Raw genomic sequence first — 129583 nt, forward strand, 5'->3', positions numbered from 1 at the left:
CTTTGGCTGATCCCTGGCGAAGCCTTGGATCTGAGAATAATGCGGCTGAGGGTAGCAGACCCAGACGCAAGTGCGGGGCTGCCTGTAGATTAGCTATGGCAGATGGGCTTTACAGGGGCTTCCTGTGAGCAGGAGTGTTGATTGAGAGGGCATAATGAGAGAGGTGGTGTCCTCACAATGGACCCAGCCACCTCGCTGCACCTCTTGGGTCCAAACAACCCCACCGCCCACCCTCCCATTCTCCAAGCCCCTCAGCACTCTCCCTCTCCTCACCCTCCCATCTCTCTCTCTCTCTCTCTCTCTCTCTTCTGTGCGGAAGTCGGAGTGCAGAAACAAGCACAAAAGCAACTGTAAATAACCATGAATGTTAATCCAGCATTAATTGGTTCCCTCTTAAACTGGGTGTGCACTTTCACAGGCTGGGGCTCCTCCGCAGGTCATTAAAGGCATAGACCCCTTCTCATTGTTTACTTAACAAGCTTTTTTAAAATATATTTCAACAGACAGACTAATAAAATTGACCATGGCGACAGTATCAAGATGAACTCACTTGATCGTGTTTTGTCTGAAAGAGAAACAGTAAAATCCAAACTATGAAGCGGGTAAAAATGATCCTGTACCCCTCACACCCACACACAAGCAAACAATTGTCTACTTTTAACACTTTCTCCTCACTCTAAAGTAAATTTCCTTTTTAAAAAAAAAACAAAACTGCAATGTTGTTACTGTTGTCCCTTACTTGGTCTGTCACATGTTTCTCTACACACTCTGCAGTGTTGACACTGGGCCCTGGGCCACACTAGGGCAAACACTCTGCAAATGAAGTGTGGAAAACCCCACAGTAGTCTCGGGGTCAAGTTTGTGTACAAGAGTTAAAATTTTGTTCCGCGCAACTCTCTCTGTCTACAAGCTCTGGAAGTTTCCACACAAGGGCCACTACACAATCCACAGACTCCAATTATCCCCTTCCTCTGAGCGCTTTAAGCAAGTTTTTCTAAACTCCTTTCACTTTGCTCTTGTCAAGCAATGAAAGAAAAACTAACCACCATGTCAAGAGAACTCAGCTGCCTAGCAACAGGGCCACAGTTTAATTCTGATTTGCTTCAGGTTTTGAGTAATGGGAATTGACAATGTTAAGCCAGTCACAAGTGTTGTTTGTCACCTCTGAAATGCAAACAAAAATGCATTGTTTTTCCAAAGTATTGAGCATGATTGATGTTTAGAGACCACAATGGTGTCGTTCATTTCTCCCTTGTGTTTTTGCCAGGATTGATGTCATATCTTTTCATGGCAAGTTAAAGGTTTTGAAGGGCCATGAAAACGCACAGCTTTTCATCTCGCAGCAGACGGCAGCGCGGCGCATGCATTCCTATAACTGGTGAACTTTAATGATTCTATTCAGCCTCTGTTCATCTCACCCAGAAATAATTTAATAAGAAACTTTGGCCTTTAGAAGTCTCTGTGTCCTGTCACAATAGTCAGTGGACAGACAAAAGACAGCCTGAATACAACAAAGAAAAAGTCCTGAATATGAAAGCCTTTGATACTCTTCATCTGTTTGTTCTTTGACTTTTTATGGGTTTTTAAAAAAATAATTGTTATTATGCTAGACCTTGATACTGAAATATTTTGATGCGTGGCTTTACACTTTTTAGAGATCACTTTCAGACTTCAAGACTGAGCATATGCTAATATAGAAATTCATGAATAGGGTAACTAAAATCTACATTCAAGTAAAAAAAAAAACTGCCATTTAAATGATAAAATATACTCACCTATAGCCACTCTAAAGTTTGATTTTTAACGCCTTTATTTTTATTGGTCAGTTTATAAAAATAAAGGCGTTTTAAACTCTGCATTTCTCGTGTAATTTACTCTATTTATGATAATCTTCTTTGTCCTACACACAAGCTTTTTTTTTTTCCTCTCTTCAGATCACTGTGCGTGTTTGTATGATTTGGAAGATGGTAATTTCTTCTGCTCCAAGGAGCATTTTTCAAAGGCACAAATGACACAATAAGAAAGCCATCCATCACAAAGGAAAATTAGTGTAGAAATAAATGGCAGCCCTTGCCTCTCCCTCTTCTGTGTCCCGTGTGAAGCTCGGATGAATATTGAGGCAGACAGCAGAGAATAGTCAACAATAACCTCAGTGACATCAAAGGCCCAGACAGTGGTACTGAGGAAGCCCACAGAGGGCCAAAGACAAAATAAACAGTGGCTATGTCAAAGCCCACATTTCTCCAGCTAGAACTCCCCCTTCAGACGCGTTACTGTTGCAGGTCTTCAGAGTGAATCCAGCATCCATGCTGTTGTGTTTATAGTGCCATCTGCAATAGATTCTAAAGCTTTATCTTCGCTGCAAATAAATTTCTCCCACCCAGGGTTAACACTGGCCTCAGTGATAACAACGCATCTTATTCTCACCAGCCAAAAGAGACTTCATTTTCTTAATTGTGGAAAACCCCACTGTTCACTTTGTGCGTCTTGCATTCATTGCCATTTCAAAGCACCATTCAATATATGGAAAGCAATCTCTCACCAGCATTTAGAGTCTCCATTATATGGAGTTTAATTCATATCGTATGAAGTGACAGTGAAATCTATGTCAGCGCAGAAGTCATGCATATGGCGCATGTAATATCAGAAGCCCGCAACATGACTGCTTTTTTACATTCCTATTCCTCCTGGCATCATCACGAGGCAAGGTTGCATACTTAACATATAGCTGATTTGATCAACATTGGCAATTTGGTTAAAGATTTTGGAGGGTATAATTTAACAAGGCAATTAAAAATAATCTGTCAAAATGATGAAATATTACAAGGTTTTTATCACTTAAACAAAAAAGGGAATGTATATGCCAGCGCCAGTCATAACACATGGAGAGGAGTCTCGGGCTCATCTCGTTTTGAAAGTCGCTCATTTATAATCATCAACATGCTGAAATAATCAAGAACTACACCACCACAACAAATAGTGCTTGGTGTGAAAAACATATCTGATGTCTCTCAGGTTCTGACATTGTCTGAAATGTCTTCCTGCATCCATAACGAATGGCTTTTAGCACTCATGCCATCTGTCCTTAATGAGTCCATTTTCTCTCCGAGCCATTTCCATACTGTATTGTGCATTGCCTTACATGCATTTGCATAATTGTTCAAAGATTTTGCGCCAAAATAGATATCCATGCTGGGAGTGAATGTGAGAGGATGAAGCCGGAGAAGAAAAGACGGGGAGAGAAAGAAGGCAGAGTGAAGATGTTTGTGAAATAATGTGCAAGGAAAATCCATTTTTCCTTCTAAGCCCCACAGTAACCTAATCAGGAGTTGCTTTATCTGCTAATCCACATTTAAACTTTAACCTGTAGGGGGGCTCTTTGTGTTAGTTAATGTAAGCATAAAAGCAGAGGCCGGCCTGAATGACTAATCAGATCTATCATACATTGTAAGACTAAATAGCTTTTCCAAAAGGAAATCAGAATTAGCGTGACTTCCATCTAAAGAGAATCAGGGTAAACTTTAAACGAAACAATGGCCATATAACAAAATGGTGGAGTGGAATAAATTACTGTTCAAAAGGCAACTTCTTAATCAGCTCAGCTGTCTAAGCCAGACAGAAACGGCAAAGTTGGGTCATTTGGTAAATAAAGGCGTGGAAGGGCAAAACCTCAAGACGCAGATAGGCAGCTACTAATGAAGCCGAAGTTCGAATGGAGTGGAAGGACAGGCATATAAACAGGAACAAATGCTGGCAATTTAATAAAAAGTAATTTGAGGGAAATCTTTAAAGGCCCACAGGACACGCTGCAGCTAAGATGATAAATGACAGTCGTGACAGATGACATATTAGCCTTTTAATATTTCAGTATATAAAGAGAATTAAGAGTATGAGCTCAAAGCAGGACGCAAATGAGATCATCCAACAACAATGGTTAATTCATTGCAGTATTTTACAAGCATCAGCTGCTGACATGAGCTTGCCATTACCCAGACACGCCAGCTAAGCAGAAGAGGTGTTTTGGTGCTTTAAACACATTTTCTACATAAAATCATTGCTGAAAAAGAAATAAAAGTACATAAAGTTGTTGAAATTCTCCCAATCTACATAAACTATGAATATTGATAAAGGCGCTGAAACAATGCATTATTTACCATGACATAAAGACTCCTCACTGGATTCTGAAGTCAATTACCTGTCACAACTGCTACACGTTAAATGGTGCAACTCACATGAGAGATCGAGAGAAATGGTGATATTTTTCCCCTTCTTTTCACAGCATTAAACATCTGTTGACAGAGTTCATGTTTACTCCTGTGGGACTAGCACTTAAATTTGTTTTCACTCACTCTTACGTTACCCTGTGTCAAGGCACCGAATCCATGTATGTGGCATCGCAGTCACATACGGAGTCCCACGAATAATGTGCGTAACATTCAAATGAATATAATGATGCAGAGTATCTGACTCAGTACAGATTATAAAAGGCTATTTTTCTACTTTATTATTCTTTTGGAACAGGCTGTGCTGTGCTGTTTATATATGTGTAAGAGTCGGACTAGCAATGCTCCCCAATTACAATAATTTTTCTGCTTTTATCGACCATTAACATTAAAATGCTGTTCTTGGACTCAAAGCAGAGAGGGAGGATTGAAAGAAAAAATAGCGTGTCATTCCCACTTATCAATGTATCTAACTATATAATTTTCCCTCCATTAGAGACCAGGAAGTGCATCTGTATCAGCATTATCATATCCAACTGTAAAGCAGTTCCTGATGTATTTGAATCCTCTCTTGAAAAAAAAAAAAAAATCACAGTAATTATGAGCAGTGAGATTCATCTTACAGAACACCCATTAAACTTGTGTGGATTTTATTTTATTTTTTTATAAATCATAAGCCTTTAAGTCTTGTAGTAAAGAATGAGGTTCTTTTTGAGGGATTTACACATAAAAGCACTGTTTTCGTTTTATAAAGCACATAAGCACAAAATGCTCTTATGCAAAGCTTGTTAACATATAGGTGCATGGACAATCCAAACAGTAGCATAGGTAATTAGCTCACTGTATGAGAGACGCTGAAAGCTGGGGGATGCACTCAAGGTGATTATCATTTTCATTTTAATAAAGGTAGCTGCTCCCATGGTAGGTGTGTGTACAGTCTATTTATGAACCCTAAATGCTCCTAGGATACTACATACGAGCGGGCCACTGGAAGATTGTGCTGTGGTCTCTGTGCAGGAAACTATGCATTTTAGCTTCCAAGGGTCTAAGCACACAGAGGGGCTACGTGTCCTCTTTTCCACTTGTGCTGTTATTGTCTTGTTTCAGCCAACATCCCAAAGCTCTTTTGTAGGATCTAACTCCATCTAGTGGTCCTGTGTGCCATCTTCAGCACATGCACAACTTTAAACCGGATTCAACTCACAGCTACAGCATAGGCACATTACTCCAACTCCTAATTTAGATCCTTAATCAGAAGGAATTTCAAATATAGTCATTCGACCTCGGGGGACATTCAGGGACTTTTCCAGTTTCCTGTTCTTAGTATCTTCATTTCGTTTGTGTTATAATACAAACCCAATTCCAAAAAAGTTAGGATACTGTAATAATACTGTTGGATGTGCATATGTTTCAAACCATATATTTAAGTGAAAAAAACTTGCCAAGGCAAGATATCAACCAAGTGTATGGCTGATTTAAATGTGATGGCAGCAACAAGTTTTAAAATAAAAAGCTCCATGTTTATCTCCGTCTTGAATCATGTCTTCATTCCAACACTTAGGCGACTAATTGTCATACTTTGGAGTAAATCTTTTTCCATCCTTATTTAGTGTAGCAGGTGCTTTTATGGCATTGTTATTTCATTATGTACTAAATGATTCCAGTGAGTGACGGGTCTGGACTGCAGGCAGGCCAGTTTAATACACCAGCTGTCCTCCTTCAGGAGTATGTTGCTTGGAATACGATTTGGTATCGTGTTAAAATAAGCAAAGCATTCTCTGGAAATAATATTATCTGGTTGCCAGGATGTTGCTCTAAAAACTGCATGTAGATAGTTTAGCATTAGTGGTGCCCTCACATTAATGGCAAACTGGTAAAACATACCATGTGCACCATATGATCACAAATGCTGGCTTTTGAACTGTGCACTGATGACAAGGTAGATTGCACTTTCCCCTAGGTGTCTGTAGGCAGGATACCAATATCAAGAATAAACAATATAAGACTATCAAACTTAATTCAAAAGACCCAAAAAAATCTTTGAACTTTGCTTCAGTTCATCTTGAATAAGCCAGGGCCCCTAAAAACACTGGATCTTATTTATGCATGTTTTCTTTCTATGGTAAAGCTTTCATTTGAATTCATATGTGAATGCACTGACAAAGCATGTTTCCTGACCCGGTGCACCGATGTCCAACATTTTGCAGTCTGTTTTTCACATATTATGCCCATTCAGTATTGGTCTTGTCTCCTGAGCACAGAGACTGATAATATCCACAGTGGATGATGAACGCTCCAAATTCTTTGCACTTTTATACTAAAAAAAACATGTCATTCATAAATTGTCTGGCTGTGTGCTGTAGACTTTCAAGCTTTACTTTTGAAGGTCTCAGCTCAACTGAGATGCTCTTTTTGTTCCAAATTACATAACTAATTATATAACCTAATTAGATGTGTTGTGTCCTCCAGATGTGTTTGTTAGTGTTACATAACTTTTCTAGTGTTTTGATGCCCCTGCTGCAACTTTTGGAAACATGTTGCTTGCAAATTTAAACGATACAGTATAATTATATGTCCTTGTAAAATAAAGAATAAAACATCTTTGTACTTAAATATGGGGTTTAAATCACTTGTACGTCATCACATTCAATTTTTTTCCCCCTTCTTTAAATTTTGCACAGCATCCAAACTTTTCTTGGAAACCAGGTTGTAAGATGGGGTACTGTGGCAATGTCTCTAAAGGACCGGTCTGCCAGAGGCTGGGGGTAATAAAACACTCAGAGCCTAATAATAAAAGAAGCCATCTCAAGGGACATGTAATCTTTGCACATCCTCTAAAGCTCATTATAACCATAATACCACAATAAAGTTGTCTCTGTCATATTAATGTTACCACTTTTTTTTTTTTTTTTTAGAATTCTAATGAAGTTGTCCGGTCCATTTTCATTTAGCAGATTACGATATATAAAGAAACAATAAGGGAGGCCGAGGCTTTGCGACTGTAATCACGCAATTTACAACCACTCTCAGGACTTATATGACAGGCCAATTTCCACACTTATTAAGCCTCTGACACACTCGAAATAATCGTATTAGCGTTTTTTTTTTTCTGAAATTAGCCCAATTTCTGGCAGACATTCTTGAATTGACGTAATAGACTCTTATACATAACTTGTGATGTCTCTATTGCTGCTCAGCACCAGGCAGGGGGTGGAAAGGATGGTCCTTACTCAGAGCTATCAGTCAAATCCTGCTCTCTGCCTGGCCCTCTATAAACCAAACTTTAGATTCCTTTATAAAATTTTCTAATCAAGGATGGGGGGCTAAATGATTTCATTTGCTTTGCAAAGAAAGATATGGCATGCTTTACCGTCCCTAGCAGTTCCCTGTAGTTAGGGTCAGAAGCGAGTTACGATCTCTACTGCAGCCAACTTCCCCATTTGTTTTTCGCCTACTATGTTTAACATGGCTGACATTTTGCCTCTGTGCCACTGGTAAACACTGCCAAAGTAGCAAGCACGAAACTTGCGGTGTCATAATTCACGACCACAAAATGAGGCCTCTCACCGCGAGTGGTGGAAAGAAGAAACACAAGGCACAGTGCTCATCGCCCCCCTCCAGTGAGGAATGCACACACTGCAAACCGGTTTCTTGTTGGGGTATGCCACATCCTGGTACTTTTATCTTTAACCCCTGACCCACAGCACATCTGGAAACATAGTTGGAGTCGAACATAAGGAAGTTTTCTTTTCTCTTTGCTTGGAGTACTCAGAGCTTTTTTTTAAAGTATTTCTGCAAAACAGTAGACACAGCTTTCTCCGAGCAGAGATGTTTAATGGCTGCACTAGCTATGAACTCTGGGATATCGACTATTTGGGCAGTCAAGTAAGTGAGTATGGGACACTGAAATGGTTTGAAAACGCTATTCTTCTTCTTGGCTGGGTGGTTTCAAGACTTGGAAGTAGATAAACATCTCAGCTGGAGGTAGACTGCTTTGATCTTCGAGGATGATGATCTGGACATCGAAGTCGAGCCAATGCAAACATTTTCGTGCGGGATATTTTGAAGTAACACACAGAGGCACATTTTTTTCTCTTTGGATCAACTGTTTCCAATCAGCTCGTTATTGGTTCTTCTAATCCTTTTTAGGCAATATAGGGTGGAGCATTTTCATCTTTCTTGCCGAGTGTTTAGTGGTTTGTTGGAGGTGGACTTTGTGCATGTGCTAAAATGAGTAACAGGGATATTGTCAGTCTTGTGATAAATCGTCACATCGTGGTACTGATTGGGCCACTTTTGACAGCATGAGTCAGTCAGAGGGCGTCTCGGCGACACAAGTGACCTTCTTTGAATGAAGATGGCAATCAATGGAAAACAATTAGTCGTGCAAGTGCAGGTATTTAGGTGCTGTTTGTTACCTGAACCGAGAAGTTATGTTAGTCAGTGCAAGGGGGTGAAATTATTTGTTCATCACTTTCACTATTGAGACCCGTCATGAGGTTATGGATATGAAAATCACAGTGATTTAGTGGTCATTAAAATGTGTTCAGAATTTGCAAATTAATCATGATTCATCTCATAAACAATGACACACTGCTCTCTTCTGGAAAAGCTGCTTTTATAAGGTAATAGTATCAATATTGGCTCAGTCGGATCAATACCAAAATTTGCAGTATCACACAGAATTGGTCCTGACCATTTAGTATCGCTGACATTTACTGGAGTACCTCCACCACCTTCCTCTCTTGTTCCAGCTGTTTTTCACCCACAGCTGTTTCATGATTCTTTATAGGGGCTATTTTAGAGATAACACTAGATGTCTCAGTAACACTAGGAAAGAAATTAAAAGTGTTGACCGAAGCGATAGATAGGGATTCTTAGCTAGTCTATGTCTAACTCAGAGGACGTGATCCAAAGCTGAAATCTCAAAAAGACTGACTTTACACTGATCTTTCTTTTAGTCGTTGTTAGAGGATTATCTCTGAGGTAATCTTCATCTTCATCCCTCACAAGCTTAAACAATTATTTCATTTCTTCTCTATTTTTCTACCAGTTAATGTTGCACAACTTTGAATGGCACTGGCCTGAAAAAAAGGAAAGAAAGAAAGAAAAAAGAAGAAAAAAACAAGCTTTTGTTGTAAAATAAATAAATGTATTTAATGAGATATGAAATGCTTATAAATGTCTTCTGACTCCACGCTTAATTGCAGCTTGTCACCCTAAAGCACTCACTGATATATTGCGCACGCACACAGAGAGCAAAGCATTTTGTTTTCAGTCTATGACTTTTATATTACATCTGTGTTTTGTGCCAGAGTTTTCAAATGCCACTAAAGCCTGCTCAGTAATTTTAATGTATAATGATGTCTATCACTGGAAGTTTATAGGTAGGCTTTGTGACACCAAATCACGCCCAAATCATGCCCAGGGATGTATTTTTGCACAAAAAAGAAAGAAGAAAAAAATCAAGTAAAGCACCAACATAACAGCTTCTCTTCTTTGACAAAAGTTATATGAGCAAGGCAATCGCTGCCAACATTTACATCAAAATTCACCAATAAAGTCAGTGTGCTGTAAAAACGGGCTATATTTTTACATCTGTGGCCCTTGCTGAGCGAGGCTGCACAGGGAAGACCATTTCACACATCTTACCCTGTGGTTTTCCTGGCTTACAGTCTCAAGAGTCCATGTTCTCCACATTTTCCTGTATGCTCTGCCTCGTTAACTCTTACTCAGACCTGCTAGTGTGAAAAGACATTTTTGCTCCGTTGTTCTTGATTGTTATCGGCCCAACTTTGTTTCCCAATTTTCTTTTTTCAGAAAAAAGAAGTTAAAGAAGCCTGCACCGTCTTCGCCAGCTTATACACATGAACTTGTATGATTTATGAGAAGGAAGAAAAGACAGTGGTATCTCGGGGTTAAGCTGGAAAGCTTCTGGAAGGCGTTTGAATGCAACACTGCATGTTTTAGCTGTCGAGTATTTAGAATAAAAACAAAAAAGACAGCTGCTGTAGTCTGACCTCAATCTTTGTGCAGATAAGACAAAGTGCAAAAAACAAACAGAAGCGAGTAATTGAGAGAAAATGAGATTGAATGTGGCAGAAATAAAACGACGACAGAAGTTCTGACTTCATAGAAACACTTTCTTTCACACTTCTATCAGCGCCAACACATCAGCAGCAATCAGAGGCTGGTTCAGCAGGCCAGATGAGAAATCCAGTAAAGAGTCTGGGAGGCAACAGATTAGAGGAGGTCACATCATGCTAATGAGAGTCATTACTATCACATGATAGCCAAATAAACTAATTGCCAGCTTATTTACGAAAGAGAATGTCCTAAATCAAAAGGTTAATTACATCTGAGACAGAGTCCTTCACTGGAAATTGACCTTTAGATGTTGTTTTTTTTGTTTTTTTACCCTTTTTCTCATTGCATTCCTATTTTCTCTTTTCTGTGCAAGAGACAAAAGGCCACATCCAGATTGAGTTGCCTGCTTGTTTTTTGATAAGCTTCAGGCACAGACCCTTGCCTGCTACTTTTTGTGTTTTCCCAGGAAGTGCCTGGCTGCATAATTAGCAAACATCATCAGACAAGACGTGGTGCCACCAAGGACTTTATTTTTCCTGAAGTTTCTGCGCCCCGAAGCTTTCCCCCAGCCACCAAAGAATGTTTGTTCTTCTTGAAATTAGATGGGTTTAATTGCTGTGGAACAACAGCAAAAACACCCAGCCCCCTCCAAACACAAACACACGCACACACGCACACACTCACATAAAAAGTCTAAGATCAGGCGGGCTAATTATGCTAATAGCCAATTGTTCAGCCATGGTGATATGTTTACTGAGGGAGTTGATGTGTTTCCTTTTGCTTCGTCATAAGCAGCCTGTCTACGAGTCCTCTGTGAGATCGCTGCACCTGAAGGCAAGAGGATTGTGCCCTCATCCATCCTGCCTAACCCATTACCCTTGGACAGGGAAGAAGATAAATATTGTTGCAGATGCGTAACTTTCTGCAAATGAGATTTTTCAAGCCAGATTTATCAAGCCTTGGCGGGGTGTTTAAGGCTCCAAAACTTGGCCCTCGGCATGATAAAATGGCAGCACATGTTTCTGAATCACCCACCACAGTGTTATTGCCAAAGGGTTATGATGATATAGTCAACTGTTTTTTTTCCCTGTTGTGCATCATAGCCTTTGAGGTTCTCATATTGTGTTTTCTCAAAGCCTAAGACCTTAAAAATTCTGGATGAAGAATATTATTTATCTTTATTTTTTTTGCAAAAGTGTTGCTTCTTCCTGCTTTTATGATGCCATATTTCTAGTTTATAGCGTGCAATGATTGAAGGTCTTAACGTAATGAATTTTCTACCTTCTTATCTCCTGTAAGATATTCATTCCTGGTTACATAGTTCATTAAAAGAAAACATGAGCAGGATTTGAAATTTCATTTAGCTTCTGCAGGTACATATTCTTGCATGAGCAGGTATTTTCCTCTGCTCTAAATCATCTCCCTTCATTAACAGATATCCACATTTTAAAAAGGATTCATAGTATGTGGGCTCACATACATACATACATCCCAAAAAAATACAAAAAAATAAAATAGAAATCATAGATTCTGCAGTAAAAGTTGTGTATCTGAACCTGTTGCTGCTGAGTCTTGTTTTTAATGACCCTCAGCGGAGCATCCCACAGCGAGGTGCCATATTTATGTTGGCAATATAGGCGAAAGAATTAGGAACATAAAACTCAGCGGCCACACAAAAACTCTCAAGGACTGCCGTTTTGTGTGGCTGGCTTTATTTATGCAACTTTTTCTTACGTTCAAAACAATATTTCCTTTCTCGCAACGCTTTGTGGCTGTGACGTCTCAGTGAAATTTACGACCTGAAAGTATTTATTTACGATCGCCTTCGCTGAATAATGCTCGCGTTTTGTTTTACCCATTTTTCTCCCGACAGTCTCTCGTTTGTTTTTTCGGTCCACTGGTAGGAACTCAGTCCCACAAAACTACACGGACAGTGTGCTCAACATGGCATGGCTCCTGCAGGCCAGCATTGCCCAGAAGACACAATAAGTTGAAAAACATACAGTACTTACAGAGTTCTACTATGAGACTCATGCAAGACTCTCTTTTTATATATTTGAGTAGAAATGAGGGCAGGTTTTTTTTTTTTTTTATAAAAGGCTTCTTGGTCTTTGTAGAAGTAAAGGTCAACAAGCTACAGACTTACAATGTTATGGGTGAGTGGTGGTTGTTACAGCAGGTGTTGAAACCTCCCAACAAAAACCATATGTCATATTTATTTTTTAATGGGTAGAGGTGCTTGTAAATTCCACCAACCTGCAGCACATGTCTATATTGCCTGTGCAGAATTAGAGAAAGAAGAAACACAATATAAGGAAGGTTAAAATGTATTGAACTTCATAGGTGGGCTCGGGGGGTGGGGGGGGGGGGGGGGGGGGTGTCTAAAAGCTTACCTCATGTCCTCTCCCTCATCTACACCCCCTCCTCCAGGGGGAGCTCTAACCAGCAGCACCAGCAGCAGGAGGTTGCTTGTAAAATAAACACAAGCTGAAACCTCAGGCTGAAGACTTTACCTGCCCTTTGAGCCAGGAAACGAACCGACAGTGAGGCTGGTTTTGTTTCTTTTCCCATCTTCACTGTTGGTGGGTCTGGACCAATAACATAAAACATCATCAATATCTGAAATTAAATAACTTTTTTTATGCTTACTGCAGACAGCAAGGACAGATGCTCAATTAAAGGGCGATGCGGTGTCTCCATAAAGGTGACCTTTGACACTGCATTTCCACTCCAAATCAACACTCTCCTCACACATTCCTCTCAAGCCAACAGGGAGCCTGGAGTTTCTGCAAATGAACGATCTGTCAGGAGGCTGTTTATATCCCATCTCCCACTCCTTTATTTAACACTCTCGCATTAAAAGGGAAGAGCTTTTTAATTAGCTATGGACTCTCCTATTTTAATCAACTCACAAGCGGAGTCCAGCTGCGACAGCCTTGACAGGCGAAGACTGGTGACGTTCCAACTGCTGACTGCCCCCCACACCCACGACCAAAAAAAAAAAAAAAGCGAGAGAGACGAGACCAGTAAATTTGTAATCTCGAGTGGAAAACTGTTTAGAGAGATAGATGAGTAGTAACAGCCTGTCCCTTCAAGGCTAGATGAGTTACTGCAGTAACTTCTGAGCTTTGTAAAGTATTTGAATATATACATGTTGTCCTTCTGCTGTCTGCATAGGAATGCGAAGGTCACCTGAACTAGAAACAAGGAAAGACTGTGATAACTTCTATATAATGAATTCAACTCTCGCTTACTCTCAGTCTCATCACATATTGCACATTACAGTGCATTAAAGCCATTACAAAGATTTGATTATACCGGACTTCATGCCAGAATGTGCATAATGAAGTGCACTTGGCACATTAATCGTCTTGCTTCATCAACATCATTTGCGTTATCATCCTTCAGTTCAGCCACTGACTTCTACCGAGCTGTCTTTTATCCCTGGAGTGGCTTTAAGCTCTTAACTGAAATCACAACAACACTGAAAGTGTAACTGAGGGTCTTGTTTCCACCATTTGATGTGGCTGCCAGGCAGCCAGTGGGATACTTTGAATTTAATTTCCTCCATTCAAGATGCAGCTTTTATTTACATGACAAGACTGAACAGATTGCACCGACCTTGGAAGAGATAAATGAAAGAAGGCAAAAAAATAAATAAAAAAAAATAATTAGAGCTGATATCTGCCAAACAATGTAATGCAATTAAAACGGAGAGAGCTGTTGCGTACATAATGTTAGTCCACTCACTTTAACCATCAGTGACTTTCTGATCTTTTATTACACATAGGAGAGTAGCCCACTGTTAGACTATGATGTGCAATCTGCTCGCCTCTCATATTGTCATGGAAATGCATTAGCTTAGGAGATGGGTCCCTCCGCAGTGCTCTCAGTGGACGGCACTCATTAAACTAATTACACATTGAACCTAAACTGGGTGGAGTGTAATGAGGTATGTGATATTCACAAGGAACTTATGCCACTGGGAACATGTCAATAGAAATTTATGATGCCACCATTCCACACCTGCCTGATACTCACAATCAGTGAAAACATAATAGCTTCTGGAATCTATTGGAGTAATTGGAAATTTGGAGTATCTGGAGTGCTAGAGGGGAGACTGGACTGAGTCATTTAGAATCCATAAGCTTATAGATTCTCTCTGTAAAAGCTGCAAACACAATGAGGATCATACTTTCAAAATATTACAACCAGCTGCCTAATTTTGTCCATGTTCCCCTGGTGCTGCACAAACAGCTCTAATCTATCAAAGTGCACAAAGTGTATGAACATAGGACCTCAAGGGGTGTTCTGTGATGTCTGGATGTTGGTAGTGGATACTTTGGATCTTGTAGGTTGCTAGGTGGGACTTCTGTTTCTGCATGTTTGGTTGCACTGTGCTGTTGATCAGATTGTGATCTGGGGAGGTTGGAGGGCAGTTCAGTGGGTTCCCTATGTGTGGGGAAACTTTTTTACACTGTGCAAAAATGAGTTTGCACGCAAAGTCGTTGTCAAATTCATGTCACATTTGTGTGCACCTGCCAATATTTGTATGTTAGTGAATCAGATTCATTCCAAATCCATGGCTTGTGTTTGCTGCCTGCATATCATCTGCCATGTATTATTGGCCAGCATCACTAACATGTGAATTATACTTCTGCATCAGATCTGTCTTTGAACTTACGCCATAACCAGAATCTCAATTTAACCCCACGCTAACCTGACATGCACCTCCCAATAAATGTAACTACACTACCACAACAGCTTTAATGGTGTGCAAGGCTGTGGTGTAAGGATAAAAGGAGTTTCTATGTAAGTTAAGACAGAGATTTCCCACAGAAGTTTAAATCGAGTTTTAGACAAAAAAGCAGGAGAAAGTTTGACGGAAGAAAATTCATTAATAATGTCTAAATACGAAGTCATTTCACTTATGGTGTTTGAGAAAACTGTAAATAATTATAAAAAGGCAATAACATAATAATATATATCATTATTATTAGTAGTATTAGTAGCAGTAGCGGTATTAGAAGTATTAGTAGTAATTACAGTACAGCACGTATTCTAACACAGCCAGATATTCATAATTTGCTCGTACGAATGGTCTGACGCACGTCTAAGTTTGTTGTGAAAGAATGAAATACAAAAATATTGGTGAAACAATCATTAGTTTCTGAAACATTTGTACGCATGGTTTATGTGCTGATTTGTAGATATGTGTTGTTTGTAAATAAATCCAATGGCTTGGCCTTGTTGCTGGCTTCTTCACATCATTGCTGAGCTCTGATCAGGGACTATGCTGATGACGTGTGCTTGGCGTGTAACATTGCTTGGATGGTTGGTACATGTCAAAGTAAGGTACACTTGGCAGATGTAATGCTAGGACCTAGGTTTTCCAGAAGAACTTTGCATTGTAAGCAGATAAATGTTCTTCACCTCAACAGTCAGTATATGAATGTTGTCATATGACACTATTTGTATTGCAAGTTTTTACACTTAACTAAGATTTTTAATTAACAGACCAGAGGATTGATTAGTTGTGTTCAACAGAACAAACCGTACCATCTACACCCAAGTATCGTTAGTAACCTAATCAGAAGTCAAGTGAAAACATCAGTAGGATATAAAATTTGACCCTACTTTCTATCATGTGGATGTTTTTCTTTACTCTTAAGAGAAATGTATTTCCTTCAGTGGGATGTGATGCTTCAAAAGGATTTCAAACAGTTCTGCAGCAGGACAACTTATATGTATTCTCTTTGGTTGATCTGAACTAAAAACACTGGGCCTGGAAACTAACCACCCGCACATTTCCCTGTAGGATGTTAGTATAAAGTCATTTCCCTGATGTTCTCACAGAGACTAAGGGCAGGAGCTCCTTGTTTCTGGTATCCAGAAAAATTGTGCAGTAGCTTCTATCACTATGCCAGTATCAAGTTACTTCAAAAACTATTAAATGTATGTATTATATTATGTATTATATAACCCTTGTAACCATTAAACACTATCATCACTGCTCTAGGCATTTTTCCATGTGTTGGACTTGCACATGTGTTTCCCACACTCACCGAAATGGCAGCTAAGCTTCCTTTATAATCTTATGACCCCTCAACCCCTCCTATGAGCTCTATTTTAATCTCACTTTGTTTAATATCGGTTTGCTCAATTTCTATTAATATAAAGTTCTATAAAGTTGGAAATAAATTCTAACTTGTTTATTTTTTCACACCGTAAGGCCGCAGCTGGGATTTAAACAAGCTAAATGCAGTCAAATTGATTGGGCGGCGTTTCATAACACAGATGCACAATGGCCAAGTCAGTCACCTGATATTAACCCAATTGAGCATGCATTTCACTTGACTAAACTTCGGACAGAAAGGCCCACAAAGAAACAGCAATTTTCAGTTTTTAAATCTGTCCAATTACTTTTGAGCACGTGAGATGAAGGGATCGTGTTAAAAAGGCTCTCGTTTCTCACATTTCTATACAATTTTTTTGTTCAACCCACTGAATTAATGCTGAAAGTCTGCACTTTAACTGCATTTGAGACGTTTTATCCAAAACTCATTGTGGTAATGTACACAACCAAAATTAGAAAAAAAAGTTTTCTCCTTCCAAATATTTATGGACCTAACTGTAAATCTTTAATCTAATGACATGTAATACTCTGTCATGTAATACTTTGTCCTGTCAACAAAATATAACGTTAACATTATAAATAAAAGATATGTCAGTGATATGACATTTTATAAGATTTTATAAGGTAGTTTAAGTACATGGGATAATCATTTTATTTTTATTTTTTACAGTGGTCTCAAATTGGGCATTAAGAATAATGTAATTTTACCATTAGTGGAACTGACCACTATATTTCCAGTACCATAGCATCCCTATTATCTGTCAACTCACAAAGTGAACGACTACTCTGTTATGTAGTTGGACACACTGATGCCAAAAGACCAAACTGTCCAGCTGCACTAAATTCTTTATCCAAGGACCACAGTGTGTCTCAATGTCTTTCGTGGTTCAGTAAATTTAAACTGCTTCATGAAAGGTTTAAAAACTAAACATTATTCTCTTTGCTAAAGTCTTTACCATTCCTCTCTGTGTGTTAGTTCATGTGTGTGAGGATGGCTGAAAAACTGAGGAAAGCATTTAATTCTCTGCTCACTCCATGCAACCTTCTAAGAAGCACAAAGAATTAATTCATTGATACGTTTATACGCTGCTAATATATCTGCACTGTTATTTTTATTACATCTCACACTGAGGAAACGGTATCGCATTTCGTTTGGCAGGACTGTTTGTTAAAATGTTTTATTTCATTACAAACTATCTAATTCTCTGGCTTAAGTTCTAAGCCACCCCGCTTGCTTTTGTTCCTCTTATTTTTCCCCCCTTCTTTTCTTTCCTCCTCACTTCACTAAACGTACCCAGACTGGCTGTGATGGTGTGTGCTGGAAGTTTTCCATGCATCATAATTGTTTCGCTAATTTGCTATGCTAATTGAGTAATTAATTCAGGAACAGGAGATTAGAAGGGGGCAAAAATACAGAAAATAAATAAACAAGTAAAGCGTTGAGTGTTACCGCCGGGGCTACCGTTTTGTTCTGACATTAGGGATGCAAACTGACTCAAATACTCCAGCATGTTTGCTTCCTTTGCCCAAGGCTAGCTGGTTGATGTGCTTGGTGTGCAGGCACAGAGTTAGCATCTCCAACTTCTCACCATGGAACTCACACATATTCATCCGCTAACTGCATGCTTCGACACGTCAATTGAACTCCAATGGTGTGGTCAAACTTAATAGTCGTCATTGTGTACACATCTAAGATTTAATTGCCGTTTCATTGCTGACACCTTAAACTGAACACATAAAGGAGGTCATTTGAGTGTCACAGTAATTTCAAGATTTCACATTTGCGTAGAAATTTCATGAAGCGGAAAGATGGAAGGTAGCTTACTGGGTGTGACGAACAGACGGGAGGAAACTCTTTTTCTCATTCTATGGGAAAAAAACACGCAGACCCTGCATGCTGGTATCTAACAACAGTGGAAGAGAGATAGGGCTAAAAACAACAACAGCAATAAAGTCAAAGAGTGTTAAAATATCAGTGAGAAGAGTCTCGTTGCAGCGTATCTCTTGTGGAAACACGTGAAGGTGTCCTTGGTTCAGACAAGCAGCATACCTGCTACTCTAGGTAAACATTCTGGCCCACAGGCTCTTGTGTGTTCTGTCTTTGCTAATTTATTGTGCTACTGATCCAATAAGAAAAAAAGTTAATATTATTTAAGGTAAACTGCGAAATAAACTGCATCTGGAACCCTTTTAAACCAGCGCAAAGGCTCAAAAATATCTTTAATGTTGAATTCTGGTTCTCCATCAATAAAATGACCTTTCACTTCAAGGCTTTTGTGCAATTGATACAGCAAACCACAAGATGGCACCCATACAGTTCCCAATTTAACCCATCGGGCTCATACTGAATAAAATATTTGTGATTTCCACACTTTGGATAAAGGTTATCATTCCCTCCAAAACATAAAATGCCCCTTACCTTTCATTTTATGCTTTCAGAGTAGTAAATAAAAATTGTAAAAAAAAAAAAAAAAAAAGATTTACTTGAGTTAAATGTTTATGTCTCAACGTTTCTTTCACTAAATTTAAATATTCTTTAATAACCATAACACACAGCCATACTGTATTGAGTAAAAATGACTGGGTATACCGAAGTAACCCCAGAAAGCCTGTTTCTAGACAGGAGACCTAATTACAGTGTATTAATGAGAAGGAGGAAAGAAAAAACATCTCAGACCAGTATAGGCATTAAAATAAGAAGCTTTCATTCAGCAGTTCATTTATGTCTCCACTATGTGGCAGAGTGGAGACGTGAAAAAGACTTTTATATGGTAAATAAATAAAAAGGCATAGAAGTGCTTCATTTCCCGTTCATCAAATCCAAAAGGGCTGAGCAATTAAAACCAAAGATGTCCAGACAGAAATCACACAAGTTATATTTCTGTTACAGTAGCAAAAATGCTATAAGATTGTGGAAAATTACAAATCCTATCAGTGGAAAAGAGTACAACAAAGTGCCAGATGTGCCTGGAAGTGATCTGGTGCCCTACTAACCACACGTCAAACAGTAGAGCTGCTCGTACTATTTGCGTCGGTCAGCTGCAGTGTACAAGCTCTGTGCGGTTATCGTGCCTTGGTTACAGACAGCCTGCTTGGTGATGGCTCTGTCTGTTGTCTTAATGGATGCACAGCTTCAGAGGCAGAGTATTGTATGTGCCTGATTTTGAAAGCCTTCAGATGACGTTAGCAAAGTTTTATTCATTACTCAGTCAGAACAGCTGGCTTCCCTGGTGCTATATTTATGGTACAGAAGTCATTGCAAACATGCTGAACTGCAAAAGTGCCTGATAGGGTGTTTTTTTGTTTCATTAAATTTACCAGACATATGATAAAATAACTGCGAAAATAGCTGAATGATGTAAGCTGAGACATTAACTCTCATTGATTTAGTCAGCATATTAAAACAGAACTTATTCACTAGATAGGACGGCCTTGTGGAAAACATGTGTTTATAAAAAAAGAGGTTTGTAAACCGAGTCATGGCGTTGCAGAGGAATCCAAGAAATTTAAATTCCTTCCATTCCAATACCTTATTTCTTCAGTTTCACTCTCCCTCGCTTCCTTCTTGTTTGACCTCTTTATTGTTTTTGGACTCACTGCTTCAGTGCCTTATTTGTTTTATTCTCTCCTTCCTATAGGCTCCATTTCTTAATCCCTTCCTTCCTCAATTTCTATCTTAAGCCCTAAATTCCTTTTTTCATGAATACTTTTATTCCTAACTTCCTTTAGCCCTCAGTCCTTAATTTTCCAAGAGTTCGTTTAAGTCTGGAATATATGAAACTCTACCCTGTCTATATAAAGGCCTCATGATCATTTTATTAATCTCACCAATAGACTTCTTTTATTTACAGAGTCAGATTCTTGTTATTTAACTCCTGTTTGCCATTATCGTGACTGGTCCAAGGCACACTACAAGATAATGTGTGTGGCTGTCTGTGGTGACCCTCCTCATTTTTTCCACAGGCCAGTGCCTGTGATCCCTAAAATGAATCACTAACATGTCTGGCATATTAGTGTTTCTATTTTGTAATATCTTGTATCTTTAGGCAATTATGGGAGAGTATTTTCACAAGATTACTGTGTGTGACTCAAAAGATATGGATAAAAATAATGAATTCGGCTGTAGCTTAATACTAAAAAAAATGATAACAACAACTCTAAAACAGCGCCATTAAAAACAAAACTTACAAAGTGCTTTGACAGACAAACTGGTACTTGCTGTTGACAGTACTCAGAAAGCAAATAACACACAAAATTTAAACAACTAGTAGAGTAGATGGAAAAATGGTAAATGCAAAATCCATCCATTTCCTTTGGCATATGCGGTTCAGGGTGGTGTTGGCCTGGGGGCTATCCTAGCCATCATAAGTTGTGAAGCTGGTGCATTCTGGACAAGTCGCCAGTCTATCGCAGTGCTAATACCAAGAAAAACAATCATTAAGACTCACATTCTTACTTACAGCCAATTACAGTCATCAGTTTATTTAATGTGAAGGCCTTTGAGCTAAGGGAGGAATCCCACATACAAAGAGAGAATTCATGCAGACACAGGCAACAGTGCTAACAGTGGTTAACATTGTTACCTTACAGCAAGAAGGTCCTGAGTTCTGCGCCACCATCTGGTTGCAGCATTTCTGTGTGGTGTTCACTTGTGTTTACGTGGGTTCTCTTTGGGTACTCCAGCTCCTCAACAGTCCAAAGACATGCAGTTAGTTATGCTAGGTTAACTGGTGTCTGTCTATTTTGTGCTAGCCCTGCGTCAGACTGGTTACCTGTCCTCTCACCTTGTGATAGCTTGGATAGGTTCCAGTAGCCCCGTAATCATGATAAGGGTAAGCGGAAGATGATAGATGGATGGATAAAAAAATACACCATAAAAATGTCTACAAAGTGTGAAATAGCAGGAAGGGTTATCTGATGATCTAATGGTGCACATCGGTTTGCGTGGAGTCAACAATACTGCTATGTAGCATGGACAAAGACCTCTAACTGATCAGTAAAATATGTAAATGCAGTAAAAATTATACGATATTTCTATTAAAACCAGTACGATGCTAAACTGCAGCTTCTGAACTAGCCAGAGGTGAGAACGTGACCTAAAGTTAAAATAGTAAATCCTAGAGAAAGTGAGCGTGTGACTGACTTTTTGCAGGTCAGAGTTTAAGAGCTCTGGTTGAATTCTGGACATTTCCTTTGTTTGAGCTGTATTGCACAATCACCATGAGAAACAAGCCTGGGAAACTTCTTCCAACTAAGCCAACTTTACCATGGGGGAAACGGTTCCTCCTGAATGGATAACATATGTTCTTTACTTAATGCAGACATCATTACAAGAAAATGTATATGATGGTTGTTAGCGGGAATATGTGAAGATGTCCCTCAAAAGTCACTTGAAGTGAGCGTTTCCTTAAAGTAAATTGCCCTAGGGAGCGTAGCTGGTGCTATATGCAACATGAAACAGACACACACTAAAGGAAATGACAAATTAGAAGAAGAATAACACGTTATTTTAAGTGTCTACATCTGGAGATTGTTTTTCCTGCTCTGGAATAAGTGAATATGGTCATAAGGGCCGATACAATCCTGTTTGCAAATCCTTTTCACCCAAATTGACTTGACGACCCATGTTTCAATCCAACAGATATCCTCACAGCAAAAACAGGTCATGAATAAAAACTTGGCATTAGACGGGTGTGACACGTAAAAATAACAGAGGGATGAATCATTTCAACAAAACTCGACTCCTTGTGTGAACATGTTGCTCTAAATCCATCCCTCTGAGAAATTAAAAACTAAGAAATCACAATGCATGTCAAACAAAAAAGAAAATGGCTTTCTACCTTAAGGAAACCACCTGCATGAGTGAATCATCTCATAGTTCATTTAAATTCTGTTCCAGGCTTGTCACACACGTACAATAAGTAGAATCAGTCAGTGGTTAATTCACATACCTAATTCGGTCACACTCCAGACAGAAAACAATGCCAGAAAAAAAAATCATTTACAGAGTAATCACCAGCCTTACTTTCCATGTTCTGCCTTGTTATGGCTTTAAACGGGTCTGAGTCATTGCAAGCAATCATGGTTTGCGCTGTTGTCCTTTTTCTAATGTAATTAAACGGGCGATAAGACAAAAGGCTAATGAGCAGCGGCTGTTGTGAGGGAGGTCAGCTGCAAATTAAACCCTGATATTTGGAAAAAGTTCTTTTTTTTTAAGTATGCATGTCTGAAAGAGAGATGTCGGGTAGAGGTGTGTGCATGATCTGAGCAGCAGGGCAGACACACTTAGGATTGATGTACCAGGGTGTCTCATGTTCATGTCTATATGGCCCTTTTAATCTAATGAAAAATGAGAAGTGTGCTGTAACTTTGTTAAGAAGTGGGTAACACAGCCAGGGGAAATGGAAATAGGGCCAGGTTTGCAGGCCTCCTGCACATTCAGTGTAAGAGCTAACCTGATTTTCAGTGCCGTCGCTCAGAGACCAATATCTGCCTGTATCAACCAAAGCCCATCAGGAGGGATTGAATAAACATGATGGACAGTTTTCTGAGGACCTATTAACTGTCCTGTCTGTTTAACAATAGGATGCACGTCCATCCTATTGACTTTTCCATCAAATTGAGGGATTCAGTCTCCAAAGGTGTGACCCTCACTCACTCCTTTCCACTTACCCTTACGATATGAAATAGATGCTGTTCAATTTATTACAGAAAATATTAGGAAGATGGGAAGTTTGAAAATGAGATGAATGTTTTCCTCCACGTGTGACAAAGATCCACATGATATCCATCTGCGGTTGGGCCCAAACCAAGTAAAAGGCAAGAGGCTCGTGTGGAAACTCAACTTTAATCAATCAGTATTACTGCCATTGGTAAGTAATGCTTTTCAAATAACCAGCACGACTGAAGGAGTTTAGCCTCTGGAATAAAGACAGATTCAACTGTTTTCTCAGCATGAGTGGTACATTTCACCTGTCAGTGAAGGATTAGATGTGCGAGGGTGTATATTTATTTGCTGTGCAGAAGATGAGTCCAAGTATATATCCTGAGCAAACTCAGCACATCATTTCAAAAAATGAATGCAATAATTAATCTTTTTTTTGCAGAAAAAAAATGAATTGAAGTATTGCATTTCACTTCCAATACTTCAGTCCTGCCATATCCCCTTATTAATCTTTATTAAAGAAAACAGACTCTCTTAGAACACAGAGTACAGTTTCCTGTGTGTGATGCAGTGATGCAGTTAAATGCTAAATGACTGAGAAAGGAAATGTTTACATTAAACATTATTATGCATACAATTAAATCATCTGATTGCATGTGAAACAAATCAGGTTTACCGTAAGCCTTCATACACCATGAAAGAAGCTCATATATATGGTAATAATTCCACTTAAGGATCAGGACTGCAGAAGTCTGGTAGCAGATATTGACATTCCAGGTATTAAATTCATTAACTAAACTGAAAACAATTGAACCATCTATTTTAATATATCAAAATCCACTTATGCAACTAAGATAGCTGATATATATGTGTGGGCATCTGTGTTAATATTAACAGTTTCTAAGTTGACTTTCCCAGACATTTATAGACATTTAACACGTGTTGCTGAGATCATAAAGTTTAGTATCTCAAAAACCAACAGGGTCTATCCTCATCCCAAGTAATACACAGGTGTAAAAGGAGTACATTTAAGATCAAGCGATATTGTCTTTATGTGTTTGCAATAAATCCTCTGAAAATATCATATATAAACTGATCCACACATTATGTTCAGTTTTTTCCTGATGCTCTGAAAAAACATTGAGTTACAACTGAAAAATATTTTCTCTAATCCAGTAATTTACCAGCTATTGATTAATAATCATCAACAACTGCATGAAATTATGGGAAAGGGATGTTGAAGCTAGGTTCAACAAAAGAGTTGATGATCAGTGAGTAGCGGGGTGACTTCTTGTCGAGAAAGAGCACTGATGTTTACTTTGAGAGTATAGAGAAGGTCAGAAGGAATATTGCACTGTGGCTTTCTCAAGGTAGAGAAAGCATGTGATAGGGTGCCAAGAGAGAAACTGGAGTACAGAATGGAAAAATCAAGAGTGGCAGAGAAGTATGTGAGGTTGGTGCAGGGCATGAATGAGGACAGCGAAACAGTGGTGAGGTGTGCGGTACGAATACTTCTTGTTTGCAATTCCAACTGACAGGCAGCAGTCTCCGTGGACTGTTTCGAAGGCAAAGTTAGAGGGTGAAATGGTTGGAAAAAGGAAAACCACAGGGAAAATTCATGAGTCTAGTGAAGGAAGACGTGCAGAGGGTTGGTGTGACCAAAGAGGCTGAGACAGGGTGAGATGGAGGAAGATGGTCCATTGTTGACTCATAAAAAAAACCTAATCGAGGATTTAAATACTCACTTGTCTCACCAACAGATCAAAACGCTGCAATTTACTACGAGCTGATACAGAGAAAATGTTAAATCTTTGCTTCTAAGTATCTTAACTAATTTCATATGAGTCTATTTTCACTTGCCTGTGCACATTCACTCACATGTGTATCTGAGGAGAGGACAGGATAGGCTGCATACATGGTGTTGATGTGGACAGCTTCCAACAACAGCCGTGTGTCCACTTATCCAATTCCTCCCATCCACTCCTCAGTGATTAATTAGGAAAGTGAGGGGAATTAGTCTATCAGCAGGCTGAGGGAGAGGATGAAAATATTTACAGAGCTCCCAGGAAGGGGATTTCATTAGGACGTGCCTCGTGGTGAGTCGCCTCCTCTCTGTTCATGCCGACACAGAGAGGGAGTACATTGAAACTTGACCCTGTGTGTCCAAGTGCTCGGTAACTGTGTTAAATGCCACAATGACAAATACAATTACTCAGTTACTTACAAGTTTATGTCGACAGACATAACAATATCAAACAGAGTGCACACAGTAAAAATGCTAACTGAACTCCTTCAGAACATAAACGACTAAACCACTCTACAAAAAGCTTAAAATATTAAAAACACTAAAGCATGAAACCACTGAGACAGAACGACTAAAGCTTCAGGAGGCACATTAACCAGTCCCTCCTCTCAAGGGAAAAAAAACCCATCCACCCACACAGTCTGGGGAAATTGGTAAGCCTCATCCATTTGGCTGATGTTTCTTACTTTACTGTATGTTGATTGGAGTCAGATATCCCACTGATGTCTTATTTCCTCAAGCTCTTCTGCTTATATCCACTCCACTGACCTCAGAAACACACAGCACAATCACCACTGTGGCAGCTAAATGCCTCCGATTATCATGGAGGAGGAAAACGTGCATTTAGAAGTCTTAGACTTTGGTCCAAGAAAACAATGGCCTAAAATACTACTGCAAACATATTTTTTAAAATGCTTTAGCATCTATGGTTATTAGTTACCCTTGGTTTAAAATATTTATTTAGATAACATTCTAGTTTGATTGTCTGGTATTCAATAAAGCCAGTCAGTGAGGCATTGGGGCTTAATGAGATATTCAATGTGAAACACTAAAACTGCAGGAAAGTTACAATTTATCTATTAAACACTTGCACTGTACCGTAAAATAAAAAGTTATTACAACAGTTGTCTTCATTTTCCTGCATTTATATTCGTTTGGTAAAGTCGGTTGCCTTGAATTACTTCTTATTTTAGGTGGGGTGCTTTTTGCCTATTATTAAAAAATAATAATAATAAAATAAAATAAAATAAATAAAATACTGGATCATTTTTGGCTCCAGTTGGGGGATTCCCTGGCTTACTCTTTAAGGCCTACCATAGAACCAATCCTGCCAGAGCTTATGTTATATTTTTACATGCTGTGGAGCCATTTTTGGGAGCATGACCCTGTGTTCTACTCTGGCTGAGGATCTAAATCTCTTTTATGCCCGTTTTGACAGGGAGAACACCGACCCTGTCCTGTCCCCTCTCCCCTCAACCGACCCTGCTCCGGTCCTGAGCACTCATGAGCTGAGGCGTGTGTTCCGGAGCATTAACACCAGGAAGGCGGCCGGGCCGGATGGAGTGCTGGGCCGGGTGCTAAAAGACTGTGCTGCGGACCTGGCGGACGTCTTCACCTCTATATATAACACCTCGTTGTCCTGTTCACTGGTACCATCCTGTTTCAAAGCAGCAACCATCGTTCCCATCCCAAAACAGTCAAATGTCACATGTCTGAACGATTTCAGACCTGTGGCACTCACCCCCATTCCCGCCAAATGCCTGGAGAGACTGGTCATTAAACACATCAGAGCTGCTTTTCCACCATCCCTGGACTCGCACCAGTTTGCATACAGGGAGAACCGGTCAACCGAGGATGCGATCGCCACAGTGCTGCACACATTACTGAAGCACTTGGAACACAGGAATACCTATGCACGGCTCCTCTTTGTAGACTACAGCTCGGCTTTTAATACCATCCGGCCATACAAACTCCGTCCCAAACTCCACCAACTGGGACTTAACTCTTCTCTGTGCAACTGGATTGTGGACTTCCTCACTAACCGTAGACAGAGTGTCAGAGTGGGTAAGAACACCTCTTCCACCCTTGTGGTCAACACCGGTGCCCCTCAGGGGTGTGTTCTGAGCCCTCTGCTATACACTCTCTTCACCCATGACTGTATTTCCTCCTGCGCGTCCAATCTCATTGTTAAGTTTGCAGATGACACTACAGTGCTCGGACTTATATCCAACAATGATGAGACAAACTATAGGACAGAGGTGCAACAACTAGAGTCATGGTGCCACGACAATAACTTGGTCTTAAACACCAAAAAGACCAAGGAGATCATTGTAGATTTCCGGAAGAGGGGTCATAACAACCATCTGCCTCTCTTCATTGGCAGTGAGGCGGTGGAGAGGGTGAGCAGTTTTAAATTCTTGGGGGTAACTGTGACCGAGGACCTGTCCTGGGGCAACCATATCACCTCAGTTGTACGGAAGGCCCAACAGCGCCTCTACTACCTGAGGAGACTGCGGAGCGCACACATTCCCAGATCTCTGATGTTGAACTTCTACAACTGTGCCATCAGCAGCGTTCTGACGTATGGATTTCTAGTGTGGTTCCCCAGCTGCACCAAGGCCGATCAGCAAGCACTCCAGCGGGTGGTGAAAGAAGCTGGCAGAATTATTGGAACAAGTCTGCCAGAGATCAGTAATATCTTCCCCACTCGCTGTCTGAGGAGGGTGCACAGTATCCTGCGGGACCAACATCACCCTGCGCGCCACCTTTTCCATCTGCTGCCCTCAGGGAGAAGGTACAGGTCTATACAGGCCAGAACATCCAGACTGGCCAACAGCCTGTATCCACAGGCTGTGAGGCTCCTGAACTCTCTGCCCCCCTCTCACGGACAATAACCATATCCAACTTCTTAATAGCAATGAACTGGTCTGCATTGGTGCATCATATCTTTATTCTCTTCCCCCTCCTGCCCCCCCCCCCTCTTTCTTAAATAGATAACTATCATATCTGATATCATATCTCACAGTACAATAATATTGAATGGGTTGCATTGTTGTATTTTGTCATGTTTCTCAGGTCTTTGTCTGAATTTCTACGAACATTATTGCTAAGGATTGTCTTATTGCATTGGAGTCACACTGGGTTAAATATGTACACTTGGGTTTTAAGGGGTATTTATTATTTTCTTCTTTTTTTTGGGTTGTATGGAAGCCCCAAACGCAATTTCATTGTTCTTGACAATGACAATAAATAAATAAATACTAAATAAATACTAAATACATTTCAAGTTGATATACATCAATACAACCATTATAGCCCAAACTTTAATAATATGTCTGCATTAAGTGCATAGTAATTACATAAATTGCAAAAAAGTGCAATAAACTACAAAAAAATTGAAAATAGTTTTTGTTTTTTTAACATATATTTCTAGTTAGAGAAATTTAAGAGGCTTATCCCTCAAAACTGTAAATACAAAAAAGTTGCACAAACTAGTTTCCCACCACAGGAAATTTATTTTAAGTGTCTTCATAGTTTTATTTTTGAAATACACCAATTTCTATATACTGCAGGAAAAACGAAAATAAATATTGTAATGCAAATTTGCAAAAACAAATCAGCATATGCATCAAAATAAACTATTTCCAGCAGTGCAATCTTAGTTCTAAGCATCCCAGAAATGACACAGAAAGTCATAAAGTCAAACATAACTTTTAAAAACACCAGTATAGGCTCATAAGGCCCTGATGGTAAAAAACTGCATTTCCGCAAAATGACGTCACTTCCGGTTTCGGGCAGGTCATGGCGGACATGCGATGGCTCACGCTGACGTCTATTCCAACGTAGGAAGTGTTACAAACAGCTGATCGGATCGGCAAAGCGTGTTTCTGGAATATTATGTTTTTGTTGCTGCAAGCGCTTTTTATGCAGTTTTTGCAAAGCTATATGTGGAAGGAAACTGTGACCTAGGACAAGCTGATGGCATAAGATGTAAGTACAACTCCTCCGGTTTCATATGCAAAAAAAATTATTGCGCTAGCTTACGTGGTTGCAGTGCTACCAGGATTTAAAAATAGTTACGCAAAACGGAGCGTGCCCGCGCCCACCGGCTTTAAAGGGTTAAATCCCAAAATTCTGAGCTAGTTATTCACAGAGGGAAGGTAATTTACTCTGTTATGCTCAGCAGTATGTTCTTTAAACTTAAACAACAGATGATTTCACACATGCACTGCAGCCCTGAATCTTTGGAGACTTTACTCCAGCTCCCCCAGGGCTCATGCATGAATTGTGCAGGTAAGTCACAAGCAAGTGAATGGGCATGGCGTAGTCTGCCTCAGTATGCTCCACAAAGGGAGCGACTCCCACGACTAAACCAAACAGAATAATTCCAGTGCGACATGTGAGAAAAATGCAAATTCACAAAACATCCTTGTCTCACTAGTAAGTAATCTGGAACAGTGTTTGGGGGTGAGACATATAAAAACACAGCAAGATTGTTATCTGGCATGCCACTAGATTAATTATTCAATAGCAATTAGAAAATGCCTCTTTTTTTCATGAAGATATTTCATTAAACACTAAAGTTTATGCAGTTAAGTGCTTCTAATCAATGTATATCTTGTGGATTGCAGTAGCAATTTGGTTTGTTAGTCATGCATCATAGTAGAGTTTTTGTTGGCCAAAAAGTAGAGCTGTCAACAGAAATGCCAAAAATATGATGGAGGTCACTTAGAAACAGAGTCTCCAGGGAATAGTGCATGCACACAAAGAGAGCAAGCACTCACAAGTTTATGTCGGGCACAAATGTTGATCACATTTAATTAACCAAATGTTAGTATTGCTCTTTAGAAAATAGCTGTGCACCATCATCAGCTTTATAAAGCATTAGCAACACTGGCCTTTAAAAACTTGTGTCCTCTGTGTCCAACTTCTGGTAAACTCAACATAATTCTCCAGGACATTATACTCACATTCCACGTTCTTCTATACTAGGAAATGAGTCACAATATGGCAGCTAACAATGTTCCCATTTCCAGATATTTATGTCTCTACATCCGGACGCCATAGAACCAACAGGAAAGAAGACTAAATTAAAAAACCTGTATGAGCTCCTCCTTTCCTTGGACTATGTGTTGATTGCAAGACCTCGGTGCCATCCGATGACTGGCACTCCTTTACAACACAACTCCCTAAGTGATTCCACCTCAGCAGAAAAAAGCAGCCAGACAAGCCGTTTAAAACTTGCAAAACAAAAAGGTCAGCAGACACACCAGGGACTAGCTAGACTTTAGACATTTTCTCACAAAATATATATATATGATATTTTCTAGTGTGCCTGTTATCTGCGCACTGGAGGGATGGAGAGATGAATGGAACAAAATTCTTGACCTGTTGTTTACTTTAGGTCAAATGAACCCAGCGTCCCAGAGTGCGCAGCAGACTTGCAGGAATAGGATGACGAACAGAGATGACGAAAAATGCGAGTTAAGGCTATTTAGAGTCGGGTTTTCAGATTTTTAAGCTGTTGTCGGTATAAAGTGTTACTGGTACAGCTGAGCTAAGAGCAATATTACAGCTAAACAGTATGTTCTCATAAAAGGTTATTGCTTCCTTAACTGAGTCATGGCTCTTAAGGCGCACGAGGGATAATGATGTGAAGAGAAAATATACCAGTAACAATTGTATAGAGTTTGTCAAAGTACGAAAAGCAAAGAATAAAGTGGGCTCGTAATGTCATGTTATTGCTTTCTGGATGTATGTTTGTGATTTTTTAATACTTCCCATCCCCTCTTTTCTCACCTTCTAGCTACTGTTTGCCCAAAGGACAGTCCATCATTGGATGATCTTAACAGACTTCCACGCTCATGAGCACTTTATCTAGAACACCATATGGATACTGGGGAGACTGTTGCCTTGATTTCAAAACAACTTTAGACCTCAGCATCGACTCACACAATGCTGGAAACCTTCTCTTTATTTCTGACATGTTTGCATCTTGTTTGTCGACTGTACATTCATGCCACAAATTCATTGTACCCAAAGGTCTTTTAATGAATTCAGATCTTCTGGTTTACTCGTGGTTCACACAGGCATCATTCAAACCATGAGACCCAAAGCAAGACAATATTACACAAACCGTACCTTGGACTGGTGGTCCTTCATCTCATGCTATGAATGCCAAATTCTGACCCTACCATCTGATACCTCAGCCCAAACTGAGATTCAGACCACGATTTTCCAGTTTTCAACTGTCCAACTCTGATTGGCCTGTGCACCCTCAGGTTCTGGTTCTTGGCTGACCTCGAGAGGAATACAGTCAATTTAATTAAATCAACATTTAGACCTTATCTCATAGCAATATGTTTGTTTGTTTTTTTAAGCAGCTGAGGTCTGTGCAATCTCCTTAGTAATCTTATCATCTTATAGTCCTGCAGTGGCATCAACAATAATAGATATCAGCACTGCTGGGTTGACGAGTGGCGTTAACATCTACTCCTTAAAATAGTGATTTTCGCCCTTTGTAATGCATACTGTGTTGCTCAAACACACAAAGAAAAAAAGCAATAAATATATATTATATATGTAAAGATTATGTGATGACTCTGTATTTCATGTTTGTAAATCCAGCTATCACAACCACCTAAATGATTTCAGACTGGTTGCCTGTGTTGAAACTGCTTGAAAACTGGTGAAGTCAGAAATGTTGAGAAAAACCAAGCATGGTTTCGACCTCCTGCAGTTTACTAACAGGCCACATAGGAGCAGAAAATGCCAAAGAAACCTTGTTTAACCTAATTGTTAAACAGTTGGAAGGAAACGGTTCTTATGCTTGATTCCTGTATTCCAGCACTTACACAATGCTGGAATTCAACACAATTCAGCCTTGTATTTTTGTCAGCAGACGTTTAGAACAATTGGACCTGAATACAAATCTTGTGCCCTGGATTGTTAATTGTAAGAGGACTCAAAGAGTCGAGATAAACTGAGTTCTGTCGGCTCAAGTCGCTTCTCAACTGGCTCCCCCACAAGGATGTATGCTCTCGCCCTTGTTATTTATCCTGTACACCAATACATGTCAGAGCAGGTATGAAAACAGAGCCATTTTAAAGTAAGCAGATGACTCTATTATTGTTAGGTGGCTTCAGGACAATGAGACCATCCTCGCACTGTGAAGCTGTGTGGCATTAAAGGGCACCAGCATCATTCATGCTAGAGGCAACCTTCTGAGTTCATTGATTTTTTTTATTTTAATCACACTTTAATGAAGTCCCTTTTTTCACTGTTTTCACTTTCGTTTATGTCATTACTTGGTTATGGTTTGGTCACAAACTCACATCTACCTGCAGGTGCACATAAAGCAACCTGAACCTGAACCACAGTGAGTTACCGCTTATGGTCACTCACTCACTAAAAATACTGGTTTCTTGCTGTGCGATGATGGAACGAACATACACACGAACACACACACCTGTGGCACAAATGTCAGTTATATGCAGAAATAATGAGATTAAACGGTCCTAAGTGTCACATTTGCACTGTCCTACTGATGGGGCTTTTTTATATCATGTGGTAAGCATTGTGAAAGCGTAAATGTTTTACCCAAACCATTTCATTTTCATAAATATGTCCAAGTAGTTTTAATGCACAACTCTGACAGTGAGTGAAAATGAAACTGAAGTTTACAAAATAAAATATAAAACAATCTAAAATATGGTTCCACGTAGAAATCAAACATCACGTCTGTTTGTTTGTTTTTCCTTTTTTTGTTGTTGTTGTTAGTGGTCACTTGACATTTCAAAGCAGTAGCGTCTCGAACGTATTTAATAAATTACCAATGGGGGAGAAAAAAAGCAGCTCTCAGCAGCGGGATACTCTTTAGCCTCGCAACTGAGGACTCTTGCAAGTGTGACACGGTGATTGCAACACAAAATACTTTGTTTGAAATATAACCGTTTGGAAGGAGAATATTCAAATGTCATTATATAATCGAATACTTTAGAAAATTGGATGTTTGATTATGGAAAAACAGAATCAGCACTATCAGCGGTTGCTTGTCTCCCATGTGGTTGGGAATGGAAAGCTGAGCTCCACCAGAACAGTTGTTTGACAGCACTGCTGGGGAGATATAAGAGTATCCACCTAAAATCCCACACTGTGTGCTGAAAACTAAGAACAGCTGTTTGGCGTAGCGCTCTGTTGCAGTTTGAACTCCTTCATATTTCAGATACACTTTACAGAATCTGCTTTATGTACACGTGTAGTTTGTTCCCTTGCCATGTGATGTTTGGGTCGACTCATCCACAAAAATCCAAAATTCACAGTTCTTTGCTTTTAAATACCTTAAACACTGCTCAAAATGTCTGCTCACATATTTATTCGACACAGTCGTTGAAGCCTGAGCTCTTTCGTCAAAACATCACATACGAGTCTGTTTGTTACTACAAAAACATTACAAGCATGGTTTGAGTCACCCTCTTCCTGGAGGACGGGGGTGTTTATATGGTCGGAAGAGCCCCAAGGCTGTTGACTCAGTTGAGCCCAAAACTCCCAACAGCTACAGAGAGTACAGTATGGCCCAGCGGGTGGGGGGGTCAGGGGAAAAGTGGACACAAGATAAGATACTTCACCTTCCTATTCACACACGATACGCTCTTACAAAAGCTGGATGACTAATATATATTTTTTAATTATCATATTTTTATACATTTTATACATATTCTGTTTTTATATTATTATATTGTTTTGCGTGTAATTTGGATTTTACTCTCTTTTGGTTAATGACTCTTTTACAAGAATGAGAAAGACAATTCAAAGCTGTTAACATGCTGTTTACATAAGGAAAGCCTGCTAGGGATAAGAACAGGTTCCAGACCCCTAGTGCGCCAATGCGCTTGTGAAACTTCTCTGACCCGTGCACACACAATCACATGCATAAACACAAAAGACGCACAGAAACCCTGTGTTTTCAACACACACACACGCGCTCAATGAACTTAACACGAGCAGCCTAAAAGTAAGCAACATAGCCTCAGAGGGACACACGCCGCAGAACTTTATTCAGTTTAGATTTAGGTGACATAAGAATACCCAAAGTGAGTTTATGCACAGACACACTGACAGCACATGCAGCCAAGTAAAAAGCATAAAGGAACATGGAGACAAATGTATATGTTTACGCTCTTACAATTTGTGTCTGAGATGCCTAAATGGAATAAAAAATCACTTTAATAAACACAAACAAACCTTTAGAGTAAGATACTCACTTCCTCGCTCGAAGGCAACGGTGCATTATCCTCGATTGAGCTATAAAGCTCCTTTGGCTGAACAGATACTACTTTAAGAAAGTAGAACATGTCTGCATTACAGCTCACTGTTTTATTGAATTCAAATGTCATCCAACTGATAAATCTCAACAGACCAGAGGGAAGTATTAATGCATTTTTAACCTCCATAGATCTAATAAAGAGCCCAAAATATTCATGGGAGAGGTTACACTCAAGGAGTACCAGCAAGCCTCCCTCGGTGCGCACCCCTTCAGTATTTTCCCATCCATCCCTGCATAGATGCAAAACGGCAACCTTGGGGAGACCCGACCTAAACAATGTGACTCTCAGAGGCCTTTTTAAAAGCCTTCCCACCACTTTCCCTCCAATCTCTCAGATGCTTCCTGTTTGTGTAAAAGATTTGTTGCTTTTTACATATCTGTTCTTTTGCTCCAATTTAGAGGAGTGTGCGGGCCATACAATTTTACAGATCCAAGGTCAACCACTGAGTCACTGATTTCCATGATGTTTTAAAGGAATTAAAACTTAGGGTTAGTGGTAAAACCGTGGCAGATACAGGTTGTATATGTATTCCTGACTCTTCATACCACCTTAAAAGTATATTGTAATGTGACAAAACACACTTTGTGCAATGTTACTCGTAATCCCTGTACACGCCCCTCCCTTCATCCTCCTACACAGCTTCTAAGTCAGACTCATGCGGGCAACAGCACTAACAAGGCAGGTCCATCGAGTGTGAGAGATGCAGTAAATATTTTCTGAGCCTTGACTGCCCCAGAGGGATGGTGCTGGCGCTGTCCTTGACACTTACGCAGCACACTGACAAAATAAAAAGCTTGTTAAAGTCACACTGGACAGGCCCCTCTTGGCCCATCAGGGGTGATGTATGTAGTGCTGGATGTTTAGGACTGTCAGGAGCTCAGACGTTAGTTATGAACAGATGGATGTTTCTTATATCTATACAAAGCATAAGAGTGCCAAGCCTCCATTAGATAAAATATATGCCATGCATGTGTTTTGATGGAGTCCACCACCATTCCTGTGATATCGTACTAAGTTAAGCTCACTAAGCTCCCACTCATGAACATTATTCTTTTTAATACTATAACCAAGGCAATATTCTAAATGTAACCACCTACATTAACTAGATGCGTAATTAAACTGCCCTCTATATCTTCTTTAATAAATACCACCAAAAGTTAAATGGAAAGGTACTCCAAAAAAATATTGCTGTCCAAGAATGTATCCACTCAGAGAGATAAATATCCCAACGATTACATAATGTTCTGCATACCACAGTTTGGGGACATTAAGATGGTACAAGTGGGAGGGTTCTGTAGCCAACTGATACAAAAGAGATTTATGATGTGAATTCAGAGTTCATATTTGGCATCTAAGCTCTGACCTCGGCTCTGCCAGCATCCACCAAGTTCAGCAAAACATGGATCGGAAAGAACAAAAAATAAACTTTCTTCACCTCTGAAGGGAAAATTGGTCTGCATGTTAATGAGAGTGTGGGGAGTGAGTTGGAGGGCGGGGCGGGGTGGGCTGCTTTTAACCATGTAAAGCACTTTGTGCTACATTTCTGTATGAAAAGTGCTTTATAAATAAAGATTGATTGAGTGATTGATGTCGAACAGTAAAAGCAGTTTAAAAGTAGATTTTGCAAAGTAAAAGCAGATACAACTATCAGAGCAGACAGTACATAGATACAAGATGAAGTCAGCGGCTGAATAATAAAACCAGAAATTAATGCAGACATCCTGACCGAAGTGTAGCTGAAATGTGTGTAACTGGTGGGCTTGTTTTGTGGCCAATTCATCCAACCAAACATTAGACTTTTAACTGTTCAGTGCACACTTACTTAGGCTTACAGAGAAGCATGCACTGCAGCATGAAATCATCCAGGAATAACATCAAAAAAAGGAAAATATGGTGCAATACCACTTCAGCCGCACTCACATTCCAATATAAGCATCCACAATGCAACATGTATCCTCATGCCAAACAATAATAACCAGGCAAAAAAGAAGAATTGAAGCCAAGGACACTCGATATATAGTGAATGAAAGACAGCAGTAACAAAAGCCAAGATATAAGCCACAAGCATACCTGTCAAAGACCAACTCAACACCAAGCAGATATCAAGCAGCAAGCTCTTACTTTGACAGAGGAAGCAGTGATCTTAGCAGGCTTTTTGAAGAGTCACAGCAGCTTCCACGCCAAGATTTGAAGATCATGTGGAATATGGCTTAGCTTAGAAATGCCTTAATAGCTAAAAAGAAAAGTAGCAGCATGCATTTTGGTGGATTTGGGGGCAGAATGAGCATCACTGCTTGACACTATTGGTGGTTGAAATGGTCTTATTATTTGAAGACAATGCTTTCAATGTAAGTCATAGAAGTGGTTTTTAGTGCAGCGGTTCTCTACATTATTTTGTAGCCTGATATCAACTTATAATTATTGCCCAGCTAGAATTTGTTGCTGTTTTACATGTCTTTACATTTGAGTCAGAGAACAGCTGTTTTTCTATTACATGATAATAATAATTCCCAGTGGATAAACCAAAGTTGCCTTAAAAAGTAAAGTACAACTTCTCACGTGTCAGAGGGGTGTCTAACATTATTTGCTGTTTAGCATTGAAGCGTTTGCTGGGGGAGGGGGGAAAGCTGCCATTAGTGATATTAGTTCCACCTGTGATTCTCATACTGTGAGGGGTCTAAATGTCCAGAGAAACGCTGAGAAACATGTCTCTGGGCATTTTTTGATTACGAGTCTTAAGGGAATGGTGGGGAAGTGAGTTTCACAACAATATCTAAAGCAATGGTACAGTATGGAACTGTTTAAAACAAAGGGGAAAAATGTGGTTGGGCTTATTAAGACAACATGTCCATCAAATCCCAAACATAAAGAGAACTGCTTCACTCTGCACATATTGTTTTAATAGAGAATATTTTTTTTGTGTTATTTAAAAAAAGATATTTTGGGGTAAAGTTTGGATACAAACTTATGAGGAACATGTGTGAAAAGAAACATGTAGTTCTTGTTCTGCATATATTTCTTTTGATCACATTAACCTGGCTCCGTGTTGGCAGAGAGTCTGCAGATGGAAACTAGCCCAAGGTTATAATCTGGCATATTTACATTTGTTAAAATGTTCATTAATATGTATTGCCCCTCTTTCTAAAAATAAATAAATAAATAAATAAATAAATAAGTTAAACATGCAATAGGTTCTCTCAGAGATTGGCTTTGATAGAAACACGCAGCACGAACCTGTCAAAAGCTGACACAGCACACTTTGTTTCGGAAATTTTAAATATTTATACACATCTAGAAGCTACAAATAGGCAAATTAAAAGGAAATCTTGAACTCTTGAGTCAGGTTATAGCGGTGGCGGTTTAGTTCCATTAGTGAGGGACCAGTGCAAATTAATCCAAACTTAAGATGCTTCCTGGACTTCCATAATGGCAACCCATTTACACTACAAGCCTTTGGAATTGACCACATTCATATTTTAACACAAACAGGTGACAGAGGAACCTTTTACAAAGGAAAGTTTTCTGGATAATCTACAGGCCACTAAATACTCTGTTCTAACTGGCAACTTTTCTTTTTTATAGACCTTCATGTTGTCTGTAATTGATGCTGCTGTGTGTTTCTTGCCTGATTTGGACTAAATTTGGTGAATCCTTTTGGGCTTGGTGTTTATATCCTTTTTTTTTTAGGTTTTATTGGTGGAATATTCGAACCCTCACCCTTGTGGGAAGCTTTCTATTGGTGAAACACAGCAAGAACAGATCTGGTTTGCTCATGGCACCTCAAGTAGAAGTGATTTTGAATCCAGGAACTGCTGCAACTCAGCAGTTGAAGTCAATAAAAACTTTGTTCTGAGTAATAATTTTTATCCTGTGCTCACACATTTTCTATCCTTGTGGGAGAAGCCTTTTCCAGGTTCCCCAGAGTAACTTGGAATTACTGAATGGTTTAATAATCATGTGGCTTTCAGGTTTTCAGCCCATGTTAACACTTACTTGGCCCAATGTGTTGGACGTGGATCTCCATTAACATCTTTAAAACACCAAATGAGGGAACAGATTTTAAAATAATGTTTTTCCATCCCTCCAGTACATTTCCAGAGAACATTTAGAATCAATCCCAAGATGCATTTAAGCTGTTCTGCCAGTATGTGGTGGTTCATTTTCTTGCTAAGACACTTTATGCTGTTAATTTTTTTTCTCTCCAGTTTGTCACCCGTGTTCATTTTACAGCTCGAGCTCAACTTCAGAACTCACACAGTATTGTCTTTCTTCAGCAGGTGGCTGTGTGCTGGTTTGGCATTTTACCGCCTGTGTTGCTGTGGTGTAAAAAGTCTATTTCCCCGCAGTGGTCTGCTACCAGTAATTACCTCAGACATCAATTTATTCTACTACAGCTTAAGTGCTAACACGGCTAATCTTGTTAGAGTGATGTGATTAGCAGGAACATCGCCCAAGATCACACCTCCAGGGTATGAGCAGTTGAGATGAAGCCTTGGCCTCTTTCTGGCCTCATCCAGCCACAACTGATGAATTATTCTGTAAAAAAAAAAAAGAAAAAATGGATTTACTTGGATTTTATGATAGTTGCATGGGTTCATAAAAGTTGCACAACTATAACTTGGATTAAACATTGATGCATTTATTGAGTGCATTAAAGAGGACACTGTCAGAATATGTAATTTTACCTTTTTAATGCACCAACTTCAATTAAATAAACTCTATTCTTTCTATAAAAAGAAAACAAAAAAAGCTTTAGGAACATTAACTATGTCATTTCCCTTCTAATCTTTTGCATATCTCTGTTTTAAGATCACCAACATCTGGTTCTGCTTGTACCCAAGGAGTGTAAATCATTGTTGTAGTATGGGGTGTTGCAACAACATCCTGTCCCCACTGAGAATTATTTGCTTTGTGGAAAATACATGTAGTGATTCTGCACTCTCTGCTCACTTCCTGAGAGGGCTCAAGGGTCAGATATAGACAAGATAATTCTTGTGGCAGCGAGGACCGTAAGGACGAAGGGATACCATACAGATGCTCAGTGCTGTGACAGGATACGCAATAAGATAACATTCGCCTAATGGATGGTTCTTATCATTTGCAGTAATTGAAGACATAATGGAGCTTGATCATAATCCCCTGGAGGTGTAAATGGCTCTGTTGCTGAGCAAAGTGAGTTACTCTCCTCCACAACCTGCCCTTCCTGAAAAATGACAGGTATAAAAAGCGAAGAGCTATTTGCTGCACGTCACGTATTTTCAAAACGTTTTCCAGACCTTTGTACCTGCTGCCTTTTGACCCCCGGTGACCTTTGAAGAACCGCCTGCCATAAAAACCTCAGCAAATGTGATCATTCTCAAATGACCAGGTCACACCTGAGTGAGCAAAAGTCACCAAACAGGACTTCCACTTAGCCCAAAGTGTTTGCTTTTCCTTTCTTTCCTTGTTTGTCTTTAGCCCAGGCGACGGCTTTCTTCAACAGCCGCCACTGAAACTGAGGGGATTTGCAGGATGGCTGCCACGCCACCTCATCTATGACTTATCCATGTCAGCGACATTTGCAATAGGTTGCAGCAGAGAGGCGAGGATGTGACCTGCTTCTCAACACCTGTCAGACCTTGAGAAAGAATAGGGGGAGACGAATAACAACCAAGCTGTGTCTGACGGTTCTGTGCAATCCCTAAAAATAGAAATTCCTTCTTAATGCAGCTGGATTACACAAGCGCGCAGACGAGTTCTTTCCTTTTCGTGCCTGAGTTGGGTTTTTCCTTCTTTTCTTTTTGATCACACATGAACTGTTTTAGTGGTTTAATAAGTCACTTTCATCAAACTTACAGCTTCAATAGAGACAGTTTGGCCAAGGGGGAGTTGTAAGCTCTGAGGTATGCATGCACATAGATTTACACAATGCCGAGAAAAGGTCCATATGTTTTTAAAAAAAGCGTGGCAAATGAGTGACAGATGAATCGCATACTGAAATGCAGGAAACGCTTTGAGGAACCCTAGCAAGAAGTGGGGAAAAAATAACAGTGTCCCAACTCTCAGGCTCCACCCAACTGATCTCCCCCGACATACACACACTTTTTTGAGCCCGTGTTGCATAGTGATTCAAGGGGATTCTTGTGGCAGCTATTAATAAAGTGTGTTGACAGGCTCAGTCATAATCAGACCCTGGCCGTTCCTTTCATGCTGTGCAGAGGACGAGGGACGGTGGGACTGTCATTGGATGAGAGCTGACATAAGTGGAAGGAGAGAGGTGGCCAAAATATTGAAGTAAGACTTAAACAAAGTGCTGTCTGTGATTATGAGCATGATTTTGCATAGTCAATTAAAATGCAGAGCCAAATTGAACACCCTTAAAGGATTATGCAACAGGGCTATATTTGGAATGTTAATCATCTCAAGCTGTCAGAAGTAGTCAATTTCATAAGACAGAAAAAAGTTGATGATTAAAAGCAGACGTTAAGGGAGAGGAGGGGAGATAGTGCTTGAGGTGCAAGGGGGAAAGTAGAGAGGAGGAGGAGAGAGAGGAGGAGAGGAGAGGTGCTATTGTGTAAGAGCTCATGTGTGGTTGTTTGTGTATCTGCAGAGTCTGTTGGCCAGAGTGAAAGATGGGTCAAGACAATATGTAGCTGACTGGCTCCAGTGTAACTCATTCATCACTGTAGAGTGTGTGTTTGTGTGTTTGTGTGTGTGTCAGAGAGAGAGAGAGAGAGAGTAGTGGTGGGGTGAGGAGGGGGTTGTGTGTCAGACGGTGTTCCTCCTCGTCCTGCTCCAGCGGTTAAGTTAAATCAGAAGCAGTCAGTGACACGCTGCGGTGGTCTCTCTATCTCTCAGCCCGTCCTGCTCTGAAAGCATCAACAGCCTCCTGGTTCAGCACTGCAGGTAAGCACTGACACTGCCTCGCTTTCAGGAAGGATTCTCACCAACTTTCATCTTTGCTTTCATTGATGAACGTTAGCATTTTAGGGATAAGTTAGAGAAACTGTTTTCTGCTGATTCTTGGTGCAGTTTGAAAAACTTTTTTTCATTTACTAAAATGACTAATATTACTTTCAGAACCTGCAAATGAAAATAAAACAACACAACAACATACTGGCTTTATTCACGAAGTAAATCAGCGCAGTTTTATTCCTTCTGTTTGTTTACTCTGTCTATGAAATTCTTCTGTGTTTAAAACCCTTAAACCAACTACAGTAAATCTGCGGTAGGAATGAGAAGAATTCAGAACCTAGTCATGCCATCTATACAAACCCAGGTCTTATATCTCCATAGAAAATTGGATCCACTTCCTGATAAACAGTATCTCCGTGCTCTTTGAAAATCCTCGCTTATGAAGAATTTAATCACAAAAAAAACACGTGAAAAGGTGAAGGAAAAGCAAACCAGGGGTAAAAAGAACTGATGGAATTTAATTTATAGTTGTGTGAGTGAAGGCGACAAAATTCATACTATTGAAGTAATAATGAGGAAAGAAGAAGTTAAGGGACAAAATAAAGTGCTGCAGACTTCTCAGAGTAAAAGTTGCTGTCAAAGTTTTTAGGAGTTTCATTCCCCCCTCTCGTGTTTCCATATTCAAGAGACTTGTTGTTCTCAGGTTATACGAGGTTTTCTTTTTTTAACAGAATTACCAAAACAATTGGAAAAAAATAAAAGATAGCAGGATTTACAGTCTCCTAGGTTATTGTAATTCAAAGTCGTAGTACAAGAAATGATTGGAAGCCTCTCAGGCACAGGTTTGTGTTGTTTGATTGTGTACGTCACATGAAAGCGCAGTTCTATAAACAGAAAGATGCAGACATAACTTCTGGAGCCAATATTTCCATTAGCTGCCCAGCTGCAAGCCATAAGTCAAGTCTTTGATTAGTTCATGGACACTGTCACAATGTCATACACACATGTATTATTAATTTAAACCCTTTGATGTTTTTCTATTTCTGGATTCATGTTAAAATGAGAGCTTTACTGTATCACTTTTTTAATGCAGTGGCAGATTCTTCAGCAGTTTAGGGAGGTTGCCTCACTTCAAGAAGCTCATGATTTAAAGCAACACCATGCAAGCTGAGACGGAGGAGGAAGTGAGTTGTAGGAGGCTACGGCTGAGATGCACTATGCAATTAGACACCATTGTTGTTCACCTTCAGGGAAAGGAGGAAATTTAAGGTTCAGGTCTTGTTGTTGGTTAATTAACTCATGCTGAATTTGTATTTCTTTAACACCTTTAGAGATGCAGGATGCACAAAAGTCAGAGGCACCCATTGTTGCAGAGCATCCTGTTGACCAAACAGGGCTGAAACAGGAAGGTGGGGTGAAGTGGCCTGTTTCCAGTAAGATGAACCTCACTTTGTAATAGGCTGATATAAATCATTAACTCGATCAGCCACTGATTTTAGTGGTTTTCTCTTTGAACAGCCAGATGGTGCTGCTCATGTCCGAGCAGCTGGGTTCTCAAGCTAAGGGTAGCCTCAGATAGCTCAGTTGATGGGAACTTTCTCGCTGTCCCAACTTAGACAATCCTATTATTCTAAACTAAAAGTGATTTAATTTGTCCTTGTTTTAGTTTTTGTAAATAAATCCCATGTTCCCAGAACGATTCCACTTTTAAATGCCCCAAAATAGGACTCAAATGTTGCTACTATAATGTCACTCAGGATTCAGCCACAGAGATCTGGAGGGCAGAAATGTCCCCAAACTTCCTCCTAACCCTGATTTTATCATTCAGTGTAAGCAGCTTTGTTTGCAAACAACTCTGGGCCTTTGCAGCCTTTTTGTCTTGTCTCAGAGGATGCAGCTTGCGCACGGACTTTGTGAAGGTGCTGTTTGCCTTCCTGTCTGTGGTCACCCAGGGTTTATAGCTGCCATTCAGTAATGTGCCATCTCACTCAAGCTATAGCTCACTGGACAAAGCCACCCTAAATAGCCTTCTTCTAAGTCACCTTCTTTCTGTGCCACCTTATCTTTATTATAGATATTCAGCACATGGAGCCTTGTTTGTATTAACTCAACACACGTTCCCTTACTATCTTCATCTCCCTCATGGAAAAACACTGGCGTTGCACTGCACTAATAATAGTAAAAGAGTGTCCATTTTCTCTCCTATTTCCATTTCTGGCAATCAAAAATCTTCTGAGCATCAAGAGATTTCCTTTAATCGTTTAAAAATCCCCAAACTGTGAAACCGATATTCATTTTAATGCTCTTGTTTGCATGGTTTGATATTACAGTCACCCACCATTATAAACATTAAGAAGCAAAACACCCGCACTTTGAATCCGAGCTTCGACATCTGTGTCGGTGCTTTATCCTACCTGTTACACTGGGGCCTGTGCAGGAAACTCGCAGAGATATTCCATTATTCTGCTGCCCTTGGCATCCACACATCTTCCACACTCGATAAATCCCACATCTGCAGCAGATAGGGTCGTTGCTTTAGTGCACGCAGGGTTTTTTTTTTCTTATTTCGTTTTTTTCAAAGAATTCACCTACTGAAATCTGCTGAAAAATTAGGATCTTTTTATTATTCTCAGATAAAACAGTTGTGCTGCTGGAGCTCAGACTCTGAGCTCAGTAGATGTGAAGGTAAAGTGTCTGCAATAGGTTGATTCGAGTAGCTTAAACTCCAATGAGATTGTGACAGGAGCACATGGCTACTTTTTAAAAAAAAAAAAATCTAAATGTATAGAAACACCCTGGCTGAAATATCAGTAGTGTTTCTGTCAAAATGCGCTGTGTCCCTGCTGAGTCAGCAGTGAGACGTAAAGAGTAAAATCCTAATGCTAGCATGCCATCTTGTGGCAAAATCCTGCTCCGTTTACTCAGACTGGTAATCCAGGGAATTCCATTTCTGTCGTGACAGCTGTATAATAATAAAAGGTTAACTTCTCATTCCCAAAAGAAATCATAAATCAGTTAAACAGTTGTTCATTATCTTCAAATTGTATTTGCCTACTTATGATCTCTAAAGACAGAGTTATGTTTTCTTTGGCATCAGATTGGATTTACTGTAACCACAAATATTTCTTGTTTTTTGTGCAAGTTTGGGTAATCTCTTCAGCTATATTGTCATATAAATGAGGCTTATGCTAATATTATTACATCAGCTCCACTAATGACACCCACAAAGCTATTCTATTAAACATAAAGATGCTCAGCAAAGGAGAGAATTTGTTTTTTATATTCCCATTTCACTCTAAGCTTGTGCAAATCAAGCATGAAAAAAAAGAGAAAAAGAAAAAAGAAAAAAATAGCCCCGAGGCCAATTTTCCGCAGCACGCAGGTTTGATTTTCTCACAGAGCAAAGTTTCCACAGAGCTGAATCCCTGCTGTCCTGTTTGTTTAGGTGTGTGCTGATTAGAAGTTCTCATGCTGTGTACAATGTATCTCGGCGCGCCGAGGGTTTAAAACGTGACATGTCTTTTACGGTGACTGGAGCCTCGAACCTCTCCTCTCCTCCCCTGCTCCCTCAGCGCTTTAGTGTTTAATGGCGTTGTTATCCAAGCTCGCGCTTTGCCATGCGGCCTTCATTAACTCAGGTCATAACACGAGGCATAAATGTTCTCCTTCCGGGTGCTGACAGTCCAACCCAGATGGACCGAGCATTTGATAAACACTGTACAGTTTTACTGTTGCCCTTCATTAGCCGAGGGACGATTATAAGGCGAAGGCAGAATGCAGGCTGTCTGAATAATGACGTTTTTAAAGGGCATTTTTGGAATATTGAATAACATGCAACATCTGTTTTTCATGGCTTCTTACTTTACAGAAATAACATAAAGCGTCAGGATGGCTTTAATGTGCAGGTCTTTAATGAGCTGGTGTAGAGTGAGCATTTTCATGGGTGCTCGTGTGGATTAGCGTTTATGGGCCGTGCCAGCAGTAATGATGGCTCCTCTCCTGGGCTGCCTGTGACATTTTCTTTTTTTGTGTGTGTGTTTCTTTTATAGGACTCGCTGAGGCCCTCTCCCAAGGCCTGTATCAGTCACCACAGACCAACCCTGCCTACAGGGACCCCCCATTTGGGATTTGGTGCTCAAAATGCAAAATCTAACGACAGAAACAACAGACGGTTTAGAACTGGCATGTGGTATGTCTGGACACCATGAAATAATTTTCACCCTGGTACCCATCGTCTATGGCTGTATTTTTGTCATCGGCATTGTCGGAAACAGCATGGTGGTGGCTGTCATCTACTGCTATATGAAGCTTAAGACGGTGGCTAACATTTTCGTCCTGAATCTTGCCGTGTCTGACCTCACGTTTCTCATCACTCTACCAATGTGGGCCACCTACACCGCCACAGGCTATAGTTGGCCCTTTGGAGGATTCCTGTGCAAGGCCAGTGCAGGGCTGGTGATTTTTAACATCTACACCAGCATCTTCTTCCTCACAGCGCTCAGCCTAGACCGTTACCTGGCTATTGTGCATCCAATGCGATCGAGGCGCTTCCGCACCGTGGTGTATGCGCGTCTCACCTGTGTGGTGATCTGGCTTTTTGCCTTCGTGCTCAGTGTGCCCACAGCGGTGATCAGGGATCTCCACGACATCTCACACTTTAACACTACAGTGTGCGGCATTCTGCACCCGACTGAAGAAAATGAAATGTGGTTGAAAGAGCTCCGCCTCGCCATCAGCCTCATGAAGATCCTGCTGGGCTTCCTGGTGCCCTTTGTCATCATCCTCACTTGTTATTGCCTTATTGGGCAGGCGCTGCTGGGGGCCACGCACATACAGAAGAGCTCTCGTTCGCGGGACGACGAGGTACTGCGCATGCTCGCAGCAGCTGTCTTGGCCTTTTTCTTGTGCTGGGCGCCACACCAGGTATTCCACTTCATGGAGGTGCTCACCCAACTGAAACTTGTGAACAACTGCTCCATCGTGGAACTCATTGACACCGCCATACCCTTCACCATATGCATTGCCTACTTCAATAGCTGCGTGAACCCTATCGTGTACAGCTTCGTGGGGCACAACTTTCGCAAAAACTTACTCCATCTGCTGCGTTGCTCCCGAGGTGCAGTTCCCGGGCCTCACCCGAGCATTAGCTCCAAGATGAGTGCACTCTCTTTTCGCGCCACAGAGGCACTGAGCCTTGCAGTCAAAAGTAATGCCTCCTCTGACGTGAAGTAAAGGGGGGGGGGAAAGGGGGGGGGGGGGGAGAGAGAAACAGGGTACAGTTGACCTCTCCTCACTCTTTCAGTTTGAGGTCAAAGACCTGGGGATGGAGACATTCCATTCTTTTTTTTTCTCCATGCCCAACTGTATTACCCAGCACTGAAACATCCACAATGATTGTAATGTTGTGCACATGTTCCTCTGTAGTTGCAGAATATTTATTCATATACCATTCCATGTCACGTAGCATGCTGGCAAATTTTCCCATCTAACCCTGTGAAATGAATGAGAGTGTCACAAAAAAGCCATATTAATATAGTATGGCTCTGCAAGAAAATATTATACAGAATTACTGAACACTTATCCCATTATTTATAAAAAGATATGCATGTTCTGCAAAATTATGTCAGCACTGTGCCTCGATGATACAGTGCAGTACTATAGTGTCTAGTGAAAACTATCCTTTGCTCTCAGCAGGTCGTTCACTAGTTGGAACAATGCTAAAAAAAAGTGCTAAGCCACTCATGAATGCTCTGCCAGTGGCAACATACATGAAATAATTGGAAATGTATTGCAAAATGTCATGTAAATGTATATTTGCAGCATATCTGACTTCAGTAACTATTTTCCGTATGTTATATAGTGTAGTCAGACTATGTCCTCTTTGTGAAAATGTATATTTGTTTGCATATCAACACTGAAATGCTACCAAGTCTGGGAGTGACATGCTATCAAAAATGGAGTGCCATGTAAATAATCCAGGCTGGGAGATCATTGTCAGTGTCTTTGGTGGTTGTCTTTGTGGTATTTAAACTTGACAGGTGTGTTTTTTTTATACCGTGTAGGTGTACATTTTGTGAATACGAAAATATAATTAAAAAGAAATAAAATACAGTCCAAGGTGGATCTTATTTTTTAATAGCTGAGTGTAAAAAGAGACAAATCATCCTGATTAGTCGTGAAAGCAAGTCACACATTACAAAAAACACTTCTGATAACTGTGACTTATCCAAATCAAATGACCTTGGTTTAAAAATGCCTCAAACACGTCTTGAATCTATTAATCATTGACAGTACATCATGTAGGCTCTCGTTTTTCCACGTAACACCTAAAAAAAACCAGCGACACAGCAAAGGACGTATGACACATCTTTGCGTAAAAGACTCAGATTGGTGGATGTACGGCAAGCTGCGAGGTATAAGTGTCGTACACAAGGAAAGCCAGCTTCATTGCCAACATGAAGGTCCTCCTGTTTTTTGGATTGGTGGCTTTTGCCCTCGCTGACGTCACTCGCTTTGAGGGGTAAATTTACACTTTTGTTTTAAAAAAAGGACTGCATTCCTGTAAACTACAGCATGTGATGACACTAAAAATATAATGACGCAGTTCTAATAATAGAAGTACTATATAAGCCTGCGTTCCCTAAGTTTGTGGCTTATGCAAAGGGTATTACTGTGTTCCAAAGAAACTGCTGAGGAGTGAAGGCAAAGTGTTTGTGGATGCTATTTTATAATGTTGATTTCTCTCACCCCCCTTTTTTAAACAGTGATAAAGTTCTGCGTCTGAAGCCTGTCCTTAATGAACATGTGAAAGTCATTAGGGAACTGGCTAACAGTGTTCAGGTACCCATCTGCTTTCACACATACAGGCACACACATATGTTTCATTGCTCAAGTGTTTGACTTTGCTGCCATCTGCAGCTCGACTTTTGGACCCCAGAAAATGCTGAGCAGGTGACTGTGGGCATGAGCGTGGACATCCGTGTGCCTGCCCAGTACCTGGACATGGTGTTCACCGTCCTGCAGCAGAGCGGCATGCAGCTAGAGTAGGTCGCTAGACAAACAATTAAACTAAAGGATATTTATCTGGATATTTTGTGCCCCAGATTTACATTCTTCACGCAATGCTGTGACACTTTTTAATTAAATCCTATTCAGGGTCTTTATTGATGATGTTCAGGAGGCTGTTGATCGCCAGATTGAAAACAAGGGTTCTCCCAGAGCCCACAGCTACACCAAGTACAACACCTGGAGCGATGTAAGAGTCGAAACCCTTAAGAGCGCCGATCTCAATTCTGATTTTCTTTTCTGGTTTTCATTAATTTCTTACCATATTTGTCCTGTTTATTTTAGATTGAGTCATGGATGAACTCAATGGCTACTGCCAATTCTGATATGATCAGCAAGGAGGTGATTGGAAACACCTATGAGGGACGTCCCATGGTAGTTCTCAAGGTAGGCTTACCCAAATAAATATTAAAGAATTTAGTCAAAGGAGCTTGCAAAGAAAAGCATCTGGACTTCTTTAAGTTGCTTGAAGACGTTTCACCTCTCATCCGAGAAGCTTCTTCAGTTCTAAGGTCAAATGGTGGAGAGTCCCAGATTTAAACCTAGTGGGAGTATCCCCCCAAAGAGGGACATAGGACCCCCTGATGATCCTCTACCTAATCGCATGAGCCAAGGTGTGAAAACAGGTGTGGGTCACAATCAGCCAGGGTTTCGGGTGAGCTCATTGTGAAACCTGGACCCATCCTATCATGTGATTTCCTGAGGTCAGATGGCCCAGGATGTGAGTGGGCGTTAAGGCGTCTGGGAAGGGATCTCAAAACTGGATTAGAAATGGCAGACAGTTGGTGTCGTAAACCACCGCCTCTTTTCAAAGATGGTCGCTCACAGTGGACGTAAATGGCTTCTTTCACTTCTCTTTCAAACCATCTGTCCTCACTGCCAAAATGTGAACACTGGCATCCTCTTTCCAAGCTCCTTAGACTATGATGACCTGGATGACTGAGAACCTTCACAGACATTAAAGAATTTATTTTTTAATTTATATTATAACTACATGCAACAATTGTTTTGTGATTACATTTAACAACCACAGATTGGTAAGAAGTCTGGTTCCACCAAGCCTGCCATCTTCATGGACTGTGGATTCCACGCCAGAGAGTGGATCTCTCATGCTTTCTGTCAGTGGTTTGTCAATGAGGTAAGGAAGATGCCAGGATGACCGAGGCAAGCACCTACAAATAAGGAATATAACTGATTACAGCACAAATTTTTTTGCAATCTTCCTCAGGCTGTGACCGCCTATGGTAGTGATTCTCAGATGACTAGCCTGCTCGACCAGATGGATGTCTTTGTTCTGCCCGTCTTCAACATCGATGGTTACGTGTTCACCCACACAAACGTACGTTACAATCCATTTAAACTTAAGTTGTTTGCCTTAGTTAAAAGAAGACATCCTTGTGCTATATCTCGAAGAATGCATTTAATGCACATCTGTATGCATTTTGGGAACTTTAGAACAGGATGTGGAGAAAAACTCGCTCCAGGAACGCTGGATCCAGCTGCCTTGGGACTGATCCAAACAGAAACTTCAATGCTGGCTGGTGCAGTAAGTATGACATATGAACAGTTAAATCTTAGACTGATAAAAGAAAAATTGGGGTAATTTGCAATTGCATTGGTTATTTTTAAATGTCAGTTAATAGGCATTCCATAAAAAGCTAAATTAATTTTTTTTAAAAATACAAAAAACTTCAGCAAAAATATCAGGTTTAAGGACAGGACATAGAACTGTACCGGTATTTTTTTTTATATAGATTTTCCATGTATTTTAATCTGGCAAGTCAATAATATGTTTAGTTACAGTTTGGCTGCTTGGTAACATTTTTAGTTTGTAATTTATTATGTCATTTTATTTAACAATTTTAAAAAGAAAAAGAAAACTTTTATACATGGTTTTCTATGTGATTGCAGCCACTGGAGCTTCCACCAACCCCTGCAGCGAAACTTACTGTGGCACCGCTCCTGAATCTGAAATTGAATCCAAGAATCTTGCTGACTTCATCCGCAAAAATAAATCCATCATCAAGGCCTACATCACTATCCACTCCTATTCTCAGATGCTGCTCTTCCCCTACTCCTACACCTATGAGTTAGCTGCAGACCATGACGAGCTGGTAAGTCACTGTTATCTGCCTTAGCATTGCAGTGAGTGTACAAAACCTACCTCTGAGTCAGGCTATGTATAATTATGAATTCAGTTCATTCAAATAATGATCTGTATGTGTGATATACATGAATACGAGCAAATAAAAAGTTTTACAATAGATCATATAATATAAATATAACTCTACCCACCCCATTACCGTGTTACTCTTATCTAAGGGCCACACTTAGCTGCAGCAAATCATTTACTCCCTGCTTACATGGCTCATTCTCATGGCTCTTTTACCTCTCACTGGGGTGTCCGTGGTGCTGCACAGTTAACACTCACACCCCTGCTCCAGCTCTCACACTAACTGAGGCAGATCACACGTCTCTGCCTCTCTATTACTCACTTGTAATTTAGACTGTCTTCTGACACTTTACAGAACAAAAGAACTCCAGGGATCTGTCATAACTCATCAGTCTGGCCAGAAATATCATTTCCTGCTTGTGCGTTTCTCTGGGGGTTTCATTTCCTCTTGCAACTCGCTGATGCTTTTACTGCTTTCTATAATATCACTAAAAATGTTACTGGAAACCCGCAGGGTGAAAAGCATGTATTTATAACGTGTAACAGCTGTATTTTAAAGGTGGTGTCATTTGTGTGCGTGCTTTGTTTGGTTTAAAGTGACAAATTTTACATTAAAAAGTCCTCCAAATTCAAGCATTTCCAGGCAATGACACACCTTTGCTCAGTCTGATATACTCAGATACTGTGTTGATATATATATATATGTATATAGTTTAAACCTTATAATTAATTCACTCTATAACACATTTGACTTTTGTTTGTATTTTGTATTGTAGATGGCAGTTGCTAAGGGAGCTTCTTCTGCTCTGCGTAGCCTGTATGGCACAGTCTACACCAGCGGCCCCGGTGCTCCAACTATCTGTAAGTACAGCAAATAGTCACACTTTATTGTGGGAAGATTGCATATTCAGTGATAGCTTGATAACCTATTTCCACCTCTGTCATTATGCATTATGGTGTGTTCTCAGCGCACCCATCTCCATTGAGAAATGTGGCCTCTTGAAACCACAAAAGGCAATCATGAGCCACAGCTATTTCAAGCAAGGGATTCTTTTTTTTGCCCCCCCTCAAGTAAAATGTGTATGAAAACACATGTAGACTGTCCCAGGTTGTCAGAATGTCACCATCTCAGTGATTTCCCTCACTCTCTCCTCATCTGCCCTTAGACCCCGCTGCTGGAGGCTCTGATGACTGGGCCTACGACCTGGGAGTGAAATATTCCTACACCTTCGAGTTGCGTGACGAGGGTCAATATGGCTTCCTGCTGCCCGAGTCTCAGATCAAGCCCACATGCGAGGAGACCATGCTGGCCGTCAAGTACATTGCGGCCCACGTGCAGAAGAACCTCTATTAAAATGCGGAACTGCCAGGACCCCTGCCAACTCGGCTCCTCTGTACCAGCCCCCAGCCCCTCCAACCTCTCAGCCATCTCCTGCCCGTATCCATGGATACAGGGCACCACCCGCCATGTTTCCTCACTGTGCTTGACAGAATGTCAAGATGAGTGCAAACAATAAAATCAATGATCCATCCCCACACGCTGAATCAATTTTTTTATGTGTATACGATAATATTGTGTCTGGTACACAGAGGCTTTACTGCGTACGAACAACAGCAATAATAACACTTTCACTTTAGGGCTCATCATCTGCTGCAATGAATGCAAATTAAGAGGGAAACATTTTAGAAACATATACCACAACCTTTAAGAAAAAATATTGTGTAATGTAACCATAATGAAACCATAATGTAACTGTGCCAAACACCAAATGTTCTTATAGTTTCTATAAAGTGTCTATAAAGGAGACATTTAAGAAAACAAAAGAAAGAGCCACAAATTTATTGCACCCCTTTGGATCACAGTGATCCCTCTTGTTCAGATGGCACTGCTCCAGTAGCAGCGCTTAGGTGGGCGTGGGTATCTGTTGTTAGGGATTTTCTAAACAAGGGCACAGTATGTGACAAGCAAAGAGCACTTCTTGGCAGCATCTCCATTCTGCCAAGCATCTGCCTCGGTGGAGAAAATAAGGGAGCCAAAGACCAGCGGGAAATTTTACTTCACATTCACATTTCTGGGGTAAAATTGGAAAAGTAAATTTCACTGACTGGTTTTCACGCATCACAATGCAGGGGAAAAAATATGACTAGTTTTATATTCAAATAAAAGCAGTGTATTGACCCTCATCCCACTGATATATATAATAAGTGGGATGTACTATATTTTTTTTCATTGTTCCAATTTTTTATGACTTTGTCAGTCAGCTTGTTCGTAATATTGTCATTTCAGTGATTTCTATTTCTCCTTTGATTAGTGCTTTTTAAAAATGCAAATGTCCATGCAGTTTGGTATGGGCCTAAATTAAAAAGGCACTCTTTCAGTGATTTAAAAGAAGAAATTTCAACATTGTATGAAGGCTCAAGACCAGACCAAGGACACACTGGGGAGATTATGCCTCTGTGCTGGATAGTTACACGTTTATTTCAATGATAACACAAATGATTTTTACTTTAAATTACTGAAAATTAACAGACAAAAGATGATAAACAGGCTTTTACATAATAATGTTTAGATTTCTGTTTTACAAATATGCAAATTAACTGTAACATTTTCAAAAATAATAATAGTCATCTTTTTTCTTTAGATTAATTAATAAAATAACACTTTAAGAAGATTATATTTGCTTTTTGCACTAAATTATTCTTGAGCTACTTAGGCAACAGTCCATTGCATGCATGTTAAACAGGTTGGTAAGATTGTGGTCAATATTGCCATTTGTATGCTTTTAATTCTGCCACTTGATGTCATTATTTTGATTTAAATGTAAGACAGTAAAATGACATATCATCCTCTTGCTTAATTATGACACTCCTCTTAAAGTACACTACTTGAGCTAAAAATAATTCACTGTTGTGTAATACAATAAGAGCACTGAATGACCTCCTAAACTACGGTTTGATAAATGCCTTGCTATACGCTCTTCAATCCACAAGGTGGCGACAAAGTGCCAAATGTTTACTACAGGACATCTTGTTCCTGGACGCATTACATCTTCGCCGTCTTTCATTTGTCACTGGCAGCTGTTTGAAAGGTCAGAGCTGTAGAATTATGTCCTGAGAGTGCAACGTTATCTCTGACTCAAAGAATTTTTCCCCCTTTACTTTTTCAGAGTTGTGAAATTTCCGTAACGTTAGGAGGAGGAAGCAATGCACAATATTTTCAATAATTGCAATTTTTCTTCATCTGTAGGCTGTAAACCTGTTCAAAGCGGTGTTGCTTGAGGTGCTGCTGTGTAGCGGTGGAGCATGTCAACAGCAGGTGGGTGTGTTGGGGGCTGTCACGTGACGCCGGTCTGGCTGCTGTCATCTTGGTATTTAAACCACCTCTGTATATTTAGTCGGTCCTTTTCGCCACGCAAGGCTTCTGCAAAGTCCAGGCTACAGAGTAGCTGCGACTTATTCGTCAGTCATGGCTGGTAGGTAACATTTTAACACTCTCAGCGTCGATAGTAAAAAATTCTTGTTAATTTTTTGTTTTTTTTTCTCTAAAGTTTTAAAAGTAGCAAATGGCGCGAACTTTGGTGACATTAAATGACATTATGTAGCTAATATAGTCTTTTGTCACTGTTCTCTTTGTTTTTGGGTAGTTGTGTTCCCTTGTTGAATAAGAAGTTTAGTATTCTTAAAGTGGTTACAGTCTTACTTTACATAATTAACTTGTATTTGTCGCAGTGACCAGCTACCGGTGTGACATAATTACAGTGTTACTACTTTTTATAACTGTGTTCCATTTTGTCATGTATATATTAGGAAACTGCCAAAAGTAGGTGCAGTGGACACAGTGCGATAAAATCATTTCACAGGGTACCTTTTTAGACTACTTTACTATCATTGGACCTTAGTTTGAGACCTACTACACTACTCTGTGTCCTAAGTCGCCATAATTAATTTTTAATTTGTGGTATAAGCTTACTGGGAACCGTCCCCCTGACTCAAAATGAAATGACCCTGCTGCCTGGACGGTGACTTCACTGTACCTTGGGTTGTTGCAGAGCTAATTCTCATCTTTTATGTGTTTTTTAGTGTTACATTCATATTGCAGAAGGGTTTTTACCAATTGAAAAGGGGGCGTAAGAGAAAGGAGGTGTGGCACTGTGAAAAGGCAGTGAGACAGAACAAATTTTCCTGGCAAGCTGTGGTATTTGGAACCATTGTTCTCCAACTGGCCCAAACTTATAGAAACTCTGGGCTGCTAGCATGTCAGACATACTCTATCTATTGTGATCTCCTTGCCCATTATTGGTATCTTACTGCCAGAGGGTTAGCGCATAGGCCAAATGGGATTGGTGTTGGCCTAACTGCTAGTCACAGAACTATCCCAGCTGCCATGCTGATTTCGTCATCTCAGTTTATATGTCCTCTCACAGGCAAGCCGTTGTTCTCAAGACTTGACTTGGCAGATTTTCCTCCCAGGAGCCTGAGGTGGTGGTACAGAGTAGATGCCACACTGCAAATAAAAATCACCTTAATGAGACATTTAAACCTTTATGGGGTACTTTGTGAGAAAACTTTTAGTGAGGTTAGATTGTGTTGCTCATTCAAAAACACTTGAAATAATCAACATATGAATTATTTGGATCATTCATGCTTTAGAGAATCCACACAGAAACGCATCACCTAAAAGGCAAGAGGCTACAACTGCAGTGTAATGTTGTTGGTGTGTGTTTCATATTCCTGCAGTAAACTTTAAAAATACATGCAATGCAGTTACACTGGAGGAAAATATCTACCTATCCATCTTTCCACTTCTTCAATTCATAGTCACAGGAAGCTGGAGCCCATCCCACCTGTCTTAGGTGGCGAGGTCACCAATCTGTCGAAGGGCTTGGGGGGAAAATAGACTAGCATCTTTCCATCATTTGGTCATTCACAGAAGAGTTATGGAAATTTTTTAAATGGGATGAATTCATTGACTAACACATCCATCCATCAATTTTCTTCCCTTATCTATGGAAGATGTCCAAGCAGAGAAGCCCAGACCTCCCTCTACCTATCGAAGGGAACACCACGGTGTTCCCATGACACACCCCAATCTCTTGGGCGTGCCATGGGTCTACCTCCTAGTAGGACATTCCTGGAACACCTTACCCAGGAGGCATCCTTGTCAAATGTGCGAATTACCTCAGCTGGCACCTTTGGATGTGCAGGAGTAGTGGCTCTACTCTGAGCCGCTCACAAATGAGTGCACTCTTCAGCGTGTGGACTGTGTGGGGCAGCCCCACACTGCGAAAACGGAGGCTTTCGAAAAATATGACACATTTAAGTCATATGATGCAGTTATGTGACCAATTCAACTAAGACAACTAACCAATTCAACCACTTCATAACATTTAGAACAGAATCTGACTAACACACGAGTTTGAGAGCATTCTTAAATTGTATGTACTATATTAAGAAGCAACTTTAAGTTAAGCAACTCAGGGTGCGCCCAATCTCTTCTCATATTGGAAGCGAAGCAGGGTTGGGCGTGGTTAGTACTTGGGTGGGAGCAACCTTTAACCAATTTAATTCAGTTTTCTTTCTTTACAGATCAGGCATTTGTGACATTGGCTACCAATGACAACTATGCTCGGGGAGCAATGGTTTTGGGCAAATCCCTCCGTAAGCACAATACAACCAAGAAGCTGGTGGCACTCATTGGTCCACATGTATCAGAGCCTAGCCAGTAAGAAACTTTACCTACATTCACTTTTTCTCACTCATACACATTACTGTTCCTGTGAACTCTTGTTTTCCACATGGGTGGTTGACAGTGATTCATTTCATAGTATTGTAAATCATTAGGTCTGTGCTGAAGAGGATCTACGATGAGGTGAGGGTGGTGGATGTGCTAGACAGTGGCGACACTGCACACCTGGCCATGATGAAGAGACCCGAACTGGGCGTCACCTTCACCAAACTCCACTGTTGGACCCTCACACATTACTCCAAATGTGTTTTCATGGATGCAGACACTATGGTGAGGCTAACAGGTCATTTTGCTTCAGCACAAAGAAAATGAAGATGCTGCACATCACTGGTGTGTATAAACATGTGCTTTGTTTGTGCATCTCAGGTTCTTTCAAATATAGATGAGTTGTTTGATAGAGAGGAACTGTCAGCTGCTCCTGACCCTGGCTGGCCCGATTGCTTCAACTCTGGCGTTTTTGTTTTTCGTCCTTCTGTGGAGACTCATGGCAAACTGCTTCAGTATTGTACAGAACATGGCAGCTTTGACGGTAAGCTGCTGTAAAATGCCGGGATGCATTTTATAAAATGTCTATTAAAGGGCTATTATAGCATTTTCAGGAATGCACTTGGTTCTATGCAATGACTAATGACATGTAACATGTTTATTATTGAGATTCAGGGTTGCAATGAGTGAAAATTTATGTTTTACTCTACTTTTCATGTTATTGGCAATGATATAGCAAGGGAGGAACTTCTGCCCTTTTAAATTCCTTTTTTTTTTGAGTCAAACATGGTTTTGGAAACGCTCTTGGTAACATGATGTTTAACTGGACTTGTTTATCTTTTGCTCTAAGTAAGGTCTTTATCAAGCTCGGTGCCTGGAAACAAGGCTCGCCTGTAAGAGACTTTCGAGCTCTGCTGAGTTATTCTCAGGGGCTCACCGGGGTGGGGTGAAGGTTAAATTTGAGAGGCCCTGTTTTGCACAGAGCACCAGTTGACATTAAGCAACACTTTTCCATGGAGCGTACTGTTGCTGAATTGTAGTCAAAGCTATGCCGGCCATATCAGGTTCAGTGAAGGGCTAGAATCATCATCGATCCGTAGTTTCATGGTGCTCCTCAAGAATTTTTTTTTTAATATTACATAATCTAAATGGGAAAAAATGAACACTTGCATTTTAGAAAGTAGCTGAGTAACTGAGTCTGACATATTGTAGCTATCCAAAGAGAGTCTGGTGGACATCAGACCAAGTTGCCTATTTGCTTTTGAATTTATTTTTAATTAAATTTGTGCCATGTAACTTAAAAATAATTTCAAGTTGTTGTCCACTTATTAGATTTTCTTCCAGAAGACCACGTGATAGTCTAAAGTGGCAAAAAGAGTTTCTCAGTTCATCTAAGACCATGCAGCTAAGGCGACAGCTACGTCACATGACCAAAATAATGTCATGTGCATGCTGGAAACCCATCGTATATTTCTGATTGCCAAGTCTTTGTTTTGGGGAGACTAGTGTAGCTCATAGAAATCTAGGCCAAGACTTTCTTATCTGTGGCGTTTACATTGTTCAAAAATAACGATGGATTTTTAAAAGCAAATAAATAACTCAATCATTGTCAGATGACGGGAGATACTTTTGAGTTGTACAGGAAATTTAATCCTTCATTTCCTCTTCACTGGGGCTGTTTACCTAAATGTAGCCAAAGCCTGCCAACTGGGCAGTACTGGTTAGACCAGGGGTGTCAAACATACGACTGGGCAAAGACTCCAATCCGGCCCACTGCATGTCTTTGGAAAATGTGAAAGTGGGCATAAACTTCAGATGTTAACTATATTGTCTCAAGTTTTATAGCTTTTCTTATCTTCACACTATATTATAAAAAAATGAAATTGCAAAAATGTTTCTATTTTTTTCACGATCTACCTTATTATCTGTTTTATTTAAGTAAGAATGAGTTAACAAAAACCTTTTTGTTTAATAATTACAACAGAGTCCAGGCAATGATCTACCAGAACTTGTATTTATTTCTCATAATTTAAACCCAAAGTGTTGTGCTGAGAAATTTCTTTAATGTCTTTATTATATAGAAAAACTGACATGTATCGTTAAAACTGCACTTCTTATGTTAAGATATTTCAGGGATTAAATATGAAGTTACACTTCTTTACACTGACAGAGAGAGACGCTTCACTGGTCATGCGTTGAGGTGACAGTTGTTGTGATTTGGCACTTTATAGATAAAATTGAATGTAACTGAATTGGTTTGGCCAATTAAAGTGGGTCACAATTTAAAAGGAGTTTGAACTCCCTGGTTTGGACTATAAATATCTTCTGACACCAAAAAATCGAATGTATTGTGATGAAATCTCAATTAAGTGCTTAAGTGAAGAACAGTATTTATTATGTATCTGATATGCCGAGAAAAAGCTTTTGATTTCATTCAGCTGTCAGTCCTGCTGATAGAAGGGCCGGACTCTAGACAAAATCATTGTTTACTCGGGCTGCTCTGACCTCAAAAATTCCAACAAAGAAAACAGTTGTGGAGTAAACAAAAGATGAAAGGGGTTTATAGTTAGGCTCAGAAGTGCCAAACTATGTACTTGTTAGTGTCACTGAATCTGTTTCCCTTGTGATGCTGTGAGACAGATTCCATCAGGGATGGGGGGTGCCACTGGAAAAACCAATTAGTTTGCTTAATATGGGCCACTGCTTTCAAGTGCCGACTCATTCTGTCACAACAATCTTTCACATCATGATTTCAACCACAAACAAAAGACATTTTCTTATTTCTTTATGAGAAAGAGTCCCTTTGGAAGCTAAAACTCATTTATCCCTTAGTGTCTTTTTGTGGATAATTTTAGAGTCCCTGTTTCAGTGTGATGCCACTATCTAAATGCTTGATAGTGTAAGTAAAGCTGTCTTATTTATAGACATGGATGGTCTTTTCATGTGCACTGGGGCATGAGGTGAAGCCGCTTTGACCTTCAGCATTTCAGTTCTGCTGTCCTGCAAGGAATGCATGATATACACATGTACGCCTCTCTACCCCGCAGAACATGAAAGATGTATTGGAAAAGAAAAATTGCAGAGGAGGAAAGAAAGTAAGTGACTGAACCCAGAGGCTCTATCTCTGCATCTGTGGCTCCAGTGTTATCTGCTGCCAAAACAAACTGGCACCGGTTAGATGCACATTCTTCCTGTGTTCTGCTCATCCCCTCAAAATGAAGATACTCAGCTCCATATTAAGTTTTGAACTCTCCAGTGGAGGCTGTGGGTTCAGACAAACGCCAGCTATGTGTGTTATTTTAAACCGAAGCCACAGACTTTACAGTCCTATGCTTTTTTAGGAGAGACATGTGAAAGTTTTGTTAACAGCCAACATCTCGTCCTGTGTCAGTGTCATTTCAGTGACTCATTCACAGATTCACTGAACTTTTATCACATTTTGGGGGGGCTGTCATTTATTTAAGGCTCGGGTCTGGTCTAGTTGTCTACCTGTCACCCACCTCACATAACATCAAATAGATCCCTGCCTCCCAAACTTTTATAAGTTGTGTATTTATGTAAGTTGCTGCTGTGAGAAGGGGCTGCCCCAGTTCTAAAGCAGCCAAACTTGAGGGAGGGCAAATGGCTGTAACAGCCCTCCAATTGAACTCCAGGACCTGAGGCAACTCAGACGCAAACTTGCAGTCCATTTACTTAAAACCCAGAGGCCAGTGTTAATTCACGTACCAGCACAGTGAGAGACAAAAGTCTTTAAACCTCTTTGTCTGTTTGTATTATTTAAAGTTGGCTGGTCATGAATGGAGTAGGGTAAAGTTTGGAAATATTCAATGTAATTGCAGAGGCAGCACCTCAATTTTTTCTACTGACACCAACATTATCCTTTGATTAGGATTTTTTTGTTTTGCCTTTTAATCTGAAAAAAATAAAAAGGATTATTTACAAATAAAATGTTTTATGCAATAAAAATAAACGTAATGACAATAATATCCCTCCCCCTCATGCCACAAAAAAAGAAAAGAAAAAACAGCTTTGACCCGTCTGGGAATGAACATGAGAGTTCAGGGGGGTGTCCTGTGGTATCTGGCACCAGACTTTGGCAGCAGATCCTTTGGGTCCTGTGGATTTCAGGGTGTAACCTCCTTTGAATGGGCTTGTTCAGGCGCATCCCATAGATGGTGATTGGATTGGGATCTGCAAAGTTTGGAGGCCTGGTTAATGCTGTGGGCTCTTTGTTTTTTGAACTGTTTCCCGAAGCATTTTTGCAATGTCGTGCCTCTAATGAGACAATCAACACTGTTCACATTAACTTTGGTGGGTTTAATGTTGTGGCTGCTAAACACATGCCCCAACCTGTGTGCACCCACTGAGGTAAAGCACTACCTGCAGTTTCTAGAAAATCAGATCTACTTTTTTCAGGTAGCAGTGGGAACATGAGATCCAGTTGTGTGTCCTAAACATGTGAGAACATTTCTTTAAATGCTTGTCTGGGCTTATATCTCAGCAGATGAGCTGAGGTGAAAACTAATGTGGTTTGTCACAGGTGTGCCTTTCATTCGTCTCACTCTTTCAGTGAAGACATTCAGCCAACAAACAAAACCTGACCAGAAACATTTTTAAAGCCAAGTTTGCTGTTATGTGACCATATCAGAGATTTTCACAGCATGCAAATGCCACCAAGGCAAATTACTTCAAGACAAATATTTTTACAAGAAATTACAAAACTGTTAATAAATTTTGAAACCTGAGGCTTGTTTTGTTTTCATGACTGATGTTATTAAAAAGTCAGCGCTGGAATAGACACTGTACACTATTTGCAAATCCACTTGTCTTGAAAAGATGTTACAATGTTTGAACTACACAGCAGCTGGTCCTCAGAGCCTAATTAAATCAGATTCAGTTATTTCATTATTGTAATTTTGTTATTCTAGCAAATTGTTAATCACTGAAAAATATGCTTAAACTATAGTTTATTTAGATTTTTTATTTATGTGACTATTAGTTTTATCTATACAAGACACATCTCCTGGATGCACTGGTACTCATCTTCAGTGATGTATCCTGGGGTCATCAGGTGTTTCTGGTCTCACAACATCATACACCCTCGCCCAGGCGACCCAGCCGGGGGTGATCAGGCCCCGACTTGCGTACCAGTAGCTACCCACGGATCAGCACTCTTAATCCACAGCCACCTTGTGGCTTTCTTTGCCGCTTTGCTCACAGCCTGGGTGGCCGTCTTCTTGGCTGTCCCAGCCACACCCAGCTGGCCTAGGACTTCGCAGAGTGATCGTCCTCCAAAGCCTCTAGAACCCACTTCTATGGGCTCATAGAAAGTCTTCTAGCCCCTTCCCCTGCACTCCTGCACTAGTTCCTGGTACTTTGCACGTTTCCTTTCATTGGCCTCCTCGATCCGCTCTTCCCAGGGCACTGTGAGTTCTGGCATGATCAGCTGTTTTGAGACCTCAGAAATAATGATCATGTCTGGCCGGAGGGATGTTTTTGCAATGTGCAATTTGCCTTCTGAATGGCAGCAGAGTATTTCAGGCTGGAGTCAAAGAGTTTCCCCAAGCTCTTAACTGGTTGTTCCGTTAATGGTCCCTGAGATTGAGAACCGGAAACTTGTCCATCACCTTCCCCTTCTTCAGTACCATAGATCTTGACTTGGAAGGTTTAAAACTCATCCTTGCCCATGAGATGAGTATCTCAAGTCCTTGCAAGATCCACCTGGAACTGATGATGTTGTGATGGTGAGGTCATCCATATAGGCTCTAATAGGGGGCTGACGAACACCTGACCTTGTTAGCGGCCCTCTGCACTCCACCTCAGCAGCCTTTACCACCATGTTCATTGGAAGGGCAAAGAGCGTAACTGAGATGGTATAGCCTGTTATTATACCTTTCCTGAAGCAGTGCCAGCCTGAAGTAACTGACCCAGAAGTGACCCTAAGCCTGAAGTTGGCGTATAGTCCAGGATCAGGTCCTTAATCTTGCTGGGGACATGGTAGAGGTGTAAAGCATGCTCAACCATTTTGTGTGGGATAGACCCATAGGCATTAGTCAGGTCCAGCCACAATACGGCAAGGTCACCTCTGTTCTCGTGGGCTTCTCTTATAAGGTGCGTAACTACGCCAGTGTGCTCTAGGCAACCAGGAACTCCTGGGATCCCCCCCTTCTGAACTGATGGATCAATATAATTGTTTCTAAGGAGAAACTCGGTCAATCTCCGGGAGACAATGCTAAAAAACACCTTCCCCTCCACGCTCAATAGTGAGATGCTCCGAAACTGGTTTATGTTTTTAGAGTCCTCCTCTTTGGGAACCCAGACTCCCTCTGCGCACCTCCATTGATCAGCAACTCTCCCTTTCCGCCATATCACCTTTAAGATCTTCCACAGGTGACGAAGCAGCTCTGGGCAGCGCTTATAGACAAGGTAGGGTACGCCACTGGGACCTGGAGAAGATGCTGAGTGGGCTGCTTTGATGACCTCACACACCTCCTTCAAACTTGGCTCCGTCAACTTAAACTCTACTGATGGTGGGGCAAGGTTGATGAGAGCTTCGTTGGGTCCCAAGTCTTGTTCCCTCAGTGGGTCACTCATGGTCTCATGAAGGAAGTTATTCACCTCCTCTGCTGAGCACTCCAACCGCCTGCTTCGCTTAACCCCAAGCAATTGTTTTGAAAAGCGAAAGGGATCAGCAATAAAAGCTGCATGTTTCCTGGCTCTCGCTCTTCCCCGCCTCCTGTGCCATTCTGCTCTACGGAGGGTAATCAGCTTCTTCCGCAAGATGTTTTGCAGTTCCTCTAAAGCTTGCTTATCCTCCGCATTGGTGTTCTTGAACTGCTTCTTAAGGCTCCTAAGCTCCTGGCGCAGTCAATGAATCTTCATGGCCCTGCGGTTCATGGTATAAGGGGTCTTGTTACACTTCTCAGTCAGGGCGAACCTTTCTGAGGCATAGCTGACTATGATGGTGGTCATTGTTTTAAGCCTGCTGTCAGCATCTCTTTTGGCTACAGCTTGTATGATGTTGGAGAGATCCTCATCAAACTTCTGCCACTTGCTCCAACTGCTGGCTTAATCCGCTGTTGTGGAACTACACTGCTTGGATTGGAAGACTCTGGTGTGTGGAGGGACTGGGCTCTGTGAGGTGCCTCCTGGCCAGACTCCTCCTGCATCTCACCAGGTTCAGGACCTGTGCGTTGCACCTCACTTTCCCACTCCAAACATTACATTCTGGCTTGATGGACCTTTAGGCCACGCTGGTTCTTACACGCCTTGCCGCAGATGCATGTCTTACTCATAGTCCTTTCCGTTGCGTTGGTCATTAACCTTGAGTTCGTCCAATTGGAGATCTCATTCTCCCCCCCTGTCGGGATCTCCCGGGGGTATCTCTCTTTAGGGCTTTATATGTATGTTTCTAGAGATTTGCCTTGTTATTCTACCTCATTTGGAAAGCATCAACTGCTGTTGTTTTTAAATGTGCCATATAAAGCGACTCGACTTATCATACTGTCACACTTACCTTCGTATTTCTCTGTTGCAGGAGGAGACCAAGGGATTTTGAATGGCTTCTTTAGCAACTGGGCAACAGCTGACATATCAAAACATCTCCCTTTCATTTACAATCTCAGCAGCATAGCCATCTACACTTACCTCCCAGCATTTAAACAGTAAGTGTCTGCTAAGCACACTTAAACTCATGGAGTAATTATGAAATGCTTAAAGTCACAGGTGCGGTTTAAAAAAATTATGTGACCAAACTCTATAAGATACTATATTTACCTGCTACCCTGGGAAATTCATATTACGCAACAGCAGTCTGTCCATGTGACTAAAATCTTGTGTCTTGGATACAAAGCCAAGATGTAAGTAGATACCTGGTCACATGAATGCGTATTCACATCGTGACATGACATCAGGTTACGGGTGAGATGAGCAGCGAGATTCCAGCAGCACAGTTAGAGTGTCGCCCCAGCAGGCCCTCAGCTCTGGGTTGGATGCCCACTCTGAGCTCAGAGCAGCTGATACCCACTCCTGAAATAGAGCACTTTATTTAAAGACCTTTTAACGTTTGCCTCCAGGACTGGTCATTGTGTGCTGTGTCTAAAGCTACCCTCTCATCCTCATTGCATCTCTGTGTCTTCACCTCTGGTCTCATCAGCAGGCTTTTTTTGGTTTGGCATTTCCTGGCATCCATCAGGAGGACAGGGAAGATAAACATGTCTTTAGTTGTTTGTAGTTGTCAGCAATAACGCTTAGAGGTCTGACAAACACAGCAAAACAAACCCGACAGTGTCGGGTTCAGGTTTATTTGTGTACTTGAGCAGATTGCCAGTGCTACAAAGACATCTAAGCTTGTCAGAACTGGGGTGGATCAATATATTTCTCATTCTTATTTCTCCAAAAGGATTTTGTTTCATTCATGCTAACCCAGCTTTTAAACACAGACACCCAAAAATGTTTCCTGGAGCATTAAAATTTATATTAGTGTCCAGTTCATTATTATGACCAATTAAAAACACAACAATTTAATAATATGTTTTTTGACACTAACATACAGGGTTTCTCCTAAAACATTTCTAAAACTTTTTTTATTTAAGCATATTCTATACTATTTATGTCTATGAATACAAATGTCTTTATTGCTACAATTTGATATTAAAAACTATTCAGAAAAGCTTCATTTAGTAAATCGAACCATAACCACACTACATCTACAGTACATCCTCTCATTTACTGTAATACTGGTTTCAGATATGGTGGAAATGCCAAGGTGGTCCATTTCCTGGGGAAGACCAAACCATGGGATTACACATTTGATCCCAAAACCAAACAGATTTCAGGGAGTGAGCAGGATGCTGCCACACACCCTACTTTCCTTCTCAACTGGTGGACCCTATACTCGGGTGATGTGGTCCCCATGCTGCATGAGGAGTATGGAGAACAGCCCTTCCACTCAGGATGTGTGGAGGTAAGTCGACATTTTAATTGAACCTGCACTATTTGCGACTTCTCATCAGGTATTATCTTTAAAACAGAGCTGTTTCCTTATTTTCTGTATAGTTACAAAGGCGGATAGTTCATAAGAAAAAGACATACTTTTGTTGCTATATATTTCTAAAGGGGTCACCATAGATTTTACACCACATAGTCTGACAACCATTTGATGAACCCCTGAGGCTGGGTGTGTATGTCCTCCCTGTCTTGAACCTAAGATCGTTTGCAACGAATGCACAAAACTACAACCATGGAGTCACTGGATAATTCATAACAAATGGCTAAAATAGCAAGGTCAGCATATGTGTAAGTAATCCCTGAGAGCCAAAAGTTGAGGCTTCAGACTGCTCGAAATGCTCTCAGATGTGAGCAAGAGGATCTATCCCTAATATAGTCATCTCAGACATACAGTCCCTCCCACCTGCTGATCTTTTTCAGATCCTTTGCCTGCATGGGGAAGCCAATCTCAACAGATTTAACTTAAGGGAGCTAAAAGATCCTCTTTCAGACAGTTTATGAGCTGAAACGCTCCAGTATAAATTTATAGCCATTATTTTGAACTTTGAATGATGCAAAGCTATTTAAACCTCTTTTCTGTCTTCTTATTCATCTCACAAAGTTCCAGCACAGTGAAACTGTCACTTTTGAGAGTGAACAGGTATGGAGACAAAGATTTGTTTTGTTTTTTATAGCTCAGCAGTGATTAAGCATCCGTTGGCGCCTGGTTTATTGCTGTTGCTGCCCTTCCTCTAAAATCAGAGCTTTCACGTGTTTGCCTGCTGCCATTAATTTGGAAAGGCTAAGTGTGGCAGTTTGCCGCTTCCAAAAAGCAAAAAAAGGAAAAACAGCATGTTGTGTGCAGTCTGCGTGTCTTGTCATTTATTCATTTCCCTGCTGTTATGTTCCATATTCCTTCAGGGCGAGAGCAGGTCTTCGCACGCGCACGCACAGGCATCCCAATCCCAATCCCAGCAGATGTCCTCAGAAGAACGGAAGCAGAAATGGGAGCAAGGTCAGGCAGACTACTTGGGAATGGACTCATTTGACAATATCCAGAGAAAGCTTGATACTTTTCTCAAATAAAGAAGGATTGGCACGGGATATTTTTAAAAGAGCACTTGCGTTCTACTTGTTGCCAAGAAAATACTGCCGAAAAAATCAGATTGCAGTTTTTCTTCCTACCTTTATTTCAACTATAAATGAGCCAAGTCCCTCTTTCCACCAGCACTACCAACTCCATACTCCAAAGACAGCCCAATTTAAGTGGGGGGAAGTAATGTGAAATTTTATGAGCGGTTTTAATTCTCTCTGCAAGATTATTATCATTCAGTTTACCCTGACACTCATATATGTTCTTCTACAGTGTGAAAAAAGGTTTATAACCGAAGTGTGCTTGTTTAAAGGTGAATATTAAAATCTTTTTTTTTCTCATGTTTATGCTTCTTTTGTAAAAAAAAACAAACAAAAAAAAGGAGATGGCAACAAGAGATCAACTGGGCCATTTGTATCGGTGTGGTTAAGATGTGTAGTCACTGACATTGTCATTTTTCAGTTTATTCTTTCCTTTTTTACTCTGCAGTAACCTGACAGTCTTCTTAATATTTTCTTTTCTCAAAAGAATTAATTCTATTGTTTTTGAATTAGAAGTCTCTGTTTTACACGGATATGAGGATATGTTTACAGCACTTCTCAAGGCCGTAGTATGGTCAGTGAGCCATGCACACTAGATCTTTAGTGCCTTAATGCCTTGCTCTCTCTACTGCTGTCATCCTATGTTATCTCACTCTTGACCAGCAGCTTTTTTAGTAGATGAAACAGGTTTGTAATTTTACCACATTATACTTGACCTGGATGTTGGCTGAAAATCTTTTATCTGGAAACAATAAAACATCCTTACAAGCTGTGGAGTTGCTCAGGTGCTTTTTTTTCTTGTTGGAATTTATATTATCTTTATATTATCCTAGGAAATGGGAGCTATTTATTAAAATGTGCAAACGTAAATTCAGATACAGTAAATTTTTTCTTCTTCTGTTATCCTCCACCAGTTTCCTCAGATTTTTTTAAGGACACACTGCACAGCATGCTCAGATTTGCCTTTTTTGCCAAAGGCTACTTGGGAATGATCTTGTTTATGCAAAAATGCTATTTCATATCTGTTAAACTCTTATCTTTGACATTCTTCATAGATCCAACTACAGAAATGTGAATAAAGGATTTGTTTTTATGGGGTGGCTGTAGCGCAGGTCACCTACTAATCTGAAGGTTGGTGGTTTAATCTCCGTCTGCTCCAGGCTGCATGCTAAATATCCTTGGGCAACATACTAACCCCAAGTTGCTGAAAGTGTGTGGATGAGAGATAAAAAGCACTTAAACCGAAACTTAGAAAAGAGTGCTTGTGCAAGTGGGTGAATGGGGCAAGTTGTGTAAAGTGCTTTGAGTACTTATACATGCATACTTCTATGATAAGTTGTCTCTTAGTTGTAGAGACATCACTGCCTCATCCTTTGAGTTAGGTGCCGTTTCCATTCTTGAATGAAAAAAATTCCCCCGAAAATAGTCCAGTGCAAGGCTGCCCCCCCTTTTTGTGCATATTGTGCCATGCTAAATGAGAATATACCTAGGCTTCAAAGTGTGCTTGCTCATTAATGTGTAATGATAAACGAGTCTTTTTATATACCTTTTATATAAGCGAGGGAGAAATCTCTTCAAAGCAAATATGCTTTATGTCAAGAAACTTCCCTCCGTGTTACTTCCGGTTCCGTCTCAATCCCGATGATAGCCAGTGTCCTGTTTTTAGAAACGGAACATTGACATGTAAAATATTAACGTAAAGCATAAAAAAAACACACCTCATGGTGACTTTGCAGTGAGAGCTTAATCCTGATACATAATGGCTGGACAGTGCTTAAGTCGGGGGCTTGTTCGTGGATCTCGGCCCGAAGTTGGTTCGAGCGACACTTAACAGCTTGCCACACGACACCACACGGTATAATGGTTACTTAGCGACGTCGGTTAGCCGAAAACACGATTTTAACCTGCAACCGGATGCTTTGCGGCTACTTTTGCGGTTACACATTACAATAGGGGACTTCCCTATCCCGTGGCTTGTCGCTGCAGTGATACAGGGGGCGTGCCGCCCGCCCGTGGTGACGGCTGTAAAGCGGACCGCTACGCCAGGAAAGCAAACACACCATTCCGACAAGATGGCCTCGCTGCCCGCGCTCCGAGCGGTACTCCTGGTGGCTCTTTCGGTTTTCCTCACGGTGGTGCTGGGTTTTGGACTCCCTGCTCTGCTGAACGCGTTCATGAGGATGCTGGGGTTGCCAGAGACGAGCGTCACCGAGTGCATAGTTGCATTGTACGCAGTTTTTGTGCTGTACGTGGCGACGCCTCGAATTCCAAGAGGACTGGTGGAGGTAATGTCACAACAAACACGGGGATTAATCGCTGGTTTGCATTTTATCAGGCAAAACATTGAAATGGAACACAGATGTCAGTGAAACGTTGTAAAATGCAAAATTAAGGCTTGTAACTCGCAGAAAATCCTTTACAAGATACGCTACAGTAATGTGGGGTGGGCAATATAAGTTTGTTTATACTGTAACAAACTGTACAGAGAGTTTGCGTTCACTTGGAAATATGCGTGTTTTTGTAAGCATTTTTTTCTCTAATTTGCATATAATGTTAATTGTGTGTTTTGGGGGAAACTGTACTGTACCCATCTCTGTAGGTGAAAGGGAAAGCCGTGCTTATTACAGGCTGTGACACTGGATTTGGTTACGCTCTCGCCAAACATCTGCACAAACTTGGCTTTACAGTCTTTGCCGGATGTCTTCTCAAGGTAAGGATGTTGCTCATCGAGTCTGCATTTTTCCCTGATTTGCAAACAGGAAGTGAGCAAAACGTTTTCCAAAAAATCTCCCATTCCAAGGAAGATGTGGTATCGATTGCACAGCTTAGCTGGAAATCAAGAACAACATGGCCACAAATCCCACCCACATGAAAATCAGAATGATCATTCCCTACCTATGTCCTTCGGGAGACCTGTTTTCACACTGTAAATACACCTTGAAACATGTGCTTTTAAGATAAGATATCCTAAGCTTATCTCAAAAGCTGTAAAAGCGGCTGTTTCACAGCAACAGATGTTGGCAAATTCAGCCTTTGAAAAAAATGGGCGCTTCTTTAGTTGTGACCTCTGAACTTTTGTGGGAGGAGTAAAATAATAATAATAATAATAAACCATCCACAGAGCATTGTTTTACATGTGTGGCACAAAGTGATTTACTTAAGGAACAAACGAGCAGATGATAACATCAAGCACAAGAATGATAAGCATAACAGTACAGTGTAAAATGTCAGCAACAGCATGTTAGCGTTCTAGTAGAAAATTAAAAACAGATCAGTAATGGGCTCTTCAATAAATGTCTGAACAGGGGATTTAAGACTCTGCTGACCTTTATTTTTGCTTAAGGATCTCATTTCATACCTTCAGGGCTCTTTGCCACGTTTAGTTTTCACTTGTGCCTAACAAACAGATAATAATTCTTTGAGCTGGCAGTAACCCAGGCAACAGTAACCCAGATATTCACTTGTCACAACCAAGGTATGCAGAAGAGCATCTCTGCTTGTACAGTTTGTCATACCTTGAAACAGATGGGCTGCAGCAGCAGAAAGCCAAACCAGGTACCACTCCTGCCCGCCAAGAACTGGAAAAAACATTTATACTGAAGGCACAAAAAGGTTTTGATGCTCTTGCTCTTGTTAAAAGCACTGAAGCTGATTGAACTGAGACCTCTTATGCCGAGGCCGTGAGTTTAACTAATGTCCCCGCTTACAGGATAAAGGTGGAGACGGTGCAAAGGAGCTTGAGGAACTTCATTCAGATCGAATGAAGGTCGTGCAGCTGGACGTGTGCAATGAAGAGCAGGTCAACAAGGCAGTGGACCACATCAGGGAGATCCTGGGTGAATCTGAAGCGGGTAGGTCGCTTGGTAATCAAATAGATCCCACATAAAAGAAGTCGACTTTACTCATACATTTCATTCTCTCTGACTTTCTCCTGCCCAGTTCTCTGGGCTGTAGTGAATAATGCTGGTGTGTCAACGTTTGGAGAGGTCGAATTTACCTCCATGGACACCTACAAGCACGTGTCAGAGGTCAACTTGTGGGGCACCATCAGGGTTACTAAAGCTGTTTTGCCGTTAATCCGCAGGGCGAAGGGTAAGCTGCATTTTGTTCCCTCCACTCTGTGACATATAAACAGGAATCAGTTACACAGTGTCCAAAATAACGGTGCCGAAGTGCAAAAATTTGAAAGATACATCCGCCTTTGAGTGAGCTGTGAAGAGTTATAACAATTCAAACAAGGCTGGAAGTGAAAGAACATATTAACACATTATATAACCTTTGTTATATAAACCCTTCAATGCTGATAAGCATATTTGCACTGAACATTCCTGAAAGTGGTTTCAAGTATTAAGATCCACAATTATAAATGAATATATAAAAACATTACTATAAAATAGGAATAAATTATGTTTTGAAGTAAAGCAAAAAAACAGTGTTATCAAAGTTGTGCTGAAGAAAAAAGAAAAGTTTGCAGACGCTAACAGAACAGCAGCTCTGTTAACAAGTGTGTTATGAGTGACTGTTCAACAGTGAGAGGCCGTTATTTGCTGAGCTAAGCAAATAGCCAAGAAATGTTCCTAAAGACATCTGAACTCTGGACCTGCAAGCCTAGCAGCTTTAAAAGTGCACTAAAGGCTCTTAATTCACTTTTGAATTATGATGCATTTATTTGGAGAATCTAAAATCTGTCCCCTTGTATCTCTTGACCACAGGCCGTGTCGTGAACGTGGCCAGCATGTATGGAAGGATGGGCAACATCATGAGGTCACCGTACTGCATTTCCAAATACGCCGTGGAAGCCTTTTCTGACTGCCTCCGCTACGAGATGAAAGCGTGGGGCGTAAAAGTGTCCGTAATCGAACCGGGCAACTTTATTGTGGCCACTGGCATCTTGACCCGCGACATCGTGGCTACCACGGCCAATAAGCTGTGGAGCGAGGCGCCCTCGGAGGTGAAGGAGGATTATGGGAAGACCCACTTCGAGCAGAACATGGCTCTGATGCGCTCTTACTGCAGCAGCGGGCAGAAGGATACGGTCTCCGTGCTGGATGACATTACCGATGCCATCATGTCCAAGCGTCCTCACACGCGCTACAGCCCCATGGAGCCGCACTGGTGGATCAGAATGCAGGTGATGACCCACCTGCCGGGTGCCATATCTGACCTCCTTTACTTCTAGAAGAGAAGCTGTTCCTGTGTTTAGCTCACCCTGAGAATCAGATAGCTGAAGAATATCACACTAAGTAGCAGTTACACAGATCTACAGACTAAGTGGGGTTCCTGCCATTTGGCCCTCAGCACTTGAAATCATCTAATGATCAATCAAGCCTTAACAATATATATATATATAAAAAAGGTTTTGTAAATTGTAAGTAAATTATTGCACTTTGCTTTTCATGTGTCTGGCAAGAAGCATAACTTTATCTATACAGATATTCTCTGTTGAGTAGTAACTACTTTGTGTTTGGTATCAGCAGAGCCAAAATCTACTCATAGCTATAAGCGCTGCATCCTTATCCCGTGCTGTGGTAAAAATCTTTTTAAAAAAAATAGTTTCTCCTTCTAGCTCTAAATATTTTTTCCCAAAGCCTTGTAACGTTTTTCCTTATGGGAATCTTGTGGGGCCACCCCATTGGCACGAGGACCAACGCTGGCTCAGGAGAAAGCTCCTGCTGCTCTTCTATAGCAGACAGTGGAAAAAACCAGGGTCAGCTACTGTAGGACCATGGTGAGATTTTGGCCCGGCTTGGTCCGACGTTGCGTAACAACAGCACAATCACACTTTGTCTCTCGTGCTCCAAACCATCCTGCGTGAAGGGGTTTTGGAGCACGTCAGCACCGAGGTCTTTTGATGTGATAAATGGGTACGCTGGACTGAAAAAGCCCCCCCCCCCCCCAATGTAACCTCCCCTCCCTTCTCTGATGACAAAGTATTTTGTATATGGAATGATCCAAATAAAAAGAGTATTATATTTTAAAATATTACAAGCATGGTGTCCTTTTATTCCCACCCAAATAAGTACGAAAGACTTTCTTTTAATATTGGTTTGGGTTGTTAGGACTAGTAAATGTAATATTACTAAAGGCCACCAGGTGGCAGGAATGAATCATTTAAAAATCCCACAGCTTTCCTCATGCAATAGTGTACTGCCGTTTAAGCTGTAACCACACTGCACTGGGTTAGGGTCATACAGTTTGTGGCTTCATACATCACCTGTTTTGTCCCAGACTGAGCAAACGACAAGATTAAAAACAGACGGGACCATTTTTATGCTGTTTATTACGTCTTTTGAACACTCTAATAGACTCTTCTAAATTATTACACCTGAAGACAATCTCCCCTCCATAAAAACAGTATTAAGAGCATGACATTAAATTTTCACAGCACTGCCTTTATCATCCGTTTTCTTCACTCTCGTACAGGGAGGGGGAGGGAAAGAAAAAGAGGGGAGGAAAAAAAAAAAAAAAGCATTGAGTTAAAGACCACCATAGAAATGTAAGCAGCACAAAGCACCAAAGATTTAATACCAGAGCCACTTGTTCTGAATATTATCAAGAAATCCATGAAAATAATAATAATTAAAAAAAAAAAAAAAAAAGATCTCAGGCTAGTTGAGCAGTCAGGAAGAAGCTTCTGCTGCGCTGTAGTTTTCCATCTTTAATAGTTTGATAGACAATCTCTTGATAATATCAGTCACAACTGACTTCAGCGGGGGGGGGGTTTTTTCTGCAGATTTCAAACCATTTTCTGTACAGCTACGAGGCTCTGCTCATGCGGCCTCCATTCTTGTAAAGTGAGAAAGATCCCATTAACGATATCTAAGCATGGAGATACTGTAGTTCTGCGTTGGAATATCAAGTAAAACGTTTAGGTACTCGGGATTTTTTTTGCTTTTTTTTTCCATATTTAAGTGGCTAAACTGGAAAAGTGGATGTCTTAACACTAGTTTTACATACAGACATTAAAAAAAACAAACTATATCCTTAGAAACTGTGACAGTTTCTCACAACCAACAATAATGTGATACCGTTACTTGAGGTGCTTCATACATGGAGATTCAGGTCATGATTACATCACACCTGGTGTTACGTTTCTGAATGAACATCAGCACATAGTTTCATACTGTACAATGTAGGCATTCACTTATGTTATACTTGATTAAAATCAGCTACGGTAAGGTCACTTGAAACTACACACAATATCAACTAATGGGCATTTTATGCAGGAGATTTAAAAAGAAAAAAAAAAAAAAAAAAAAAGTCAGACAATGACATTTTCAGCCTGCATCACCAGGAAATGCTATTCCCTATAAGGAAGGACATCCCAAAACATCGCTCACTAATCACTTAACTGACGCGCATGCAAAGCTTTAACCAAATACGTCGCAGCGGAGAAGTGGGAAGCACAGGATAAAGACATAAGAATAAAAGAAGGTTTGGGGGGAGCGGTTACTAAACCTTTGGTAGACAAAAAAAAAAAAAAAAAAGCCAAAAAAAAAAAAATTGTGAAGGCACATTTTTAAATCCCTTCCTCAATTCTTCAAACTGGGGCACGTTGCGTTGGCGTTGCGTAATATTGCAGGATGCTTACAGAACTGAAAGTTAGGGAGGGCATTTTTGCCAAGAGTGATTCAAAGTGTAGGGAAATGCTGTTTCACGTAGAGCAAAACGGCAGCTGTACGACAAACAGCCACTGATCTGGGTATAATAAAGGAAATGTGACAGAATCCATATGACCCACATACTGATCTAGTGACTGAAAATGAAGCACAAACAGGCACTAATTGTCCCTTTAACATCGTGACATAAAAATAGTTTGGGACCCAAAAAAACAAAATCACTCAAGCCATGCTGACACTTTAAACCACACATTCAGAGATCCCTCCAGAAGCCGTGCACTCCTGGAATGTTTTCCTTTCCTGCCTTAAACGTTTAAATAAGACATAATCCGACTTCAATTCAGATTTCAAGTGGTGCAGTGCAGGTTTAAAATTGGCGCTTGCACTTTTCACCCATCATAAACCGAACTGAAAGCCGATTGTTTCACTGTTTAGAATTCATCTTATACAAGTCCAGGACAGAGGAAAGTCTGCTCACAGCTCTCTGTATGAATAGCTCAGTCAATCACCTGGGGAATGGAGGGAGGGGAAAAAAGGTTCACACCCATGTTTTGTGTTCTTTGTGGCATGACTGAATTTTTTTTTTCATGCTTGGATTAACTAGACCTCCAGAACCCTCCCATCTCAACTCCTTTAGTCTCTGCTATGATATAGCAACAATTTCCCTGCCTGGGTATGCGATTCCAGATACTCTTATCCAATGGAAAAAAAGTCTCAGTCTCCTCCTTTGCTCCTGATTCACCTCTTTTTTTCTTTTAAATGTCCGTTTTCTCCCTTTCCTCCTCCTTCCTCTCTCTCCCTGTACTCGGGTCCAACTGGCCACAGCTGGAGAACTCATCATCGCAGGCATCGTGATCATCATCATCGTGATCGGCGTCTCCCGGAGCACACTGCTGAAGCGGCCCCCCGCCAACACTGCTGCAGCTTTGATTGCAGGCAGCACGCAGCGGCACTAGCTGCCGCACAACATTCAACAACTACTTGGTCCACTTTCACTCAAAAACAGCCATTCACTAGAAGTCCTTCACTGTAAATATAAACCATGTGTGCTGCTGAAAGCATTCAGACATACGGACATTGAACATACATTTGGTAAAACCAGCTTAATGTCCCAAAGTTTGACTGCACGTACATTTAAAGCAGCTCTTAGGATACATTAATCAAAAGAAAACAAGCACTTTCTTTATCATTTCTTCAGCATAAGGAATTGTTCTCCGACAACCCCAGTGCTGGCTTAAGCTCGACGTGTACGCTTTGCAACCACACAAACACGACCCCTGGGTAACCCTCAACTCCTCCATTCCCTCCAGTGATCACCAATTCAGGGAGCAGTGACATCATCCCTCCCAGCCCTCCATTTTTCCTCAGAGCTCCGGCAAACCAGCACTGTATATATTTTTGGAAGCCGCGCAGTTCACCCTGGCTCACCTCACTGCCGTCCATCTCCATCCCCTTTGGCAACACTGAAGACACATCTGCTGTCACCCACACACTGGGCTGGGGGTGGAGGAGAGACCCAGGAGGGAAAAATACTTTGAGTCTTCACATGACCTTTATATGCAAAGATAAACTCCCCGTCACCCCTGTGGACTGTCTCTCCCTCTCCTGTCGGAGCTAGGCGGAAGGTGTTAGGACACTATTCGGTTTGTGTGCGTCCATGCAAAGTTAGAGGATTTAAAACCCCTATCTACGCTGCCTCGGTTTTGTAACATTCACGTGATACAGATACAGCAATATGTGAGACAAGCAATACTGTTGTACAAAGGAAGACCACTATATAGAGAGTTTGACCTTTTACAATAAGAGGAAACCTTGAAATCCTTAAAAAAAAAAAAAGAAAATGCACAGTGTGATATTCCAATCTCTACAACATTGATCATTACAGAATTGTATCAATAAATATATTTTGGTCACTTCATTTTTATTCGGGATTAGCAGAAGTTGTGTATTAGTTTGTCCACAGCCACAAACAGCGCCTTAAGACAGACAAAAAGAAATAAGCTATAGGCTCGGCTCTCGAGTTTGCTAACATCTGAAAGAAAATGCCTCAGTCAGGTGTTGGTTGTATAATGTGTAAAGTTAAAAAAAAAAAAAATCACATTTTTAAAAGAAACCGTTAAAAAGATTATATATTATCAACAACATCAACAACAACAAAAAAGGAAAAAACTAAATGCAATAGATATCAAGGTGGAAATAACCATGGCATTGCCTATGACCTAGCACATCTGGATAATTTAAAATAGGCAACCAAGAGGTCTGTAGTTACTCTCAGGAGTCCACCTTCTTGCCGTCTCCCTCCTCAATGTCTCTCCCATGCTTTTTTACCCCACACCTCCTCTTGGAATGCTCACAAATCTGTGACAAATCACATATCATTTAAGTCCTGATGATGTGTTAAGTCTTCAGGCTTGGAGCTGAAATGTTAGTGTGTGTTCTCGTGTAAGTATCTGTATTATATGTTGATGAAAATAATGTGTAGAGGTGTGTGTGTGTGTGTGTGTGTGTGTGCGTGCATCACTGTGTGAGACAGATGGATCAGGAAGCAGCCAGGGCTTTAATCAGGTACAGTTTGTCTCCCTGCTCACTGGTGAAGATGGGAGCCTTTTTGTAGTGTTCAACAAGCTCTTCCATAGAGTTGAACTTGCGCTGTCCGATGCAGTAAAGGTTGTCCTTCAGCTGCACTTTGAAATGCTTGTTCTTGCTCTGCGCCTTCAGGGAGATGGAAAAGTCGTTTGGCTAAAAATGAAAAGAGAACCGGGGTTACTAACAGTGTTTCAAAGCACCGACACATAACAAGATAAACCAAGGAGAAGGTGGAGGCTACTGACCGATGACTCGCTGTCTCGGATGAGGAAGTCTCCCTCTGTGCCTCTTTGATTGAGCGCCACCTCTGCCTGATGGCGCGTCACCTTTCCGTAGTACCACTCCTTCCCCGCAAAGCGCCCGCTGCCTGATGGCAAGATGTAGTCGCACTCGGGTGTGGGCGGCCCAGCGAGCCCCGCTTGCGGTTTATGGGAGGTGGAGTCCAGCACAGTGACGTAGTTCTTGGGCACCAAGCCCAGCTGTCCATCCGCTTTGCGGCACTTCCACCACTCCGGGTCATTCTCGGGCTTCTCCACCACCTCCATTACCTCGCCCTTCTCAAAGTTCAGTTCCTCGTCGTTGCCTGAGCTGAACGGGTAGAGCGCCTGAACTGTGTGCAGCACTCGGTTTCCGTTCGCTGTGATGTTCACCACCGCAGCCAGTTTCTCTGTCAGCGATCCGGCAGGGTCGAGTCCGCCCATACCCCCTCCCCCCGCCGTCCCATCCACGTCCTCCGTCACATAGTTGGACGGAAACCAACCTGACCGTCCGCTGTAGCTACCGCGCCACCAGCCGTCGCTGCACTTCTCCATCACCACCACACGTGTTCCCTTCACCAGAGACAGCTCATCCTCACGCTCTGCTGTGTAGCTGAACTTGACCAGGGCGGGAAGGTTGAGGTCATACAGCCTCTCTCCGTTATCTGCATTCATATCTGGGTCAGCATTAGGGGCTGGATCTCTCATACCCCCCTTTCTGCTCTTCACTTTCCCAATTCCTAAAAAAAAAAAAAAAAATATGACGAATATAGTAAAGATGTTGGCGTTTACAGGGGAATCATTATCATCATTCATATTAAAATTGAACCCAGTGAATTCGATCAGAATCTGAAAAGCAGCCGAGACATGCTTATTTGTCTACATTCAAATTTAAAAGTCATCATTTCAATTAAAACAAAAAAAGGCCAGTTCTTTGGAATTTTATTTTCCCCATAATGGTGAGGAACAAGTCTGGAATTTAAAAAAAACAAACACAAAAAACCAAAACTGCACACACTTCCCATTATAAACATGAAAATTTAAGGCAGGAAGAAAAAATCCCAGACAAATACCAGGGAGCAATAATAAGCATTATGGGCTGGGTGGGTGAGTGGGTGGGTAAGCAGGGCTAAACATCATTCCTTTTCAACATTACATTCCCCTAACCCCCCGCTCCACAGTCCAAATCCAAATACATTCTTGGGGATTAGGCCTAGGTGCTGAGGAAACAAGGGAAAAAAATGCAATGCTGGTGTGCTGGGGGAAGAAAGTGAGTGGGACGGAAACTTGTTTTGGCATGGACCTATAATCTGTGGAAACTAGAAAGAAAGTAAACTGCTGCTACCCAACAGTGGTTAAAAAACAAAACAACAACTAATACCATTTCATTGCTGCTAATCACATTGAACTAATCACCTGCAGCTTACAAAAAAAAAAAAAAAAAAAAAAAAACTCAGCAGGAGCATCAGAAATATGACGCACAGGGCAGGTAACAATTCTGCAAACTGTGAGCACTGCAAAGAATTCATGAGGAAGGTAAAAATAAAAAAAAATTGAATGCAATGCTATATGTCATGTGAGGACAGATAAACAATAGAACAGAAAGTTAAAGATCTTTCTACACTGCAACTGCACTGGATCCACTTTGAATACATTTGCACTAAAAACATGTTAGAAATTGTACTTATTTTTCCAAAGTAATCTCTGTAGGCCACTTGTGATCTTGTGTAACTGAAAGTCACCGTCTTCAGAATGTACTGGTACTTGTTTACATGTATATAAAAGCAACCTGTCATATATATTTTAATGGGTCATTTTGCAATGTATATTACTAGTCTGCCCAGCTGAGATTAAACTGGGCTGTATTTCACCTATACAATCAAAGGCTTTTGACTTCCTTGTTCTAGAGTGCTCTTCCCAGTCTCTACCCAGCACCATCACTCTCCAAACACCCCCTCAACCTGACCGGTGTGCGATGATAAGGAGCACATTCATCAACGTGTTATCAACTGTGGGCTATCAGCAAACTAGCTATTCCTTTCTGTATTTGATGCCAACCTAGCCCACACACATTTCCATAGTTGACCACTGGCAAAAGGGCAACAAACGGAGGCTAACGGTAGAACAGTCACCATGCCCGTGAACCTTTTTCCCAGCAATTGTTTCAATCAGCAAGAATTTCCACCTGACAGCCATTTTGCTACTTAAACAAAGCCCACGTGACGTTACTGTAATCATGACACATCTATGCTCTTACCGATGATGTGACAGTAAACCAGACTGAAGCTAAAACTAACCAGACACTGATATCAGATAGAGCAAGCAGACGAGAGACCCTATTCCTGATTACGTCTGCAAAGCTATTGCTTGCACAATCAAAAGACAGCTGGGTGAAATTATATACTAAGGCAGGGTGTAGTCTCCAGGACGGAGTGGGGAACGTGACTAATGTGTCACAACGCCATACTGAATATCCTTTACCACACATAAATTGCTACTGAAAGGTGTCTCTGACTCAAGGAGAGCAGACAAATTTCACGGTAGTGCTCAGAGTCCAACGTCAAATTGCTTCCAGGTAGACCCTGTTATTAGTCACACCACTGTACATAACTACAGACTCCAGACAGGGTGTTAAGAGCTGATGTCTGTAGGTGGAGGTTAAGTGCTGCGCAGATGCTAGTTATGCATCTGTGCAGTCTTTAGGACTTGAAGGCAAAATGTCAAACAACAACAAAAAAATTGTTTTTTCTTACAAAAAACAAATGTTTCCACAGCATAAATCCACTAGTCTAAGTTTTTAAATATGCATAAACATCACAGACCAAAATCTAGATTTCCAACAGCCAAAGCATCTGCAATTCTTGGAAACAAACAAACAAACAACGAGTGATTATGCAGGTGCAGGCTCCGGGGTGTGCCTTTGCACAGTTGGAAATGGCCTAGTTAGCTCCATACAAAGGTTAAAGGTGAACTCTGTATAAATAATGCGTCTTTTACCTCCGACTGACACCGGAGACAACTTATTTTTGAGTTTTTATCTCTTTGGCCAGCCAACAGTCCTTATCAGTGTCCCTGTCACAGTTTTTATTTGGCACTTCCTGCTCCGCTCACATGAACACTTTGCATTAAAAAAAAACAAAAAAAAAAAACGGAGCCACTAAATTTGACTAGATGCGCAATCTGTAGTAGTAGGATGTTCAGATTTGCCTGTATGGCTACAGGTAGACAATACCAGAAGACAAAAGAAAAGAAAATTGAAGGCACCTGCTTCTCTAAGGGCCCATCTGTAATGCTGCTGTAGGTCGATTACAAAAATGTACGTGGCTGTGCAGAATAGGGCTCTGAGCACAATCTCTGGACCTTTTATTATGTCGAACTCAACAAGGTATGTGCAGAGTAGTAAAGGCACAGTAACAAGCACGTACAGGTGGTAACAGCAAACAAACAAACAAAGTGTGTAGAGGCATTTTGAAACCTGCAGAAATTCCAGATTATCATGGCACAGATAAGAGGTAGCTGGGCTTAGTGTCTTTTTTATGAAGTAATGGTAACACATTACATAAGTGACGTACGTTAGGGCAGTAACAGGACAGTCTGAGGTTAAGCACTGCTGGATTATATGAGGGCTGAAGCTGGAAATCTTTCATCTGACCAACAGCCCACTGCAACAACTAGTAATGAAACCTTTGCCACAAAATGCCCCACACGACGAGAAGCAGAATCCTTCAACTGCAGACATGAGACAGAGTAAAGCAGCGATGAATCTTAAAACCCCAAAACAAGTCAGTGCTTTCACCTCTGGTTCCCTGTGAAAAATCAATGACTGCTGAAATACGGCTTGTGTTTACCGCAAGCTTCAGACAAACGTTTTACTATAGGAAATATTTTAGAACTCACGAGTCGCTAATTGAGGTTACAGAAAGTCTCAAAGCCATTTAACACAATCACAATCGAACACAAGACCTCACCGATTGTGCCGTCATTCAGCTGCAGTGGAGTTTATGACCTCAAATTTGGATTTTCTTTCTAGTGACAGCATTTACACAAATGCCATTTTGCCAAAGAAAACAAACTAATTCTCCATATTTTATGCAATAATCCAACAAACCTATTGAAACACCTACTGGTTTTATTTCTCGTGGGACAACGTCCAAGCTGGCCTACAAAAAGAAAACGGTGTTTTTGGCTACAGATACATGTACTCTGAAAAAAGCAGATTTAAATGTAGAAAGCTAAAAATAAACACCATCTCACCACCTACAGAGTAGTTTCCGCTCATTGCTGACACCTGAACTTAACCTAAAATTCTGCCCTCACGGTGCATGTGTACATGCAGTGTGGGATTTTCAGCTTCCCCAAAAACCCACAAACCCCCCCGTTACTCTATTGCTACCAGAAAAAGGATAACAAGAGAAATGAAAAAGAACTTTGCTTTGGAAATTTTTCTCTCATTTGACGTCACATGCTCTTTCCTGTGTATTTCCTTAGAGGAGGACACAGAGGAAGGAACTCATATTGCAACAGATGGCAGTAAATAACAATGATTAAGACCATGACTTAGTTGGTAACCACCTCTGAAACAGTTGCTTTTTTGGGGGTTTATAGATGAGGTACACTCAGCAGGAGGAGAAGAAAGTGCTGGGGAGTTTGCTCAGCTACCAGTGGTAGACAGGAACTAGTTTTGTTTTTCAACTGTGGCCTCCCTACACTGGCTGGCTGTCCCATTGTCTGCTAGGACCCTTTCGACCTCCTGGCTTCCCTCCATTTCACGACTCTTCCTCTGCGGACGACAACACCCCGCGTCAGGCTGTCTGACAGTGCCTGAACACACTCCTGCTTTGGCATTTTGAGTCCTCCTGCTCTAATCACAGTCATATTCTCAACTGCACTTCTTCTCATGTTCCCTAAATTATCACGCAAACTACACTTATGTCGTGTGGTGACAACACAGAGCCTCAGAAAGTGCTCTATAGATTCACAGCAATGCAAACTCAGACAATATATGTACCGCAAAAAAGCCACACTCAGTCGTATGGTTTATGTGCCAAATATAATGACAGCCATGTGTAGTTCAAAAATCAAACAAGCTAAAGGAAAGACACACAAGAGTGAGTTGGCTGTTCTTCAGTGGAGACGACCGGGGCTACCTTTTAAGACTACAGCTTCAATAAAGCTGCCAACGCGGTTGAAACGCAGGAAACGTGCAAACTTCTTTCAACTTCAGCTGTTCGAGACATCAAAAGCAAGCAGGCAGCCATCGATCTCTGTGACGGAGCAGCGCTCGGAGAGAAATACTCCTCTGTTCTTTACGCATCTGGACAGCACACCGCTACAGTCAGGCGCTACAGGAAAATGATTTGGTTAACATATGTAATCACAAAAAACCCCAAAACAAAACAGAAAACTGCACAGTAACTTTAAAACTCGTTTTCACTTTCTCTTCACCTTTACTCAGGTGACCTAAATTTAAATTGCATTTTGCTGATGCTGTAAATCATGTGTGCTCCCCCCCAAATACAAACACGTCAGTTCAATTAAAAAGAAAAAAGAAAAAGATTTCCATAACCACTGTCTTTTACATGATTGCTATTTGGACACGCCAATAAAGCAACGAGTGTCATGATACTGGCATGCTGCACAAACAAACAATAGATATTCAATTGTGGGCAGCAAGCAGGGGGGCAAAGAGACGCTCTACTGAGAGCTAATATTTATATTCCTTCAGCCACCAGTTTGTCAAAATGATGCTGAATAACAACAAAGTCTAAAACAAAACTTTTTCTATGTGCCAGCCCCCCCCTCCCCCTTGCATTTTAACTAAACCAAATAAGTAACTCACAATAGATATACAGTCTGGTTTACTTGTTCCTTTTGGATTTCTGAGTTTTGGATTATCATAAACAAACACTTTAAGTGATCTTTTGACTGTACTCTACAGACCAAATTGTGGTTATTCACTGGGAAAATAATCGGTATATTATTCTATAATAAAAGCAATCATCTATAGTAGACAATATAATTCAATTGACAAGGCGGGGGAGGGCGTTGTTAATGTCGGCAATGGTTCAACAGGTCCAGACCCTTGCTCACTTCCTCTTAAGCAATTCTTAATGGAAGAATATACAGGAAAACAAAGACGAGTAAATGTCTTTTCACAGGAGAACAACATCTGAAGGCCTGAGTAAACTTGACAACTCCCCTGCCAAACTTCTAATTATGATTACGTCTTTTGCCTTTTTGGTCAGGGAAGAGCGATCAGTGGTTTTGGAGAAAAGCCGGACTTTGAAATGAGGGAGCGTGCGACAGATAGATCCCCCACCCCATATGATTCAACTTCCTTCTAACTTCTTGCTTCCTCTCTGGCTTCACTTCTCCAAATGCTCAGAGAGAAATGTGCCTCAAATTAGAGTTTCCGCTCGCTGGGGAGGCTGAGAAACAGGAAAACTGAGGGAGGGGAGAGAGACAGAGAGAAAGACTAACAGCTCTCAGTTTACACAAGCAAAACATTTGTTAGCTCATCTCTGTGTTGGTTTCATCACCATACTCTGGATCCTTCAGACAGCAAGCAGACTAGTCAGTGGACACGGACACACACACACACACACAAAGATAGACAGAGACAGGCGATATCACTCAGCAGTTACAAGGTGAGATTACAGCAAGCGTGTGTGCCGAAGCCTTTTGAAAACGAGTGTCAGCGTGGCTGTAAAATATCCTCATCCCACAGAGCTGTCCATGTAGCGACATTCCTCTGATAACCGAGTGAGGTGCGGGAGATGGGAACCCGGGTCCCATCAATCAGCAAAGACCCCTTCCTCCTCTTGACTACAATGACTACAGTGTTCTACATAAGCACCCTGCGTCCCTTCAACTGTAGCCCATGACAGGAGGTGGGGTGGACGGTGGGGGAAGAGACCCTCCTAGAATGAGTGGGGGCACCCTTAGGTTAGCATAAGAGAAAACACACACTGGCTATATATTAAGATATTCCTAAACAGGGTAGGGGTCTTCAAGCATGATAAAGTAATACACCTAGCTCACTGGGACTAATAGTAGAAAGAACTGGAGTGGGATTACTGTGTGTATGCATGTGTGTTCAACAGAAAGAGGCAGAGAACGATTGCTGAGGCAATTACAGGCTTCGGCTCAGCAGAAGGCTTTTCAAAAGCATATCCACCCAGTCTTTGCAGCTGCTCACACTCACACACACACACACACACACAAAAGCTGTTAAGACACCCTTTCACCCTCTCTTTACCAGCACAACATGTTAGCACAGAAATCAGTTTCCGCCAGCTCCAATTATGACACATTTACTTGGTTAACTAAGATAAAACTAACCAGTGTGAGAAATCACGAAGGGAAGATGAAAAAGAAAGAAGATTTGACAATTGCCGCTGCACAGCTAGAGAGAGAAAGAGAGCGCGAGAGTGAGAGGAGGAAAAAAAAAAAAGCCACTCAAACTTCAGACAAAACATTTCCGGACAACTTGTAAAACAACAAATGAGTCATACTTGCTTTAAAAGCAGCTTAAGAAGACTAGAAATGTAGAAAACTCACGAAAGAAATGTTTGAATAGGTTAGCCATGTCCATTTTGGGCTTGCCGTCTCTCCCTCTCTCTGTCTCCTTCCCGGCCCCCGCTCTCTTCCCACTGCAGCTGTAGAGTTATTCCATGTGAACACCCAGAGAGCTGGGAGGATTTCAGAGCAGGGCAGCCTACTTGTGACCATGTGGTCAGGCTTAGCCAATGAGAGTGTGGGATATAGAGGCCTTCAGTCCAGCTATGGAAGGCAGAGCACAGAGGCCTCATGGAGAGGAGAAGAAGAAGGGGGGGGGTTGACACTTATACGCGCAGAGAAAGAAAAGGGAAAGACAAGGTATAAAGAAAGTGAAGGAGTAATTTCCTCAACATATAGAAGCAGGAGGGTAGTGTCCTTAAAAAAAATTATATAAGGATCTGTGAGGACATGGCAGCAGCTGAGTGAGTCAGTGAACACTCAGTGTCACATGACTGCAGTTGTTGGGAGAAACACTCATAACTTTACAACAAACACAGGAAACATGAGTACTAAAACACACACACACACACGGATCATACCATCACACATTCTTTCGAACGATGACACTGCTCCACACCCAGCAACGGACCTGGCTAAGAAAAGAAGAAGGGAAAAGGAAAAAAAAACCCAAGGTTTTCCCTCCCACATATTATTGAAGAGTCAGCCCTAAAGTTCACAGCTAAAATGCTTTAAATCTACTTAATAAATAATTAAAAACAAGAAAAAGTGAAAGTTATACATTTACAACCTTTCTATTGCTATATTTGTGTTTCATAAAGTTTGGTTTATGGTTAGACCACATTTGCTCATGTTTTACTGAGTTGTATGTGTAAGTGAGAAATAGCTGGAGTTGCCATTGCTGCAGCTGTTCATGTGAACCATTTGATCAACGGATGCACCGACAGGTGGGATGTTACGGGGAAGCTCGTCACTGTGGTGCACGACAACCAAACACATACACACACACTACAGACAACAGAGAACAGACAGGCAAATAAACCTATAAAAGCCTAGGACATGAAGACTGAGGAGACCTAAACTGCAGCAGTAAAAATAAATAAATAAATAAAAATTTACATGCCATAAACAGAAAAACAACAAGAGAAAAAAGGGAAATCCCTGCTTATTTAAGTGAGCAAAAACAGAAAAGAAATGAGCCGCACATTAAAAACTAGAGAGGCTGCTTCCTGCCCTTACATGATTTTTCATTACGAGAGCATTTGAGCTGACAGGCTCATCTAACCACAGCACTCACGCACACACTAACAGGAAGACACATTTCACGTGTCCAACAGATAAGGGTTTTGCAAACATTTGTAATGTATACACTTATGACACACTTCTGGTTAGAAGGACGGAGAATAGCCCCATTTTTTTCTAAACTTTCGGGAGGAAAAACACCTTTCGGACAAAGGGTTTCCTCGCAGAGATCCTCCTACTCAACAGCACGCAGACACTGCCACATCACCAATAAACAAAACTGCTTAAAAAGTACCCTTTTTCCCCCTGCAATTTGATGTTATGCAGATAAATAGCAGACGATGACTAGTGTACACCTAATGGATTAGCGTAAACTGACAACAGCTATGCCATTACGCTTTAATTATAATGATGGCATGTGGTTCAAACAGTTTGGAGTTCAATGTTTAAAAAAAAGCTTCTGACACTAAAGACAAGGCATAACAAACTAGGTAATTTATGAAAAGAGAAATCACAAACAAACTGTGTTACTATGGTGCAGATAGAGGAGAAAACACCTGTGCTGTATCAATTCAAGACAAGATAAAAGGATTAGGTGCTGCTCATACAGAAACAGAAACGAGAAATTGTCCAATTTACCTCCACCTAACACACATCAACAGGAGAAAACATCAATTGTATTGGCATTTAAAAATAGAGATCACCGCCTTACCAGAATAAATGCTTCAAAATACACAATCGTGCATCAGACAACGCTCCAAGAAACTAAAGTTTCAAACTAAAGTGCACAGTGAGATGAAAATCGCTCTCTGCATTTCAACCAATCACATATCAGCCTGCGACCATTCTCCTGTGGTGACTTTCACAAGATTCATCACACGCCACAACAATGTATTGTAGCTGGCCTAGATAAACGTGCTCTGTAATGCCACTCTTCTTTTTCTTTTTTAAAGCATGCAAAACACAAAGCACATCAACCAACAGTCAAAGATGCTGCAAGGCATCAAACATGCGCAAATATTTCATAAAACATCCTCAAAGCTTTACCGGGAAATGGTGAGATCCTCCATAACACTAAACAAATTTGTGGAGAAGAGTGTTAACTTTGATAAAGCTTCAAGTCAAAGTCAGGAAATCATAACTACTTTTTACCTAGTGTGTCTTTGAGATTCTTGACTATAGATGCTTTCCTGGCACTGTTTTTCCTTTCCACATAGTTGGACGGCACAAAGCCTGTTTTGTTGGTGGCATTTCGAACCCTCCACCAGGACTTTGAGTCATCGAGAAGCCAGAGACGCTCGTTTTTCTTGATGTCCAGCTCCTGGTCCTGCTGGGCCATGTAGTCAAATTTGGCGATGACAATCACCTCTTCCGTCATCTTGCACTAGGAACACTGAGAGAGAGCAAGGAGAGACATGAGAGTGACCAAAGGGTATATTCTACCTCACAAACTCTTTGAATCCTTTTAAACATTAAAACATTTTCAAAATAGTGTCATCGAGAATAGTGTTATCTCATGAGCAGCAGTAGCAGTTACTTATTTACACTTATACCGAGCCTTCATATCTTTCCCAAGTATGGATTATGAGCATCTGTTTCCTGTGTCTGCTAACACTTGAGACGCATGTCCAGACTGTGGTGTTTGCTCATGTAGAATGATTATTTAGAAGACACAGCAGACGTAAATTTAGAAGCCGTTTAGAAACAGGCAGCCGTACCTGTACTGCATCAAAGCTGAGAACTTCAAGGGCTCTGACAATTCTGCTGACCTAGAAAAAGAACAAGAACGATGCGAGATAATTACTACTTGCTTCTTCTTAAAACTCTTCTCTGCAGATTTGTCGATATTACCAGGAAACTTCCTCTTTTATACAGTGTTGGCTCTTGATTTTTAAATAAAACGAACCCAGTGTGTTTACAACATTGTCTTTGTAGTGCACCAATGCCAAGATACAGATGATGTCATTAAACTATATTAGCAGAAGGCCAGCCAACATTTCCACAGTTTAGTCTCTTCAGATATAATTTCCTTCCACTAATTGTATTCTTTTAATAACAGTCATAACTGACTATCCACAATGACAGTGTACAAACGAAGCCTTCATACATTTACACAGGTGGTTAGGAGCAATGCTAAACTACCAAACTCTCTTTTCTTTTAGGCATCAAATGTGAAGCGAGAAATCAGAACGATGGTAAAGATTACTGCAACGGGGAAGCAAAAAAAGAGAGAGGCACTGTGCGTCAGAAATGTGGGTACGTCAGTGAGCGAGGCTCTCAGCGACCAGTGATGAAGGATATTATTTTAAATTTAGCACTGGCCTATAAATATTCAAAACTGTGCGCAGCGCCAATGCAAATGTTCAGCTTATATGAACAGCGATGTTTGCAATCATTCATAGGTTCCCTGAGCTATCTAAAATTATGATTTTGGAAGACTGTGATCCACTGTGAAGACTTCATGTTCAACAATGAGCACATTCACAACAGCTGGTCTCATGACCCCTGCAGCCATCAGCACAATCAGAATATGCTAGATTAATACAGCAGATACTTGGGTCAACAGTGAGGGAGTGGGGCACCACTGAAGCATCTGCTTAGCTGCTCTGATGTCACGAGAGTGGATGGAGTTTCACCTTCACCCCCCCCCCGCCCCAAAAACTCCCGACTGACTCCAGGGACCAGACACTGACCTCGTTGATAGAGAGCTCTTGGTTTTTATTTGAAGCAGCAGCAGTGTCTAAGTTTCCTTCTATAGCTGGCCTTGAGATACGCCTAAACCTGATCTTAGGCAAACACAAGCAGAAGCTGCAGAGCTAAGTTTCAGCATGGTTAAGCAAGAGGAGGCGGGGAAAAAAAACGAAACAAAACACAAAAAGAACAAATTTATAAAAAAATTAATTAATTAATAAAAAAAAAAAAAAGGAGGTCTGGGGAGATCTTAGCGGACTAAAAAAAAAGAAAGAACAGAAGACAGTTAAAGCAACATGAGATGATGCTGCCACATTAAGACTACAACAAGTTTAGAGTCAGAAACTAAGAGGTGTGATTAAAAAAAATTATTTGTGTAACATAGCTTCCATAAAATGCTGGGTGGGTGGAGGGCACCTGTGGTTTAAGCTTTCCACATATGGGGTGTTGTCTTAATTTGCAAAAAAACTAATAAATAAATGAAAAAAATCATTTGGGTGTATAATGTGGTTTTATCTCATGGCTTGTTATTGCATGCTCCTTTTCCATCCTTAATTAAATTAATGAACACTGCGAGACATGTTAGGGAGTGGCACAAAAAAAACAAAGAGCTGATTTACTCTTCTCGAGAGCCTCCTTCACCCAAGACAAAAGCAACAATCTCTCCACTCCCTGGGCTGGGCTGGATAACTGTCTGCCAAAACAGGAATACAAGTGTGTATATGCGCTCCTCCTGCATTTACAACATCCCACCCTTACTATAGTTTTTCCATTTTACACTCTCCCTAGTATTTCATGACCAAATCGCAAGTGCACAGCTATTCCTCCCATTTTCAGAAAACACGCTGCAACCCATCACCCCCCACATCTAAGATGGCTAAGCACTAAGTGCACATTAACACCACAGTGACTTGCGATGCGAATGTGAGGGAGGATCAAAAAGTTAAGCGACAGATGCCCTGAGCTAATCATGCAGCTGCATACTGAGCCGAGACCAGTCGCCTTGCCCCAAAGCGCTACGCGAGAGGTCAGACGGGTCAAACTGCTCAAACGGTCTCGCATTAACATCAACTGTGGATCTCCACTTACCCTGCTGCCAGGCAGAATTAACAGGTAAGCCCAATCCGCCAGCAGCACATAGCACACATCGATCTTATTGACTTTGTGACTAAATGTTTTCACATTTATCTTTCTAACTCACAGCTTTAAAAACAAAACAACAAAAAAGGACTCCTCTTAAATTATAAAATACAGTAGAATAGCCCTTTATTGTCATCATACATGTACAACAAAATTGTAGTTCGGGAGCACTGTGCTGCTGTATACGTTCATATTTGCCGCCATCTTGCATTTGTGAGACAAAAATTAGGTTAACTAACCAAAAACATGAAAAAAAAAAACTGTCTTTCCATTTAGAGTTGAGATGAATTAACATATGCAGAATCACCTGTAGTTGGAGAATTTTGCAAGACAAGTAAAAATAAAAAACAAAACAAAAAAACATATTCACTGATGATTCGCAGTGATGTGGAGAAGAAAAGAGGCCAACCAATAACAACAGCAACAACAAAAACCACTACGAGGGCAAGGGCTGCTGATGTGGAAATGTTCAGTGGACAAGATTATCAAATGCGATGATGTCATGACTCAATGCTCCCAGACAAATAGCCTGTGACCTTTATAATGAGTAAGTAGTAGAAGTATAGATGTTTTGAAGAAACCAAGCACTGGGAAAAATAACGTGGGTGCCAAACATAAAGCAAAAACACGATCTTTACAGACAAGCTTTGTGGTCATCAATGAGGGCACCGACACTGCATGAAATGGTTGGAGAAGTAGCCAGATCTGGTGGTCTGTGGTAAGTGCAGGGTTTTCCCTGCTCGTGGCAGCTCTACTATTCCTCCCTCGTAACATTCAAAACCAGTCTGCTGTCAATAAAGCAAAAAAAAACAACAAAAAAAACAAAAAAACAAAACATCTCTAATATTCTGCCTTGAAACAGAATAAAAACCTGTGTTCTAGTAGCTTCTTTACTGAGAGCTTTTCCAACACGTTATTATCAGTATCATCTGCTTTAAAGGCTGAATTATAATTTAGATTAATCAAGTAATATCTGACAAAGTATCGGAAAATATTAGAAACATACCGGGGCAGTTTTTACACAAAACAGCCAGCTGAGTGTACGCTGAAACGCTGTCACTTCACAGCTAACAGCTCAAGATTGAACTCGGTGTGGGGGTATTACCACAAGTGGAATGTGTGTTTATAAAAAAAGTGGGCCTATTTGTGTCATGCTAATGTGCAGAATTATAAACCAAGCGGTTAGTCTGGCTCAACGTTATCTAGTGACAGGTCAAGCAGTGTTAATACAAGTCAACCACTCATGTTCTCAAGAGTACCAACTCTAGTCACAACTGTTTCCCATCAGCAATGTAAAACTAACCCAAATGGCATCACTGGGGTATTGAACACAGGTCAGCGATCCTTTATTTAGAGTCATCAGAAAATACCTTTCTGTTACACAAAATTTGACGAGGCTCAAGTGACGGCGTAAACCACAAACCGCAATAACTGCAAATTAGCAGTGTAATGAAGATGCACAGTGCAACTTTGTCAGTTCTTGTATTACAATAAAACAACACTGACATGAATTCACCACATCCTGCAATCTACAGCTACTGCCATAACCTCTCGAGTCTATGCATGAGAAAAAGGGGGAGAAAAAAAGCACACAAGTGAAGAGCCAGTCAAAGAGCACTCCTAGTGGACTCTTAGTGGAATGCATTTTATAGAGATGCTGTCCTGGAGACAAGCATGAGTAGAAAATAGCCAGAGCTGCACTGACGTCAATTTTTGTCCTTTTACAAGTCATATGAGAAGTTATTTGTTAAACAAAATGAACAAACAAACAAGAAAACCTCACAACAGTTGGATATTGTATCAGCTAAACAAACCAAAAAGAACAACTATGGATCCTTGTCTATCTTCACTGTGTGGGCATACAGTGTATCACTGCTCGGCAAGACTGCTGAGGCACTGAGACAGCAGCAGCATGAGCTCACAGAGGCAGACAGAGTAACCTAATCCCTGTGACAGCCTGCTAAAATCACAGGGCTCTGCTGCCTTCTGGAATGTGCTCTTTCTGCTCGCTGCTCACTCAGCCCCTCTGGCACTGCTACACTTCCTCCTTCCACCAAAATGTGCATTTTAGATACAGGGAAGGTCTGATTCACAAACTGACAGCACAGGATGGCGATGGGCCGATTAAGACATGTTTGCGCTTCTCTTCACACTGAACCACAGCAGTTGAAATCCCATGAGACTGCAGCTCATCCCAGATGTCCCAGTTTCTCTCTAAACAAAACAGAAGCACAGCAGCAAAGGGTCATGGGAGACTTGGCAGGCCAGCTGTGAGACAGGAAGTGTGGACACAAGGGTGACCGGATGATGGGAAAGTGATGCAAGCTGACAGAGAGCAGGCTTGACCCTCTTCGAGTTTAGATGAGTTCAGATAACTTATCTTTGCACTGATGCTTGTAATGTACCTTGTTAAAGAGATCAAAGATGAACTGCTGGACTACTTTAAACTTTAGCACCAAGACAGATCACATGATTTCCCACTTTAGAAAACTGTATTGTTCCAGCATCACATTAAAATTGAATTAGTGGGCCTCTAGTGTTTTGGGTTAAGCATATAGGCTAAGCTACATTCATGACTGTGTGAAAGCAGTTGGTTATCCACCCCTCGGGATCACCCTCAGCAGTTGGGAATGGCCTAAAATAGACCGTGGCTCATGTCCTTTGAGAACTGTCAGAGATTTACTCTCATAGCAACGACCAACAGCAAAAGTTTCAAGCTTTCTTTTAGACTAACTTCACATCAAAAGCCCCACTCTACACTCTAAACAAATATGTGAAAGGCCCACATAAACGCCACTGTTTGAAATATGTTGCTTAGCAATTTAGCCTGAAAATCCCATGCAAAAAAAAAAAAAAAAAAGGAGTAGTGCCATTTTCATAAAAGGCAGTATTTATGTAATTTTGGCAAACTTAATGTCTCAAACACCACAATAAAGAAATTAAATCATAGCCCATGACCTTTTCAAATCTATAGCAGACAAACAAACAAACATATTCTCATATAGGCATCCATCCATATTAGAGGATATCCATTGTTGTGTCTGAGTATCTGTTCATAAAATTCAAATTAACAAACATTACGCTAAAAATGTTTTCACTTCCTTATTTCACTTCACAGTTTATTATTACAACTGCATATTCACCCTCAGTCTGGTTGTGAACTGTCTAGCCCACAGAAAGACGGTACTGGTGAAGTGACTCCTTTTCTGTGGCTGGAAGAGGGGGACGAGATGTTAAACAGAATGCCAATGTCTGTGTCTAAGCTGCACAGAGATTCACCTGTAATAAAGTCAGTTTTGATTGCTGAATTTTGATTTTTCACAAAGTCTAAATCACTGCCCCAGAAGAGAGCAATCTACCAAGCATTGCTTCAGAGGCTCACACTAACGTTGCTCAAATGAAAAGAGAAGACAAGAAATGTGAAACCAAGACGGTTTTCATGGGTCCTTACAAGTAGGCGTTTGCTAATAAAACTTAAGAAAAAAAAATGCTGAAACCGAGATTGTCAAAATGAAATAAGTTGATCTGTATCAGCCCTGAAAACCTGATCAAAGCTTCCTTATCAGAAATCACAGCAAGTTACATAACCAAAGAGTTTGTAGAAAGCCTATGATGTTGCAAAAAAGGCAAAACATAGAAAAAAATGTTACTGTAAAGCCACTTGCAAGACTGCACACAAGTCATGCTTTATCTAATTATAATTAATTATTTATAGTGAATGCACACTCTGCAGCTGGCAGCACGAGGTGATTCACCAGAAGCATGCTTTTATTCCATCCATAAGCAGATATCTGTCAGAGCTTAATACCTCTGTGGAAGAAAGGATCCATTTCCTTAGACTCAACCTAATTTAGCAGCCTACACCTCTTCATGTACACCCTGAAATTGGCATCTCTTGTTCTAGCTGGCCTACCCACCAGGTAAAATGATGGCCACATCCAAGAAATCTTGGGTTTAAAGCAACAGTGCATCTGTGATTCTGGAGCTCCAGGGGATTTCCCAATGACTAATCTAAGTTTACAAAGCAGAAGGAACTCCAACACACAGCAGTGCAGTTTAATAAAGCTGCTCTTGGTTTGGTTTTGTGTACTGTCATGGTTCCTAAACCTGCTAGGAGTCAGTATGAACAAAATCTAAATATGGGGAAGTACTGCCATGAAGCAGAAGACCTTGTTATTGTTTCAGTAAAAACCACAGATTATTTGTAAACTGGACAGTAGTAGATATAAAATAGATAAAGGCTTCATTTGAACTCTTCCTACATCCTCAAAAATGCCATCACAATAGAACTAAACAAGCTACTTGTGGCAGACATTTGAGAAGGACACAAGTTGGAAAAATCAAAAATCTAGGATCTGCAAAAATTCCCATCCTTACATTCTCTGATAGGAGAGAGGGGGGGAAAGAACATTTTCCACAGAAACGCTCATCTCTGTACTCCCCAAATCAGTCAGCCTACACACATTTCAGTTCATTTTATTTCTTTAGGGTATTATCTGAGAGTAAAATCAATGTTCTCATGCATTTTTAATGAAAGCTGGAGATTGTTTAGCAACTTTTCCATACCCAGGGATATGGTGTGAAACAGCACTTGTTATACATGTTGCTAACTAGGGCTGCCACGAACGATTATTTTGACAGTCGACTAGTCACCGATTATTTCTGCGATTAGTCAACTAATCAGATCATGCATCCACTGGACGTAAAACATACAGCTTATTGCACCAGCATGCATCTGCTCTTATATAACTATCATTAGCTTACAGCTTGAAGTGTTTAAGGTATGTGCTAACTAAAAAAAAAAAGACAAGATGATAGTTTATTAAATTTGAATGACATCTGCAGATTGTTTCGGTGGAGTTTAATAAACTCAGCCGTCTGCTCCTTGCTATCTAAAATATAACAGGACACCGGAGTATATTCTCGAGCATCTCACACTTCTGATAATCAGTCGTCTGCTTGACATTTATTCAGCTGTGTAAAAACTATAACTTTAATCTCAGCCAAACAGATTTACTCAGGAACAAATAAAATACTAAAAAAATTTTTTTTTTTAAAAAAAGCCAAACAATAACATTTTTAAGTTATCTAAGTGACTTATATTAAATGTTTAACCTGAGTAGCGAAAGACGGCGGTGGGTTTGAAAACGATTTGCTGGGAGTCCGGTGTTCTCACAGGCTCGAGTGAGCCTTGAACCCGGCTAGCTATCGAGCTAGTGGGTAACAGACGTCTCAGAAAACGTTGGAGCGCTTTTGAAAATATGCGGTGTCTTGATAAACTGAGCAGATATTTGAGGTTTACACAGCTACATTCTCACCTGAAAATATGTTAAACTTTATTTTGTGACCCAAAAAGAATAATAAGAGTAATATTAAAACTAACTAGCTGCCGCCATTGTTGACAAATGCGCTGGGCCGCGCTATGAATTCTGGGACACAGCTTCTTCTTCTTCTTCGGGGTTTAACGGCAGCTGACATCCTTGTACATGCAGTGCTGCCATCTTCTGTTTCAGTCCGTTATTATACTCTTAAATACTACTACCGGTACTTATTCCTGCGTCTTTTGCGATCTTACAAAGCTTCAAACGACGCGTCGACTATTAAATTAGTCGTTGACGATTTTAATAGTCAACGTAATCGTGACTAGTCGACTAATCGTGGCAGCCCTATTGCTAACCCCTTCAAAAGATCCAGCACATTCATTTCAGAGGCAACAACAGATTTTTATAGGGATGGTCAGCTTTTTTTCTACACACAAAAACTAAAGAAATCAAAATAATCTGATTAAGATGCTTAAGTCTGCAACAAAGCCAATATCTCAGCAGTTGCTTGAAGGTCAGTTTCAAGGCGATCAGAAATGCGATAAGAAAAACAAACTGATTCTCAAATGACTGATGAGATTCCTAGGTTGCCGGACTGTTTAATTATTTCATTCTTGCTGTTTGATTTCCCGCGTGATTGCATTCAAGATCTAGCTTGCTTTAATTCAAATATTTTCCATGTTGTCGTTACAGCCAAGAGCGTTATGCCATAAAATTGAACTTTGCTCCTAGGTTTGGGTGTTATAAAATAGTCACAGGAAAATTTCCATCTAGTCACTGATCTCTATTTGCTACCAGTGGACCACAGACAACACTGAGAGGTGAGATTATAGATCCAAAAATCTGGTACACAAGAGGTTTTAATTAGAACAGTCTCATATACTGGAGCTATATGAAGGTCTAACTGTTTTTTTGTTTGTTTTTTTGCATAACATGTTCATAAAGAACATGACAAGAAAAACGGGTGGTGTGGAAGCCACCCATGAACCATCATTTTCTTGCTCCTACTGAAAGTACTGTAGCAGACTGAGGAAGGTTTGTGGACAGGACTTACTATTGGTTTAACAAATTCACAGAAATGACCTAAGCTTGTGCCTAAAAAGCCTGCTTTCATCATTAAAGACACGCACAGTTCTTTCATTATGACAGTATTGCTTTTTTTGTAATTCAGTGCTACACAACTGCTGTCACAACAATGACAGTCGTAGTTGCACGAGTACGCACATCCTCATTATCACTTTGCCAAACCCACTGAAAGAAAACCCCGAACCATAATGGACTAAGAGAAGAAACACTGAAACTGCACACTTCTCCTACTCGACACGAGGAAGTCAAATCACTTCAAAAGAAAACAAAAAGATGGCAAATACAGCCGGGACAGTACACTTTTACAAAAGTTGGAAAACTTAGTCCAAACAAGAAACAATAACTGTGCACTTCCTTACAACTTTGCTTTAGTAGTTAAGCTGAAACTTATCTTTTTCTCCCCTTTTTTTGGTTTCAGTGTTTTGCTCATTAGTCGCCTTTTTGCCCTTTGCCAGGGCACAGAAAGCAGGAGCTGTTGCTCCGTCATATTCTGTCACAGTTAATGTATACAGAGAACGTCTGTTATTTACTCTTCAAACATCTACATGCATGAGCAGTCGGGCACAAAAAAAGAAAAAAAATGAAAGAGGAAATGGAAGAGAATGTATGCAATAACAGAGATTAAGGCGATAACATGCAAAGAGACAATTGCGGAAAAAAGAAAAAAAAAATCCCCATTTCTCAACTTCATAAAAAGTCCAAAAAAAAAAAAAAAGAAAGAAAGGTGACTTTATGAACTAGCTTCTGAGCCCTGACGAGGGAAATTTTAGCCATCGTTTTGACTATCGAGAAAAGCAAAGTTGGTATTTTACCCTGGGCTGCGAGGACAGATTTGGCTGCTGGAAGCCACTGGTAGCCAGACACTCGGAAAAGAGGAAAGGGCACAGCCAAACAAAAAAAGGATAACGCCTTCATACGCATACGATTATTCTGTCATAAAATCCAAACAAGAGCACCATTATAGTGTGGGATGTATGACTATTACAGGAGTACACAAGGAGTATATCAGAGTGAAGGAACAGTCCTCACTTCTGCACAGAAGCTCATGACATGGCAGCTGACAGGTGCAATTTTTTTTTAAAATAGGTTGCCTAATTGCAGTTTCCATGCATACATTTGATTTTCAAATGTAAGCCTTCGAGTACGAAATGCTGATAAGAATGGCATCACCATTTCCTCCTGCAAGCTGTGGATACCCTCTCTGTGACTCCAACTGAGAAGAGAGCAACAGCAGAGCAAATGCCTCTCTCTTCCTCCTCCTCCTCCTCCTCTCACCTCCTTGAAAACTAACTTGTGACAATAATTACAGAGTAATTCTTAACCAGTCGCTAGTATTTGGTTGCAGAGATGTGCAGGCTACTCGCATAAATCGCTCTGATATAATTAACCACAAATCATCAAATAAATACCTGCAATACAAAAACCTCAAGCTGGAATAATCTGTTGAGTGTTGCACCAAATTTTGTAGAAGGCCACACAAACAAAAGCCGCAAGGGCTCGCCAGGAGTTATACAGACGAACTGCCCCATTGTGCTTCTAAGAATGACATTTAGTCTGGCTTGGGTTGTGTAAGGTAGAAACAATGTTACGGGATAAACTAAGTGTGCAATTACCCAAAATCTTGCCCAAAACAAGATCTAAGCGATCCAACTAGGAATATGTAGGCTCAAATGCATTTTGCACTTAGTATACAGGTAGGTATTTATCCACAAATTGAGTTTAGATAAATAAAAAAAAAAAACTATTTAACAAACAAAAAAAACAATTCATTGTTGTATGTTCTCTAAGGTGAAGATTTTTCCTGCATTTGAAATCTCTGGGACAGAATGTCTTTAGGTTGAGCACTACTGATCCAAATAAACAGATACCAAGCCAACTGGGTATCACTGGGTGAAGATAGAGGTGATGGACCAGCTATGACTAATTATGGCTACTTGAAGCAAACCCCAATACCAGTGATGCACATCGAGACCACGACCAAGCGAGTTCAACTCAGTACGCAATTAAAAAAACGTAATCCTGAGATATAATAAGAAAAAAATAAAGCTGCATTTAAGTATAAACTGTAAATTGGATCAAACGGTTTAACATCACTGTGGCTTCATTTAAATTGTCAGTCTTACAAATAGAAGTGTTTACGTGGTGCCCGCTTGAACGAAAAGAAGAATAAAGATGATAAAGCTGTGTAGCAGTTTTGGTGGAGTTTTTACCTTATAACCTGAGCTTGACAGCGTGTCACGCTAAAACGGCTAACATTAACCTGGCTAAGAAAATTTCCCCCATCTGCTTTTAGTGGTTACAGCCAGACTAACCGTCTGCCAGCTGGATAACAGTGTGCTGGCCATGCTGGCATGGACACTAGGTGTTTTTCTCTCTCTCTCTCCTTTTATTTTTCAGTCTAGGTTAACGTTTAGCTGTTAGCTTGCGTGAGCTTTAACGCTGGAGAACCGTTAGTGCTGCAGTCTGTATCACAGAGCTTCACCATCAGCGGCAGCTCAGATTCATACCTTGCTCTAGTCATACCAGGTCTTACCTGATTCCTGACGGCCACCTCTTCTTATGTCCTTTTGGAAATATGTTAAAGGGTTACACACAGCAGCCAAAGATGCACAGAAGCGGCATCCAGAATCCTAGCTAAGCAGCCAGGTTTTTTTTTCTTTTTTCCCCACTCCAAGACGCTAGCCTAGCTGACGAGACGCCGTGCCCCGTTGGAATAGCATTTCTGCATCAATGCATGTCATCGCTCAGCAGCATGGCTAAGCTAACTAGCAGCTACACAAGCAGTTCAGACGCTCTCTGGGTCCCGCCTGCTGCCACACGATTGGCTGAGAGAGAATCAGGAGTTTGTGATTGGACAAAGACACTGTCCGTTAATCTCACTGCAGCTGCTGGTGCTTTGCTTTCCCCTAAGCATTCGTCATGTTTTCGTCTCTGTGAGGGTAAAGAATCGATCGAATCTCTACCATTGATAGACGTGTGTATGAAAAGAGAGATGAAAGTGAGTCTGGTTATCGCATCACGTACTGTTTAATGTTTTGGTATCTAAAAGAAAGATACGTAGGGAGTGGGACTTTAGCACAAGACCCAAACTATAATTTAGGCTAGTAAGAAATTGATGTTCTGTACTATACTTGCTAAAATAAAATACATAAAAAGTGCAAGCTTGCCCTTCAGCAAGCATCGCGTTAAATGCTGCCTACGTGTTTTTAGTATATGACAACTGTAGTTTTCTCAGCATTAATAAGCATTTCAAAGAAATGCCCAGTCATCACCAACCGTGCGATACACAAAACGAATCTACATAAAATAACTCGTCATCCAATCCCATTCGGGCTCCACATGTGAAATGATGATACATCTATTAAACGTCTCTGTGGTGAAGATACTTGCAGAGTAATTTGGAAGGCTGTGCAACTCGCTGCAGGATGCAATCTGTTTCCTGCTCAAACAGATGGGCCTGCCCTACATGTATTCTGTGATCTGCACCCAAAACTAGACTATAATACTGCATGTATAGTGGATTATAAACTCCATCTAATACTTCTATTCACTTTTTAATATAAATTGGACTGTTTAAAATAAAATATGGCATGGTGGAATGTGTTTTGAGTCACTTTCTTATTAGCTTGAGAAAGATTTTGTCCACATTTTCGCTGCAATGGATCTAGCTTGTTGTTTTAGTCATTTTGTATTATTCAATAGTAGTAGACTGTCATTACACAGGCGGATTTGATTTACTGCTTATATTGTTGCTGTAATAAGGGTATATTACTGGTCCCATGACATTTATTACCTATTTGTGTGCAAATAAGGTTATTATTCAATAGATTGTCATCAGCTGTGCACAGTCTCAGATCAATTTGCTCCATCAATATGCTTCCATTTCTACTGCATACACAAAACATTCGCTTCCTGGCTTTCTGAAGTAAAATAATTTCCTAGCTCTAGCAGTCTAAATGAAGTGGATCCTGAATGCCACCTGCTGGGCTATCAGTGAATCATGCGTTTGTGTCAGCTGTGAGCAAGCATCATCCCCTCTTTTCATCCACTCTGCATCCTCATTTTGTTCTTATTTCATTCCATTGCTTTTGCTTTGCCTTGGGGAAACGTAGAGCTCAAGTGGTCTTGGTTTTTCCCAACAGAGAAAAGGAGACGTCACTGGTGAGACACTGAATCACCCACTACAGAAAAAGCAAATGGTCTCACGCTGTCAAAAGGCAACTCTAATTCAATACAGTGCACCTGCCTCTGGGCATTAGTTTGATATGCATCTGACAGTAAACAGAAGCAGAATCCAGGGTTATAATCGCCAGTGTTAAGTATCAACTAGGCGACGGGGCCAGAGCATACGTGATAGGGAGCAGCAACAACAAAACAACAGTTTGTGCACAAAATATAAGGAATTATAGACAAGACCTTTTATTTTTCAAAGTCACATTTGGCCTCCAGTAAATTTGGAGTCTGTTTGTGGTGTTCAATTTAGATTTAATAAGAACAATATCACATAATGCCACAGCCTGCAGCCTATCACATAAAGGACATTATATTCTACTTTGTAGCTTCACTGGCTCATCTGTAATTGTTTCTTTGAAGAAATTATACTGTCTTGGAAAGCAACAGCTTAGGAGCCACACAAATAAATACCAGTTGTTTTTTTGTTTTTGTTTTGTTTTTTATAAAAGGTTGGGCTGTTTCTAAAGTTCTTATTTTATTCCTTTTATGTAGCGTGACCCATCTCTGGGCTGACATTTACAGAGATACATCTTTGCTGATTTTACATTGACATTCACAAGACCAGATCCCACGGGGTCAATTTGATTTCAAATCTTGGAGCGTGGTAAAGCACACAAACTAAACAGATCATTTTCATGCCCAACATTTTGGCCAGTCACACAACTGATTAGACATTAAAGCAATACTACTGGGGGCAAAGTCGTCACCATGTTATATCTGCCTTTTTTTTATTATTATTTCCCACACAAATATTAAGACACCATTTTTTTTATTAGTTACACAACTGGCACTCATTTGACAACACAACAATACAAAATCATCAGATGACGACCCAGACATTCTTTGAATTGTACAACCAAGCAACATTGTAAACAATTAGACTGACATCTAAATTCATTTGATGGGTGAGTCCAGGATCTCTTGGTAATCCTGCCGAATGGCTCTGCTCACCCTGTACAGCTTGACTCCAGTCAGAGTAAACACACTAATCATGATGACTAGGCCCCCGATGACGTCATAGACAGAGGGGATCATCCTCAGAACGATGAGCTGGAGAAACATGGCAACCACAATCTCCAGGTGCTGCACGGTGCTCACTAAGGCTGGATGAAACTTATTTAGAGCATAGTAGACTCCGAGAAATGCCACAGTGGAGCAGATACAAATCCCAATTAAATAGCCCCAGGTCTCCGCATCCAGAGGAATGATGGGCTCCTGCATGATAAACATGGTGGAGGCGCCCCAAACTGTGCCCGTCCAGCCGAAGGTAAAGAGTGCGGTCCACATGCTGACCCGCTCCTTAATGGCCCTGTAGACGATCATGGAGAGGGCAGCAGTCATGCCGGCCATCACTGTCATTGTGTAGCCAAAGGCCTCCTTCCAAAACCCCAGCCTGGACTTCTCCTCATCTGCTACATTTGGCACCATAACCAGGCACAAGCCAAACACGCTTCCTACCACTGTGACTACATCAGTATAGCCCAGCCTCTCATCCAGCAGCAGGAAGGCTAGAACTGCACTGAAGACTGTGGTGGAGGCACGCCACATGATAGTGCCATTGCTAGGTGGTACTATGGCAAAGGATGTGTAAGCGCAGGTGATTGAGATTACGTTGCAGACACCGTAAAAGAAGAGACGCAGTCGATAGCCCTTGGGGCCAAAGGGGGCTTCGTGGTAGTAGAAGACCACCAGGATGGACAGCACTTGGATCACCGAGCGGATGAATAGTAGCTCAAGAGAAGGAACTTTAGAACGGTCAGCTGCTAAACGAGTAATCAATGCCACACAGCCATGAGCTACTGCTGCCCCAAACAAGGCCATCCAGGTCACCCTGGAGGCCAACACATTCGCCTCGCCAAAGCTGGCCAGCTGCCCCTCAACGCCCTTGTCTCTTTGCACACTTGGCTGCTTAGGTTGGGTTTCCATGGTTCCAAAGAAAGTCCTGCCACCTTTGCTATCTGACACCAGTCTCTTCCCCACATTGGCTTCAGCAAAGGCGCCAAAGTCCTCAAAAGAGGGTGCATCGTCATAGCCCTCATCGCCAGGCTGAGGGAAGTGAGTGGCATATTTCACCGTCACTGTGTTGGGGTGAATCTTGACCCGCTTTTTTGATCCGTACTGAAGCGAAGATGAAGATATATCCATGTTGTATGGGCGTCAAATGGGGCAATCTGAAAAATGAAGTGAAATCCATTACAGTGTAACAGCAACCAAAGTGCTGTCAAATATTTGGACTTAGTTTAGAGGTTTGCATAATTTATCTCTCAGTATCCAAACCGCCACACTCACATGTATCCAAAATACACATGTGCTGACACACAACAAAAATCTCTCACGTTACCTCGTCGCTGTTACCTTTTACCCTTCCTAGATTTACACTTGTGTTACATTGCCTCTGTGTATATAGGCTGTGTATATCCCGTGTGAGCTCATAAAAGCCAAGCAGCAAACATTGTGAGGCTGATGCAGTCTGATGGGGATGAAATTACATAACAGGGATCCACCAGGGGATGATATATGAATGTGGGCCACTTATGAGCTGAATGGAACTGCACACCATAAATAAGCAAATCCTGTAGCTATGTCGGTGTGTGTGAAAGGGTTAAATGGAGGGGAAGAGTTTGAACCTTTTCTACTTTGTTTTATACAGCGCAAGGATTTAGCTTCAGTAGCCTTACTGATTATTAATATTCATTATAAAATATAATTTTCAAAGTGTAAAGCCTAAATATATTTATATATACTGTGAGTATGAAGTAGTGCCTCTGATGTTTGTTTGTTTTTTCTTAACTCTAAAATTTATGGCTACTGCAGCATTCATTTGGGCAATACACAGCACATCAAAACCACAAGGGGGCAGATAGGTACTCTTGTTTGTCGTCTCTCTTCCTCTTGCTCCTCCTTTTTGAAATATAGATGAATATAACTTCATTACTGATAATTAACACAAGTCACACGTATATAAGGTATTAAAAAGCCTAAAGCCTAAAACAATGCTTTCTAACACCTACAGGACATTCATTACTTAACATCGTATTTTTAGCTGGCCAAACCAATTAAAGCGATTTATTTTCCACCGATGTACGAAAAAATTTAATAAGAACGTGTTTTCAAACCGATAATTATTTAAGATAGTAGACTATCTTAAATGCCACATTTTTTTCATGTCATTCAATCTCGTTGAAATCTGGTTAAATGTATATTTAGATACCTGTATTTTGACAAGCTCCTATGTGAGCCATTATAGCGCCAACTTAGCGTAGAGAGAGGAAAACATGTTATCGGTGAACGTCTTACCTTTTTGTTCCTTAAATAGTTCCTACTGTTGCACGGATCCGGGTTTTTGTCATAAAAGAAGATTTTGTCGAATTTCTTGGTCCTTACATTCGCTCATCTGCAACTGCCATTTCTCCATCTTCCGTCTCAAGTGGAGCACCTTTTCTTTTTTCTTTTTTTTTCTTTTTAAAAAAAGATGCGTGCTGCTTAGGTTTTTCGTTCTCCACTCTCTCGACGGACACTCCTTCTGCCTCTGATGAAGCTGAAGCTGCTGTTGCCGAGGCGGGTGATGATGATGCTGGTGCTGATGATGAAGTTGAAGGAGGGGATGGAGGAGAGGAGCAACTGTCACTGTCACAGCCAGCGGTTACTCTTCCTCATTCTCCTCCTCGAGAGTCCTTCCCACCTAGGCTCGCTCATAGTCATCATCCCTCAGGGAAAAGAGAAGCGCGTCTGTCATTCATCATCATCATTTTCATTAGATTAAAACCCCCATCCACTTTAAGAGCAGCATTTGAATTTCCTATGCGACTTAGTTATGGAGAGATGCAAGAAATATTAAAGTGCAACCAGGTTATTCTTATTCTCTTCTTTACAGACATTTTGAACATGTATCACTTTTACTGCACAATATATAAAGCAATTTATGTAATTACAGTATATTTCACACACTGTGCTTTATCTCTTTATCTCTTTTCAGCTCCTAGTATATTCTAAATTGCCCACAGGTGTGAATGTGAGTGCAAATGGTTGTCTGTCTCTCTGTGTTAGCACTGCCACAGAATGACAACCTGTCCGGGGTGTACCCCACCTCTCGCCCTATGGTAGGTGAGATAGGCCCAGCCCCCTGACAAAGGATAAGGAGAAGAGGATGGATGGATGGATATTTTGCTAGACTAACCCCCTAACCCTAACCCTCTGATGTTGTGCCAGGAATCTGCTGGAACCACTCAATTCTTATTGGAGTCCTATTGGACTTCACATCTCTCAGCTCCTGGTACTTGCCTCTTTTCTCATGCTGTTTTTTCCTGATGTTGCTGTCCTCTGTGATTGCCACCTCTATCAAAACGTTGGTCTTCTACTCTTCATCAACCATCAGTATGTGTCCCTGTCCAGCAGGTGGTTGCCTGTCTTGAAGAAGACCCTAGCCCTATTGTTCTCACCCACCTTTGGTGGTGTCTCCAATCAGGACTTGGCAACCTCTAGTCCATGCATCACAGATATTTCTAAACATGGGACTATGTTTAGAAATATCTGTGATGCATGGACTAGAGGTTGCCACTTGGTTGTACCTCTCAATGTACATGCTCCTCTTACAAACTGCTACTATGCAGCATATACATTATAAGCGGACTTGAGATTCCCTATAATCCCATATCCACGGGATACCATAATAAGATTTGATAATCCTATGTGGGAATAAAGACCAAAGCCCCCAAAAACATGCCATATAAAAAGGTAAAACATCCTGAAAGGACAATTAAGGCGTGACATATGGTGGCTGGAACTTGATGAAAAGTAAGAGTAAATTTGTAGTTTATAGTCACCTCAAGATGAAGGAAGTTGAAAGCTGTTAAATTAGACTGTCGACTTTACTCCCACAGGCAATGCTACAGGAGCCTCAGCTGGTAATATAGATCATAATGCCATTAGCTGCCACTGCCTGTGTAACATGTCGGATTTTAATTGGTACCGTGCACAGAGGAAGGTGATTTGTGAAGCTGTGGCAATTAACTTTGTGTCAACATTTACATTAAGCTATTTACAGTCACCGTAAATCAGACAGCAGGGAACTGTCATTTTAGGGGTTATAACTAACCTATTAAGGGAGCCAATAAAGGTCACTGTATAGAAGCAGCAATTATTATGAATGAACAGGTCACCTAATAGTGCTCATATGTTTGTCCATCATATGAATAAAAGGTCAAATTGCTGCATACATAAACACTACATAAACACTAATGTCACAAAGTTTGTTTCTTGATGAGGTAGAACTAGTCCAAATTTGTTGCACTGATAAATAATTTAATATATAAAGAGTACACATTATAGCCTACCTACCACCTCATATGGTTAAACATTCATCTTCAGGAAGGGCTGCAACTGCAAACTCATTATCTCACAAAGGCAACTTATTTTCTCCCAGATTACGTGTCATGTGGTGTATCAAAAATTCTTTGCTAATCAACATATCTTTTCTTTGCTTTTCCATTATTGCTCCTTATCAGGCAACCAGTCCTGTATTAAATAGGGTTGGATTCCTCACCGTGGTAACCCAGAAAATGGAAGAGAAGCTTCTAATGTGGCAGCTGCTGTAAAGGGTCCCAAATCGTTATCTTTTTCTAAGCTTAAATAAGATGCTTGTCTGCCTAAAGCTAAACCAAATCTTAAACAGTCACGAAAATAGTAACAAACTAAGTAAAATCACGCAGTGCCACTCAGGAGATTATTCATTACTGCATAATGTTTACTGGAAGCAAAATATGTTTACTTTAAAATCTTTTTTAAGGCAATTTTTAGGCATGAAACAAGGCGACACAGGCGTGTTTCTACCCCTTTAAAAAGGCTAATTATGTGTTTGCACCCAGCTAATTTTGCCACGTCCTCTCATTTTATTATTAGCGATGCATTATTTTATAACAAAAACATTGATGAGATGGAACATTTGGACTACTGGGAGGCGTTGAAAGAAGTGAAATCCTGGAGGATTTTTTATTGTCTCATTTAACCGGGGAATGGCTTTGTTCTATCAAATATCTCCAGGGAGATAGCAACATGTTAAGCTCCACTAATCCTGACTGCACCAATTTTATGTCTGGCATTTTGAAGAGGCAGCTCACAAGCAGAGGTATCTTTAAAATAAAAGCCTATTGATTGCATTATACCACCTACAGAAAGCACCGGCCCTCTGTAAGGTCTTTTCATGTAATTCCTATTCCTCTGATGCCCTGAGCGGAGAACATTCTGTAAATGAATCAGACTCTTAGGCAACAATGGGCACGTAATGACAAGACCTCGGTGGCGATAGCAAATCATGTTTGTTATTATTTGCTGTGAAGCAGCAGTTTTCAGTCCAATGTCTTTGCATGCACACAAACATTTCAAGACAACATAAAAAATGATATATTCGGCCGGCACCACATGCAGTTAATCAATGCAAAAATCTCAAGAGATACACATAAGAAGTTGTTTACATTTTTTTAAAGTTAATTTTAAGCAGTTGTTTAACTAGATTTGCCTTGTGCTTGCGTTGGTCCATAGAAACCCAGCCAGGTACGAGATATGCAAATGAACAGTGACTGGAAGTCTTACAGACATTGCAAAAATTGTGTTTTACTGAAATGTGGCAAGATTTGCTAAAAAAATATCAAAAATGATTTCACATATAGTATTTCAGTGCTGGCAACAGTTGCACAAGCTGTTATATGTTACCTGACTCCACAGCTGTCACCTCATATCCATCTTTCTTTTATTTCCTTCAGAGAAGTGTTCTCTACTGAAACTGGAGCCTTGTATTACCCCTGCTTGCTTGTTGTTGAACATAGTGGAGAAAAAATGAGAGCCTCGAGGTGTTTTTGTGTTGATCACCAACTGGACCCCCCTCCCTCCACCTTCCTCGTTTGGTATTTCACAAAAAATCAACAAAGGACGTGTTTCTCATTCATCTTCTATTTTGGGCTTTAGCAATTTCTTATTGATTAAGCAATTATATCTCTGTTTCCCGAGACCAGGAGAAGATGGTGACAAGCAATCCCTTTAGTTGTTATGGGGAATGTAACAGCTGGCCTGTCACTGACATCCAATGAAATGAGCTGAAGTTGGTGTATGTGTAGTCCTTTTAGGATCTTTTAGGATTGTGCAAACCAAGCAGTAAAGACTATATGCTCGGCCCAAACGTTTTGCATTAACTGGCCAGACTAATGCTAATTATCTACATGCATAATGATGCACTAATTTATGACCACATTAACAGCAATTTTAGTTCATCCATTTGTTGCTAGAAACACATTTTGAATGTTGCAAATTGTGGTTCGGTGTTGTTTGCTCCTAATTCACTTTGACTGTGAGAACGCACTGGTAATGTGTAGCCAGCTGTCAAGGACCAAGCCAAACTGTTACCAGCATAATGATACCTGCAGACATTGCTCTGAGAATAGCTCAGCGAGATTCCTGCAGGTTTTGTTTTCTGTCTATGTACTGAACCCAAAATCAAATAGTGCCCCATACTTTCATGAATCACAAATAGGGCAACTCAGCAGCTTGTTCTAAATCAAGCCTTTTAAATTATGCATGAGCAGGAGAGGTTTCCCTTCGTGAAACGAAAGAAAACAAGAGAGAAATTATGATTTTTTTCTGAGTCAAATGATGTAATAATTATCTAATCACACACCTCAACTATGAATGAGTTATCCCTGATCTGATATGTATTAAAATAATATCTTTATTCATGAACATTCATATATGCTTTTAGAAGAAAAGATTGCCATACGCTCATCCAAAGGCCATCAGCTCTTGTAACAAAATGGGATGGAAAGCTTATTCATCTCAGAAAGGTATAATTTCACCTGGAAGCCAAACATACACCGGGGGAAGACGGCGCATGGAGGAGTTAACTTCATTCATTTGAATCTGTCACCACAATGAGCTCATACTGTACCTTTGAAGATTATTCTTTTCATATCTGCCAGAGATCAGATACAATGATGCACTACTTAATCAGCTGCACTCATCACTGCAGATATTCCAGCAATTATTCATGTGATAATAGCCTGCAATATTATTCAAACCATCAGCTTGATAATGAACCTTTTTGGACTTTTTCCACATGTCTTCTACACTTCTTGTATGTACTGTAGCAGATGATGAGACTTAACACATTTAATTTATTTATTTTTGGATGCTCTGTTATTATTAGATCCTCAGAGCAGTTGAGGCTGAGAATAATTGGGTCCTTAAGCTCCAGCAGCTGTTTTTTTTTTTAAGAGTTCATCCCTCAGTGCGAGTACCTACTAAGTAAATAGCCAGTAAAGAAAGCTGTGATGACTTTCTTATGGGAATTTTTAATCTCTGCATAATTTGGGTGGAGGATGCTGTGGCCTGTCGTTACTTTCAGATGTTTTGCAGCCAGCTTACGTCATAGCTAGTACACTGTGTGGCTGTAGGTTGAGACTTTGATTAGAGTTGATGTGTGTGAGACGCAGATGGGTAAGTTTATTTTCTGTGAGTATTTGTCATGTGGAAAGCTGCGTCAAACACATTTATCAGGTACACCTGTTCGTCTGCATGTAAACCAAATTATCTAATTAGACAGTCGCATGAGAGCAACTCAGTGTATTTAGGCATGTAGAAATAGTAAAGACAAATTGAGTATTAGAAAGGGGAATAACGTTGATTTAAGTAACTTTGAACGTGGCACAGTTGCTGGTGTCAGGCTGAGAGAAAGTATGTGAGAAACTACTTTTCTACTGGCATCAGCAGTTTCTGAAATACTTTTGCTTTTTTGAACCATTCTCTGTAAAACATCCAGTGAGCATCAGGGTGAAAATAAAGGAGAATGGGCAGACTGTTTCTAGCTGATAAGAAGGCAACAGTAACTCACATAACCACTTTTAAGATGAGTTAGAGCAGCAGGAAACTAAACTATGACAGCATGGCTCCATCTTGTATCACCAGTTCAGGCTGCCAGTGGTGGTGTAATGATGTGGGGCAGATTTTCTTGGCACACTTTGGGCCTCTTATTACCAACTGAGCATCGTTTAAACACCACAGCCTAAAACTAGCTTTTAGACAATGGTAATTCATTGTACTCAAATGGCCTCCACAGTCACTAGAGCTCAATCCAACAGAGGACTTCGTAATCAGGTGGAACTCATGGATATCCAACAAATCTGCAGCAAATGTGTGATTCTATCGTGTCAGTTTGGACCAAGATCTCTAAGGAATGTTTGCAGCAACTTGTTGAATCGATGTCATGAAAAATGAAAGGAGCTCAGAAGGCAAAACAGGATCCAAACCTAGAACTAGCAACATGTACCTAATAAATTGGCAGGCGAACATCTTCACATTTTTAATTCTCAGAGTAGAACTCCTCATGCAAACAATGACGGATCAGAATCTTCAAGTTCATGTACACTTTATGTTTATTATTATTATCATTTGTTTGCATGCTTTTCTCTGCTGAGTGCATAATATAAGTGCCTCATGTATTCTTGTGTGTGTTTCATGTACTCCTGATATGCCCCGACATCCAGCACTCACAACTTACCACCCTTGTGGTAAGTGGTTAAGCTGACCATATTTTTCTGACTAAAATGTGGTGCTAATACAGGCTGTGCCAAGAATATCACATGATATTACCTCTACCCAAACCCAAGTGAACTTGAGCTTTAACAAATTGTTCTTTTATACATTTAATAAACAGTATTTTCTATGCAGGCAGTCTAATCCAAACAAGTCAAGGATTATTTAGCTTCTATTAATCTTTTGTCCAACAGTGGCTGTTGTGAAATTAATTTACAACTGGTATAAATAAAAAATAGCCATTTCAAAACTTTGAGACCATAAACTCTGGATGCAACCAAATGGTGTTGGGACATTGTTTCCATCAAAGTTAGACTACTATACAAACCTTTTGGGAGACATTTTGCTGTTTCTCCCCCATTACTCTTGTTCAGAGGAATTTGCTTTCCAGTTCCCAACACACGCATTACATATTTGAATGGTTCCCTGCTATGCATGTCTGCTATAATAATAAATTCATAAGTCAACAAGTTTTTTTTTATTCCCATAGTACACGAGACAAAAAAAATGAACACATCTTTCAACTTTACTACACAGTTTTCATTTTTTGAAACACCTTCATTTGCAGGCATGAGAGGAAATTGGTTTCCAAGCTGTAAATGGCTTCAAGTTATACAGTTTCTAAGTTGGAATTTATGAGATAATGTTTCTGCAAGGGAAACATAAAAGTTTAAAGGCAATACAGAAAACTTTCTCATTCAGAAACCAAATATGCAACACACTGATCAACTAGCTAAAATGACGCAATCTCTCGAGCACCTGTCATCTTGGATTCAAGCTGAAAGGAATCTTATGAGAGGTGCTTAGAGAGATTTTTAAGGTGAGACAGAGTGTCCAGCGGTGGCGGACCTGACTACACACGAAGAAGCATCATTTTGCACTATCTTGGTGCATGAGACATCTTCAGTTTTCATCACGGACAGAAATAGTTAAGTCAAGTCAAGCATATGAATGACTAAGCGTGTGGCCTCTGTGCTCGTGCAGCGCAGTGAATATTTATGTCTGGCTGCACAGAGGACCCTTAATTACGATCAACAGAATCAAATCAGTTTAATCATAGAATAAAATAAAGCATCACAGAAGAACAACCGCATCCAAAAGGAAAAGTTCATTGAAAAAAATATAATTGGAAAGCCTGACTAGAACAGAAACATTATTTTATTTTATTTTTTAACCCCAGATGGCTCGACCTTACGTCAGAGTCTGTGATTAAGACATGGTCATTTCTGGTTTTGATTAGCCTGTGCCTCAAACCCCCTGGATTGCTGCCACACACTGTCCCACAAGGCCTGATGCAGCAGCCTTTGTGTGTACCAGTGTGTGTGTGCACTGATCCATAATGCATGCGGTGATTTTTGCTAGACATCCCCCTCCCTGGAGAAAGCCCTTTTCTTTGCATCTGTCTACCCAATAGAAAGCTACATCTCCTCTGATCCCATATCAAAAGCGAATGCTCAACTGAATTTATTAGATTAACAATTATGAAAATGTGTAAATGGATTGCACTGCCAGAGATGCTGTTTTATTTAAAACTCTGTCTGTTTCCCAGCATATTTCAAAGCAAACAAGAGAGAGAGAGTAACACAATAGATGATTACAGGATGCTGTTTTGTGTTTATTTTCATCGTCGTGCAGGAACTACAGCAACTTTTAGAGTGCATCCACTGAGTTATGGTGAACACGCTTCAGTCAAATTATGAAGTGCAAAATGAAGCAAACTGTGACAGCACAAATCACACATGCTGTGTGAGAGAGCACTACAGGCGGTAGAACAATAACACCACTGATTAACATGTTTTGCAACAGTGGTGCTGCTCTAGTGTGATGCTGTAAATTAGCAAGTTGCACCTTAAGTTCAAACTAGATTAAACTAAATCAACAGTGGTATTGATTACGAGCCTAAAAAACAGTATTTATATCCAAAATATAAATCTGATGCCAGAAGGAACTCGTGAAGCTCCGTAGATCAAGTACCACTTAGAGAGCTTAATATCTTTGGATCTGGGGCTCATTTCCAGACACAAAAACAAACCATGTCTAGGGGCATTTTCATTGCTCTAAGATATCTTTATATCTTAAGTCATTTTCACGCATGAACTCCACGCAGTGCTGGGATTCTCAGATTGGGACACTGTCCATTTCACTCATACAGCACACAGCAGGAGATATTCTGTGTCAGACACATTGTCACTGCTGGAAATACTCTGTTCGGTTTAGATGAGTGAGCTTTCTGCGTAGAGCGTGCAGGAGGCAGGACACATAGTGGGACTTGGTCATTGTGAATTTCTAGATAATTACCCTCAGTATTCTCACAGGGAGAACAATGAGCATCAGATGGACTTTGTACTAAGGAGCTGCCAGGATAAAGACCATTTAGTGTCTAATCCAGCTTCATCTCTCATGAGTTAGTGCATGTGTGGCAATAGCTGTAGACTGTATGTAAAGGATGGACACTCCTTTGGGTTGGAAAGGTAATGCCAATGCAGACGCACTATAAACTAGCATCCATTTTCATTTCCACTAAGGGATGCCTCCTCCGCTTGCAAAAAAAGATGACAAACTGTATAGACATCTGTGAGAAAACAATCTTGCTCACGTGATATGTGACCTTGGGAAACACTTTCCTATTAATTATATTTTCTTAATTACTACAAGCAAGTCCTATTTAAGTCTCTATACCCCAACGGAATTCTACGAAGTCTTCTAGAAAAAAATGGGAAATCTGATGAACTCGCTAAAAACCTAAATTTAGTTTAACCCTTTAGAGCCGATCGGAGCGGGCACGCTCCGTTTTGCATAACTATTTTTAAATCCCTGTAGAACTGCAACCACGTAAACTAGCACGATAGTTTTTTTGTATATGAAACTGGAGGAGTTGTACTTACATCTTATGCCATCAGCTTGTCCTAGGTCACGGTTTCCTTCCACATATAGCTTTGCAAAAATTGCATATAAAGCACTTGCAGCAACAAAAACACAATATTCCAGAAACAAGCTTTGCCGATCCGATCAGCTGTTGGTAACACTTCCTAGTGGGAATAGACATCAGCGCGAACTATCGCATGCCCGCCATTACCTGCCCAAAACCGGAAGTGACATCATTTTCGCGGAAATGTAGTTTTGTTTTGTTTTTTACCATCAGGGCCTTATAAGCCTATACTGGTGTTTTTAAAAGTTATGTTTGACTTTATGACTTTCTGTGTTGTTTCTGGGATGCTGAGGACTCATATTGCACTGCTGGAAATAGTTTATTTTGATGCATATGCTGCTTTTTTTTGCAGATTTGCATTATAATATTTATTTTCGTTTCTCCTGCAGTATATAAAAATTGGTGTATTTCAAAAACAAAACTATGAAGACACTCAAAATAAATTTCCTGTGGTGCAACTTTTTTGTATTTACAGTTTTGAGGGATAAGCCTCTTAAATTTCTCTAACTAGAATTATATGTTAAAAAAAACAAAAACGATTTTCAAGTTTTTTGTTGTTTATTGCATATTTTTGCAATTTATGTAATTACTATGCACTTAATGCATACATATTATTAAAATCTGGGCTACAATGGTTGTATTGATAGCAACTTGAAATGCTCCCAAAAATGGCTCCACAGCATGTAAAAATATAATATAAGCTCTGGCGGACTTGGTTCTATGGTAGGTCTTAAAGGGTTAAAAAACTGTTGAAAGGTGTCAATTATGAGTTAATTGAAAGATCACAAATGGCCATAACATATAATTAATATTTGTACATTATATTTTCATCATTGCTTTCTCCTGCTTATCTTTATCTTCATCTTCCAGCACTTCCCTTTCCACCCTTGTCTCCACCTCATCATCTTCCTCCTCACCAGACAGGAGATGAGGTGGCTGCATAAACATGCATAAACATGTATAAACATGTATAAACATGCTTATGTGTTCCTGAGATTGTTGCAGCGGTCAGCCGATTATACACCCAGACAAAGGGAAAGCTACGACATCACAAGCTAGTTATAACCAAAGTTAGGCTCAACCCCCCCACCACCCAGAACCCCCACCCACCCACTGATAAGCAGGCTGATAGGATTCTCACATTAGTAAAAATTTAATTAATCCATAACATTAATATTTTACCCTTACGACATTTGAATTCAAAACATTCCTCTGTTAGAAAGCTTCACTCACTTTCATTTTGGGTTTTTTGACTTGGAAAGAAACTGTGAAATTGACGTGAGTGGTATGCAAATGCCTTTGGCAAGAACACTTCACACACCAGACAGCATCCAGTTCCTTAGTCAGAGACATCAAGATCTCTGGTTTTATCTGAAACACTTCTGCCTTACTGCTTTATGTAAAGATGAGAACACCAAAGACTGTTAACATTTTCCTTTTGAATCTCGTTAACAGGTCCAACAGTTTTCACCTGAGCCTGACATCAAAGGCAGCAGTGGAAAATATACCTATTATAAAACATTTAGTTTCAATGGTATGGGCAAAAGCCTGAGAGATTTCTACTGTTGTTACAATTCCCTACAACGAGGGATAAAATTCAGCACATTAATGGCTGCAGACTGACACTGGATGAATCTTTTTGGGTTGAAGAGGTGGATTTAAAAAGTGAAAAGGCTGCCACTTGGGAGACCAGCAGTCAGAGTCAGATTCGCAGAAATTGCTTATAATCTACTGGTGCTATGTGGTATCAAGCGGTATCACTATTCTAAAAAGGAACTCAATCAATAGGATATTTTGTTTTACACCTCAGTGGTTTCACAGAAAAGTCCACTGAGGCGTACAACACCACTGCCGAGGGCCTGCGTAAAATCGATGTCAAACAACAGCAAATGGAAATTAGATTGACTGCAGCACCTGAGAACAAATGTTTCCCTCAAAGTCCTTTGTGAAGCCAGAAGTCTGCTAGGAAAAACAACAGTTTTACATCACAGATTACATTTAACAAGTTCAATATCTGCTGTGCTCACTTTTTCGGCAGACAGAACAGCAATGAAAGAAAGATGATTTACATGATAGCTCCCTTCATATAACTGCTGTGACAGTGCCGAGAGACACAATAGCAATTATGGCTTAATCTGGAGGCAAATATCACAGAACCACACTCCGTTATTTGATAGGGAATTAATCGTCTTCTGCATCACAGCAGTGTTGTTTAGAAAACAAGGTGGCTGGTAAGGAGAAGTGTGATACCCAAGGCCAGAGCCAAACAGTGGAACAGACACAAAAATCCTTCCATTCGTCAGTGCATGCTCGCTCACTGATATTGCCACTCTATAAATAGAGAATATACAATATGTTCACAATAGCTCAAAATGGGAAAGCCAAACTTGGATTGGCAGTGAAGCTTGCTTTCAGAAAGTGGTTTAGATTCCTGGTAACCAGTTTATTTTAAGATCAGCTCTTCTGCTATGTATCTTAATGAAATGGCCAAAATAAAACAATAATTAGTCCTTTTAAAAAGCACTGCCTGAATAGCCAGGGGCTCTGAAAGAGTAATATAGATTTTTCATTCAAATGCTGATATCAATATGTTACCAACCCTCACAGGAAGTAGACCAAAAGATTGTTGATCATCTTAATTTAGGAGGTTACTATGCAAATAGTTGACATGTAAAACTATAAGAATATATATGTATGTATAGCCAGTCGTACTGATGCAGTGCCTGCTGTGATGTTGATGAAGAGATTGCTGTCTATCTGTGGTCCCACTCTCATCTATGGCCTCGAGTTATGAGCAGTGACTGAAAGAATTGGGATACAAGTGGAAGAACTTCTTCTAAAGTGCGTACTTGGAGATAAAGTGAAGAGCTTGGATAAATCCAGAGGGGTTCAGAGTAAAGCTGCCGCTGCTCATTGAAAGGAACCTCCTGGGCACCTCCTAGGTGAGGTGTTCTGGGCATGTTCTTGGAGGAGGCCCTAGGATAGACCCCCCCCAAAAATGGTGAGCTCTTGGATGGCTTGGGAATGCAGAGCACCCTTGGATAGCTCTCCACTGATAGAGCTGAAGGAGGTAGCTGTGAAGAAGGTTGGATGGATGGATGATGACATGAAATAAATGATAAACCACTTTTGTAGAAACTGGTTTTGACCCGATGATGACACTACATGCCACCTCAATTATTGCTATTTAATCTAAAAGGGACTGACATCACTCAAAACTACAAATGCGAATCTCACGAGGAGATTAAAAATGTCACTTAGCATCTTTTTCCGAGGAACATAAATGTCACGAAGATCAATTTTCAGTCTGAAAACTGCACTGTGTTGCCATCCACAGAGCAATACCACCTCACAGTAATACACAAATGAGCCACAGGCTTGAAAGGAGTAACACTTTTCTTTATTACTATGGATACTGGCATGGATGCTGCAGTTTATATTCTGCCTTACGGTTTAGTTTAAAACAAAGATTGTCCTCTGGCGCTGACCTTTAAAAAAATAACTATTTGTATTGTTTGTCTTTTGTGGCTGGTTTTGAAGCAGTGAATGAGGATTTGGGCTGAGATGGTCAGAGATGAGTTCGGGAGTCACAAAATATAGAGAAACAGACAAAAAGAGTGCAGCTTTTTTTGTTTTTTCACGAGATTTAAAGACAGCACAAAATAACTCAACACTTAGTAATTAAATGTGTAACAGAAGAACCCAATTATCTGCCATTTCACAGGCTATTTGGTTTTCAAGAAAAATAAAGATAAAGTTGTAATATGGGCTTTTTGTCATTACCCCTGACTACACTCATTTTCAATCAAGCTCTTAAATTGAGCAAAACTTCTTGTCCTTGGACCGCCTGCTTGAAACACCCATGAAGATGTTCTCTCCGTGTATTAGACCTTGGCCAGGGACACTCTATTTTGATTTTGGTGAATATTGATGTAAGCAGCTCAACCCATTACATTTATCTCTGCAAACACAGTTGCCATGGCGTAAAAGCCACTGCAGAGCTAATTTTTGTATCTGCGCTACAAGGGTTGACAAGAATCAGATAACGATGTGAAATAACCCAACCAGCATAAAACTTCGATATTTTAGTCAGGCGTGGCAAGAATATGTAGCATCTGTTGTTTTCAGGGATGCTTCTGGCATAATATATGGGAATAAAATACTGCCAAAATATGCTATGAGTATGTCAAACTGAAACGGATCACAATAGCTTTGTGCACCGATGCATTTTAATCAGTGAATAATGGCATGGGGCAAGGATATAAATCATACTGAGTAAATGTTAGTGCTTTATAATAGCAGGGTTTCCATGCATACGCCACAAGATAATGGACTGGAAAAAATGTGAAAAACGCTCTGAGGTAGTCCGCCAGCATGAGACTGTTTCTATGTTTTAATGAGACTAAAAATAGGTGTTATTAAAGAGTCTCAGCAGCACTTTTCACATGCCTAATTGATTCCTTCTTAGCTTTGTTGGGAATTTGTCAAGTCAATTCGACACCGAAATAAAGATATCACCCAAGATTTGTTTCAATAGTATCTGTACATTATGTGAGTCTGAATAAACTGCCACTTATGCCCTCCAGCAATTCATTTTTCTGCAGTTTTGCCATCAATCACTTGAGAGCCACCCCACTAACTAAATATGTGTCACTGCTCATGCGCCATCTTCCCAAGCGAGAGAAAGAAAGAGCCAAAAACCTTCATCGACCCATAGAACGAGCTACAAGCCCTATTGACTGGCTACCTTTCTTGCTGGCCAATAGCTTCACTGCATGGTTACCAGATGGAGCCGGTGTTCACAAAAAAAAGAAAGAAAAACATAGACTGCCTTGGTGTGAACAGATGGGTGGCATCACATGCTGCAAGGATGCACAAATTACAGAGGAAGGCTTGTTGGCTGTAACTAGGCAGCACAATGAGAAAAGGAGAGAATAGATGTGCTGCAATCACCTGTTCAAATGAGGACTGATAGGATAAGGCTACATGCTGGGAAGGTGGAATTTGGTGCAGTCATTTGTATTCTCCAGGAGGACCTGAACTGGCCGACCTTTCACCACAGTTTATATATTTCCAATACAATTTTCCAATATATCCAAATTGATACTGACACTCCTATCAGTTTCCGCTCAGTGTTGAGCATTAATTACATAAACTTTATATAAAAGATGTGCAAAGCCTACCAGTCTTAAAGTAACATTAACATGGATGGCCGGACCATCATGGCCAGATGCATTCCTGGTGCCAGATGTTCCCCATGTAAACACGCCCGGCCATCCACGTGAGTTAAAAGATTGCATAGCTATTTAGACCACCTTCTTACAATGCTCTGTGATCCAGTTCTGATGCTCATGTCCATTCTTGGCACTTTCGGCAGTGGACAGGGGTCAGCATGCACACCCTGATTGGTCCTGCAGCCATCCAGCCCCACATGCAACAAACTGCAATGCACTTTGCATTGCACCAGCAGGAACTCCTGAAATTTTAACTACAGTAGTGCATCTATTGGATTGGATCACACAGGCCAGCCTTCATTCCACATGAGTATCAGTGAGGTTTAGACACCCATGACCCTGGAACTGGTTCACCACAGTTCTTTCCTTGGACCACTTTTGATAGATACTGACCACTGCACCTCACAAGATCTGCAGTTTTGGAGATGCTCTGACTCTTGTTCTGTCTAACCCAGTCAGATCCTTATCCCTGACCATTTTTCCTGCTTCTAAAATCAACTTTGAGTACAAAATGTTCACTTGCTCGCACATATCAGTAATCCACCTACTGATATGTGCCATGATGAAGAGATAATCAGTATTATTCACTTCAGTGAATAATTAATGGTCATCTGTTATACCTGATCAGTATATATATATATGCCCGTGAAATAACCATACTTATCACCTGATTTAGGACCTTTGTGAAATCCTCCTCTAATGTGTTTAGATTTAATGCAGTATAATGTGATGAGCTGATGCTAGCTCACAGTGTAACTGTGCCTATAATTGCCATTACCAGGATGCTGTAGATTTTGGCTTTTAAAAAAAGAAAAAGAAAAGTCAGTAACTACTGCCAGGAGCTTTAGGTTTCCACTTATGCTGTAACAAAACATACTTACGGAATAAATATCTATTTGCTTCTATTCCTATTAGTATCTTTCTGCTGCTTTTTTCATCTTCTGGTTTTTAAGAAGTCTTGTTCACAGGCTTGAGTCTACTCACCAAAGGACAGTCTGTAGGTCTCAGTGTCTGTGTAATGGATTAGCTCCTTCCCACTCATTCACATAAAACCTGTCACTAATTGAAAATGTTAGTCACAGAAAACCATGTCTGGACTCCTGCCTGGTGCTGTTATCGCTGGAAAAAATACTTTAGAATATGCTCGAAAAAGAAGAAATTTAGGGTATTTCACAATGACACATGGAATATTACAAAAGACACACTGTTGCTGAAGTTCCTGTTGGATCCAACATAACAGTATTTGCTGGTTGTGAAGGGATTTTGATTCATCTGTTACTTTATCCCAAGATAGCTTCATTAGAGAGGATAGATCTTTGGCAGAGACATTTCTCCTGATGCAGACTCAAACACAGAGAGGTGTTGTGCTCTATTAAAAAATGTTTTTGAAGTACTGCCTGCTGTCATTTCCAGCCCGTGTCCTCTTTGCATCATGAAGTGACCCGAGTGCATGTGAAAATAAGACAGATGTATACCCAACCAAAAGTTACCATCCTCTTTCTCTGTCTGTTATTCGCTTGCTCTTGTGTGGGTCTGGCTTGAATGATCCTATTTATGCGACCAGGCAGCTGTCAACAGGACAGCCTGGCAGACTGCAAAGCACCCTGAAATGTAAAAAAGCTATTTCTAGGACTCTACAGAATAAAAAATTGAAGCTCAGGAGGGAGTAAATCATGCCACTGTACTGAACAGCATATGCTCAGTGGATGTGTAATCAGGTCATGCTGCTTTATTGTGTTTTCACTAATAAGGCAACAACCCACCCTCTAAAAATGTCATCAAATATTATTATAGTCTCATTTCAGTGCATCTATTTTTCCTCAAATTCACAGTTGTGTCTTCATCTTTCCTTATTAGACCTTATCAAAGACATACAATGAAAAACAAAGGTCGTGTCAACACGTGCAGCATTGTGCCTGCAAATAATGTGTTTGTGAGGCATGGGGACTGAGTGAGGAGAGAAGGGGAGGGAGAGAGCAATGAAGAGGAGGGGGTTGAAGGAGGCAGAATAGTCACACAAAATGAGACATGAGTCATGGTGACAGTGACGCAGATGGACGGTTCAGGTAAGCAGCACCCATGCCATGTAAACAAGAAGCCACAGGCAGCAGGCAGAAAGGAGATTCGTCACATTATCTGAACAATAAGGTGAAGCAAGACTCTCCAATCAGTGAGTGCTGTAACTCTCCTCCTTTTGTTGCATTATGGTATATTTGCTGCTGCTTGATGTGGCATTATCCCCAATCAGAAATTATTTGAAGCCTAAAAATTCATGTTAGACCTACTTGGAGTGTAGTATAGTATTAAGATAGAAACACACTGTAACTTGAAAATGTTTTGTGTGTTTAAAACAGCTTCAATTAGTAGCAACAGTGAATCAAATGACTGATGTACTGTGAAAAAGCAGCTTACGTTGATCCATAGAGAATTATCTCTAACACTGCAGCTGCCTTCAGTTTTATGGAGTGTTTTGCATCTTTTATGTTACTGTTTTATTGTCTCAAAGCTCTTGTCAGCCATCTCAGCTGTGATTTATAACAAAAATAAAATAAAGTAAAAATCCTTCCTGAATCCATTGTGGGCTACTTGCTTAGCACCAAAAGATAGAGCAATGGAATTAATGACTACTTAATAATTGTAGCTTTTAGTGCCTCCAAAGACATTTAAGTGATTAATGTCAGGAGCAAAAATTGAGCTAAAAAAATAAAGCGTAAACAGCCATTTGTCCAAAAATGTTTACCAGATCGACTTTATAAGGTGACAGTGTACACTGTCTGGACACTTCATTAGGTACACCTTGTTAGTGCTGGGTTGGATCCGGCCTTGATTCTTTATGACCCATATTCAGGGAGGTGCTGGAAACATTGCTCAGAAGATTCAGTTGATACTGACATGATTGCATTGCACAGGTACTGCACATCCATGATGAGAATCTCCTGCACCGCCACATCGAAAAGGGACTGTACTGGATTGAGATCTGCGGACTGTGGAGGTCATTTGAGTACAACGAACTCATTGTCTCTTTCTGACACGGTGTGTTATCCTGCTCGAAGCAGCCTTCAGAAGATGGGTACAGTGTAGTCATAATGACTCAAGAACAACACACAGGTAGAGTTTGGTGCTTAGTATTAATAGGCCCAAAGTGTGCCAAGAAACTAGACCCTACACCATTACACAACTATGTTTCCACCTTGCTGTAACTCAAACTAGAAGAACACCTGTGAGGACCCCTGTTTAATTAAAACAAAAGTAAAGGCAAAGAAGCCTAGAACATTATTAAAATTGTTGTTTTTTTTTGTTTGTTTGTTTGTTTGTCTTTTTTTAGTAAAAGAAATGCTTACAACAGAGTATAGCCTCCACTCACTTTCAATTATCCTTGCCTGATCTTCAGGGATGAAGGAAACAAAAAGTGAATGTGTGAAAATGGGAAAAGAATTTAGGTTTTTAATGGAGCTGACAAACGCACTGAATCTAATGTACCGAATCAGAGGAAAAGAAGAGCTTAATTATATGTTCTTCTGCAGCGGTGTTATGATAGCTTTTTAATTCTTGGCACAGGACTTGCCACGCAGAGCAAAGCATCATGGCAGATGGAGTCTATAAATTCATGTATACTTCCTCTGTTATTTCTATTTGTTTGGGTGTTTCTGTCTTGACTGTGAGTCAGATATTAATATCTGAATTGGAAGAGGCATTATTGTACAGTGTTACCCATAATGCTACACTGCTACATGCTCATTTAAAAAATAATATCGATTTTAAATAAATTCTGCATTTGACAAAGACATAAAACTGACAATGAGGACTGGAAAAAATGGGAAAACGTGGCTTGAGGGATATCATTGGACACTAGATATACATCTGCTGAGACATTGCTTAAAACATGAGTTAAAATGCCAAGCTCTGCAGAAACATATTCAGCTATCCCAGCATTTTTAAAGGAAGAGTGTATTCAGATTGTTTGTCTTTTGCTGCTTCATAGTAAGACCATATCTTTGGCTTCTTGTCCCAAACAATACTTACAATATAATACACTACACACGTTTGAGCCAAAGATATGGATTAACTTTTCCATGTCAGTGTTCTCATGTGTGTGGTGATGAGTAGACATTACAGTCATGTTATTATTAAATCAGCAGGGAAGATAAAAGGATCCTTTAGTCCACACTGAATTGCAGATAGATAAAAGCTCCTGGCAGCAGTCTGAAAGCAACATTATCAAAGAAGACAAATCCAATCATAGGGGCAAATAAGCAGGGGGTAAATAACCCAGATGTTTTCATAGAGCATAACTTCCATATATGAATTTAATTAGTTTCGTTTTTTTAGTTTAATTAGTTTGGTTGCTATGAGTATAAAGATGAAATGTCAAAAAGATCTTACATGTTTTAGACACATTACAAACAAATTCCCAAGGTAAATAAACAACATCATAATTTGCATAATTAACTACATGAAAGCCAGCTGAGGTCTTTTTGCATCATAAAAGGAAACTGACTCTTTGCTTTTTTTGTTTTGTTTTTTTACTGGAATACAACTTTGAAAGCATCTGTTTTGAACCTTTTTCTACACCTGGATCTATTTCTGCCTGAGTTTGCAAACCTCTTATTAATGCTTATTTACTTCTCATATACCTACACATGACAGAACTGAAGTTAATGGCTTGTCATTTAATGTATGAGCACAAGTGACTTGATCTATTTATCTGCATGAAGAAACAGTTTATCGAATTGTATGATGGAGGTGAAAAAACAGAGTTTGTAATGCCTTTAATTGTGTTTTCCTGCTGTGCAGGTGGCATTCTTTTAGGGTAAGCAAGGCAGGCAGTGCTTGCCCAGTGAAATATAAAAATAAACATCAGTACAAAACTAATAAAGTGAACACAATCTCTCTCCACATTTGCCAGAAAAAGCTCTGTTATGAAATGTATTGCCTGTTTGTATCCATCCATTAAATAACTGCCATCTCATGGCTGTAGTTGGCTATCGTCTCTGGGCTTTCTCTGTTTTTGTCTGTTTGACAAACCACTGAAGATGTATAGCGTTTGCTGTTTTCATGGGTGTGCCCATGCTTCTGTAAAAAAAGGCTGTAGCTGTGCAAGCAGACAGGTGCCTTACTTTTCTGTAAAAGTCACCCAGAGCAAGCCAAGCTGGTCAACTGCTAGCTATATATAAGACACTGCTAGCTGTGTATGAGAGTTGTTTTTATCTTATGGTCTAACACACAGGTGTCGAGGGCTGGTGTCCTGCAGGTTTTAGATGTGTCCTTGATCCATCACAGCTGATTTAAATGGCTAAATGACCTCCTCAACATGTTTTGAAGTTCTCCAGAGGCCTATTAATGAACGAATCATTTGATTCAGGTGTGTTGACTCAGGGTGTTATCTAAAACCTACAGGACACCGGCCCTCAAGGTCTGAAGTTCGACACCCCTGGTCTAACACTATGATTCATATTAAAAATCTTCCCAAAATGTTGATTAATTTCTTTTAAAGCACATGAATTACATAAGACACTTTGATACCAGGAACTATTTTTGATGCATGTGCTAAATTAAACTAACTAGCTGGTCTTTAGTCTATATGTTGGATTTTAGTGTATTGATAGTAATATTTTCATTCATCTGATTCTTGTAAAGGAAACCAAATGTGAAATGTGTGGCAGATATATGGCATTTACATTTGTATTATAAAATATAGAGAATCTTTAGCACCTCATTTAAGAAGCTTCGAACCCTCTGATTTCTCATCCAGCTCATTATGCTCCATTTTTAGCCACATGATTGTTCACTTGTCTTGTCCAAAAGCCTCTCACCACTGTAGAGCATGCAGTAAGTAAGACCACTTTAATCTGCCAAAGGCCATTACTTGAACGTAAATGGATCCTACTTATCCTTTTCGATCAGTTGATTGTTTCAGACAAGAACAGCCTTCAGAGGTTACCAGTGGGTCAGGAGAGGAAGGGAGTTGGATGCAACCAGAGTGCAATGGGAAATGTGGTCAAGGATGGAATTAGAAATGTAATGCTGAATATAATTAATTTTTAATAAAGTAGCAGTTTATGTTGTGTATATTGAATACTTTTCTACTGTTTCAGATTTTCAAAGCTTAAGTCTGGAAAAATGCGGCATTTTGGAGCTATTAATGCCTTAACATCAATTTATGACACACAAGACAAAAAGCAAAATAGTTAATTTTTCAGATATTGGGAAGACAAGGTCTTCAATTATTCTGTCAGCTTTTGTGGACAGAAGAATGCTACTTTGTGAGGCTTTCTTTTGTGTAAGTGCTCTACCCTCACTTTATGAATTTAAATGTATCATCAGACATCATTACACTGTAAGTGCTGGTAAAGACTGCATACATGAGTATGGGTTTGGTTTCACATATCAAACTGGAATTCTATGCTGCTTGAAATGTCAGGGTGGGAATCTAGGGCAGCAATTTAGCAGTGGAAAGGAAGAGAAAAATCAGCAGCTGCCAGCTGGCTAACTTCAGGGGAAAGTGCTGAAGTCACGCCTACCAAATGAGCTACATTATGGTTGGAAAGAAAAAAACTTGCGACACCCCATCAACACCTATATCTCCATCTTTTTCTTCTGCTTTCAGGAGGTTGTGTACTTTGCTGATATAGCGCAGTACAGGTCAAACCTTAAAAACAAAGCAACTGCTCAACCAGTGTAACTGGATATAACAAGGGAAGGTTAAAAAAGGTAGCAGTTCCATAGATTTCAAGATATCTTGCAGAAGCCTATGATTATGTCCTTCTGGTAATTTCTAGTTGCCATGGGGACAGGGACAAGGTAATCAATTAAAGCACGCATTTTGGTCTGCTGGAAGCAGTAATGTTTAAGTAATTATTCAAAAGAATAAAGACAGAACACAGTATTGCTATGCTATAGAGAGGGCTTGTTACAGTGTTTTTGCACTGGGAAGCTCCACTTAATTCAAAATATTGAACTTATGCATGAACCATGCATTCTTTCTTTTATAAATTTTGAATAATTAAATCAGCTTGTCTGAGTTTCCTGGCTTTTAAAGACAGAAAGACTAATTAAGATGACAAAGAGTGATTAAGGTAATGCTAAGGTATTAATTAACCTTTTCACTATATATGATGGAGTCCTGTCTACTAAAGTGCACGCAGAGAACACAATGTACTAAGTAGATATTCACCTCTAAATCAATGTAACACTCCTGCCAGAGCTTTGTGTCTTCATCTTCATTTTTGTGAGACACATGCATCTCCAGGCAGGGCGAAAACACTAAAAAGACCACAGTCACATTGTCAAAGGACACTAGATAACCATTGTGCTAACTTGCCATCAGCACTTTCAAAACATCCCACACATATGTGCACACAAGCAAACACAGATTCATGCGCATCCAGAAGCCACAAACATAAACGCAATGTTCCTTCCAGCTGATGGACTGGTGTTGACAGCCTGGGTTCCTGATGACTCACAACCAGATAAGTGATTGTCCAGCTTTGAGTCACCTGAGTGCACTGATCTCTATCTTCCACAGTAATTGCAGTCACAGGTGGAGGCAGCAACCTGAACCCACTGCCATTTCTGTTTGCATTTCACTGGGTAAATATAGCCTTTGGTGTATATGGGCCTCTTCCTGTCCCCCATGGACTCTGGAAAGCTGAATAATGCTATCTGCCAATGCAAAACCTACCCATTCATAGAGACTATTATTATGACAGATGGTTAATGTCATCAACTGATAGCTCTTCTAACAGCAGCTTAATGAGATGCATAACAAATGAAATTCATGGTTACATTAGTAACCCGAACAAACGTTTAATGGAAAAGCTCTTGAGAGAAGTCGGACCATTTAAACGCAGGAGGAAGATGGACGTAAAGCTTTCAGAGAGCGGGAGAAAAGCACATGCAGCATCGCCCTGCTCTGCAAAGTGATTACAAAAAAGGGAATCTCAAGGGGGTGCCGAGTGTTTGTGCAGCTCAGCTGCTATTGGGGAATGTGGCTCTGGCCTAACCTGATAACAGCACATTTTCACTTTAGTACACAGACACACACACACACTCCCTCAAACGATTTTCCACTTTTTGCCATTGTTTTCAAATGCTCCTCTGCACGTCCCCTGTCAATTCTCACCCCCTCCCCGCTCTGTATGAATGTTATTACACCCTCTGTATCTGTGGGCTCAGGTTTTGTGAAAATAATGTGGCACACAGAACCACAGCAAGCAAAACCCAGCATTACTGAACAACAGTTACTCCAAAAATAATCATAAAGCTTTGAAGGGATTTCGCAGATATTCTGCTGTTTGATCCTGTGCTACTGAACGAGCCAAGAGATCAGAGAACTCAAGACAGGTTTTTTTTTTGGTTTTTTTATGTGTATTTATGACACATTCAACATATTGTATGTCTACCAGATTCCGAGCAATGTTCTTTTTTAACAGAATAAATGTGCTGAATGTTTCATATTTTATGTGCAAAGTGAATTATTTAAATTGGTTTATTTTCCAACATGAAAGATTTAGAATTGAAGAGGCAGATAGGCAGTTCTTCGCTTGCCCTCACTCAGCGTCACACCTCTGACAGAGCTACAGAATCATTTTTCCACATTTTTTAATCTGTATGCGTCACCATTCCCTCTAATCCCCCCACTCCCTGGCGTAGTAAGATGGTGCTTCTATTTTGCGACGAAAAGCTGACACACTTCATTCCTCTCTATCATACTGCTAGCTCTTCCCTGCAGGAACATACTTATTTTTCCCATACCCCATTTTATCAGGTAGATTGATGCTTTTATGTTTTTCACAAATGCTGCTGCTGTCATACTCAGGCTGTGGTGTTTTTACATGTGTGAACACACACATACATGCTGAGCAGGGCCAAAACGGATGTTTGCGTTAGAGGGTGATAAATCATGCTATTGAAGGTGTTATGTTTTACATAAATAGGAGATTTTAATATGTCTGTAGCTCTGCAGGCCACTTAGATAAAGGCTGTGTTGTGCCGTTGTGTCACACCCTTACCTAACAATACTATGATGATATATTATATTTTCTGAATGATAAAAACATTGTCCTATGTTTCTGACATTCCGGTTAATTCTCGGAAAATAGCTTTTCAGGCTATGCATGCATTTGTAAATGGTATGTTATACTGTGTGCATGTCCACGTTTATATACTGTGACTGAGGAGGCCAAAACTCTGCGTGCATTACCATGTGGGGTCATAGTTAACTAGTAAATGAGCGTAACACTAAGAGACATCTCCCCATCGGGTCAAAACTAAGCCTGGGTGGTGGTGGGGATGTCACAGCAAATATGTCACAGGCACAGGAAAGCAGCAGGGAACGCGCTAAGGCGTGTTTCTTCATCTGATCATATTCAGAGTGAGAGGCTGAGCTAAACCTTTATCCCTCTGCCTCATCTGCTGCTCACCAGAACAAATGGGCTTCCTGATCAGTCAGACAAGAAAGGGAGAAAACCGGGAGCAAGAAAAGCTGCAGACTCTGAAATCTCTATTTTTATAAATATAAATGTTCTGACATGATGAAAACAGATGCAGTAATTTTGAAGATGTGCCCCCAGAACGTTACATCATTACGACGTAATGAAAAATCAAAATTTGCATTTAAAAAAGAAATGGAATGAGCATCCACTAGAGAACGACTTATGGCTTAACATCAAATTAGCTGGACTTTCAGTACGTTGAAAAACTAATTAATGCACCTGAGGGAGACATTTGGTAGTGATTTAAAAAGTCAAGCACTGAAAAATTGTCTTGTCTTTGATATTTACGCAGGACTAACAAAAACGGTGGCATCTCCTCTCCAGGTTCAGAGACGGGCACACTAGCAGATGGGTCTAGGCCTGGTATCAGCGGGGTCATCCTGGCGGAAGAACAACATGTGCTGTCTTGTGTGGCCAGCTCCTCACCCCTGCTGAGTGGCAATTAGAATGGAAATAAAGCAGGGCATCCTCACTTATCTTCCTAATGGCTGTGGCATCCTTTTTGCCTTATCTCTAGTTCTGCTGTCATCAGGAAACCATTGGAAATTGTACAAGATTAAATATCTGTTTACTCCCAAAAGGACTGCTGCAGAATTTTATGGTGTCCAGAAGGGTTTTGATAAACACTCAGAAGGCCCCCAACTTTTCATTGGGCATCACTATGGAGTGGTATGATTGCATGTCATTTTATCATTTCCTCTCTAACCGAGAAGGGTTTTTTTAGTAGTGTTTTGTTTGTTAAAAAAGTTTTTTAAAAGAGGAGGTATAGCTGGTCATTTACAAATCGGAGAAGATCGGTTCGATCCCTGGCTGCTCCCAGCTCCATGCCAGTATTTTGCCCAAATATCCTTGGACCTAAGGATATTTGGGCAAGATCCTGAACACCAAGTTGCATTCATCATCATCACTGTGCATATTAGATGATTAAAAAAAAATGAAAGCAGTGCTTCAAGTGGAAAAGTCCTACATAGAAATAATCCATATAAGGCATGTAGGGAATGATATATGGAGAGGTTAAGTATCCTGTTACTTTAGACTTTGATAAAAAAAAAATTCATCTTTAAAATTATGCTTAAAAATTTACAATAGGAAATAAGAATGTTTCCTATACAGAACTTTAGACATATCTGCACATCATTAACAGACACAGCAGCGATTACTGGCTCATATTGAATATTGTATTACAAGTTGGTCCCATAAGAGCTTTGCTGCTATTGAGCCAATCGAGGTATGCTACAAAAGAGCATTGAAAATATTAGATAAGAAACCTTTTTCATATCACCATTGTCATATTTTCGATAAATACAAGTTTCTAAATTTTACTAATTTCAAATTATTTAAATCTGCCTGTCTAATATACAAAGTTATACATGGTCTGGCGCCTCCACCAATGAGTGATTTTGTTAAACAAAAGTCTAGCAGTGTTGCCGGGCCACTGTTAGAGGTGATTGTGAATTGGCATTTAGACAGACCACCTTTTCACAGAATGCTCTGTCATATCAGGGAGTGAGCTTCTGGAATAGTCTTCTACTGTCAATGAGGGAAAGTACAAGTCTCCCCATCTTTAAGAGTCACTTAAAAGGGTGGCTGAGGGGCACACAAACATGTGATCATATTTAATAATCATGCTTTATATTGAAGGTGAAAAAGAGTTAGTGTATTAAAAAAAGGGAAACAACTATTAGTATAATGGGTCAGTGCAATTTCAGGACAGTCAGGGCATGTGCAATACTAGGGTTTGTGCAATATAATTGATGTGTTTCTGTTATTGTCATCTATATTGTCTTGTGTGTCCACTCTTCTTGTCATTGTTTGCCTAGTTACTTAAAAATATACTGTGGTATAAAATTATTATGTAAAAAGCTTATTGTTATTCACAAATACATGCCTATTATCCATTTTGTGGTGTGAATTACAGTAACAGGTTATAACATGTATGTTTCTGAATAAGCTTTTTTTTGGGAAAACAAAACAAACTTTTTCAAAAAGTTTTTTTTTTAATTAAGCATTTAAATGAACTGTACTAAACAATGAAAGGAATGCTACACACGTAGCATATCCATGTGTATAAATAATAATAATTATGTCGAGCATGTTAAAAACTGGTTTCAACAGGGAAAATTACACAAACCTGCATTTTTGCTTGTTTTTACTGCACTATCACCACCTCGAACTTCTAAAAACTACGTGTTACAATAACAAAGAAGAAAATGAATGAAAAATTAACATATACAGAGTTTTACAGTGAACTGTCTTGGAGGAGGTTTGTGCTCTCGTAGTGCTTCTTGGCTATAATATTATAATCATTTCTAAGCTCATTTTTTAAATTTGCTTTCATTTTGCAGGAATGGTTAGCACTCTAATGCACTGAATGAAGATGGCGACCGTACTATTACACCTGCACTTTTGATTTGAGCTTCGTGCAGCCACAC

The 129583-nt window shown here is 40.4% G+C and overlaps 6 protein-coding genes across 10 annotated transcripts; 4 read left to right on the forward strand and 2 right to left on the reverse strand.

Annotated features, from left to right (window-relative positions):
• The first annotated feature begins 40357 nt into the window (after nucleotides 1-40357).
• Nucleotides 40358-46366, forward strand: agtr1b (angiotensin II receptor, type 1b). Of its 2 annotated transcripts, none has more exons than XM_085285965.1 (2): nucleotides 40358-40513; nucleotides 45184-46366. In XM_085285965.1, the coding sequence occupies exon 2, from the start codon at nucleotides 45275-45277 to the stop codon at nucleotides 46364-46366; it is 1092 nt and encodes a 363-aa protein (XP_085142091.1). In that variant the 5' UTR covers nucleotides 40358-40513; nucleotides 45184-45274. The 2 variants fall into 2 exon arrangements, with proteins under 2 accessions (XP_085142091.1, XP_085142090.1); XM_085285964.1 differs by lacking the exon at nucleotides 40358-40513 and adding an exon at nucleotides 40846-41125.
• Nucleotides 46367-47499: 1133 nt separating this feature from the next.
• On the forward strand, nucleotides 47500-51908 carry cpb1 (carboxypeptidase B1 (tissue)). The gene is made up of 11 exons (XM_085287063.1): nucleotides 47500-47654; nucleotides 47899-47974; nucleotides 48053-48177; nucleotides 48290-48389; nucleotides 48485-48586; nucleotides 49233-49337; nucleotides 49428-49538; nucleotides 49655-49745; nucleotides 50111-50313; nucleotides 51149-51233; nucleotides 51539-51908. Exons 1-11 carry the CDS (start codon nucleotides 47590-47592, stop codon nucleotides 51724-51726), a joined length of 1251 nt encoding a protein of 416 aa, XP_085143189.1. The 5' UTR covers nucleotides 47500-47589; the 3' UTR covers nucleotides 51727-51908.
• A 1755-nt stretch (nucleotides 51909-53663) lies between these two features.
• Nucleotides 53664-66997, forward strand: LOC146567308 (glycogenin-1-like). 2 transcript variants are annotated; one of them, XM_085287064.1, is made up of 8 exons: nucleotides 53664-53845; nucleotides 55959-56094; nucleotides 56214-56388; nucleotides 56485-56647; nucleotides 63641-63767; nucleotides 64852-65068; nucleotides 65714-65752; nucleotides 66013-66997. In XM_085287064.1, the coding sequence occupies exons 1-8, from the start codon at nucleotides 53839-53841 to the stop codon at nucleotides 66175-66177; spliced, it is 1029 nt and encodes a 342-aa protein (XP_085143190.1). In that variant the 5' UTR covers nucleotides 53664-53838; the 3' UTR covers nucleotides 66178-66997. The 2 variants fall into 2 exon arrangements, with proteins under 2 accessions (XP_085143190.1, XP_085143191.1); XM_085287065.1 differs by lacking the exon at nucleotides 65714-65752 and having other exon boundaries at nucleotides 53690-53845.
• A 1091-nt stretch (nucleotides 66998-68088) lies between these two features.
• bdh1 (3-hydroxybutyrate dehydrogenase, type 1) lies at nucleotides 68089-72205 on the forward strand. Its single transcript, XM_085287069.1, has 5 exons — nucleotides 68089-68510; nucleotides 68825-68935; nucleotides 69935-70076; nucleotides 70165-70317; nucleotides 70938-72205. The coding sequence occupies exons 1-5, from the start codon at nucleotides 68298-68300 to the stop codon at nucleotides 71402-71404; spliced, it is 1086 nt and encodes a 361-aa protein (XP_085143195.1). The 5' UTR covers nucleotides 68089-68297; the 3' UTR covers nucleotides 71405-72205.
• Nucleotides 72206-72487: 282 nt separating this feature from the next.
• On the reverse strand, nucleotides 72488-98605 carry LOC146567310 (SH2/SH3 adapter protein NCK1-like). 3 transcript variants are annotated; one of them, XM_085287066.1, is made up of 5 exons: nucleotides 98219-98604; nucleotides 87166-87216; nucleotides 86600-86840; nucleotides 76676-77427; nucleotides 72488-76583 (listed from the first exon to the last, which is right to left on the reverse strand). In XM_085287066.1, the coding sequence occupies exons 3-5, from the start codon at nucleotides 86823-86825 to the stop codon at nucleotides 76383-76385; spliced, it is 1179 nt and encodes a 392-aa protein (XP_085143192.1). In that variant the 5' UTR covers nucleotides 86826-86840; nucleotides 87166-87216; nucleotides 98219-98604; the 3' UTR covers nucleotides 72488-76382. The 3 variants fall into 3 exon arrangements, with proteins under 3 accessions (XP_085143192.1, XP_085143193.1, XP_085143194.1); XM_085287067.1 differs by lacking the exon at nucleotides 87166-87216 and having other exon boundaries at nucleotides 98219-98605; XM_085287068.1 differs by lacking the exons at nucleotides 86600-86840; nucleotides 87166-87216; nucleotides 98219-98604 and adding an exon at nucleotides 84248-84437.
• Nucleotides 98606-100374: 1769 nt separating this feature from the next.
• Nucleotides 100375-103629, reverse strand: slc35g2b (solute carrier family 35 member G2b). Its single transcript, XM_085287070.1, has 2 exons — nucleotides 103216-103629; nucleotides 100375-102089 (listed from the first exon to the last, which is right to left on the reverse strand). The coding sequence occupies exon 2, from the start codon at nucleotides 102061-102063 to the stop codon at nucleotides 100813-100815; it is 1251 nt and encodes a 416-aa protein (XP_085143196.1). The 5' UTR covers nucleotides 102064-102089; nucleotides 103216-103629; the 3' UTR covers nucleotides 100375-100812.
• Between the last annotated feature and the right edge of the window lie 25954 nt (nucleotides 103630-129583).

The sequence above is a fragment of the Mchenga conophoros genome, linkage group LG9, assembly GCF_057382185.1.
Source record: "Mchenga conophoros isolate Kocher_MC1m ecotype Shallow Benthic linkage group LG9, M_conophoros_male_GT1.1, whole genome shotgun sequence".
Classification (NCBI taxonomy): Eukaryota; Metazoa; Chordata; class Actinopteri; order Cichliformes; family Cichlidae; genus Mchenga; species Mchenga conophoros.

Bases quoted from the DNA above. Each gene is read 5' to 3' on its own strand.
- agtr1b (XM_085285965.1), top strand. From the start codon at position 45,275: ATGCAAAATCTAACGACAGAAACAACAGACGGTTTAGAACTGGCATGT.
- cpb1 (XM_085287063.1), top strand. From the start codon at position 47,590: ATGAAGGTCCTCCTGTTTTTTGGATTGGTGGCTTTTGCCCTCGCTGAC. The intron at 47,975-48,052 runs GTACCCATCTGC...TGCCATCTGCAG, and splicing joins AACTGGCTAACAGTGTTCAG to CTCGACTTTTGGACCCCAGA. The intron at 51,234-51,538 runs GTAAGTACAGCA...ATCTGCCCTTAG, and splicing joins CCCCGGTGCTCCAACTATCT to ACCCCGCTGCTGGAGGCTCT.
- LOC146567308 (XM_085287064.1), top strand. The intron at 56,389-56,484 runs GTGAGGCTAACA...TGTGCATCTCAG, and splicing joins TCATGGATGCAGACACTATG to GTTCTTTCAAATATAGATGA. The intron at 63,768-64,851 runs GTAAGTGTCTGC...TACTGGTTTCAG, and splicing joins TACCTCCCAGCATTTAAACA to ATATGGTGGAAATGCCAAGG.
- bdh1 (XM_085287069.1), top strand. From the start codon at position 68,298: ATGGCCTCGCTGCCCGCGCTCCGAGCGGTACTCCTGGTGGCTCTTTCG. The intron at 68,511-68,824 runs GTAATGTCACAA...CCATCTCTGTAG, and splicing joins TTCCAAGAGGACTGGTGGAG to GTGAAAGGGAAAGCCGTGCT. The intron at 70,318-70,937 runs GTAAGCTGCATT...TCTTGACCACAG, and splicing joins GTTAATCCGCAGGGCGAAGG to GCCGTGTCGTGAACGTGGCC.
- LOC146567310 (XM_085287067.1), bottom strand. From the start codon at position 86,825: ATGACGGAAGAGGTGATTGTCATCGCCAAATTTGACTACATGGCCCAG. The intron at 77,428-86,599 runs GTAAAAAGTAGT...TTTTTTTTTTAG, and splicing joins GAATCTCAAAGACACACTAG to GAATTGGGAAAGTGAAGAGC. The intron at 76,584-76,675 runs GTCAGTAGCCTC...TTTCATTTTTAG, and splicing joins TCCGAGACAGCGAGTCATCG to CCAAACGACTTTTCCATCTC.
- slc35g2b (XM_085287070.1), bottom strand. From the start codon at position 102,063: ATGGATATATCTTCATCTTCGCTTCAGTACGGATCAAAAAAGCGGGTC.